The sequence below is a fragment of the Phalacrocorax aristotelis genome, chromosome 3, assembly GCF_949628215.1.
Source record: "Phalacrocorax aristotelis chromosome 3, bGulAri2.1, whole genome shotgun sequence".
Lineage (NCBI taxonomy): Eukaryota > Metazoa > Chordata > Aves > Suliformes > Phalacrocoracidae > Phalacrocorax > Phalacrocorax aristotelis.
Window position 1 is genome coordinate 94,142,559 of NC_134278.1, and position 121,896 is coordinate 94,264,454.

At 51.8% G+C, this 121,896-nt stretch overlaps 5 protein-coding genes across 10 annotated transcripts in view; 1 reads left to right on the forward strand and 4 right to left on the reverse strand.

Moving 5' to 3' along the window:
- The window catches only part of LOC142055672 (myelin and lymphocyte protein-like), a 26,442-nt gene extending 23,738 nt beyond the window's left edge, over positions 1 to 2,704 (reverse strand). The window contains exon 1 of the mRNA XM_075089792.1: positions 2,618 to 2,704. Coding sequence (XP_074945893.1) covers positions 2,618 to 2,704 — 87 coding nt within the window. The remainder of the gene's footprint in view (positions 1 to 2,617) is intronic.
- Positions 1 to 18,130, forward strand: part of LOC142055080 (small ribosomal subunit protein uS5m-like) — a 305,459-nt gene extending 287,329 nt beyond the window's left edge. Inside the window, exon 12 of the mRNA XM_075088532.1 lies at positions 16,167 to 18,130. The gene's annotated coding sequence lies outside the window, so the exon portion shown is untranslated. The remainder of the gene's footprint in view (positions 1 to 16,166) is intronic.
- Positions 18,131 to 21,023: 2,893 nt separating this feature from the next.
- LOC142055079 (cullin-9-like) lies at positions 21,024 to 57,079 on the reverse strand. 5 transcript variants are annotated; one of them, XM_075088528.1, is made up of 42 exons: positions 57,036 to 57,079; positions 55,977 to 56,037; positions 54,234 to 54,842; positions 53,266 to 53,420; positions 52,366 to 52,899; positions 44,821 to 44,959; positions 42,666 to 42,856; positions 41,781 to 42,165; positions 41,357 to 41,558; positions 40,842 to 41,049; positions 40,544 to 40,737; positions 40,183 to 40,400; positions 39,808 to 40,039; positions 39,359 to 39,464; positions 38,809 to 39,039; positions 38,553 to 38,643; positions 38,297 to 38,468; positions 37,988 to 38,093; positions 37,494 to 37,589; positions 37,230 to 37,405; positions 36,603 to 36,736; positions 36,347 to 36,523; positions 35,978 to 36,090; positions 35,347 to 35,529; positions 34,832 to 34,989; positions 34,281 to 34,491; positions 34,018 to 34,183; positions 33,720 to 33,865; positions 33,426 to 33,543; positions 32,838 to 33,040; positions 32,491 to 32,750; positions 32,050 to 32,413; positions 31,591 to 31,731; positions 27,320 to 27,484; positions 27,067 to 27,230; positions 26,069 to 26,162; positions 25,772 to 25,846; positions 25,163 to 25,273; positions 23,742 to 23,859; positions 23,259 to 23,392; positions 22,974 to 23,068; positions 21,024 to 21,987 (listed from the first exon to the last, which is right to left on the reverse strand). In XM_075088528.1, exons 3-42 carry the CDS (start codon positions 54,826 to 54,828, stop codon positions 21,786 to 21,788), a joined length of 7,563 nt encoding a protein of 2,520 aa, XP_074944629.1. In that variant the 5' UTR covers positions 54,829 to 54,842; positions 55,977 to 56,037; positions 57,036 to 57,079; the 3' UTR covers positions 21,024 to 21,785. The 5 variants fall into 5 exon arrangements, with proteins under 5 accessions (XP_074944629.1, XP_074944628.1, XP_074944632.1 ...); XM_075088527.1 differs by lacking the exon at positions 57,036 to 57,079 and adding an exon at positions 56,666 to 56,920; XM_075088531.1 differs by lacking the exon at positions 57,036 to 57,079 and adding an exon at positions 56,666 to 56,919 and having other exon boundaries at positions 22,974 to 23,065; positions 38,809 to 39,036.
- A 4,693-nt stretch (positions 57,080 to 61,772) lies between these two features.
- On the reverse strand, positions 61,773 to 75,225 carry SRF (serum response factor). Of its 2 annotated transcripts, XM_075088512.1 has the most exons (8): positions 74,640 to 75,225; positions 72,963 to 73,229; positions 67,356 to 67,617; positions 66,833 to 67,012; positions 65,063 to 65,182; positions 64,127 to 64,318; positions 63,525 to 63,601; positions 61,773 to 63,256 (listed from the first exon to the last, which is right to left on the reverse strand). In XM_075088512.1, the coding sequence occupies exons 1-8, from the start codon at positions 75,093 to 75,095 to the stop codon at positions 63,161 to 63,163; spliced, it is 1,650 nt and encodes a 549-aa protein (XP_074944613.1). In that variant the 5' UTR covers positions 75,096 to 75,225; the 3' UTR covers positions 61,773 to 63,160. The 2 variants fall into 2 exon arrangements, with proteins under 2 accessions (XP_074944613.1, XP_074944614.1); XM_075088513.1 differs by lacking the exon at positions 66,833 to 67,012 and having other exon boundaries at positions 74,640 to 75,223.
- A 6,196-nt stretch (positions 75,226 to 81,421) lies between these two features.
- Positions 81,422 to 121,585, reverse strand: PTK7 (protein tyrosine kinase 7 (inactive)). Its single transcript, XM_075088514.1, has 20 exons — positions 121,473 to 121,585; positions 94,917 to 95,210; positions 94,261 to 94,363; positions 93,616 to 93,806; positions 92,768 to 92,915; positions 91,657 to 91,787; positions 91,118 to 91,384; positions 90,758 to 90,891; positions 90,200 to 90,335; positions 89,955 to 90,074; positions 89,634 to 89,783; positions 89,206 to 89,356; positions 88,741 to 88,868; positions 88,249 to 88,452; positions 84,092 to 84,247; positions 83,677 to 83,909; positions 83,016 to 83,096; positions 82,784 to 82,935; positions 82,528 to 82,706; positions 81,422 to 82,308 (listed from the first exon to the last, which is right to left on the reverse strand). The coding sequence occupies exons 1-20, from the start codon at positions 121,501 to 121,503 to the stop codon at positions 82,148 to 82,150; spliced, it is 3,150 nt and encodes a 1,049-aa protein (XP_074944615.1). The 5' UTR covers positions 121,504 to 121,585; the 3' UTR covers positions 81,422 to 82,147.
- Between the last annotated feature and the right edge of the window lie 311 nt (positions 121,586 to 121,896).

Genomic DNA, 121,896 nt, shown 5'->3' on the forward strand with positions numbered 1-121,896 from the left:
ACACACTCAGCAGCTTTTCTCTGCCTCAAATCAGCCCAGTTGTTTCTTGAACCTGTGCAAAGTTTAGTCTATGCAGCATCCTACGATGAGGAGTTTCTCGGCTGAACGCACACTGCGTGGAGACTGGTGCTGCTGTGGGGACCTATCCCTCATCACTGGCTGGTCTTGGGCTCGCAGGCAAATCTCCAGAGGTAAGACAGCCTCACTGACTCTAAGAGCATTCTGATCGCCAGTGTATCCCAGGCCAGCCTTTGCCACCATCCAAGTGCCAACTCATACAGATCACGGCATTTCCATTTCCTTGGAGGCTTTTTGCAAGTGGAGAAAAACGTTTCTGATTTACAATACTCAGAAAATGTTACATCATTTGTGTCACCCACATTTGTAGGAAAGTTCATTGGTTACATTACACAAATTGATACATTAAATCAAGGATGCGGTTGAGACCTTGCAAATATCTGAGTGCAAATAGGTTGTCCAAAGTGCTGCTGTTTTGCTGCCTCTAATAACAACCAAAGACTGACACTTGAAAACTAATCCAGTCCCTGTAATAAATCGTGCAATGACACCATGAGTGCGTTGCAGCTAAAGGTCCTGGAGAAAACCTCACCGCTGCTCCATTCAAATCCAACACAAGTGGGGTGAGATAAGAGGTTGGGGGAAGAAGTATCACTTCTCATTTCTTACCACTCCCCAACTCTCCTTTCTGCAGGATGCGATTTCTCACTCAGACAAGTATGTTTGCGTGGTTTGATTACTGGCTTTGGTTCAGAAGAGTCATAAAACTGAGGAAAGGGTCAAGAGGCTTCCAATAAACACACAGCAGGCTGGGGACAACAGTCTAAGGAAAAAAAAGTCTTTTAAATAGCCTTTACAAAGCAAACATATCTGCTTTCAGCTCGTTTCAGCTTTTCCACGTAGGCCTGGCTATCCAGATATGCAGAAGACTCTTCAAATGAAATAGATTACAAGAATGAAACCCAGCCTCACAGAATAAAAATGGTAGCTCTTAATCAGCGCACCCCGATGTGGCAATCGTATGAGCTGCGGGCAGGACCTTCTGGCTTTTTCGCATCTATCTTAGCATTTGAAATGACAAATATTTTTGTGGTTACCATATTAGTCCACTGCAGGCAACCTTGGATTCCGCTACGGACTGAGAAACTCTTTGTCCTTCTGAATGCTGTGATATGAGGCAGCTGCCCCTTTTGTACACAGAGATAATACAGCTGGACGACCTAGAGTCATAACGCCTCCAGAGATGGAGAAATCCAGTTATGCAACATTCTTCTTTCCCAGGTGGTTCCTTAGCCTTTAGGATGCACATTTCCAGATCTTACCCAAACCAAAGGATAGGGTGCTTATTTTCGTCTCATTAAGCAAGCTGCCTTGCCAAATCCCCTGGAGAAAGGGATTACAAACAGTTCAAGGCACAGCCACGACCGTAATATGCTGATGCCAACAGCATGTTCAGCACCAGGACCACCGTAACCCAGTGGTAGAGGTGGCTGGCAAGTGTCTGCCCCACCAGAACCTCCACAGGGACTTTGTACCCACCTTCATGCAGCTGCAGGAAACCTAGACCATGCTCTCAGGCCCTGGGCAGAGACCAAGTCCCCAGAGCGTATTTGGAGGAGCTGAGGCAAACTTCTCCTTATACATCAGTAACGCCTGCTTTACTCCAATTCTTCTTTGCTCGACAGCTAGGAGAATGAAGTAAGTGCTGTAAATCCCAGGAGTGTGGACTGACTTGGGTGGCAAGGAAGGATTTGGTCACAAAGGGCAAAGTTGAAGTTTTAGCATTAAGTGATCTGAGTGCCATTCTACAACCCTCAGCCAAGCCCCTCAGTGCTGGATGAAAGTACTCAGGCTTTGGAACAAGCCTCTCAAACTGTTGTGAGAAGAGCAGGCTTCATGGGCAGAAGACACAGGAAAAAGACTTTAGTTGAAACTTTCCATCTTCTAGTCAGTGCTCGCAGCAACTGCTTTTAATCACCTGTGCCAAACCTATTAAGATTATGATCTTCTCCTGCTTAAGGAAACTACAATATGGGAAGAAGTTATAAGGTGTTTGTTCACTCTTTGCTCACCCACTGTTGCCCACACACCCAGGTCCAGCGCTCTGTGTCTTCAGCTCGGGAACATTGCAGCTGAGCAGAACGGCTTCAGCAGCCTTGAGTCTTTGCTGCTGTGAAAAATTACTTCAGCTTGCCTTTAGCCCCTGCTTTAAGCAAACCGTTTATCTTCTGCCTGTTTCAGCTGCTAAAATCATCTTCCAATTAATTAATCGGCTCAAATTGGCAACCTAGTTTAAACCTACCAGCAACCCCTTCCATTTTGTTAGGCAGGAGATTACAAAATGTTTACAGATACACCACAAAAATCCCCTGCAGACTAAAGGAGAGCTTCAGAGCTCCCAGCTCAGGGCTTGTGCTTTTCTCTGAGAGTGAGCTAGGCACCAGGGGCTGCCCTCAGACCCCTATGGCTCAGAGACCTGGCACGGGTCCTGAACCACATGCTTTGTATGAGGTCTCATCCCTCAGGCACCTGCAGCATGAAGCGTGCTGGATGCCCTGCAAACAGGATCTGCCCTCCCCAGGAAGAAGCCAGAACTCACAATTTCAGGAATGAAGAGCACATCTGGAAAAGTTGTCAGAACAGCCAGGCCGCTGGGCAAAGAAGCGGTGGAAGTTGCTGAGGACATTGTGAGCCTCTCCCACGGTGACTGTCAGCTGCTCTGGCTCTAGCTGCTGGAGGTAGCTGCCAAATGCAACCTTCTTCCCTCCCTCTTTTCCTTCCTTCTGTCCCTCCCCTTCTTCCTGCTCTTCCTCCTGCCCTCACTCCTTCCTGTTGGCAGATGAAGAAAGCTGTGAATGGCACGGGTGTGGCCAAACCCTGTGACCAGGGGCTACTTGGTGGCTGATGGGAGCCACATGGGAGGTTTTCAGGAGATGTGAGGAGCCCTGAGGCATTTTGAGCACAGCTGTCTGTACACAAGCTGAGCGTGTAGGGCAAGTCCCTGGGTGGTGGTGGGTGGCACTGCCTTATACCTGAGGGCAGTAGGGAAGACCTGTACACATCCAGACAGGCAACCTCTCATCCCCTTTATTTGCACAGTAGATCAGCTTGTCCGCCACCCACATGAGCTGTCCACAGCAGCTGCCACAAGGGCAGCTGGTGGACAGGGCAAGACAGGACATGACAGCTACTGGCAAAGAGCAGGGCTGAGAAACCTCTCGCAGATGGACATGCGTCCCAAGACAAGGGCAGCTGCATTGCAGGATGAACCACTTCTATCATCTCAGAGGGAGATTGGATATGCCAAGGTAAGAAAAATGACATAAAATAAAGAGATTTCCCAAGCCATTTGGCTTTTTCCATTACATCAATCCCTTGGCAGCCCTTTCACAACCACACCAACGCTGGGCCTCTCTGCTTGCTTTGCCATGTAAGTGGCAACCTTGCCAGAGCCCAGCAACAAAGTGGACACTCACCTGCTAGGGCTCCAACAAATAAATGACCGAGACTGAAACCTGTTGACAGTTCATCACTGCGAAACCCTGGAAGCGTGCATCTTCTTGGTTTTTTGGGGGTATTTTAAATCAGCTTCAGTAAAATGTCTCTTAGATTTGTAAATCGTTAGGAAGAACAAACATTGCATAATGCAGGTGAAGTGCTTGGAAATGTTCTGACTTAAATGTTGTTGACATGTAAAATTGTCTGAAACCTCAAAATTGCATGTTACGGTTAAAAAAGGAGGAGAGAATTGTTGGGGTTTTTCTTGCTGAAGAGTAGTAGTGCTGTGTTAATTTTTAAGGACAATTTCATACTGAAGGGGCTAAGATTGTAAACCTTTGAAAAGCCCACTCGTGATTTGCATTTTGGATTTGTTTTGAAATCTAAAAATTATTAATATTTTAGCGCTCTGTCTTTGCTTTTTTCTCTTGAGCTGTGGAGTTGTTTAGGACACTTGATGTAGTATATGTATATAGATCTGTCTTGTTCTTTTGTGTAATTCTTTTTGTAAGGTATTACGCTTACTTGTTACAAGTACAGTAATCAAGTACTCCATACAAAGTCTCAGATGATTTTTTTAGCAAGGTTGATAGGCAATACCTTCTGGGTTTACAGTTTCTCTTGCAGTATATATCTGCGGTGTAATTAACTTCTGACATTTAACATTTTGGCATAGTACTTGGCAGGCCTGCCTCTGTTCTCAGGAGACTGTAGTAAGGAACTGATCTGTAGTCTCTTAATGCTAGAAGACTGCCTCTTGGTCTACAAAATGATCTGAAGATTTCAGACAGCTAAATGGGGGACAAAGTCTCCCCAAACCCTCCGGAGTGTTAATGCTGACTGTACTCCAGCAGTGCTTATTGAGAATGAAATCCATGTGCAGAAAAAGTAAGGATCTCCCTTAGCTGCCTGTGTCTGGGTACCTATTGGTGCTCAGTTAATATCTGGAAGTGTCTTAGACTGGAATCATTTTTGTGTAGAAATGGAGGGCTGTGTTCCGTTAAGTAACAGGGAAGACTATATCCTGTGACCTTTTCTCTGGTGGCTTGGTATTTATGTGTAGCAGTTGAAATAAGCCCAATATGGCTTCCTGGACACCAAAGCGTTCTGGAAGACAGTGCTGAGCAGTAGGCTACTAGTGCCTGCAAAGTTCCTGTAGTCTCTTTCTTCCCCACTCCCCAGCAGATTCTGGGCTGAGATGCACCCAGATTTTCCAGGCAGTGATCAACATAGTGGACGATAAAATGGATTTTCCTTTAAACTGGATTTTCAGTTAATTGAAGTTAGTTAGAACTTGGTTGCTTCTGCAAATTGTAGATACCTATCTGCACCTTTAGACTTTCTAAATGCCAACGAATTTATTTTTTTTCCCAACAGGAACAGTCAAGCTAAATGCTCTTTGGCTGAATAAGCAGCACTGTATAAAATGTCTCGTGTGTGAAAATGTTTTTTGTACATTTATAATCGTGTTGAAGTAAAAGAATAGTATGAAGTCGTTCTTCTTACAGTTATTCAGTAGGTCTACAGTAAGTAAAAACACGCTGGAATAAGAAGGTCTGCTAAGAGTGTGCTAACAGTGATTATAATTAGTGTTCTGTTAACCAATGAGTTGGGTTTTTCCGGGCATAAATTGTGTTAGGAATGCAAAGCAAGGCTGACATCAGGAATGAATACTTCCCTGGTTTAAACAGCTTGCATCATTCCATCCAAACTCCGCTCAAATTCTTGCTTTGGAACCCAGAAAGAATGAGTCACCTGTGGCTGTAGTTCATCATAGGTGCCTCTTTATTGAGAAACGAAACCTTTTCTGAGCCTGAAAGGTCGTAGCTTTATGTTGAATACGCATAGGAAGTTTGGAATAGAGATCAATGTTTGGAATAATGACCAAGTAAAAGAGCAGTGAAAAGGTAATCACTTTGTGGTTGTATTTATTGCTTGTATTTATTTTTCAGTGACTTCAGTTCCTCTGTCTGAGGTAATGTGAAGGTCTCCTCTCATTTGGATGCTACTGGAGTCCAATAAAATTACTCAGCCAGCGGAGTGCATGGAAACCACCTCTCTGTGCAGAGGAGTTGTGTGTTGTGCAGTTTATAGGGTGGGGCAGAAACATGATCTGCTGTGACTGTCCTCGCTTCAGAATTGCAAATGAATAGCAGCACTGCTTAACGCCTCATGTGGCTTTTTGGAATACCGCTGCCTTTACATGCAGGCTAGTGCGCATATACCGTCTTCCTTTCTGCATCAGTTCAGAGGTGCAGGGAACATACAAAAATCTGCTACTGTAAAGTGGCAAACATTATTTCTCTGCATATGCTAGACTGACAGCACTGTCACCTACCTGGCCTTCTGGTGGAATGTACAACAGTGGGACATCACCTCAAAAACACCGTTGGGAATTCCGTTAACTTGGGAGGTAGATCCTGATGCAAATTACTAATTTCATTCTTCCATGACAGACAGCAGAGCAGCTTAACAGAGCATAGGGAAACTTCTGGCCATTAATAATCAATGAAGGGAAACCGTGAAGGTACTGAATAAGTGCAGTCCCTCTCCTGTCCTGCCCAGTCCAAAGATAATATGAAGCCTTTGTACCTCAAATACTTCTAAGTTTTGTGTGCCCAGTTTGTCCATAGTTGGCATCTACCAGACACGGCTGCATCCAATGATGACAGCTTTTAATTCTCTGCATTTTACACACTTATGTGGATGCACACGGGTAGTTTAGGCATGTTGAAAGTTAACTCCTTACGGCCTTGTCAATGAGAATTCTTGATTCTCTTTTAATAAGCACATCTTTATTCTTACGGAATCTGTGTTAAATTTCACCTTTTCAAACTAATGAAGCTTCATTTTTATTTTTAAGCCCTCTTGCAAGCAGCTTGACAGATTTTTCTAATCTAATAAACTGAATGCGAAGCCGGAGCGACCTCCTAACATCATTCTGTTACTACTTATGCAATCGAGGAGAGAGCTGTAACGTGCCACTTGGAGTATGGATCCAGTTGTTGCCCCAGCGCCACTCAGTGATGTGTTCTAGCTGAAGTGGGGAATAAAACAAGTGGATTTGGGGGTTACTTTTTTCCTTTGCTCTAGTCAGCCATGTATTTGTTGAAATTAGAAACCTATTTCTGTCGACAGATTCTCTGAGCTAGCAGGTAATGATGTCTGGGGTTTTATAGCAGTGATAAGAAATAATGCTAAAAGGATACACAACTGTAGACTTTAATTTTTTTTTCCTTAAAGGCTATTGTTTCTATCTGTACTGAGCAATAGAATACAACACAGATGCTGAATACATGAAAAGGAACATTAGAAGTTGTCACCTCATCTGATCATGAAGAAAATGTTTGTAGTACTTGCATTACAAAGAGGATAGCTTCTGATGCCTCTGCTGAGGGGAAGGAGGGACACAAGCCAATGTCCTAGGCAAGTCAAATTGTTTTGGTCTGATTTTGAAAAAGACAGCTAGTATTGTTGCTTGAAGCATTAGATTTGTCTAAATAGCTCTGGGCCTTACAACTGTCCTACGTTCTCCCTGACACACTGAATCCTTGAGAACTGAGTGGCTTTTAGATTGCAAAATATTTGGGCAAATTATTAATTATAACCCATTTCTGACAGGAACTTAAAGTATGCTGAAAATTGGACTCGTGTTCTTTAGCAGTTCACATTTTCTTTAATTGCAGACAACAACAGGTAGCAGAAAGGGAGAAAAATAAAAGAGAAGCAGCGCAGCAACGAAAGAAAATGGGGGAAGAAGCCCAAAGGCTAATGAAAGAAGAAGAAAACAAAACTGATGTAGAAGTGTCCGGACACAAGCCAGGCATCAGTGGCACAGTGCCAATGAAAAAGAGAATTTCAGCTCTACAACATACATATTGGTATTGATTGAAGTATTTCTAGGGCTGCAGCATTTCTAGGACTCCAACCGTTTGGTTTCAGTACATTCTTCAGGGCATCTTGGAAGGCAGGGTTCTCTCCGAATATCTTCAACGACTAGTAGGTGGTTATTAAAGGAGAAAAAAAGCCCACAGAAAATCATGCCTTGATGGAATGAAGTTTCCTGCAATAGTCCTATTCCAGCACCCTTCTTTGCAGCAAAAGTGATTGAGCAAGGATGTTGACTGAAAGACATCCTTAATGAATAGTTCAAGCCTAGAGAAAAGAATGGAAATACCTAAGAGTGTGGTAAATCTCCTGTATTGTCTATGCTTACCCGAAACATGTAATTAAACAGTTTTAAAGAACCCTTTGCTTCCTGCCTGATCGAGAATGTCTGCTTTTGCCTTTCCATAAAGGTATTTATAAATGTTTCACATTTTTCCATGGGAGATAATATTGACGCGTGCAGAAGAAAATTACTTGTTAAAGGTGACCCACGACTCTCAACGTACTCCTGGTAGAGTACGCTCTGGTAGAGCACAAGTTACAGCTGAACACAAAAGTGGACTTCTTGTCACTTTGTCACTTGCAGCCCCTGTGCTACCATGCCCCTTTACAACACTACAGTGGTTAACAGCAGGGGCATCGCTACACAGCAGTGGTGCGTGCTGCTCCTTTCTTATGAAGGCTAATGTTGTGAACGTAGGGGAGCAATTCAATCGCTTACTTGTATTGGTAAATTTGTATTTCTAGCAGAAATTCTTCTACTTCCTACATTACGGGGAAAAAAAAGTCTCACGCTGTATACTTGTTGCATAGGTAGTACAACTGAAAAAAAGGTGTCCTCCTGTGAATACATCTAAGTGTGAAAATTCTCAGTTCAGTTAACAGCACTTCTCAGGTTCCATTTTTGTACACTTACTGTATGTATTTACAGTGGGATTCCTGTCAGAAAAGCGTGCAAGGTAAATAGGCAGTAGAAGACAACAGTAGTTTAATGAAGAAGAAAAGTTAATGTCTGCTGGAGGGCAAGGTGTGTGGGAGGAGGAGGGTCCATGTGGTTATTAGGTGCAGCTCAGAAGTTCAGTGAATACCTCCTGCATCTTCTGCTGTGCGGATGCTATTATCCCTGAATTCATGGGCTGTCTTGTGGCAGATGAGTGAGGACAGCAAATCCTGTGCCTGAGACGGGTTCCCTGTGTATCCAGGGTCCTGTGAAGTTGTAACAGAATGGGAAGGGGCGGGGGGACTAGATCACCTCTGCCTCGAAAAATAGAATTTTTAACTAAGTTGTAAGACACAAGTTCTGCTTAAAAGAGAAGTACTTGAGAAAGTAAAGACAGTAAGACTTACTCTGAATGGCCTTTGTCATGGAGAAAAGTTTTAAAAAATACTTAGTATGCTTGTCATGCTGCTTAAAACCTTGCACAGACCAACTGATTTGACAGCAATTTTTAGACATTAAAGAAGTCATTGAGAAATGTGAAATTTTAAAATACCTTTTAGAAAGCAACAATATGCACTTTTGTGTGTATCTTCTGCGCAAGTGTTCTGGCTGGAGTAGAATCGATGACTGCAGTCTGTCCAGACTGAACAGCAGTATGGCAAGCAAATCTGCTCCTAGTACACACCTCTAAAGTATCTGATGGTGGATTGGAGATAAGAAGAAAGTCTGTGAATAAGCTTTAATAGCAATCCGCGTCTGTCCTTTTAACCACACCGATGAAGCAAGGAGGCACATGTCGTAATTCTTTCCCTATTGCTGACACAGGGCAGGGAAACCTAATACCTGTTGCCTAGTTTAGGTTGGAAGCGACATCGCATCTTTCTAAAACAATTAGTTTAGTGCTTACTATTGCTATTTTTGAGACAATGTAAAATAGGTGCAACTAGATGTTATTTATTAAAAATAACAAAACATTGGCTAGTTAAGAAGTTAGAAACAAAGCCCCTGACTGCGTCATGAGAATGCTCGTGTTTTTTGAGCCTTCAGCCGTTTTAAAAACGATTAGGTGCTGCCACCTCCTGCACATCAGCCCTCCTGCGTTGCTTTGCCCTCTCCTGCTGCGTACTCACACTGTTTTGCTGTTCTTCCCTCCATTTCCCTGCCTGTACTTGAGCACAACTGCTCTAGGAATTGCTCCCATCTACTCTACCAAGTCCTGACATAATGCCAGAAAGGGTACAGTGCTCTCGTAGGTAGCAGTCTGTATGTCAAAACAGCATGCATTTGTTTCATATGTTTTCCTGCGCTATAGTTGCTTGTGTCTGCAATGCCCCATGTTCATTTGTCTGAAGGGTTTTGGAGGAAAATGCTCCCCTGTTCTGCTCATGTAGGACATAAATAAAACAGTGCTTCAATTTTAGCGCATTTCTAGCGGTTGGGATTTAGGTGAGGTAGTTGATTCGGGGGGGGGAAAGAAGGCAAAATGAGGAAGGGATCAGAAGTGAAGAAGAGCCTTGTGAGTGGGTGGACCTAAGTAAGCATGCAGGTGAATCTCTGGTGAGGCGGTGGGCAGTGCCTGTGCCTCGGTGTTTTCAGCAGCTGAGAGGCATGTTGGGTACCTCTTCAGCTGAATATTAAAGAAAGGCTTCTTTGAGCCTGGATTAGAAAGAGAAATGCATAATGGGATTATCAATAGGTGTTGCTTCAACCAGGGAAGGAGCCGCCTTGGTTCCTATGCTACCCTGTAAGCATGAATTCAAGCAGCCACCTGCTACCTGACCCTTAACCTATGCCCTGCTTGTCCTCCCCACCTGCACACTTTGAGGCAAGACTTCAATTCTTGCCTCAGTATGGTATGAACAATTTCTCAACTCAGAAAAAGGAGGAGGTTTTATTGAACTCTTTGGAGGCTAATGGTCCTCCCCTAGCTGCTCCATACAGCAGCAGCAGGATCCAGGTGAATCATGACTAAGAGTAAAGCCAAATATTAGATGGGGAAAAATCAAGGTGGTACATTTGTCACAACAACTGGGATATCCTCTGTGGATTGGGGAGCAAAGGCCAGCCCCACAAAGTCTGGGACTGGAGCATTTATCGTGGTACTTCAGGCCTCTTCTTACAAAGGGTACCTTGAGCTGTCTACATGCTTGCAGGATGGAGGAGGAAAGGTGGCAGCTTGGAAGCGAGCTGTATTTCAGGTAGAGATCAGAGCACGGACTTCTATCAGGAATGTGACGGGAACTCTCTTGCTGAGCATAGTTAAATAACTTATGAGAGTTGAGCGGACAGAAGATTTTTAAGGGCAAGAAGCAATTTTGACGTTATTCTGGTGTTAGCGCCTTGTGTCTTAAACATGGACCACGTCCAAAACATGGTTTGAAATGAGTTCAGCCTATTGACATTTTAAATGTAAGTGTAGGTTCATACTGCTTTGTTGCCTGCTTGCTGCAAAAGACACCCACGTAGTCACAGGTGAATCTCTCTCCTAGAACTGAAGATCTAAACTAGTCCTCTAAACTATGCTCCATTTCACCACCGCTCAAAGCAAAGATCACTTAAACAATAGTGGCTGTTAAAGAGAAACCCAAAATTGTGATAAAGATGGTAAAATCCCATATAAAATATTGCGCTCTCAGCCTTGAACAGACATGCTTTGAAGTAGCAATAAGGCATGTTGTGTCATGTGTTCCAGTCCCATCCCCTCCACCCGCCAACCTATTAATTTTGGCCCTTGTGCCCAGGTACTTAAAAGAAAAGCTTTTGAAAGTGACTTTGCAGCAACTATGTATTGCAGTAGTGTCATAAGGCAAGTCAAGTGGCCTGCAGGAACCCAACAAGGTAGGTGAGCGTGGAAGAGGAAGTTGCTGGCAGAGGAAGCAAGGCGCTCTCATGTTCTCATCTTTGTGAACTCTTGGAGCCTGTGTTACATCAACATGCCTGTTTGATTCCTCTTCCTTAGTGAAATGCTTAATGAACACTAGGGAATCTGTTGCAAACACAAGTAATTCAAAACCCAGGCATTACAAGGATGCAAAAGGTCTCTCTCTGAATTGCCTCTGTAAGCATTGGTGCATGTCACCCTCTTGAGTGTTGCAAATGCTCCCCACATGCTGGCCAACTATTCCTCCTTCCTTGTGGCTAATAACTCCATTCTTCCCCAAAGCGGCAGGGCAGTGCATGGCGTTGTCTGGCTTCACTAGGCTTCTTCTGCTCTGGGTTGCACAGAGAAATATTACACTTGCTTTGCTGGAGGGGAGAACAGGAAGCCAGTGAGGTTTAACCGGCCAGAGGTGTTGTTGAAAGGTTGGTTGGGTGGAGGCAGGCAAACACCGCTATGTCGCCTGTTGGTTAGCATTGCCCTCCTCTGAACTATGCACGGATTTCAAGTTTTGGACAGGAAGAATTTGTGGTTTGATGGTCACAGTGGCATCTCGGTGGGCACACTGAGACTGCATGGCTCTCAGATTAATTAAACAAGGTATTCTGGACTTCTGTTAAATGCCGGGAAGACTGACACTCTCCTGGCAGCACAGAAATGAGCAGTTACAAGCTTCTGGAAGATTGCATTGAATTAAAGATTAGGCACTTGCATTTGTTAACTCAGCATGGGTGCAGTCATGCAGGTGGCATGTGTGTCCACCGACCAACTGGAGCCTTTTTCTCTGCCTGAGTGCTTATGCTTGGAGCTGTAATGAAGTTTTTCTCAGCAGAATTCTCTTCTTTGGGTCCTGATGGTTCCTTATGCCCTGATACAGTGCCTCTGCCAGCTCTGCCTGTGCCCAATAGCTCAGCTGAGACCGGCTATTTTATATGGCTTTGCTACAATAAAACACTCACACATTTACCATTTCTAACAGGCTTCATTGAACTTGTGATTATAAAGGTAATTTACAATGAAACACTTAAATAAACAATAAGCTAAAGCACAATACATTTCAAAGGGCTCATATGACTACAACACTCCAACACATTAAAACTTTAAAACAACATTAACACTCAAATTGTACCTACACCTATACTTATCTTTCTAACACGTTTCAAGACTCTCAACAAAGTACCTTTTTGGTTACAGTCCCTGTAAACACACAAGACCAGTGAAACACTCAAGCAATTGTACAACTGAGAAGAACACTACACAAGACAGGAACAAACAATGTGCTGGAAACTGCCTGGGGAATAGGGGGTTTACCTCTAAATTGAACTGACTCTTTGGACAACGAATGGATAACACTAGCATGCTCTCTGGAATACATGTGTGACATCCTTAGCGGGAACAAGCCTCCGTGTCACTCAACACTGTAATTTCACAAAAGTTTTAGGTTAGTGCTGCCTAAAGAAATAGCCCACCTTTCTCTGGCCGTTTGCTCCCGTGCACGTCTCACGCTACTCTTGAGCCAGTGCAAAGTGCTGGTATATTTGCCCAGTGAAGCAGCCAGGGAAACTCATTGAGCTTAACAAACAACAAATTAACATTCAGCAAACAAACATGAAAGAGAACTCACTGTATTCTCCTTGATCTCCCTGGTCATGTTCACTGTGCAGATATGTTGGCACCAGAAAGACACCAGCGCGGTGGGGTGGGGGGGTGGGGAACATGGTGACTGGGAGCAGGAGGACTATTTCTGTAGGCAGCAGTACTCTCAAAAAACACCAGTTACAAACATCCTGTAGAAAGGCTTTACCTTTTCCATTCTGAAACAAGTAACATGTTTTCAAACCGATTTATAGGGCAAATCAAATAGTCAAGAGCAAAACGGTGGACTAGGACAGAACTGCAAAACAATGGTCTAGTACTGTAAATGAGATCTGTTCCTGCTCCATGAGTACTGAAAGGCCGCATGATAGTTGGTACAACAGGGGCTGCTACAGCCAGATCGCTGGTGAGTCTGCTGCGCCAGTATCTCTTCTTTATTCCTGTCTGAGAAACAGTATTGACGTACCCAAAGACTTCATCATCATGAGGTTCTGTAAAATCAAGTTCTTTCACAAAATGGTTTTCATTAACTCCGTGCTCCACCTTCCTGCATGGAGGTGTCACAGGAGACAAAAGGATGGTAGAGTTTGGCTCACCTGGAGTTAAGTCCACAACGATACCAGAATCACTGAGGCTTTCAAGAGAAATTGACCCAATTCCTTCAGTGAAGAAGGCAGGCTTAGAGGACAGGCATCTTGAGCTCTGAGCTCTGAACATGTTTTGAATGAACTGCTCCCCTTCTAGGCTATATGGCACCACATCAGTGTGGATGGTCTGCTCCACCATCATGTTTCTGACTTTCTCCTCCTCCTCCTGGGAAAAAGTTAGTTTTTCATCCAGAACATTTTCAAGCATCTCTTGATTCACAGTAGAATTGGAGGGAGCTGGCTCACTCAACTCAGAGGTTGTGGTGGTCAAACTCTCTTCAAATAAATCAGTCCCGTTAGCTGTGTCCTCATGAAGAAACAGCCCACTATCTGCCAGCTCCTCCAGAGCTTGGTCCTCTGTGGTGGGGCTGTCTGGCATCGTGGTACACAACGGCTTGCCCTCAGAGTCACATGTGTACTCCGGGCGCTGCTCATCTCTCACAGAGCTCTTCAGGGCCATCTCCATGCTCGACACCAAAGATTCCAGTTTCTTGTTCTCAATGCTTATTTCTAGGAAGTATTTCTGAAATTTTTTGTCTTTCTCAGCCAAGCTGTTCTTCATGCTCTCAATTACTTGCTTGAGTTCTTTAATTTCCCTCCTTGCTTCCAAGAGGCTCAGCTCCATCTCCACATGATTACACTCGTCTTCGATCCAGTCTTCCTTCATACGTTCCACCTGAGCTTTGAGCTTTTCGATTTCTCTTTCCCTGGAGCAAAATAAAAATATCGTAACACTTCTGGTGACTGCCTAGTTAAAGAGTCAACGTGAGGCTCCACCTCACTGGGGTGGCTATGCTGCAAAGATGCTCCAAGGAAGAAGCAAATTCCTCCATGCATCGTTTGCTGCCACCTCTGGGAGAACTGGCAGAGATGTCAGCTGGCTGCCAAGACACACTGGCTGATTCCTAGCTGGAGTCACCAACCTTGCCACACAGCCAGCAGCCTTGTGGGCTATGCTGTGATCCTGGACACTTTGAGGTGAAAGTGGTGGCCTCTGGGTTAGGTCCAACCAGTACAGCGCTTGACATCTCATCTACTGCCTCACCCTGGAGGAAATGACAAACAGCTGCCTGGATGTGTCCCCTGTGCCTGCCAGCAGCTCGTCACGTATAGCCAGAGCCAACAGAGGCTCATAGATAAATGGCATTTTTAATTGAATAGTGATTGTTAAAATTTACTCTTTTTATACTTCCATTTCTATGAACTCATTAAAAGTGAAATCAAAGTATAGAGATGTGAAAAATAGGGCAGGAAAGGCACAAATTTTTTCCCTGTAACTACTTAACTATAGCTCTGGGTGATGCAGTATTTAAAGGAAAAACAGTTCTGACAACAGAGAATCGCAGTGACTGGGGCTGGAAGAGACCTCTTGAGACCATCTAGTCCAACCCCCTGCTCAAGAAGGTTTATCTGGAGCCAGCTGCCCAGGACTGGGTGCAGTTGTGTTTTGAGTACCTCCATGGGTGGAGGCTCCACAACTTCTCTGGGCAACCTCTGTCTGACCACTGTCACAGTAAAAGCAGCATTCTCTTGTGTTCATATGGAATTTCATTTTCTTTGATTTCTGCTCATTACCTATTGTCCAGCAAATGTAGGTACTCTATGTGGTGACTCTGAGATTTTCACATTAATTTGAAAAGACTGAAATTTTAATAAAGCCTGAATTCTCAATTAGTGCCCTTCTTGAATGCTATGATTTGGATTTAATGCACAATAAAACCCATTACCAACTATCCCAAATTAATAACATCCTCATGACTGTAAATCTTTCAGAGGTTTAGCAAGACGCAGTGATAATGCATTCCAGGATTAAGTACGGTTCACTATGCAAACAACATAAATTATGAATGACAGCCAAAACTGGTTTGCTAATACTGCAAGAGCTGAAGATGGCTTAGATCCATATAACAATGCCTTAGGCTGTTAGAGAAAAAAAAAAAGCTATGTTGTATTTCATATTTCTAAGTACAGAAAAGAAAGATGAACTAACATTGCTAGAATAGGAGAAAAACATTGGAGCTTGGGAACAGCCCGAAAAAAGTCCCAGGCTTCATTCTCAGTGCTATCCCACTCTGACATTTCCTGAATTACCTAAATATTTGTGTGAGTGTTACTTCCGAGATTCAGTGTGTTCCAAGAAAACAATCCTGGAAATACACATTTTGGCAAAATGACAGGCATTTTGAAGGCGCACGCTGATTGATATACTCACCTACAAAAATATAGCAGGATACACACAGATAGTGGTAGGTTGGATTTTTGTCTGTCATTAATCTCATTGTTCCTGCTCTGTAGTCATTATCACAAGGCATTTCAGATACATAGGAAGTAGAGATCATCTTCATAAATCACGAAGGGCTTATTGAATATCTATTTGTATGTCTATTCTGTATGTTCTGTGCATGTATGAAGATTAAAGCATGGTTGTACTTCCTGTGTCTGTATACTTTTTTATGCCTAGAGAAAGGGGGAAAAGCCCCAGTGAGATAAGATCAGTTGAGGCTTCTTTTCCTGGCAATAAAATATATAGACCGTGTGTGCAGGTGTGTGTATCTGTAGTCTCGAAGGACATGTATTTGCATGTATCTCTATATGTCTATCCATATATATTCTGTTTATACTTGCTGCATGTTGTCTGTATATATCCTATGCATACAAAGGTATCTAGATGGTGCCCTAGCTGTGTGTATTTTATATTGAGACAGAAGTTGCCTCACTTGGGCAATACAGGACTTGTTCTGTGTGTAGAATATACACAACCGACAGATAATGTAAATGAAATGAAGAAAGCTTCATCCAGGCAAGGTGAGACCTTTTTGTTTCCATGTAAAGTACATGCACTTTCGTTTATGCCCCATTCACAGATGCAAAAACCTAAGCAAGACTTTCCTGAGTTTCTCTGTCTGTGTGTGTGTATATATACACACACATACATACACTTACTTCTCTGTGTAAATATATATGGTCAAGTTCTGTTCAACCTAAGGATGGAAAGCAGGGACATAGTCCAAACCCTTTTGTCTGTCTGCCAAGTCTCTGCTGTCTGAATGTCTTCTAGTTTCAGCCTGGGGAGCTCCGCTGAGCCTTCTGCATTGACACAGATGTGGATTTTGTGTGGCTTGTGTATCTCTTGGGTAGCAGGTGAACAGCAAGGGCGAAAGAGGGTCACCGGAGGAGTGGGGAAGCGACTCCCAGGTGAAATGAGAGCACTCCACGTGGTCATTTGAAGGGGCTGAGGAGAATGTTTTGGGGGCCACCTTGTATCTCAGCCAGAAATGGCTGACTGTGAGTTGTGGGTTTCTTCAAAGGCAGGGAAGTGGGTTGTGCCTCTGCGCAGTTGCCACATGTGAAGGATGAAAGCTCTTTAAGAAGCATTAAGAGCGGTTGGCCACAGAGTTGGCTAATCCCTGTGCAATAAATAGCAGGGGTCTGGGGAGAGATGTGGCACTTGTATCCCCATCAGGTGTAGCCTGGCTAAGCGCAGGCAGCATTTCCATTGTGGGAATGTGCAGTGTTGTTCCTTGGCACAGAAAAACAAGGGAGAAATGAGGTATTTCCCAGGAACCGCTGAGAGATGATGAATTGGGATGCATTCAAGGACTTTCACAGGGCTTGCTAGGAATTACTGTCTCTAGGAAATTGACAGGAACATTGTACAGTTGTTGGCTAAGAATTTTCAAACAGGAATAACAATACTTATTCCACTGCTGTTTTCTAGGATTACCCACACTCGTTTTGAAACATGCGAGGAGTGCCTCAACATATGGCCCTGGAGAAGTGCTTCACCATTTGGCTTTTTTCAGAGTATTTCATTGTGTGGCACTTTTTGGGGGGTTTTTGGAGTGCTAAAATGCCCAGTTCTTATTGGAGTGCATCACTGCATCAGCCTGGAGGAACGCATCACCACACAGCATTTTTTGGACCAATTCACTGTATAGCCCTGTTTGGGTTTTTTGGGAACTCTCCACCTTGGGGCTTTTTTGGAGCCCTCCATCTCCTGGATTTTTTGGAGCTTTCTGCCCCAGGGCTTTCTGGAAGTGCTCCAGCCTTCCTGAAGGTGTTCTGGGTGCTCTCTAGCATAGGGCTTTTTCATAGAGCTTCACTGTTTGGATATTTTAAAGCACTTCATCCCTGTGCTTTTTGGAAGTGCTCCATCCCAGGGCCTTTTCAGAGCCTTCCATTTCTTGGGTTCTTTGGAGCACCCTGGTGCTTTTTTGGAGGTCCACTCTCTCTCCCCCAGTGCTTTTTGGGAGCTCTTCAGCTAGGGCTTTTTTGGAAGAACTTCAGAATTTTGGGTGTTGGGAGTCCTTTACGGTTTGGCCTTCTTATGCTACACCACCTGACATTTTTTGGGTGCATTACCACACTGTCCTGGAGGAGTACATCACCATTTAGTTTTTTTCAGTCATTCTCTATATGGGTTTTTTTCGCAGTCCTTCATTATTTGGGTTTTTTGGAGCTCTCCACCCCTGGGGCTTTTTTGGAGCGCTTCACCATCTGGCTTTATTTGGGTGCATCATTGTCTGGCTTTTTTTAAGGAAGCTTCAGCATTGTGCTTTTTTGGGAACTTCACTGTCTCACTCTTTTGGGGTGCGTCATCACCTAGCATTTTTGGGGGTGCATCACCATGCAGCTCTGGATGAGTGGTGTGTTTTATTAACCAGGTGAGTGTAGCCTGACCACACAGCAGTACCTTTTGTCTTCCCAGAACAGGCAGTGCCTTACCTGCAGCTTTGTCTGGGCCAAGACCTTGCGAAAAAGGATCACTTTCTAGAGAAGAGCATCAACAAACAGATGCAGCAAAAGAAGGCAGGACAGCTGAAGGGGAAAGTAAAGGTAGTGTGCAGTCTATGCTAGAGAAAATTTAGGGAGTAAGTGGAAAGAAATAAAAGGTGAAGCAGGGAGACAGGTAAAATCTTCTGGCTCCTCTGTAAGAAGAGGCTGGGATTAAAGCCAAGAAGAGAAACTTTCTAAGTGATCAGACAAGTGCTAAAGAAGGGGTCAAAGATGGCACAGCTTTTCATGAGACCCTTAGACATGAACCCCAAAATGTCAGTACTGGGTAGGGTGCCTTAGTTGATTCTCTCCTCTTGAGGAGACAGACTAACTTGGTGGTCTCTGGGAGGTTTCTTTTGTTCTGTATTTATGATTCATTAATAATTACATTTTTGTCCCTACAGGAAAAAGGGCTGTGGAGAAAGATGGCGACAATAATGGTGACGATGAACCAAATGAACGTGACCTTAATGACAGCTTGCTGGATGATGAGGAAGAGGAGTGTGAGTCTACTGATGAAGAGTCTGACTGGGACCCAAGTTCAGAAGAAAAGGTTAATGAAGTTGTTGAAACATCTTTTGCATGGAGCACATAGATCTGTTAAGACTAAAAAGGAGCTGCATGGAACATTATAACAGTCCAATCTGGTTGTCTTAAAACAGGGATGTGCAAGGACAGGAATTGCATTGAAAACTGTTTTTTCCGTCAGTGATGTAGGCACTACAAGATGATTATAACGGGGGTGAGGGGATTCAGCAATGCCTTTCTTCTCCATGTGTATTATTTTGATGGGGTTTTGTTGTTTTGTTTTCTAATGTGGTGGAGCCAGAGATGTAGCCACTGAAGTAGGACTTTTTTAAAAGATAATTTTCTCAGTTGCTTCTTTGCCACATCTGTCTGTAAGCAGGAGCTGGCAGTTTTCTCTTTTGGATATAGGCTCTGTTTGAAGTGAGGGTGATGGTGAGGTAGTAGAACAAGTGCAGAACATCAGTGTCAGTGGGGCAGTGAAGGAGCTGCCAGGAGAAGGTGAGGGCCATCAACAGCCATCTGTCTTTGCCGCTTCTGTGTGGGGCCCAGGTGCTGGGCACAGGGAAGGAAGAGTATGTAAAGTGAGGACAGAGGGCTATAAAAAGAGGAGAAAGTAGGAAGGATAGGATGGGGGGGAAGGGGGGGCAGTGAGGACAGAAGGAAATAAGGAAGGGGGGAAGGGGAAGAAAAGAATGTAAAAGAAGAAAGGAAGGTGGGCAGGTAGCACATCTGTAGATAACGTACGTATCTTTACAAGTTACGTGTGAACTCATTTGACTGTAAATAAGTAACATCCATGGGTTGTCATGATCTAGGGAGATGGATGCTCATTGGAAGTAATGGAGGTAGATGGGATAGTAGGTAGGGAATAAAAGAGAACTTGGTAATCATGATGCATAATCTTACCTGCCAACAAAACCAACCAGCTTTACCTAGGCTACCTCACTTAGCTGGAAAAGGAACATGTAATTTACATGGGATCAATAGCCAAATGCCTCATCATCCAATTAGTGATATGCATGAATGGATGAACCCACTGTCCCTACTTACTAGCCAGTGAAACCACAGCCAAGAGAACAGGCTTGAAAGAATCAGCAGGGAAAGAAGACCCTGTTGAGCACAACCCTAGTCTGGTGCTGTGAAGATACTTCAGAGGTGTAGAATAAATGGGAGGCCCCACAGTTGTGCAGCTCAGGGCATGTTCCAGTTTGCAGTGAAATAAAACTGATCATTTTTTCCACTTACCCAGTGAGGTTTGCAGGGGGTGAGCCCCAAAGGGCTCTCACTTCTGATGCCAAGTGCCTGGCACGACCTGTTCCAGGGACAGCGTCAGGTAGAGAGTTTGACTGGGGCAGTACACCCATCAAACCGTAACACAGGTATCCTAAGGCAAGCTCAGGGAGGACAGAAACCTCCCAGAGAGCTTGATCTTGATTTTCAGTACAAATTTTGTCCATAAAAGCAGGGCCTCACAATCTTTGACTTTTTGGGTTTTAAGCAGGCATCTAGGAGACAGGGGATGAGGAACTTGGGCATATATGTTCTGCTCTGTCCCCAGCAACCTGGAGAATTCAGGCTGTTCCTGCTAAGGACAGGTCATGCTAGGGAAGATGAGGGTATCTGGGCATCCCCACCATATCTCTCCCCATAGTGGCCCAGAGAGCCATCACTCTCTGGTTGTGGGGAGGGAACTTATTTGCCACATATAGGGCCAGGGCTGGGACTTCCACCATGACAGATTCTGGGGTTCAGGCTCCTGGCTGAAACCCATGCAGGACTAGGAACAAGGAGGTGGGGGGGCAGTGGAAAAATCTGTCACCTTTCCCTGGTCTGCCCCTGGCAGTTGTCCCCTGCCCAACATGCCCTAACAACCCCACATCCCTCCCAGATGATACCCAAGGCCTGAGAAGAGCCCTGTATCTCCAAAACAATCCCACAAAACCTCCACATCACCCCTCAAGCCACAACAGCAATCCCACATCTGCCTCCTGCTGGGCACCAGATGTTACCACCTTCATCAACATGCAGGCATTCTGTCTTGCACCTGCTCCCAGAAACACCAGCCCCATCTGTGTCTCTTTCCCTCCCCTCCCCGTACCTCTTACTCTTCCCTAAACTGCCCAGGAAGGAAAAGCCACTGTGCAGGGCAGACTGTGTGGCCTGGGCGATGATCCCAAACCCACACCAATTTCACAAATAACTCTTGCTCTCCCTTCACACCCATATTCCCCACAGACAACAAGGAAGCTTGTCATAGAAGAAAACTTTCTTTTTTAAACAGAACTTTTTGCAACCCTTGTTGCTCAGGGTTTTCTTTTTTGCAAAGATAAAGTATTTTCTGAACACATTCTGCATATATATATATATCTATCTCATATATGTGTGTGTGTGCATACATTTATACACTTAAAAACAGTCCTGCCATTCATAGCAGCCCATCCTGCTTCATAGCAGAGAAGGCCACAACTCCAAACAACAGCAAAAAAGCTGTCCCTCTGAACCAGAGAAATGCACTGAACCACATCTGTGGCTCTGGAGGGGATTCCACCAGCTCCAGATGGAAGGCTTTGACTTAAGTGTAAACACATCACTTGACAGTATTTCTAGACACTGGCTGGATTAGACAGTGTCATGCTAGGACATATGCCACATTCACGTGGGGAGAGCATACCCAAGGACACCAGACAGTCCTTTAACAGGTGGCAAGCAGTCCTCACTTTGCAGCTGGGCTGTGACTTTCTAACTCAATTAGATACCTATGGACAGAAATGGAGACAGGGAGAAAGGTGAGGAGATGTCTTTCTGACAGAGGTGGCCACAGTAATGCAGCCCACCTGTCCAGAGCAATGTTTCTGCATATTAAAGGGGGGTCACTAAGCAAATAGGCCCCAGAGGAATTGTCTCTTTGCCCTGCCTGAAAGCTCCTCCCTGTCTTTGATGAAAGACACTAATACAAACTGGTAGACACAGAATAGAGGCAGAAGCCCAGGCTGGCCGGCTGGGTGATAGCTCACTTCTAGTCATAGGCATCATCATCATCAAAGTAGGAGTCACAATCAAGGTTATCTGACTCATCATCAAACAGAAAGTTGTCTTCATCAAGGTCATCGTCGTCATCATCATAGTCTTCCTGCCACTGAGGTTCATACTCCTCATCTTCAACCTCTTTGCCACCTTCATCCGTGTTGGGGGAGTCACACAAGATGGTACGTTTTTGCCTATAGAAGAGGAGAGCCATCAGAGCAGAGCCCCAGCTGTGAGCAGCAACCACAACCCATCCCCACACCACCCTCATCCTCCCTGCTACCATCCCCTCAGCATCCCCGTCTAAAGCCATGCCTCAGGAACACCGCAGCCATGCAGATGCAACTAGGAGAAGGCAATTAAATGGCCTTATCCATGCATGCAAGCACAGGGCTGTGTCAGAGCGCCACCTGTGACTGGGCCAACAAGCTGCAGTCTGCCACCGGTTCTGGTGTCCCAGCCTCATTCCAAGAGGACCAGAAACCCTGCTCTGAAACAGAGTGTCTCTTGACTAAGTTGTCATTCTTTTTTGCAACACGCAGCACCCTGTTCAGCTCCTGGAAACAGCAGCTGTCAGAGGGGATTGGTCACACTGGGATAGCAGATGCCAGATGTGTTTCCTGGTTTAAACAGCATGTCATACAGGAATGGACTTTGTTTTGAACTCATCACCTTAGTCATACTTAACACCTGCCAGCTCAGTACTCTAGAAGGAAACTAAGCCATTCATTTCACCTCTCAACACATTATTTTACGGCTGTATCACCTCCTCTCCATTCCCTTTGTAAAATAGACATCAGGCCCTTACATCTCCCCCCATGTATGTTCTTATTCTTGCTTCTCTCATCTAGACACCTCCTAGATCTCCGATACACCTCTGAAGAAAGGGTGGGACTCTCCACAGAGACCCAAGAGAGTCCAGGGAAAGCAATTTCCATAACTTGGTCTGCCAGTGATGGAGCTTTCTTGACCACAGGTGCATACCAAGCAGAGGTTTTGCTGGTCTCCCTACACCACTGTGTCACTTACATTGTTATCTCAAACCACAACATAGGATGCAAGTAATCAGTATCTGTTGTTAACTCTTTTGTATGACAGCGAGCACTGGAGAAAACTCTGCTCACCTGCTTTTTGTCTGCACTCACCCACCTTTCCTTGTTACCGCGCTAAGAAAACTCACCCTATGCAAGCAGGGGCTGAAGTAGGCACATTTGAGAGTTTCACCTTTCTCTGACCAGGATCTGCCAAAGTCTGGAGCCCAACATGGAAATCCTGCTAGCATGGAAGAACAGCCAGAAGAGAGAGACAATATGCAATTTGGGGTGTATTCTGTCTTGCAAACCCCTTCCCTACATACACACAGCACTGAGAGTCTATCCCCAGCTGATCAAGCCCCTTTCTAGGCTTGCCCAAGATCAAACTAGACTAGAGTAAGACAAGCCACTAATGGGCATGTGGACTTCACCTGTGTGGAGTGCCAGAGAATTGCAAAGAGACGCTCCTTGATCTGGTGTACCAACTCCAAACCAGTACTGAAATGCTCTGCTTTCAGGAGCTGAAGAGAAGAGACCAGGTCCTGGTACTGCAGCAGGGTTTCCTCTGCAATTGAAGGTCAACAAAATCACACTGCTTTCCACACTCTTAAGCAGAGGCCCAGTCCCTTGGCTCTGATTATGAAGCCAGTCACAGCTACTGAGGTCTCCTGTGCACATACATTAATCTTTCAGAAGGGAATACATTGCTCCTTACTGCATCAACCTCCATAAGCAGCCAAACTGCTTCAGTGGACTTCCCAGAAATGACATTGAGAAGACAAAAATGGGCTGGGAGAAGTGAGAGAGACCAGCTGGGTGCTGGTGTGTATGATATTGCCCCACTACTGAGCTGCCACCCTTTGAACCAGCCAGCTAGGAATACAAGTCTGCTTTGGAGAGGCTGCAGGACTTACCCAGAAGGATCTGCAGAGCATTAGTGTGCAGCTCTAGGCTCTCAGTCTGCTGTTCCACAATATCCATGCTCTCAGTGTCCTGGTTATAGTAGCTGTACACACAGGAGTAGGCCAGCACCTGGAGCAATACAGATCATGCTATAAGCATCCTCCTTCAGCTTCAGAGCGGGCAAGAAGAGACTGGCATCACACCCTTCCAGACTTCATTACTTCTCAGTGGCTGAGAGAAGCCTGGCAGTGCTTCTTGTCTGTGGTGATAGCCCAGTGAACCATTATGCCAAATGACAGCAGTGCCAGGATACCTAGAGCTACCCATAGGACTGGCAATGAATGTGTAATTATTTTGTACTGAAGTCTGAAACTGATTGTTCCCACCTGCGAACCATCACAAGAACACAGCCTGTAAATGCATAGCAAGTGTGACTGACCAGCTGGCAGAGAGTCAAAACAACCAGCACACAATCTGCACATTGCTGGGCAGCCCAGGTCGAAATCAAGTGGTGATGAACTGAGCCCAAGGGGAAGCAGGCACGGTGTTATACAGCACCAAGAGCCCACAACAAAGGCATTTCAACAAGTGACAAACTCCTATTATGAACAACTCCTAAAGCCATCCAGGCACCCAGCAGGAAACAAGACCACTGTTTCCATTTAAAGAAATGGGCCAGAAAAGCCAGCAGCAGCAAGCAACAGTGATATATACATCCTGGCAAAAACAGAGAATGCCATACTGAAAAGAACAGGGTCGGACACCCTTGTTCCACACGCCTCTCTCAAAAATCAACTCTGCCTGCATAAGCAAGGTACACACTGCAAAAGCAAAACTGCAAAGGCAATTCTCACCATCTTATGTTTCAGGGGACAGAAGGCATTGCAGGCCTATGCTGTCACAGGCTTACTGCACAAATCCAGTGGCTGCACTGCAAATCCTTCCTAATGTTGTTATTAGGGCATGCAGTAGGTAACTCAGTGCTCCCAAAACACCTATGGCTCATGAAATGAATTTAAGAAAGGAAAATCATAGCATGAGCATCAAAAGGGACTTCCTAACTGTAACACAGCATCAGAAGCGTTTTCAGAAAGTAAGTGCCACCACTGAGGCATTTCAAATTCAAATGGACCAAACCCAGTATATGAAAACCCTAAATCCTTGTGCTGATTCCACGGTGTCAGCTTGAGCTAAGCTCCAAACCCTATGGCCTGACTGTAAGGAACACTGCAGACAGAGCCCAACTCACAGTGACAGCAGGAAAAGGCAGACATGAGCTCTTCCCATCCTGATGCTATTATTCCCCTCGAGCATTTTCTGTCTCCCCTTGTTTGGAGTAGAGCAAGGTTAGCATCTCCTCACTTTGAGAGAGGCATAAAACGTGCCAACAAAATTAGGCCTAAACCTCAGCAAGCCTGTTATCCAACCTTACCTTCCGTGCCTGTTCTAGCACTTTACAGGCATCAAGAACAAAGGTCAAAGTCCTAATTTTTGGCATCTCACTGACGGAAGAAACCCTGTTCCTCAAACTCATGGCAAATTCCTGCAATGACAGAGCAGGGGAAAAAAAAGAGTCAATGTCAAGCTCCACAAGGTCGAAAAAATAGCACCTTCCATGCAGATAACTGCTAAGCATCCTGAAGTGCCACCCCAGAAGATACAGGCAGCAGAAGAGCATTTACTGCATCCAACTATGACATCTCTACTGTGCTATCACTTCAACCTTTTACAGTATCTCAGCTCTAGACAAAATTAAGCCTTCAGCCCTTCAGTTGCCATTGCTTCCAAGTACTGCATCAGTTTGAGCACATGAATGCTACAAGTTAGGTGTTCAGTTTCCACAACAGGCTTGGTAGAGGAAAGCAGGCCAAGAACTACCCATTACATCAGAGCAAGGGTGAAATGACCTGGCATCCCCACCTGGATCTGAAGCCTGCTTCTCAGCTTCAGGTGAAACACACTGAGACACAACAGAAACTGTCCTGCTCACCAGTATTAAGGCAACAGAGTCAGCATCTGCAAAGGAAGGAGGAGGCCTTACCCTTGCATGATGATGAAAAGTGCATCTCTCATTGTAATCCTGAAAACGCTTCTCCTGCCAAGCTGCTTTACTCACCTGAAAGGAAAGGTAGAAGTAACTTCTAGCAATTTCCCTCAAGAACCAGAGTTGCCCAGAAATGGCTACCGCACATAGAGACTTCCACAATACTATCAATATTGCTGGCAAGTGCACAAAGTCCATAGTAAAGAGCACAAGTGAAGATCCTCACCCTCTCTCCGAGAGGCCAGGTGCATCTAAACACAAGCATGAACCACTGGGATATAAGAAACCACTCACCATAGCAGAGCAGTTGTAATAATCCTTATGAGTTGGCTTCCAGGGCTTGAGGCAACGCCAACAGAAGCCATGATTACACTTTGCACATGTCATACTGCATGGTAGGAGAAAAACAATGGAAACCACTCAGTCCTAACAGCACATTTGCAGAAGTTCCTCCCAGTGCTCCCCTAGATTGCAGGGGATGACTGTGAGTGTGCAACCCAGTCACTCCCATTCACTTAGTACTATGCATTTCCCTGCAAGTATTTTTTTAAAGTCTTTGCTGGAAGCAGATGATGCTTAAAACCAGTCATTGTGTCTCCAAAAATGAGCTGGGTAAACTGGCAGCATGATCTCACAGTAGCAATTTAACAAGTACTTGAAGGGTGGACTTAGCATTCCACAGTTTGAAGCAAGATCCACATGAGCAGCTTGCCTTTTCCCTCAGCAATGCAGTACTCCACAGTGCAGAGCGGCACTGCACGGCTCTAGGGCCACACATGTGGGGACAAATCACAGCTGAGCACTAAGGGCTGTGCCAGTGCAAGGAACAAACACACAGCGACTCCTAAGCCCTGGCTTCAAAGCTGGAGGTAACTCCCCTATCATGTAAAAAGCTGCCAGAGATCCAAGCCAATTCAAACGAGGTAGTTAAAAGAAAATTCCTTAAAGTTACAGGAATAGGTAAGCATGAAAGAAAAAACAGTGCCAAGATATCCACTCCCCTAACCTGTACATCTGTGTGTCTATAGCAGATTCCAAGAGCAGACAAGGGCACGCTACAAAAAGGTACTGCAAAATGAGTTGTCGTTCTACTACAAAGCTATCAATGGCTTTAACTCTGAATGCTGGGGAACATTTTCCTTTTCCTAGGAATTAAAAGCAATCGCTCATTCCTCTAAAACTATAAAACAGACCTGCAGTAACTGCTAAGAAAAAAAAAAAGAGGCTCAATGGACCTAACTGTATGTCTACCCTCTCTTGCCTGCAGCGGCAAACAAAGAAAGGATACTCACTGCAGGCACCCCTCATTTTTCTCTATCTGAGCCTGGCAGCTTGGGCAGTGCTTCGAAATGAGCTTAGCCAGATGTTTGCTTTGGGCTTCACTTGTCATTCCCTCATAGTATCCATCGTCATCCACCCACTGAGACATGTGGCTGCAGCTGGCAGGATAGTGGGCCTGAAAGAGAGAGACAGTCAAACACACAAAAGCAGAATGATGTGTGCCAAACCCAAGACAGTATTGCCCATGATTCAGCTCAGCCTCACCTCTGGAAAGTTGCAGTTGAAGCAGGATATCCAGGAGCACTTGGAACAGGCTGCCCCATAACCAAGTCCATCCTTAAGGAGGATCTGATCACAGCCCTGAGGGTTGGTGCACCATGTCAGGTTGGAGCAACACTCAACATAGCCTCTGAGGAGGGCTTTTTCATACTGTAATAAGAAGCCACGAGGGAGATTTAAGGCACAGAAGCTGCATGGTTAGGTCTTACAGCTGGGGTCTGGTGCCTCTGGGCTCTACATCTGACTGAACTACTGCTCGCACCAGAACAGCACTATATTAGTTTACTTTCATTGCCTTTGTGTAAATTCCCCACCCCTTGTGTTACACCTGGAGGCTCCTTCACATAATCACAGAATAGCTGAGGTTGGAACACGCTTCTGGACATGAAAACTAGTTCAACCCCTCCAGCTCAAAGCAGAATTGCTCAGGACCATGTCCAGTTGGGTTTTGAACATACCCAAAGATAGAGACTACAGCCTCTCTGTCCAACCTGTTCCAATGTCCCATTACCCTTACTGTTAAAAAAAATTTCTGATGTTTAAATGGAACTCCTCATATTTACATTAGTGCCCACTGCCTCTTATGCTTTCACTGGATATCACCAAGAAGAATCTGGTTCCTTAATCCCATTTGTGTATTTACACATGTTGCTAAGCTCCACTCCAAGCCTTTGCTTTTCCAGGCTAAACAAACCCAGCTCAGCTTCTCCTAGAGGTGTTCCCAAATCTAAATCATCTTTGTGGCCTTTTGCTGGATTCTCCCCAGTATGTCACATCTTTCTTGTGCTGGTGAGCCCAGAAATGAACATAGTACTCCACATGTGGTCTCACCAGGTAGAGGGGAAGGATCACCTTCCTCACCCTGCCATCAATGCTCTTCCTAATTCAACTTAAGATGTTAGTGGACCTTCTTAGCCACAAGGGCACACTGCCAGTTTATGTTCAATTTGTTGTCCACTGTGACTTTCTACAGGGCTGCTTTCTAGACGGTTGGCCCCAGCACACAGAGTGTTGCACTGGGTTATTCCACCCCAGGAGCAGGGCTTGGCCTTTGTTGAACTTAATGATATTCTTGTTTGCTAAGCTCTCAAGTCTGTTGAGGTCCCCCTCAATGGCAGCACAACCATCTGGAGCATCAACCAGTCCTCCTAGCTGTTTATCTATACATTTGCTGGGGGTGCACTTAGTCCCATCATCCAGATAAATCACGAAGACGTTAAACAAGGTTAGCCTTAGTATCAGCAAAGGTTACACTAAGGTGGCTGGCCTCAGGCTAAGCCTTCTGCCATTGATCATAACCCTCTGAGCTCAGCAGGCCATCTCACTGTCCCCTCATCCAGTTTGTACTTCATCAGTTGTCTTCTATGAGGATGTGGTGGAAGATGCTGGAGAAAGCCTTACTAAAGCTGAGATAAACAACATCTCCCCTCATCCACCAAGCCAATCATCTCACCATAAAAATCTATCAGGTGCTCTTTTTAACTTATTCTGATTTTAAGTTCCTCAGCAGACTTCTGCTTAGTTACATGATGTGCAAAGGGGAAGGAGACTTGCTTTGCCCAGAGCCTCTAGACATTACTGCAGAGGACAAAGCAAACTGGTTATTGATGAGGGACTGTTCAGGTAGCGACCCAGGGATGCAACTATACTGCACATAGTAGCTTAGTCTTCTATGCTCAGTTACTGTAGTGTAAGGACTGTTCAAACATACACAAAGCTAGAGGAAGTTCAGAAGAAATCCTGTAGTCTTCACAGCCCTCCTGCAGAGATTTTTGCATACCTGGAGAGCAGCTCTAAAGCCACCAGGCACAGAAAGGACAAGACAGGTCACAACAAACACTAGAGAGAAAAGGTGCAAGACCTGAGCACCAAAGGGCTCAGACAGGGCTCTTATTCATTTCTCCCTTGTTTATTCTCTCTTGCTCATTCTCTCTCTCACGCAACCTAAACCAGAGAGTGTACATTGACTGGCTGCAAGGATGTCAGCCTCTGTCATGGCAAAATGCCTGGTGGAAGCAAAGTCTCAACAAAGCCACTTCATTCTTCTCAAAGAGAGTCAACATCTGTGTCCTGTTGATAAGCGATGTGATCATTTCTGCCCAGACACCAGTATCCAGAGAGATAAATGGGTACTTGAGTCAACAGACAGCACCAAATCACAGCCTTCGCAGAGGCTGAATTTCACCACATCAGATGTCTGGAGTTTTGCTCTATCCTATTTCCTTGGCGAGGAGGAGACAGAGGTGCAACTGCTAAGGAGAATCTAGGATTCCTGCTGGAACTGTAAGAGAAAAAGCTGCTCTCAGTAAGCCCAAAAGGAGAGGGAACAAGTGTCCAAGGAAGGTCTGGGAAGAAAAATAGCCAGGTACAATCAAGAAGTTGCCAAGTACTGCCTGACACGGATCAACAGATCTTAGAAGAACCTTTGTGCACACTGGAGTGAATCCAGGTATGGACCCTATGGCATGATTCCCAGCAAAGAATCCCCGGGGACAGAATGGAAGACCACCTCTGAAGAACAGACTCTCACGGAACTTGAGGGAAACAAGGCTGAGAGAAAACCCCTTTCAGAAACATGACAGGGTTTATGTTTTATAGAAACACAAGCCTGAAAAGTTTAAACTCGAATATTCTTGTATTAGCAAGAGTGCAGCCAGCAGGCAAGAAAAGGGATTTCTCACAGCTCTTTGGCACTGGTGACACAACTGGAGAGCTCAGACTGTTCCCAGTATCAAGTACAAGACAGACACTAACAGAATAGAGAAAGTCATCCATAGGTCACGAAGGGGCTGGAGCACAGAATGTATGAGGGAAGGCTGAGAGCTCAGTTTGTTCAGTATGGGGAGAAGGCAGCAGAGGGCGATCTTACCACTGCCTACAGTTACCCAAATGTAAGATGCAGAGGACAGCAAACCTGAAGCAGTATGTTTTAACTTCAGCATTATATCTTCACACAATAATCCGGCTATTTTGAGCACAGGGTTGGACCAGAAATCTCCACATCTTATTGCAACCTAAATTATTCTATGACTGTATGTGCAACTCTGCACGAGCCATTAAGGCTCCAGCCATACCACTTACTGAGCAAACAGGGAAACAGATAATGTTTCAGTGAACATCAGAGCAACTTGCTAAAATTGGCTGCAATTTCTGTTGACCTGCAATAATATTTTTTTATAAAATAGCCATAGCAACAGGATATTAAATCCTACTCTCAGCCAGGTGTGACTACAGGATTTGCAAAGCCAGAAAGAATGAACTGCCCAGATACATGCACTAATTGTCCAAGCACTTCTTACAGAAAATAAGATACCAAAGATTTGTTGACGAAAACACTGTTCTGTAGCCTTGCCTATTTTGGTTGCTAGTTTGCAAGCTTAAAGAAAAGTTATAAGGTAGAGCAGTCTTTATGACTACTGTTCATTTCTCCTCATGACTGTTCACACAGGATCATAATGACAGTAACATGCTAGAAGAGGAGGAAAATATTTTTGGAGGAGTTGCTGGTGGAGACCTGTCCAACAACAGAGCAGTGGAAAACAGATAAGACATGTGGCATGTCATACGACAGCCACAGCTCTGCCATAAGATGGGGAGAGCATTCAGCTCTAATAACTAAAAACTGAAATAATACGGAGAAAAAGTAGCTTCTGCCTCAGAACAAGCACCTCCTGCTGCGCCCTGCTGGCTGAGGACTAAAGTAAGAACAGCTCAGGAAGCCTGGTTTAGAGATGTCTGGACCCACACAGACTTAATTAGAGCGAAGATTAAGTCTGACGTGGTAACTTCTGTCATCTTCACAAAAACCTGAGGTGCTCAAAGCCAGAGACTGATGGAAGAGAAAGGACGTTGGGGTCACTGATGCAGTGATAAAATTAAATTGCTCAAATGTTTTCTCTTCATTTGTCTTACATTTTACAATTGCTTCCAACACACCAGCAGAGGATTCTTGTCATGAGCTCCTACCACCGCTGTCACCTGGTCCTCAGCTAAGGATGTACCCGAGATGTTGTTTCCTGGAGACATGTTTAGAGGAAATACCACTGTGCTCTTTTGCTGATGTTATGCTTTCCTGAATAGCTAGTATTGACTACGATCAGAGACAAGCAACACCACTGGGTAAAAGTCTGTCTGCCTCAATTGTCACACTGCCAGTCTTAGTAATGGGAAGGGAAAAGCAGCAGCAAGATTATCTGCTAGTCCTGACCAAAATGAAATAGAGCTTGGACACCCAGTAACCACCTCTCCTACCTCACCTTGGCTATTATCTCCTCAGAGGAAACGATGGAATAAATGAAGGCTGTAGTTGGCTGCGCACGGCACTCAGATATGGGACAGGTACAGTTGACAACCATGTTCTGTTCAATGCGAGTTGTGAGATACTCACTCCAACAGGGCTGTGGAGGCAGAAGAGAGATCAGAACTTAACAGGAGCTGCACCACCTGGGTCATGTGACCCTGGAAGCCCACCCCACCCAGCAGAGGGTGCACGAAAGCACCACAAACCGTGGGCAAGTACTCAAAAGCACAGAAGTGGGAACAGACTAATCGGGAGCTGAAGGATCAAAACAAACAAGTGAACTAAGAAAAGAGAGTGTATCAGGTGATTTTCACAGAGCTCATAACAGCTTACAACAAAGCCAACCAAGTGCCACCAGCTAGGCAGCAGCAATTCCCTACCAAGTTACAGGAGCCAAAGACCACAGGACCTTCACCTTACAGCAGTAGTGCATGCAGCAGAGGGTTGGTGGCTTCTCAGTGGGACACAGCTGGTTCACACAGACTGGGCAGTGGGTTCCTGGGCTTGGTGGGGGCTGGGCATCCTGCACTTGCAGCCCCGAGGAGATGAGCAGGGTCTCACGGTTCTCCACATAGCACTGGATCAGGAAATCCACATTCCATCTGCAGTGCATGAGGAGGTGCCGAGCAACATCATCTGGGATGCTCAGAGTATCCTGGACCTGCTGTACTGTCTGGTTCATAAGCAGCTTCGCCCCCTCTGGACTAAGCGTGTGCCCCACTGGCACCTGCAGCATTGCCATGAGAAACTCCTCTGACCTGCCTACACCAGGATTCAACCTGACATGGAGAAATGCGTCATGTCCACACAGGGTAGAGAAGCACACCCCTCCACACCTGGTGACATGTATTCCTACCAATACAGGCAGTCTGTGCTGTCCTCATCCAGAGATGCCTCTGGTGGCCTGCTCTGGAAAACCATCTGTGCCTGGCCCCCAAGAGGTGTTGTGGGCTCAGCAGAGATGTATTCCAAGACATGAGGCCTCTCATCCTGGCGCCGGACATAGCCCTGGTTCAGCAGGTGCAGGACACAGGACAGGACATCCACACTGTGGCAGCAGAAGCTCAAGAACTGCAGCCCTGGACCCAATTCACCCTTCTGGCAGGCATCAATCACCTACAACAGCAAGGAAGCCCCACATTCCATTGCAGTGTGGTACAGCACCCAGGCAGCCCCCTCCTCTGCCCCTCGAGCCCTCCATACCCTGAACACCAGGTTGTCAATGTGCAGCTGCTTCTCCACCTTAAGGATGCGGGTGATGAGGCAGCAGAGGACATTCCTCTTCCTTTCCAGGGCACTGACTTCAGCCCTCTCTGCCCGTAGGTACCTCTGCTGGGGCAGCAGCCTCAGGTGGCGGCCAGAGGCATGGGCCAGGGCTGCCTGGTTGAGCCGCAGCACACCTGGAGCTAGCACCCGGCCCAGGGTCAGCCAAACCCCAAGCTGAGCCTGAAGGAGCCCCAGGACACGCTTGTGGCTGTTGGACCCAACCCTGGGCCTCCCACTGATGACTGCCTTTGTAGGTGTCAGCCCCATCCCTGTCCCCCACACATGGCCCCAGGCAACAGCCACACACACAACCCCTGGCCCCAGACCCCAGCCCTACGCACAGGCCTGAGACCCAGCCACCCACACTGACCCATGGCCCCGCACCCAGCCCCACACACAGACCCATGCCCCGAGCACCAACAGACTCACCCCACCCGACTTACTTCCCTACAAGTGCCCCTACCCCAGCACCCACTTGGAGCTCAGCCCAGCACCTCCCCAGGGCTGCCCCAGCCCTGCACTTACCTCCCGGCGTGCAGCTCTGCAGCAGGGCACCCTCGCCGTGGGTCAGCGGTGTCAGTGCGTGGTGCACGAGCTCAGCAGGGAGCCCCGTAGCCTGCAGCAGGGCCTCCACAGCCACCTCCTGCAGGAGGGCATGGGAGGGGAATGGCCAGCCAAGACCCACCAGCCACAGGCCCAGCCAAACGAGGGGGTGCCTCTGCCCCAAACACCAATGGTGACCCCACTTAGGGAGGGCACGGCCCTGCTACACTCCAGCACCTGCTGCCTCCCACACCCCACCACAGCCCCAGCTCCTACCTCGGCGTTGTTGAAACACAGCAGGATATACATCTGCAGTGTGGACACGTGGAGGACGCAGTCGCCAAACTGCACTTCGGCGTGGCCCAGCCATGTCCACTGCAACCGCCGGGGCTTCGTGCACTCCCAGCCCAGCTGGCTCTGGCCTGTCACGGGCAGTGTCAGCGCAAGGGCTGGAAGCCAGCCCTGCCAGGTGCTCCCAGCACACCCCAGCACTCCAGCCACTTCTGGCTAAGCTGCTGTGGAGGGCCTGGGCCCCGGCAAGACCCCCACGCACACCCACTGCTGTGACACTCACTCCGCCTGCAGAAGTCGGCAAATGCAGCCAGGGGGGAGCTCAGGGCCGCCGAGAAAAACCTCCCAGGTTCATCCATGTAGCAGGATGGGGAAACAGGCCAGCAGCGTGGGGACAGGGCCAGCACCTTTACCTCTGGCATAGCCACCGCCGAGGTAGTCCCCAGTGCCTGGGCGTGGGGACACGAGGGCAGCTCAGGACAGGCCCCAGTATTCCCGCGAGGCATATGGGCAGCCCCCAGCCTCCCCCCCCACCAGCGCGCCCACCTCATCCAGGCCTGTGTCCAGCTCCAGTAGCCGCTTGTCCTGCTCCTGCAGCTGGAAGAGGTAAAACTGCTGCTGGAGCTCCTCTGACTCAGCCAAGTTGCTCAGCATCTCTTGGGGGAAGCGGCTGGGGAAGCACAGCCCAATCTGCTCCACGATGGCTCCTTCCAGCCAAGACGGCCCTTGTGCCAGGAGACGGTCCCCCAGGTAGTGCCTACAACAGCCGACAGCATCACGTCAGGGGCCAGACTGAGCCCCGTGGCCACCAGCCACCCACCAGGAGACAGAGACAGCCCCAGCCCTGGCCTCACCCCAAGGCGCACGAGCCCAGCAGCACCCGCCTCCCCTCCCTGTCGCCAGCAGAAAACGTGCCTCAGCAGACGGGGAGCACCCAGGGGCCCTCACAGCCTTTCCCTCCACACGCCAGAGCCGGGAAAAGCAAAGCAGAAGCACCACTGCCACACCACGCCAGGCTCAGCCGCAGCCTCAGCACCACCTGTGCCTCCCCTGCCACACCAGGCCCTCTGGTCCCGTGGAGACGTGGCACCCCTCACCGGTAGAAGTGCTCAAAGGTGTGGGCGAGCTCCAGGCCACTGAAGACGATGAAGGGCTCCAGGATCTGCTGCAGCCGCTGCAGCGGCCCTGCGCCACCCACAGCCCCGTGGAGCTCCTGGATCTGCCCATCAAGGTAGCGGGCAAACTGCTCGCTCACCTGCAGAGGGACAGGGCTGGCTGCGGACGGGGGAATCACCGCGTGGCCACAGGGCTGGGCTGGGGGAATGGCCCTGGGGGAAGCAGCTGAGAAACCCTGCGGCTCGCAGGCAGGGACCAAGGGTGCCCAGGCACCAGCCTGAGACAGGAGCACGCCAGGGCAGGGGCCGCACTGTGACAAGCGCCACACACCCGCAGCTGGGCACTGTCCAGCGCCACCGCAGGGCAGGGCTCCATTGAGGGGCCAGGACACCACCCACCCGGAGCTCGCCCCAAGGTCATGGGTCAGGGCAGCCTCCCCAGTCTGCACCTGGGGACGGTAAGGCCCCAGAGCTAGTGCCACGTTCCCTCTACTCACGTGCAGGGCGGTGAGGAAGGAGAGCTGCAGCAAAGCACCTGCAAAGCCCTGGCCCAGGGCCAGCACAAAGGCAGCCTGCTGCCCAAAGAGCTCCTCCGTGGCACCACGCAGGCGCTGGTACAGCCCGCAGTATCGCTCCACAAGGTCCGGCGCCTGCCCTGCTGCCTCCAGGAACCGCTGCACCTGCAGGGCGCGCCATGAGAGGGGTGAGCCCTGCAGTGGGACGCGCCCGTGGCGTGTGGAAGCTCCACAGCCCCAGCCTCACTCTACCAACACCGACTGCCCAGGGCCTGGCCAGGGGCTGACTGCAGACCCCAGTGCTGCCATGGGCTATCGAGAGCTTGCAGCAAGGTGGGCTGGGCAGGGGCTGCGGGGGCAGGACAGAAGTACAGCAGCAGCCCAGTGGGAGGTAAGTAGTCCAACACCATACCTGTCTCCCAGCCTGAGCTGACACCTGAGCCCTGCCAGGGTGGCAAGCTTGGCAGGGCTGTCCCCACGCCCCTCCAAGCCCTGCAAAGGCCAGGTACAGCTCCACCCCCTCTCCACGCTCCCAGGCCTCCCCCCTACACCCACCCGGTGTGGGGTCCCATGCATCCTCTCCAGCCCCCATGGCCGGCCCTCCAAGCCCTACCTGCTGCTGCACCACGCCACGCCAGCACTGTGAGATGCCCCACAGGCCACTCGACTTCACCACCACCTTCGCAGCCCTGGCCGGCACCTCCTTGTTCTTCCCCTCCTTCCCACCTGCCAAGGGACAACCCCAGGCTCAGTGTGACTCTGTGGGCAGGCTCCGCACACTGACCACCAGCAGTCCTCCCCCCTCCCTGGGGGTGCAGGGCAAAGGAGATGCTGGGGAGGCACAGCCACGAGCCTTCCCCACCACAGGAGCCCTCTGTGCCACAGGACCCTCCCAGAGCTCCCCAGCAGATCCCCACAGCCACAGCCTGGCTCTCTGGACCACCGACCTCCCAGCCCCACGGGACGGCAGCCCCTCGCTCACCAGCTGCTCTTGCCTCCTCTGGCTCTGGGCCATTGGGATCCACGTGCACTAGGAGCTGGGTCAGGCGCCGCACACGGGAACCAAAGATAGCACGGTGGCTTATGGTGCGCTGCAGCGGCTCCACACTCTCCAGGTACTCGCCCAGCAGCCAAGCCAGAGGGCTGATGCCGTGGGGGTCTGCAAGGCCAGCCAGACTTAGAGCAGGGCACCTGAGCCTGGGGCATGGCGCAGACAGGGCTCGGAGAGCATATGGTACCTGGGCTGGTGATGCTCTGCACCAACGGGTTCACCAGGGCCTCCCAGCACGTCCTGCCCAAGGCCCGCGCCGCCTCATCGTCAGGAAGGAAGTGGTCGGCAAAGTCCTGCTCATGCCGCAGCGCCTGGTTCAGCCTGCAACAGCGACTGGGCAGCACACAGTGGTGCCGGGCGTCTGCCGGCGCCTGGGGGGACTCCCCCAGGACAGCAGAGTGCGCAGTCGCTCCCTGCCTTGCCCCTTGCCAGGCATGACAGCTCAGCAGCCCCACTCACCCCCAGCAGCCATGGCTCCTCACTGCACCCAGGCCCTGCCTGCACTGGGTCTTGGGGCCCTCGTGGACCCTGCCAAACTGAGGTTCTGCCTGCACCTGTCCAACCCTTGCCAGGTCAGGACATGCCAGCCCTTGTGGGGCACCTCTCTGGTGGCTTAGCCATGCCCACATGCCCAGCTTAAACCCGCGGGACCCCAAGGTGGCCCTGGCCTCTGGTGGCCAGGGGGGAATGAGGGCCCCCCCCGTCCAGGTGGGACACCCAGACGCTCTGCTCCTGACCCTGCAATCCCCACACGGGCTGCCAGCACCCTCCCCCAGGCCCTGGGACAGTGGGAGACAGCCAGAAGACAATTCACCTGCCAAAGAGATCCAGTAGTCGCCCCCGGTCCCGGCAGATCTCCTGGCACCAGGCATGAGCCCGAGCAGTGCAGGAGAGGAACGTCCGCCGGCACAGCTGCTCCTTGAAGACGGGCCAGAAAGTGGGCTTGGGACCCAGCACCTCAATGCCACGCACACGTGTGTCAATGCCACCCTACGGGAGAGCATGACCCTCAGCTCCTCAGGCACAGCCCTGATGCCCCACACCGACAGCTCCCTGGCCCGGCCACCTCCTCCCTTACCTGCTGGCACCGCTTCACACGGATCTGGATGATGGGCCAGAAGCGGGTCATGTTCTCCAGCAAGATCACTCTGCTGTCTGAGGGCAGGACGGTCACCTGCAGGCAGACAGCGAGCCCTCAGCATGCCAGGCAGCGAGCACCAGCCACCCTGCATGCTCCCCTGGCCACCCCCCATTAAAGCCACAGCCTCTGTCACCCCCAGCAGCCCCTAGGCAGCCCCGGGGCACCCTCACTAGGGCCCCACTTCTGGCTCACAGCCCCAGCACAACAGCCTGATGCAGACTGGGCCGCAGGGCTGCCCGTGCCCAAGTCTCCAGCACCCGCTGCCTACGGCCAGGAGGAGGCTCCTGCAGCACAGCTCCTGCCATCCTCACCTCCCTGCAGGGCACCTCCCACGGCCCCAGCACCAGGGTGAGACCTTCACAGGGCACAGCAAGGACCAGCCCACCATTCCCATGGGGCCCCATGGCCTGAGCAGCCCATGCCAGACTCACCGCGTTGAGCTCCGTTCTGATGGTGGCAGGGCTGTCTCCCCCCAGCACCACGACACGGGCCGGCATGTAGCTGGAGTCCTCGCTGGCCACCAGCATGCTCATCTCCCTGCAGCGCAGCAGACACGGTGCTGCCCAGCAGTCCCCATCTCCCTGCCCTGGCCCCTGCCAGCCCCATGCACTGCTGGCCACATCCAGCAACCCCCAGGACGGGAACCACTTGGGCAGGGCTCACACGGATCCCCCAAAGCCCTCTCCTCCCCACACAGCCACTGGCCCTCCTGGCCCCAAAGCACCCCGGCCCAGCCCCACCTGATCACTACACCACACTGCATGTGGACAGTGATGAAGTGGGAGCCGGTGCTGCCATTCGACTCCCAGTAGGTCTTGGGGTTCCCATCCGTGAGCTTGCTGGCTCGGTGGGGGTTGGAGGAGACCTGTACCTTCTCCCAACACTTGTCCTCCTTCACCTCCACGCTGGAGCCTGCGGGCAGAGCACACGGAGCCTCCAGCCACCAGGCCAGCACATTCCAGGCACAGGGCTCCAGTTCCCGCTCCCCGAGCTCACCTCGGCACAGGTTGTGCAGAAAGACGTCAAAGAAAGGGATGCTGATGGGCTGGTGGCTCCGGCGGTGCTCCTCAATCAGACCCAGGACCAGCTATGGGATGGGGCGAGGCTCTTACCAGCGGCCCCGCGTCCTCCTCCCCTCACCTCCCGCAGGGCTGCGGCAGGCAGAGAACAGAAGGCTGCTCCTCGGTGCCGGGCACAGCCAGAGGACGCCAAGACCCAGAGTCCCAGTGCAGCCAGGCCTCCCCAGGCCCACCTGGATGCAGCCAGCCAAGATGCTCGTTGTCAGCTTCTTGTAGAGGCTGGCATACTTCTCACAGTCAATCACCAGGTCGAGCAGGGCTGACGCCAGCGACGGAGCCGTGGTGTGCTTCTCCAGGGCTTTGGACAGAGTCTCGTGGGTGCCCACACGGCACATCACCACCGCACAGTCCTTGCTGGTGGTGGCCAGGCGGTGCAGAAAGCCAACAATCTCCCGCACCACCTGCTGAGCAGGCACCCATGAGCGGCGGGGCCGGTGCTGGGAACCCGCCAGGCCCCAGCAGCAGGGTGCTGCAGTGCTCCATCCCCTCCACCCTGACACCACAGCAGTGCCCATGAGAGCCTGCCTGGGCACTCACTGGGCACACCAGCCACTGGGATGCGGCCACAGCTGGGACAGCCACTCCCCTCCTCTCCCAGCATGATGGGCACAAAGCTGGGCTGCTGCAGGAGGGGACCCCACTTCACCAACACCAAGCCCTGCCAATGCATGGCACAGCCAGCAAAGCTGCCCCTGCCTGCTCGGAGTCCCGGGGCCACCTCACCTCCTGGTCGCTGCTGTGGGTGTTCAGGGAGGACAAACAGGGCTCCACACATTCGTGCCAGGGCAGCACATCCTCCTGGTAACTGTCCAAGAACTTGTTCAGGATCCTGAGCCATGGAGGGAGCCCACTCAGGCCAGGGCACACAGACAGCAGTGCCAGAGGCAGCCCTGCTGCCCTGCCCCACCAGGAGGGCTCGCACCCCACAGGGACTGGAAACCAAGGCTCCCCAGGCACTTTGGGCACCCCACCAGCACCCAGGCACGTGCTGCTCTGCCCCCACATGGCCCTGCACCCCAGGACACCCCAATCAGCACCCACATATGCCCTGGGGTGCACCTGCCCCTGCCAAAGAGCAACAGCCCCACCAGGACCCACAAACAGGCGCCATACCAGCACTCGCACACCTGCTGCGGTGGCCCCAGGCCCCCACCAAATCCCCCTAGACCTACCTGAGGAAGCTCAGGCTCATGGCCTTCTCTGCCCCCAGCAGCTGGAAGCTGCGCAGCAGCAGCCTGAAGCACCTGTGGTCCTGCAGCAGCTGGGCCACCTCTCCAGAGCGGACAGGGCCCTCACCACAGAGCTGCCTCTCCAGGGCCACCACCACTTCCTTGGACAAGATGCCGTCCCCTACGCTGCCCAGAAGCATCCGCATGTCCCTCAGGTCCAGCGGGGACTCTCTGCCTGCCATGACAAGGACACATGGGCCCAGCCCAAGCACTTGCTTGGGAGGCACCGGTGGGGTGCTCTGCCCTGGCAGGCAAGGCAGCCCTGACCACTGCAGCCGCAGGGCCATGGCATGGCGGTGGGTGCAGGCAGCACACTACCTGCTGTCTCCGGGCCCGGAGGTAGCTGGTGCTCTGCCATGCGGTTGATCACACTGAGCGCCAGCGTCGCATAAGGGCAGCCGGTGCTCTGCCCATCCGACCAGCAGCTCTGCAGTACCGTGGGGAGATCACAGCTTGCCAGCTGCTCTGCCAGACCCCGGTGGCTGTCGATCAGCATGTTCACCACCAGCAAGCCGTTCTGCACGCCTGAGGAACCCCTGCAGGGACAGAGCAATGCGGGCACCTTCCTCCCCCAAGCACAGAGCCTCCCCTGCACCCACAAGCCACCTGCCTGCCTTGCCCAGCCCCATCATACAGAGGGTCCCCCCACCCCCAGCCACTGTCCTCACTCTGCCCCTACCCTGGGACCCTCTGCAGAGTGCTCATGGCAGCAGGGATGGCGCTCAGCAGGCTGGCCAAGCCCTCGCTGGACGCAGAGCCAATGCTGGCAAAGATCTCCCGCATCATCTGCGCGTCAGCGTGGTTCAGGGGCAAGGGCTTCCCACTGCCATCTCCTGGCTCATCAGCCACAGCTCCCACCAGCACCTTCAGGGCCTGCAAGATCAACAGCAGTCACGAGGGCAGCTCCCATCTCTGCCACACCGGGGCAAGCCTGCACCCTGCCCGCCCACCTACAGCATCCCCTCTGACACACTCACCGCCAGGCCAGCCTGCTGCACCAGGGCGGAGGCGGCGTGCTGCTGCATGCAGGCCAGCACAGCCCGCACACCCCCCTCCGTGGCAAACAGCACGCGCCAGTCGTACTTCGCCATGAGCACGGCCAGCAGCCGCAGCGTCACCACCACCAGGGCCTTCTCTGCCACCTCCGTGCTCAGCAGCTCCACTGCCACCTTCACCAGCTTCTCCCTGCACGGGAAAGGACTCCTCAGGAGGAGCCTCCTGGCACAGCCACTGCACACTGGCACCCCGGACCCTGCCAGCCACCTTCTCCCTGCCCACATGGCTCCCCTACAGCTGGGTCAGCCCCAGGAACGACACTGCCTGGGACAGAGGGACACAAGATCCACCTCTCTTCTTGCCAAGCACACAGGAACATAACAGCCTTCACACTTCCACTGCCACCTCCTGCACTCCCACCTCCAGCACCCTCCCCACCCTGCCAATACGGCCCTCCCCAGCCAGCAGGAGGATTACATGGCACCCCATAGCTCACCCAACACTCCTGGTAACCAGCCTGCCCAGGGCTCTGCTGACTTGCTGCTCAGGCTCAGGCTCCTCCTCCAGGATCTTCATGATGTGCTTGAGCCCAGCTAAGCGCAGCCCCACCTCTGAGCTGCTGCTCTGGATCACGTCCACCACGGCTGCAATCCTGGCCAGGGAGTCCCTCTCACTCAGCCCCTCGGAGCTGCCCAGCACTGGTGGCAGGAAGGCAGGGACACAGCTGTCAGGGCAGCAGGAACAACCACAGCAACTCCCGCAGTGCCAGGCGCCCACACACCCAGCACCCACAGCACCCCCCTCCCCAAGCAAACGCCAGGTGCCCTGCTTCTTGTACCCTGCCTAGAGCCTTCCTCCACTGAGGCAACGGAGCCACCTCCAGCACCCTGTGTGTGCCCCAGCGCATAGCGGGCAATTACCTTTGATCTGCTCCTCTGCCACCTCTGGGAAGAACAGCCCTTCCCTCTCAAAGAGCTCGCTGAACAGCTGGGAATCTGACTTGGCTGCCACAGCGGGGGCTTGGGGCAGCACTCTGGCTGTGGAAAGGTCTTCCTTTGCTGCCTTGGCTGTCATGGCTTCAGGGCCGGTGCTCCTGCAGCCGGCACCCTCCGAGGACACTGTCGTGCTGCCCCCGCCATCCTGCTCAGCCCCCCTACTGAGGAAGTATTTAGTGTAGACGTGGGAGCTGCGCAGGTCACGCTGAGCACTGCCCTGGCACCGCTTCTCCAGGACCTGCAGCACCTTCTGGGCCACCTCCAAAGGTACCGACAGCTGGATCAGGGCTTCTTCACCCACCTCCGACACCTGCCCAGACAAAGTCATATTAACCCTCACAGACTCGCCACAGACCCCGTGCCCCTTGTGACAGCCAGTGCCAGAACGGACAGAAAAGCTGCACCGCTGGAGGTCCCCAGGGCCATTCCCCAGTGCCACCCTCCCCTGGCTGTCCCCAGCCCAGCTACCACCAGCCCAGCCCTACCACCTGCACTCACCACCCAGCCACAACCGGCACAATCACCCCGTGGCCTTGCCTTGCCTATCCAAACCTCGCTGGACACAGTCACTCTTCCAGGGTCACAGGAGACTGCATTTCCGCTCACCTCCCCTCACCCCTTTGCTGTGCCCAGCTCCCCATGCTTTCGCCATCCCCGCTCACCCTCCCATTTCAGTCCTATTTCTGCCCCATTCAGGCTGTCCTTGCACAGCTCAAGCTTGCCGTCTCCTCCTCTGGGCCCGGCCCTTTCCCTAAAATTTCTCCCTTGCTCCCTCCCTCCCATTTCCCCACTGCGGGCTCTGGCCCATACCTGCTCTCCCTGCTCCTGCTGGATGAGACAGGTGATCTCTTTCTGCTCCTGTGCTTCCAGCTTCTTCACAAAGAAGAGCAGCTCCCACCACTCGGCACGGCTCAGGGTCTCTGCAGCCTTGGTTGGCTGCTCCCCCAGGTAAGGCAGGGAGTACAGGCCCCCAAAAGGCTTGCGCAAAAACGGCTGCGCAACTGCAGGAGAGCAGAGCAAGGAAGGGCACTGTCAGCTCTGACAATTCCCCCATCCTCTGCTGCACACCCCACGTTCTCCAGGGAAACAGCTCCTGCGGACCTGGGCAGGAGAGATCCCTACTGTCCCACAGCCTGCTGTGGGAAAGGGAGGTGACAGGAGGGCAGCAAGAGAAGGGGAACATGCTGGGAGGAGACCCCAGAAGCTGTAGGGATGGGGATTACCACCTTCACTTGAACCTCTTTGGGCCGTAGAACAGAAAAATCACACGCTCAAAATGGGCACCTCTAGCTCACTGCTCTCCAACCTGTTCCCACAGTGCCTGGACCAGCCAGGGCAACGCGCTGGGACACCAGCACCAGCAGAATCTGCAGTGCCAGCGTGCAGCTGTAGAAGGAGAAACAGAGCTGGGCCATGATGCTAGAGAAGTCAATGGATTAGGAGTTAATTCTGCTGTGAGCTTCCCTCTTTTCCAAATGCCTCCTGCTGTCTAACAGGGCAAAATACTTATAGGCAAAAGCAAAACGAACTGCAGAGTTATCGTGGTCCTTTTAGCTAATGCATCCAAAATGAGAGAGGGAGATAAAATCCATTATGTAGGTTAGATATTCCCTAGGTAATTTAGAAATAAGAGCTGAATCAACACTTGCTGATATCTACTAAGCAACAACTCGCAGCTGTCTCTCAAAATGCAAGGTGGAAGACATTCACTACCTCAAGACTCAACAGAAAACTGCCAAACTCACTCAAGAAGCTCAAGTGTGCTAAGAGCAACTACATATATGGCTGATTACCAACTGAACAGTCAGTCAACATGAGCTAATTTATCCAACTGTCAAGATCCAAAGCAGTAAGCATCTACTGGCAGGTGGATTACGAGTCGTACACGTGGCGGAAGCTCGACAGCGAGAGCCCCGAGTGCAAGACGCTGGTGAAGGAATATTTCTCATGGGAGGGAGAATTCAAACACGTCGGAAAACCCTTCAACCAGGGCAAGATCTTTAAGTGATCTTTTCAATTCAGTTTCTACATGGAGTATGATGACTGGAAAGAGTTGTACACAGAAGTGAAATAGAGCCCATGCTTCTACCAAAATCAGAGAGACAGAGAAAAAAAAAAAGCAAAAGTCTAACAGTTTGTTTTAACTTAGCCACTTCAAACTGATGTGCAGTTAAGTCTTTAGATACAAAAGGTAGAAGCCATTAAAGAAGCCATCTTTTCAACTGGCAATAAAAATATTCTTAAAGTGGATAATGAGCTGCTGATCTCATGTATATTCTGTCTCTTGCAGCAGTTAAACCCGAATCGCTCTACCCAAAAGATGTCCTACAAGATCACCAGCATGATAGAAGAGTTACTTTAACAGGTTTCCCTGGCCAGAGTCATGTCAGACGTTGAACAAGAAAGGGGTATCTGAAGTCTGGATTTTCCCTTTTATCTTCTCCCAAGGACAAGAGCAATGTCAAAGGATTCTAGGAGATTCTGCAGATGCCTTAGAAAAACAGTGCATTTAATGCTTACCTTGCCCAAAACTGAGTGGTACAAAGTTAAACAAATTGTTTGCATGTTAACGCTTTTAAAAATCCACATCATTTATATAAGGGGATCTGAGGGTGCCTAAAGCAGCTTCACCTCAGGGAGATTCTATGTTCATATTTTGGCAGTTTCTTCAGTTAATTCACATTTTGGACAGTTGCAGTTTACATCAAATTTTATGGTTTTTTATAATGATTTTTAGTATACCATGAGAGAAGTCTAGGATTCAAAAATACTCCATGCAGCCACAAGCCATGTAATTACTTAGCCAGCTCTACGTGGTTGTCCAAACTAAAATCTCACAGTGCTTTCTAAATCCAACCTGCTAGTTGCTACGAGCTTCACCATATAAAGTTCACCACTCAAATATACACCAGAGCGTAATCAGAAAGAGATGATACAGCCACACACATGCAGCACATAATCTCACCTGGGCCTAGATTAAAGCTCTCTATCCGACTGTATTCTTTTTCCTGAGCAACAGGATCTTCCCACTGGTCTCCAAAGCCAATAATCTCCAACACGTGCCAAGGCATCCAGTAAGTCCGACCTGCTGACTGCCATAAAATCTGTGGGGGAAACAGATCTAGATGATCAGATTTGCTCACTCATTCAATGCTTATGCTACATTTGTCCTCCCATTTCCCAAACACATGGAGATAGCAAGCACCGTTTAAGTGGAAAAATACCTAATGCATATAGATTTCAACACACACATTGTCTAATTTTTAAGCATACCATCTTTATTAACTTGTTCCCCTGATTACACCTGGATCTTTATTATAAGAAACAACAACTTTGCCTGCAACCGCTGCAGGTCTCATCTAGCACAGCAGCAGTGACAGGAGTGCATCTAGTTAAGCATGCCCACTGCAGAAGTGCCCAGCAGCATGTGCCTTGGGAAAATCATACAAAGGAAGAACTTAACCAACGCTGCCTTGAGGCAGATGAACTGTATATAAAGGGTCTTGAGGCACAAACCACTTGGTGAATGCTTACGTAAAGAAAACTTTTTTTCTTATTCTTACTTTACCTTCTGTTGGTTACGCTTTTACACATTGGTCATTCACCAACACTCTCAGACTGGTTTTGGGCTCTTGACAAGAATGTCTCAAAGGCGGCAACTGTTTCCTGTGCTTTGTCCAAGCTGCATCTCAAAATCAACAGGATATTTTTCATGGCTTCCCATACCATAGTTTTACAATTAACCTTCTAAGAAGGAGGACCCAGCAACAGCACGTACAACACGTCAATAACTTTTTTAAAAAAAAAAAAGCTGAAAATACATGGGTTGCCCGATTCATTGACTGCTTTTGGAGTTACACCAATTCTACTAGGATTCCATTGTGCTGGAGAACTAAAGAGATAACTTGCTGAGAGACTACAAGAAAGCACTATATGGAAGGAAACTGAGCTAAACTCTGTAGACATCACCAATTAGTCTTCACTGAATCCCTGACCTAAACTAGTTACGTACCAAATATCATCTCAAAGGAGTCATGGAAAGATATGACTGAAGGACCAGACACACCAGTGAAACTTTCTTTGGAGCGGCAAGGAAAGCAACAGAAAACAGAGCAGCAAAGGACAGATGAGAGGAGGTAAGAGACAGATTCATGATGGACTGGCCCCAGTCGAAAATGCACATGAATTTGCATTTTGCACATAGAAGGCTGACAGCAAGCCTCAGGCAGGATGAGCTGCAAAAGCAGAACTAATCAAAAAGGAAAGGATCAAAATTTTAACAAAGACCAGGGAGAAGCAGTTCTTGTAACTTGAACTCAGTCACCAGCAGATAAAGTGTCAATATAAAGCAAGTGCGATACACAAGATACAAAAGAGGAACAGAGATTTTAAAAAAAAAAAAAAAAAAAAATCAAAGAGAGACTGACGGCAAAGGCCCAGAAAAGCAACGATGATCAAGTGACGTCATTACAAAGAAGATTTTGAGATGTCAGATTCCTGGTATCTCCCTGTGGAAAAAAAATGTCATTGAATGGTTTGACTCACAAGTTTCTGATATAAATCTGGGGAACTGCTACAGACACATACACACATGTGAACATAAAGAGCAGGGTGAAAAATAGCACCCGCAAACACTGCATGTACATTCCCAACTTCCTAGACAGACTGAAGAGCAAGGAATACTAATAACAGCAGCAATTAGGTACTTCCAAATATAACAGGCAACAAACTTCGTCACTGAATATTTATTGCCATTCAGATCTGGTTTTGCCAGCAGTGCGAGCCTTACAGAAGACTTATTTAAAATAAGCCTGGATGGAGCAATTGCAAGTTCATTCAACCTAATTAAATAGAAATTAAACCTAATTAAATACACAGAAGAAGGAACCCAAGGGGCCAAGTGGTCAAAAGGAATGAAAGTTAACAGTACACTACTTCTCAACAGTGCATTAAAAAAAAAAAACAAACCAAACAACCTTCTGGAAGTTATATCACAGGCAACAGGAGAAAAATGAGAAAGGATCTTAGTGCTCTTTCCAAGTGTCCAGTTACATTAAAAGCAACTACAAGAAATAGAAAACAGAATTTTAGAAAAACACAGATCTTAGAAATCAAGGAGCATAAAGACAAAGAAAGAATCAGCAGGAAACATACTTCCTTTGCAGTTTATCTTTACGGACTGGGTTATAAAAAACAAAAGGTTTATCAACCGCTTAAAAATAAGATGCAAAGCAGTTATTCAATTGAGGGGGCCTGCAATTAAAAAAAGCACATATCCATGGTTAAAACTAGAAGAGTATTTTACTTGAATATTGAGTAAACACAAAAGAAAGGAAAGCAAACAAGTAACAGGTAGAGGGATAGAAACCCTGAAGCTGCCACAACTGAAAGAGAAGCAAAATTCAGTTTGGAGGACAGAGATGAAAGATGTGCCAAGTAATCTGCCAGAAGCATAGTTGGAAAGTGGGGAGGATTTGGTTATTCAGTGGTGTTTCCGTGTGACTGACGAACACTAAAGCCAGTGCTTCTAATTTGAGGCAAAACAAACTATTAAATAAATCATCACTACAGCTTCACTACTTTGACTTCAGTAGTATGCAAACCTTTAAAGCATATTTTTGTGGAAGGAACAACTAAAGCTGTTCAAGATAAACAAATTTTAATTAACAAGTAAACCTGCTTTGAGTTTCAATTCTGACAGACCGATGCATTAGCTTTCCTTGCTGAAGTAACTGATTTTCTATATTAAAAAAAGATTTATTTCAATTGTCAACTTCAGTAAAGCACAGGGCTTCAAACAGTAAATTACTAAACCAGAGAAGAAAATTAAGTAGAGGAACAGTGGGCAAGAAATCTGCTCAACAGAACCCAAGAATTTAGGAGTATGAAAGGGAAAGAATGGGACTAGAAGAAAGTGCAAATAAGATGGACAAGCTGTATTTGGAATGCATGTGCTGTCCCATTGGGAGTTATGCTCTCCCAGTACAAGCACATACCAGTAGTATCTACCACCAAACAAGCAGATAAGGCTGGAAGCATCCTTCTTGCACATGCACATTTCAGAGAATTTTAAGATGCTGGCTTAAATTACACCTGCAAGAAGTGCTCCAAAACTAGAATGTATTTAAGAAGCCTGGACTAGAATAAGTTAGTTACTGAAAGGCGACTGGAAAAATTCATCCTCAAACCAGTTCTCACTGAAGAAGAGTATCAGAAGGAAGAAGCAGTCTACAACTGGTTAAGGAAAAAAACACGAAAGAACATTCACACAATCTCCCTGTGCACAAGAAAGCAAAGAGAGACAATAGGAGAAAAGAAGTCGGTGTTCAGTGTTCTTAACTGGCTACTTTCTATTTGCCTGTAAAAGAAAACAAAAGCATTACGCAAAATAAAATGGGCTGTAGTCTAAGAAGGCTAGAGAATCTTGTGCTTAACAAAAGCTGAAAGTAGATTTAAAGGAGATGGTCTTCAAAAATACAGAGGGTAATGTCACATTCTCTACCTCCTCTCTGGAAAGGTTGGTAATGAACTTCAAGTTACAGCAGGAGAGATCTGGAAAGAGCATTAGGGAGTCATGCAGATACCAGAGTGAGGCTTTTCAGCTATTGATTTTTGAATATCAGCCACACAGAGCTTTGCACTAGCATAGCACTTAAGTCTATTCACAGGCCATCTATATCCACAGAAATCAGCTTGAAGTGGAAAAGCCTTTGAGCACAGGCTGAAGTGGCACCTGAAATACAGCTATGACCAACTGAAATTGCCTCAGACTCCTCATTTATCATCTGCAAAACCGAAGTATACACTTTTGCAAATTACATGGGGGAGAGAAAACAAAACCAAACCAAACCCACAACTGCACACACTAACATGTGTGTAGTATTTACAGTTTTCTCCTTTTACTGGTTACTATCTCAATTTAATAAAGCTTTCATGAACTGGATTATAGCCCTGTTGGCAGCCAACACAATGCTGGACTGAGCAGAGGAAATAAGCAGAAACAACCCTCTATCTGTGGATGACAGCCAGCTAAAGCTTGATTTTTAAGAGAAGAGATATCATGCCTTTAGCTGCAGTGTTTGGGAAGCTCAAAAGTATGACCAAAGTGCAATATCAGCAGCTAGCCTGCAAAAATAACAATATATAGATTAGAGTGATGCACAAAGCACACCAGCTCCCCACTCCATAGTCAAAACAAAATCTCAGCTCTCACTAAACATGCCCAGCCTTCAGGCCTGAGAAGAAAGTTTCAAGAAAAAGGTCTAAGCAGGAGCAAACACCTTCCTGTGCCCACAAAAAGGCTGGAACAGCACTCAAATGCTCTCCCACCCCCAGGCCTGAATCCAAGCCCTGCTGCTCCAGAGCTTGAGAGGCCATAGAGATCAAGCCAACAAAGGGAACCCTGTGGTTGGTGTTTACTATAGGCTGCCCAATCAAGGGGAACCCTATTGACAAAGTCTTCTTACTCCAGCTACAGGAGGGACTGCACTCGCAGGCTCTTATCCTGCTGGGGAACTTAAACCCTGCTGGAAAACCGTGCTGGAAAAGCAGCACGGCGAGCTGCAGGCAGTCCCAGAGACTGCTGGAGTGCATTGAGGATAACTTCTTAGGCCAAGTAATACACACCACTACCCGAGGAGATGCGTTACTGGACCTTTCAGTCACCAACACTAGTGAGCTAATCACAGACATTAAGACTGGAGACAGTGTGGGCTGCAGAGATCATGCACTGGTGGAGTTCACAGTCCTCAGGGGTATGGGAAGGCAAAGAGTAAAGTCAGAACCCAGAATTTTAGGAAAGCAAAACTCCAGCTGTTCAAGCAGTTAGTCAATGGGACTCTCTGGGAAACTGCACTCGGGGACAAGGGAGCAGAACAGAGCCGGCAGACCTTTAAGGATGCTTTCCATAAGGAACAAGAACTCTTCAGTCCCCAGGTGTAAGAAATCAGGAAAGGAAGGCAAAAAGACCAGCATGTATGAGTCACGACCTGCTGGTCAAACTCAAGGGCAAGAAGGAAACAGAATGTACAGGCAGTGGAAGCAGGGACAGGTATCCTGGGAAGAGTATAGGGATGGGGTCAGGAAGGCCAAGGCACAGCTGGAGCTGAAATTGTCAAGGTACACGGATAAATAAGAACGGCTTCTGTAGGTATGTCAGCCACATAAGGAAGATCAAAGAAAGCATACCCCCCGCCCCATCCAATGAACAAGACTGGCAAACTGGTAACAACAGAAAAGGAGAAGGCTGAGGTACTCAACTTTTTTGCCTCGGTCTTCACTGGCAATATCTCTTCCCACAACTCTCAAGTGGATGGACCTCAAGGCAGGGACTGGGAAAGCAAAGTCCCTCCCACAGTAAGACCTGGGTCATGACCACCTGAGGAACCTGAACCTATGTAAGTCTATGGGACCTGGCAAGATGCATCACAAAGTCCTGAGGGAATTGGCTGATGTAGTCACTAAGTCACTCACCAAAGGCACAGCAGTCAGGTGAAGTCCCCAGTGACTGGAAAAAGGGAAATACTGCACCCATTTTTAAAAGGGGTAGAAAGGAGGACCTTGGGAACTCCCAACCTCTCAGCCTCACTTCTGTGCCGGGAAGATCATGGAACAGTCCTCCTAGAAGCTATGCTAAGGCACATAGAGGACAGGGAGGTGATTCAAGGCAGCCAGCATGGCTTCACCAAGGGCAAGTCCTGCCTGACCAGCCTAGTGGCCTACTATGATAGAGTGACTACAACAATGGACAGTGGAAGATCTACTGATGTCATCTATCTGGACTCCTGTAAGGCCTTTGACATGGTCCCCCACAACATCCTTCTCTTTAAATTGGAGAGATATGGATTTGATGGGTGGACTATTTGGAGGACAGGGAACTGGCTAGATGGTTGCATCCAGAGAGCAGTGATCAATGACTCAGTGTCCAGATGGAGATCAGTGATGGATGGTGTCCCTCAGGGGTCTGTACTGGGACTGGTACTGTTAAATATCTTCATCAATGACATAGTGGGATTAAGTGCATCCTCGGCAAGTTTGCAGATGACACCAAGCTGAGCGGTGCAGTCGACATGCATGAGGGACAGAATGCTGTCCAGAGGGACCTGGACAAGATCAAGAAGTATGCCCATGTGAACCTCACAAGTTTCAACAAGGCTAAGTGCAAGGTCCTGCTCCTGGGTCAGGGCAACCCCCAATATCAATACAGGCTGAGGGATGATGAGATTGAGAGCAGCCCTGCAGAGAAGGACTTGGGGGTACTGGTGGACAAAAAGCTGGACATGAGATAGCAATGTGCACTTGTAGCCCAGAAGGCCAACCATATGCTGGGCCACATCAAAAGCAGCACGGCCAGCAGGTCAAGGGAGGTGATTCTGGCCCTCTACTCTGCTCTGGTGAGACCCCGCCTGGAGTACTGCATCCAGCTCTGGGGCCCTCAGCACAGGAAAGACATGGACCTTGTGGAGCAGGTCCAGAGGGTAGCCACGAAAATGATCCGATGGCTGGAGCACCTCTCCTACGAGGACAGGCTGAGAGAGTTGGGGTTTGTTCAGCCTGAAGAAGAAAAGGTTGTGGGGAGACCTTATTGCAGCTTTTCAATACTTAAAGGGGGCTTATAAAAAAGTTGGGGACAGACTTTTTAGTAGAGCCGGTTATGATAGGATATGGGATAATGGTTTTAAATTGAAACAGGGTAGATTTAGATTGGACATAAGGAAGAAATTCTTTACAATGAGGGTGGTGAAGTTCTGGCACAGGTTGCCCAGAGAGGTGGTAGATGCCCCATCCCTGGAAACATTCAAGGTCAGGTTGGACAGGGCTCTGAGCAACCTGATCTAGTTAAAGATGTCCCTGCTCACTGCAGAGTGGGTTGGACTAGATGACCTTTAATGGTCCATTCCAACTCAAACTATTCTATGATTCCTCCCCCTCCTCAGATATTGAGGTCTTTTCCCTGATCTCTGGCATAGACTCAGCAACTCAACTGCAAATACACAGCTGTAACAGCTCTTTTGAACACAAACTCTCATTTGAGGTCTACTCACCCAAAAGGGCATTTTTAAAAGGAAACAGATCCTAGCATATACTCGCCGATGAAAAGAAACAGATATGTAGGCTGTGTCCAACCCAATGAGATCAACAGTATGCCATAAGTACATACCAAGGCTTAAGACCTTCAAGCTCCATTTGTGCCAGCTACCCTGTTCTCATACCACCCCCAAGATCAACCCAGGGCTAGGGACTGTTCCTGGGAGGCAAGATATAGCCACCTGTTTCAGAGGCTAAGAAATCTTAGCAGGACAGCCCATACTAAACCAGACTAGCTTTCCTCAGGACCCACACTTCCAGCTCTGAAAGGCGACTTCTTTGCTACGACAGACGTAGGCAATGTCCTAATTAGGATATGCCTATTGTCCAACTTCCTGCACAGGAAGACATCATTAGGAAATCATCAGTCACCCCGTCACTCCCCACTGCCATCCCAGCCAGACTACTTCCACTAGTGACCTACCTGCACTGTGTGCGCGCTATTAGTGCCCTGAAGAAACTTGCCTTCCTCCTGAGCTCTCACATCACCAAAGTCCTCCAGCAAGCGCACCCTCATGCCACGCACCAGGTTTGCTCGTAAGTACTCCACATAGCCACTGTGGTCTGCAAAGTCTGACGGGGTCAGGAAGGCACAACCCTGCTTTTTGCGGGGACCATGATTTGAAGTGAGCACAGGCATTTGGGCAGCAGTGCAGGCTGGGGTCTTGGGCTGGAAGATGGAGTGGGTGATGCAGGGTCGCAGCTCCTGTTGGGCCAGCAGCTCTGATTTGTGGCTGTGGTCCCAGCCCATCACGTGCACCAGCTCCAAGATGAGGTTTGCCATAGCCATGCTGAACTCAAACTCCTGCTTCACGCGGCTCCTCTCCTCAGTGAGCAGGCTGGGCACAGCACAGTCCCGCTGCTCCCCTCCCTGCTCCACGCCACTGCTAAGCTTGTCCATGACAGAAGTGACGCACAGGTAGCGCTTCACCAGGACGAACAGCAGCTTCCCAGGGATCTGCAACAAGCACAGCTGTCAGACTCTAGCCTGCAGGACACCTCCAGCCCCCAGCTCCCTCCGAGCCACCAGCGCATCCACAGTCAGGCTCCCGTGACAGCTCTGGACCAGCAGGCAGCAGCAGAGACCTCTCAGCCCACCCTCATCTCCGTGCTCAGGGACAAGGCTCTCCATGAGCCGCTCCACCATCCCCCAGCCTCGAGCTGCGCCCAGATCCTGTGCCAGCTCTCCCAATACCCAGCCCTGCTCAGCCACCCACTGCTGACTACCCTCCCATACCAAACAAGGACACCAGCTCTGGCCCACCACTCCCACCCCTCTTGACCCCTAAGCCATAGGCCCAGAGCTGGCAGGACCTCACACTACCTGGGGAAGGTGAATCCCCTCAAAGGACATGCAGTGCTCTTCAGAGGACATCATCTCAGCAAACAGCTCCAGCAAGGTGTAGCGACTGTCGAAGTCTACATGCTGCTCAATGCCATCCTGCTGGCTCAGGGACAGCAGGACATAGGCCCGGCTCCCTGCCAACAACAAAAGAAACCCTTCAGGCCCCTTAAAGATAACCCTCACCCCACCCTCCCTGCACGAGACAGACTTGCAGGCAAGGAACAGCTTTGCTGCTTAGTGTAACCTAGAACTGTATTCCGTCCTTTAATCTGGATTGGCAACGTTTTGCTCCTCCAAATAACACTGCGTATTTTTTCCACCCCTAAAGCTGCAGGATTCCCACAGAGCAGCAGCCCCAAGTAACTGACTCCAGAACAGGGCTCCAGGGAAGACAAAAGTTAAGTTCCAATCTGAATCAGCCCCCCATCTGCCCCGCTGGAGAGCTGCATGAACTTAGGCACCAGGATAGTGAAAGACAGATCTCTTGTAGGACACACCACCCACCAGCAACCTTCCAGGTGCACCCAAGCCTCAGCAGGCACTGCCGAGCCATGGCAGCTCCTCTCAGACGAGAGGACTGGGTGAAGACCGGGACTCTTCCCACCAGGGCATGAGGAATGGCTCCCTGCCAAGAACAGGCCAGAGCCTTTCCAGCACGCAGCAGAGACACCCCAACACTCTGTGAAGCCCCTTGGCATAAGTCCTCCTAAGAGTTAATCAGCATCCCAGCTCAGGAACCTGCCAGGGGAAAGAGCTCCCAAGTCTTAGAGCACCCCGGACAACCTAGACCAAGGAGCTGCTTGGAAGCTCCAGTCTGATTCTCCCCCTTTTGCCAACAAGCCCCGAGACACACTGCTTCCCAGGCACCCCACACCTACAAAAAGACTGGCACCCCTCAGCTGCCCAGCAGCACCTCCTCAGTGGCTCTGAGCAGTAGCAGCCCCCACCTGCATCATGCGAAGCCAGAGCCTTCAGCATCTTGCCAGCACTGTGGCGAATTTGCTTCTCCTCGTGGCACAGCATCTTCAGCAGCAAGTTGAGGGCTCCTGTCTCCTTGAAGGCACCCGCCAGCGAGCCAATGCTGGCGTACGCACTCAGCACATGGATGGTGTTGAGGATGGAGGACTCGGGGGTCCCAGCCTCGGCCATCTGCCGACCAGCTCGCTGCACCAGGCTCCTGACATCAGCCTTCATCTCCAGCAGCGAGGCATCATCCAGCAGAACTTCTGCAGCAAACGGGATGGCTGCCTTCTCCTCTTTCACACACTGCCCTTCCAGCTTCCTCTTACCCAGCAGTGCCGGGCAGCTGGCGCAGACCTCTTCTGCAGACATCCACATCAAGATGTTCTCCAGCTTGGTCTCTGCAGAGGAGGCACTGCTACCCCCTGCTGCGCTCTCTTCCCAGCTGACGATGCTCCACTGGACCAGGTACTCGGGCTGGCCATCGTGACCTCGCCGCTGGCGAAGCAGCTCCACTGGGTAGGCCTGCAGTTTGGGTCCCAGGTGCACAAGCAGGTTGCCATTATGCCTCTCGTTCACCATGACAGGAAGTGTGCCTGCAGAGATGGAGGGCAAGCAGAGGCAAGCTTTTATATATGAGCTGCATGCCAGGGAGAGCATGAATAAGTGCCTCGGTTGCCTGAAAGCAGAAGTGGCTGAGGCACAGCTTTTGATCCTGAGATCCTGCACCCAGGATAAAGCTCTAAAGAAAACCTTGTTTTGCAGAGGCACACATCCCCCCTCCAAGAAAGCAAGACAGTGTTTCATATACAAATCCTGTTCCTGACATTACTGGCACACACAGAAAGAGGTTCTCCTCAAAAAGCCCAAGGCAAAATGAGCCCATTCAGATCCTCTTATGAGAGAGGAAATAAGGACAGGAGACCTGGGTCCTGTTCTCATCTCTGCCTCTGCTCACAACATGACTGCACAAGTTGCTGCTTTTGCAGTTCTGTCTTCCCTCTTGTTATTTACTGTTTAGACTGCAAGTTTAGCTAGAGCCCAAGGCTTCAGGCAGACACTCTCTCACTGTGGAGGTGAGCTTAACTTCAGTCACCAGGCCCTGAAGAAAGTAACCAGCAATTTCTCGGATCAAGTTCATATACACCAAATCAGGTCACTTTCTAAAAGCCACTCAGTATTTCCTAATCTCAGATATTCTTTGCCTTTACAACGTTTAGTCAATGGGCAAATTCAACAAAATTAAAAGATTGCTACTGTCTGTTGCCCAATTGTTCTGCGTATCTTAGGACTACAAAGAAGCAGCCATGCCTCTTCTCCAATTCATCGATACAAAGAGGATCATGAAATAATTTTTTGTCTAAGACTGAGTGCCAACAATCAGCTGGCCAACTGTAGACAATACCACAACAGACTGGCTTCATTACTGCAAAGGATACCAGATCAGAGTCTGATAAGAAGGCTCTCAGAGGAGCTCAGGCAAGTGGTAGTAGAAACACATGAACAGGCCCTCCTGTTGTCATTTACACTTGCTAGCAAGAAAAACAGTGAAGCAACATGCTGTTCAGCTGATGGTAACACCAGCCATTCTTAAAAAAGGAGTTAACATACATAGGAAATAGTCAATCCATGTACAACCAAAGAAGATACAGACAGTCAAAGATGATGATAATCACAATAAAGATGTTCACAGGTGCAGAGAGAAGCCTGAGCTCCCAAGAACTTCTTACCTTCAGTTGTGCCTTCCTTCGAGTGTGCAGCAAGCCAGCAGGGAATCTTCTTGCCGTCTCTCTGTAATAAAAGGATCAAGTTAATCTCCTGTGCTTCGTAACAGTGTTTAGATGCCGCACCGTAAGCCAAAGAATTGTTTTCCCTAACTGTGCTTGCACAGTGCACAAAAAAACCCTACCCTGAAAGGTTCACATGAAATAAAATAAGGTTCACATAAAATAAAATTCATAGTAAAACAAATGTCTCTGTGAAGCATTATTTTGTTTGATAACTTCACACCATCCCCATATCATGACCTTTATAATGAAAAAAAACATCCTCAGACCAGAACTCAAAAGGATTTGTAACTAAGTAGCGGAGAATTTGGACTTAGGGCATCTGGAGAAGTGGCTGTAATGCATATGATGAATGAGGCACACTAGAGCCTATGACAACCCACAGCTAAATTGTCAGACTGCTTAAACGCGCGCACTACAGGAAATTTCAGAGCTGTGGCAAATGCAAACGCCAGCTGCGGTGCCAAGCCCATAAGGCACCACCGCACACCCGGGACGGCGGGGCCTCAGGCCTGCCCGCGCATGGAAACGAGCAAAAACCGATCTGCCCCGGCAATGGCCGCCGCGGAAAACACAGGTTTTCTTCCGGGCTGTCCCAGACACCTCCGCAAGCCCGCTCCGCCTCCCGGTACCTTCGCTCGCCGCTGTCCCGAGCCCCGTCCCAGGAACCGCAGCAGCAGGGCTCGGGTCCGGCCCCGGCGCAGGGGAGGCGGCTCAGCCGCCGGGCTTGACCCGACACGGGGGAGAGGAAGCGCCCCTCACGCGTGGGTTCCCTCGGGCAGTCCCGTCCCCACCGGCCCCACTTTGGTTCTCCACCGCGCCGCTGGCGACGCGGCCGACTCGCAGCCTCCGCCAAGGGCAGCGCGAAGCGGAAGCGGCACCGGCCGGCCCGGCACGCACGCACGCACGCACGCACGCACGCACGCTTGCTCCCTCCCTCCCTCCCTCCCTCGCCGGGAGGGCCCGGAAGGAGCCAGAGACAGCGCTGCGCCCCGCACCTACCAGCACCGCCACCCCTAGAGCTCGCCGCTTCCGCGTCCCCGCCGCGCACGGCGTGCGCACCACGCCCACTACGGGTGGCGGCGAGGGCCAATAGAGCTCGCGGGCGGGCGCGGTCGCTGTGCGCTCTGCCCCTGCTGCCGCTCCCGCCGCCGGGTTCGGGGGCCTGTAGGGGGCTCGAAGGGGCCCGTCTGTGGTGGTGCACCCCAACCGGGGGTCGCGGGGCTTCTGCCCTTTTACGGTGCCTGCACACCAGAAACGCATGTGCGGGACAGGAATATACGAAAAATAAGAATATCTTGTGATTCCCCTAGCTAATGCTAGAAAAAATCGAGGGTTGGAAGCTGCAAGGGCTCAAGATACTTGTGCTATGCTCTGTTGTTCTGGTTTCTCTAATGACTGATGAACTTTGTAAATGACTGTTGCAGGGTAGGTGAAAGGAAGGCTAAAAGCATGTAATGTCAGCACTAATGCTATTGCAAATGCACTGTTAACCAAAAATCACAGTGCAGCAACTTCTTCAGGCCTAGGGTTCTGGGGTAATTTCAACTTCCATCCACCTTATTTAGCTTACTTCAGTGAGAACCATGCCCGCTCTGGGCAGGTCTCGAGTGGAAAGACTGCCCAACGTTGCTAGGGAGGCAACTGAAGCCAGTTGCAAGCAAGTTTGGCCTGTTTACAGTTCCTTTCCTGCTTTGGTGTTATAGTGGTCTGTAATGCCCACACCATAAAATCTAAATTCTGATCCTTTGACCATATTTCCCTTCTTTGACAGGCCTCACAGCAGTTAGCTACAATCCGGTAGATGCAGGTTTCTATTGGTCTGTTGAGATCTGGTTTAAATTGTAAACAAACATTAAAATCAAAGGCTAAAGGGATGAGAGCCTACTTTCTTACCTGATCCTGAAGCAACTTAATCTCTGTGCCCAGCCTCATTTCTACCCTCAGCATGAATGCAACTGATGAGACAATTTCCATATTTTACAATAGCAATCAGCAATTAATACAAACAATATAACTGCAATTAACTATAGGCTGAATAAATCAGTGCAGTGCTGCATCAGTCTGTGGGGACCATCTTCTAAAGCTGCGGGACCAATGGTGAACTGCAAATGTTTGTGTTTCCAAGCCAGCCTCTTGATTTCTCCATTATACCTCTGTTGCTGCTATCGATGCTCTCTTTCCAGAATCCCATGGATGCTCTTGAAATCTCAGTGTTTTCCATTAACATGTAATTTTCCTTCCCCACTCACTTTAGAGGAGTGAAATGGTATCTAGTTATATCATGCTTTGCCTTTACAAGTCCCTTCATCTCCTGTAGAGATAAACACAGTATGTTTGCACTAAAGAAGGGGAAAATAACTTCCTAAATGCCACACAACTACATAAAAGCTGACACCACGTGTACAACCATTGCTATTTTCCTCTGTTCTCGGCAGCTGTGACTTTGTACACGTACTTCACCTGCAACACTGCTGGGTTTAATGTCAAAAACACAGGGGGTGATAATGCTTTGCAGTGGGAATACAGCCTGACTGGTAACATCAGCTGGCAACATCCCATAGCCAAAATTGTCACCAACAATAAATGGCAGCGGCCAGATAGGACACAGGCATCTTGTGACGCTGAAAGGTTTCCTGTGGTATTCATAGGCCCTGCATACATCTTGGCTCTGATTGTCTTGATACCGTGCTTAGTCAGTCATCTACCCAAAAAAATAAAGGTCATGTCTGTGGTTTATTGCTCCATGCTAGGAGTTGTATATGTCATACACAGACCCCTGAGCACAAGTAACATGGGGTTTCTTGTGCTGATGCGGGTTTTGTGGTGCTGAACCATGAAACATATCTGTGTAGGCATGCTGAACACGGGGCTGGCTGTGGTGTAACCCATAAAAGTGAAGCACCTCCCCTCCTGATGGGGAAAGAGCCATTTCAGCTGTGTTTTGCTCCTAAGCACTTTCTGTGCAATCTTCTCCTCTCCTGCTACACTGAGATATGTTTTCTCCAAATTGCACTGTAGGGAATAGTGCAGTCCCTCCACTGTATGGACTTTTATCAGCGCTAAGCTTTCCTTACATCATACTGGTATCTGCTCCAGGACCTGATGCTATGTAGAGGCTAGTAGTTGCACTTTTAGCTGACATACTGTTGACCCAGCAGCACTGATGATTGTAAGAAGCAGCCCTTCTCCCTCTGGTTTCTTACCCACCTGTAGGCACTTTAATGAGCCCCCATATGCCCTTGACCTGCCTTCTGGGGGCCTACAGGCATCTGCCTTTGGCCTGACTTTAAATAATGGCTCTCCAGTTTGAATACTGCCGTATCTTCTCATAGCAGTTTTCTGCAGGTAACTTAATAGTCTTGGTGTTGGGCCTCATAGAGACAACAGTTAAGCTCCATCCTTAAAGACATCCAGTGTCCAAAAGTAATGGACTTGGAAGAGGAGAGGGGAAACAACCTCATTTTAATTTGAGACCTGGATCAGATGCCTGTCAATGTCAGAGGAAGCTGTTCTGCCTGCAGCCTTTCAACTGGTTTATTTTAAAGCCCAGTTCATTCTTTCTCCTTCTCCAGACACCTGGGGATGGTACTGCACACACCAACCACCGTGTCTGTATGCTCTTAGATGCCAGCTGCATGGCATCTCCCATGATCACAGGGCCATGGCCAGCATCACTTATCTACTGAGTCCTGTATCAGGTGAACGCTACCTTAACAGAAGCACCTTCATGCAAAACTATTATCTATCCTGGAAATACCTCTGTGACTACTGAAAAATATCTCTGTCCTCCTTTGGTTTGGGGTAGTTTATCAATATATAATCCACCTGGTGCCAGGCCTAGCGATCACCTTTTCTTTGATGTTGCAATTGCAAAAATTGCTCTTCCTAGGCCTTAGTTATTGCCTAACTACTCCATAAGCAACACAGGCTGTTTGTCCTCCCTGTTTTAACAGGGAGGAACAGGAGGACCTTGAGTTAACACCCCTGAATTACAACAATTCTTTTTCCTAAGTCCCTGTTCCTCCTCATTCCTGGTTTTTATTTCTCTTGACTCAACACCATGCCCTGCTTACCAGCACCATTCCCAAGCTCTCAGAAGGAACAGCCCTCGCAGCCCTGCTGTCCATGACAGGTCCACTCTGTCCCACCCACTGGCTCTAGGGCTCCCAGAATAGAAGTCTAGCTGATCAGGTCTCACCTGTGCAGGAGGCAGTGGGAATGGAGACTTGCAGAGAGCTCCTCTTTGCCACATCATGCCCAGACAGTCCCCCACCCTCTGCAGTACACAAACAGGTACAGGACTCTGCCTCTGAACGCCATTCATTGGCCCTAAGGTATGTGTCATCCCCTCCCGCAAAGCACAGCCAAGATCCCAAATCTGTGCACAAAATGATAACATTTATTGAAAGAGTAATTTTTTTTTTAATACAAAAGAAAGCTCTGTACATAGTACTGTGATTACTTCCACATCCTTCCAGAAACACAACCCTGGAAACTGGAGGGAAAAAAAATAATCCCACACACACTTATGCGTACACACGCGCGCACACACGCACACACACACAACCCTCAAACCAGTAAAATGAACTAAAAATGTCACCACACAATAAATGCCATTTCATCCCTGATACACAAGTGTTCTTACAAGTCTGCACTTAAATAAAAATACACCATTAGCGTTTAACCAGCAGTTGCCTTTGGGGAGCCAGGGAGGAGATGCAGTCAGACACCCTGTAGCAGCAGGGGCTCTCCTGCCATCCCAGCCCAACAGCTCTGCTCCACAGTGCTAGCACAAGCAAAGCGGAGCAAAGCCAGGCTGCAGTGATGCGCTGGGGCAAAGGACAATGAAAACCCCAACTCCATCCTCCTCCCTGGACAAACTCCTAGGTACCCAGCCTTGTTTTGTAAGCATCACTGAGCAGCTTTCATACACCTAGCAACACAGCATGGCACAGCACTCCCACGTGCTCCAAACTGTGGGGTACGCATCACTCAGAGCAAGGATGTTAAGGGGAGGCAGCATGCAATGTCACTCTCACCAGATGGGCCACCCCACTCCCCATGAGCCCTTCCCAGACTGCATAATAAATCAAGGGTTGAAAGACCATTCTGGAAGCTCTTTGCACAGGGGGCTTGGAGAAGACCCATTCACATCTGTGCACTAAGGAACAGCTGTAAGAGAACTACAGCCCAAATCATCAGCTAGTTCAGGAGATGCTACCTGCACAGTGAGCAGGCAGAGCAGAGATCAGCCACTGGTGGCTGCTTGCCACCCAGGGACGGGTGGGGATGCCTATAACCCTTTGGCAGTCACAAGTAGCACTACTCCACACCAAGAGCAGTGACAGAACAGCCACAAGTCCCAGGACCAGAGGTGAACAGAGCAGCCATCAGAAAACCCAGCCCACCTCTGGCTCCCAAGCACACTGCAAGGCCCTTGCTTGCAAGGGATGGGTTTCCAACTTCTAGAGTCCAGCCACTGATTCATTTGCCTTCTGCTCGTTAAGCCCAAAATGATGGGTACAGAGTCCTCAGTACAGGTAAGTGGGAAACAAGCATCCCACTTGGTTCAGCTTGATCCCTGGCACATGCTGGTAGGTGGAGAGCACAGCTTAAACGCTAATGCTGAGGGAACATGTCCAAGATTACAATACAAACTCAAAAGCAAGGCCCCTTTCCTGCCTCCATGCCCACCCACCCCTCTCCCATCCCCCGGTACAAACCCCATGAAAACTGTACAGGAGCCAAACTTTTATTCCTTAAAGAATTACATAAATACTGAGTTTAACACTTAGAAAAATAAAGTCATTTTCTTTTTCTTTTTTCTTTTTTTTTTTTTTTCTCCAAGGCTTCTTTTGTCTTTAACTTAAAAAAAAAATTACAGTAGCTGCTTCTTTCCCTAAAGATTCAGCAGCTTCTCTCACTTGCTCACTCTCCCTCCAGGGACAGGGCTAGGTAGCAGAGCCATTCACAGCAACTCCCATGCAGGACCAAGCATGCTCCAGCCCTTTTCCCCTGGCCTTGCTGAGCCTGCACAGGCATCAACAGTTGCTCCTCCACAGCCCAGTATGGCCCGCAGGGCACCCTGGTGCTCAGGTAAAGAGCCTGCCTCCTGCCCAGCAAGCTCAGTGCCCATGGGCTCTTCCCTTTGACACTTGAGTTGGTTCTCCACCGTGCATCAGACAAATTTAGGAAGTGTTGGCTGGAGCTGCAGAGGGACACGGGAAAGACCCGGCCACATGCCCCTGGGTGTACGGAGTCCGCAAGCAGTGCGAGGGCTGAGGGGAGACCATGAGGCTGGGCCAGCCACAGAGCCCCCCAGGAGCTCTCTGGTGCATCGTTGCACTCCAGGGCATCCACCGACCACCTCAGCTGCATGAGGGCAGCTGCTGGAGCAGAGCCAGGCAGGCTGCAAATCTGCCAGGCAGCCCAGTGAGGAGGCACTGAGGGCAGAGGGCTCACTGTAGTGCATATGAGGAGGATGGGGCCACGTGCCACAGGCTGTGCCCTGCCCTCCAGAGGGAGGGCACACAGGCCCAACCAGAGATGCACATGCAAGCTGGCCACTCTCCCCTGTCCAGAGCCCAGGGTGAGTTGCTGCAGCCAGGACCTGTCACCCCCACAAAGGCACATTGCTGAGGCCAGCAGCATAGCCTCGGCCTGCTCCCCTCCAAGCTGCGCCCACAGGATGGCTCTGGGTCTGAGCTGAGCCCCATGCAGAGCAAACACTCATGGGCAAGGTGACTCAGAGCGCCCAGAAGGAGCCAGAGCCTCCAACTGGAAATGGCCTGCAGTATTTATTTACAGCGCAGAGCAATCCTCCCCTCAAGAGACAATTTTCTTTGGCTGGCGTGAGACAAGCACAGCTATTGCAGCATCCAAACGCCCCCAAGCCCTGCATGGCCCCAGCACAGCTCCACCCCAGGTGGGTCCTGCAGCCCCACGCGCATGCCTGTGTGTATGTATGTGTGTGTGTAGGTGGGTGCGTGTGTGCATGTGTGGATGAAGGAAACGTGAAAAGGCAACAATAAATAACTGGTGCAGTCTGTACGAGAAGAAATTGCCACCAGCCTTGTCGTGGCATGACAAGCCAGAGACAGCACAAGGCCGGCAGCAGAGGCCTCTCAGTCACTCTTGGCGCTGTGTGAGGTGTCCAAGTTGACCACCTGCAGCTCCGTCAGGCTGCTGCCACTGCTGCTCTGCTGCCCGATGACAGCCATCTAGAGAGAAAAGGGAGGAGGAAGCACTGGGGGACAGCATGCCCTGAGACCATGTATGCCAGCAGCCAGGGTGGCACTGTCCTTTCTTGGCACCTGCCCAAGGAGGGCAAGACTTCCTCCCCCAAGGGGGGTGGCACTGACAGCTTCCCCAGACCTGAGGACTGGTCCTACCCAAGTGCCTGGGACTGCCCAGACCCACAAAGGATGTGCAGGCAGGGGCAGAGCGAGGACATCCCCTGAACACCTGTGAGTGCCTCTCTGCACCTACCTGGTGAAGCTGGACAGCTGAGACTGGGATCTGAACGGTGCCTGATGGGGCTGTCAGGAATACTTGGGGGACACCACCTGCCACAGAGAGAGAGAGCAAGCACAAATTATATTGCCCCTTGAACAGTGCTCCCCCACAGGTCCTTTCTCTGAGCTCCATGGAACTTCACAAGGATGAAGGTGCCTGTTTGCATGCAGAGACATTCCAGGAGAAAGCCACATGCACTAGTTTTCCAAATGCTGGGAGAAGCATTTGGAAAGCCCTCAAAGTCTTTCTACATGGCTTCATGCTGCTTTGCCCCCTCATGCAACCACACATCACCTCCGAAGTCTCCTAGCTCCCTCCACTGCCTGCCCCATATGCCACCCACCCCAGAAACCCTCACCCTTTTTCCCCAGGAAATGGCTCAAGCAATCCTTTGCATAGGAGAATAGCAAGATCTAAAAGTACACATCATCACCCTTGCCAGGCCTTGGTACAGCCACTAGGACTGCTTAGAAGAAAATTCTTTTAAATTAATATACAGCATAAACACATGTGAGACAAGAAAAATCAGGGTGTCAAAGCATTTATGGGAGCACTGACCCAGACAGCTCTCTTACCCTGATCCTGGACCTGGCCGTGGGACACCTGCATTGCTGAGGGCGCCTGGGAAAAAGCGTTGAGGACTGCAAGTCCACCGTCCGCAAGGCCAGATGTAGGCGCATACATCACCGCATGTGGGCTGGGGTACATCATGTGGCCACCCACAGTGGTTGGCACAGACGACGTCATGATGGTCGCCGGGAGGGTCACTGGCACCAGGACAGACTACATGTGAGCCACGCAAAAGAATCTGCTACACTCACACACCTATTCAGCATCCCTCCCTCAGCCACCCTCAGCATGCTGTCCTGAAGCAGCAGGTGCATTGAAATATCCATCTTGTTCTCCCAGGCTCTTGGGGAAGAGCCCCAGGGAACAGGCAGAAGAGCTCAAACCTCTTGCTTTTATGAGTGAGTATGAGGGGGCAGAAAAGCACACTAGCCAAACATCCCAGGTCTGAATTCAACCTGAGATATAAGTTTCCTGGTGAAGCTTTAATAAAGCTGTTGAACTGGATTCAGCCTGCATCCAGGCACCTGAACTCAGCTTTTGCAGACAACAGGGACGTCCTCTGTACATACAGTAAAAACGTCAAGCAGATGCGAGCCAATGCCTTGTGCTAGGGGCAATGCTGGCTCACTAAGAAACCATCTGAGAACTGGGCAACCTGTTCCCAGCTCCATGCTGCAAGTAAGAGCAGATGATGTATCTAGAGAGGCTCTGAAAGCCCTTGTAAGGTGCCCTATGCGCAGCAACATCTACCGAGATATAGTGTAGCACAGGGGCTGGCAACAGGGATAAATATACCTGGGAAACCATCAGAAAGGATGGAATAGAGTTGGTCTGAAGAAGAATCCTGGGCAAGGAGCAGACATGAGGTCTAATGGTGTGGGTTGTTAACAGCAGTGGTTAGGGAAAAAGACAGAAAATGGTTACCCTAATGTCCCAATTACCTGTTCCGCTGGAAGAGGTCTGGGTAAGGTCAGCGCTGCTGTCACTAGAGGGAGACGTTTGCTGCGGTGCCTGGTGCACCTGAATCGCCTGGACTGGGACCTGCTGAGCCATGGTACCACCTGGGGAGAAAGAAGAGCCCATGAGCCTGGGGCTCAGCAGGGACACAGGCACTCTGGGCCATGTGAAAGCCCCACAGTCTTCCTCTGGCCACACACAGCTCCGCAGCATGGCTCTGCACTGCACTGGGGAAGGCTAGCCAAAAGCAGCATGTGGCAGAAATCAGGACCTACCCCAAAGGGGAGGCCAAAACCTGCTCTTTCCTGGCATACAAGGGCCAAGGAGGGGTTAGCTGGCCTGCAGGGACGCAAAGAGAAAAGGAAAGGCCACAGCAGCTGTTGTCCAGCTCCCAGGCACAGTTCAGGAATGTCTGGAGCCCTCCTCACCACTCCCAGCTCCCCCAAGACACAGCAGAGAAGATGCTGGGAGGAGAGGGCCCAGCACTGCTCACACTCAGCCAGCCCTGCAAGGATCATCTCACTGCACTGAACAGAACTGTGAGAGCCCAAACTCCAAGGCCAGCTGGGCCCTGCTGCCTTCACACTCTGGAGGCCCAGCTCCATCCTCCACAGGGCACAGCTATCTCGCCCAGCTTGTAATCTCAAGGACATCACAGTGCCCCAACACAGGAATTAGAGACCACTGGGCCACAAGGTGTGCATCCCAGAGCTGTAGGGGCACAGCCTCCGGCCCAGCCCATTCACTGCAAAGCTCTTCAGCTCCAGAGACAAAGCTTGGCACAGAAAGCTCTCCTCAGGCTTTCAGGTCGTGTCTCCAGAGAGAAGAGCAAGGCATGCCAGAGAGCAGGAATCACTGGCCACCTTGCTCATACTGGGCATCTCCCCACACACCACACCACAGAGACACATGTCCATTATTCTTATTCATCTTATTCTCTTAGATCACAAGGGAAATCCAGTTCCCTTGCATGGGATCACACTGTCTGCCCTGGCCCATGGGGAGCCATAAGAGCTCCAAGAAAGCACGCAGGCTATCAAGACTCTTCAGCTTGGGCACAAACAGGCAGGATACAAAAAAATCCTGTGTTGCTCTCAGTGTTGGTCCTTAGATGATGGCTGCCCCCCACAACAGAGCCTAGCCCTGCTCTGGAACTCCATCCAGAAGCGTGTCCAGCAGCAGTGTAACACCTGGAGAGCCTTGACTCATCACAACAAGAAATTCCTACAAAGGACAATGCACACAAGGCAGCACAGCAGCACCACTCTCTCCTCTACTCTGGGTCTCTCCTAATCTATGCTCTGCACTGGTTCAGTGACTGCAGATCCAAATACAAAAGCAGGAACAGCTGCTCAGAGCCAAATGCCAGCACTCAAAAAACATCCACTGGGCATCTGAGCCCCTGCAGTCTCCTTCCATCAGTCCTCCTACCAGCACAGTTCAGCCTCATCACAGCTGCACCAGGGACCTGTCTCCTCTGCGTTTACTATCTGCAGGGCAAACCTTGGTGCATGAGACTGACAACCCACTGCTTCCCTTAATCTGTGTCCCCCAAAATGCTGCTCCTGCCTATGCCAAGCATCCTCTGCCCTGTCTTCCCATCTCTCCCTGCAGTCTCAGCCAGGGAGCCCTGTGCTCTGCCTCCTCTGTGCTCCCACCTCAGTTGGGGGTCAGCTCTCTGGCCAGGACCAGAACCCCCAGAGATGCCTCCATCCCCCCCACCTCAAGCAAGTGGAGGAGAAGCGAGTGCTGACCTGTCAGCGACACGATCTGCCCTCCAGCTCTGGCAGGGAAGCGGAAGACTGTCTGTTGTGCCTGCTGCAGCTGTCCAGCCGTACCCGTGACCACCTGGCCCTGCTGGCTGGAAAGAGCCAGGGAGTGTGGCTGTAACTGAGTGAAAGGAATGGTAGGGGTCCCCGGAGAAAGGGAAGCACCTGCCGAAAGGAGGGAGAAAGAAAGGCTTTGTCACCACCAGCTCTTTTCACTCCCTCCAGGCTTCTTGGTGCTGCCCTGGGGTCCCAGCTCAGCTCGCTGACACCACGCCATTCCCAGCAGCAGGGCCAGCCAGCAGCACTCTAAGGAAATAGTCACTACATGACCCTTCTCCAGTCACTGGCCTGGCTGGGCTTGAGCAAGGAATCCCAGCCAGGTTCACCCTACAGCAGCAACCACTGTGCTTCCTCTTGCCATTAGGTCTCCTCTCCTCTGGAGAGGGCAGCAACACACTCCACATGCAGACACAGATGGATGCAGTCCTCAGCCCCTAAAGGCACTGACCTGACATAAGCGTGAAGCCGGTGGGTATCGGCATGAGGCCCCCAGATGTCACTGCACTGGCTCCAGTAGTCTTCAGCACTGTCCCGTTGGCACTGGTGACGGCATTGGGGCTGATGCTGGCAGACACTGGCGCCAGGTAATTGGTGATGGGGAATGACGGGCCGCTGCTGACCTGCATGGAGGTCGAGGTGGTAGGGGCTGTCTGGATGGTGGACGTTGTCCCCGGCAGGTTGGTGACAGTGAACGCTGGTTTCAGTGCGTCCTGGGGAAGGAGAGACTGTGACAGCTCAGACCAGCCCTTGGGTCTGGTCACGATCTGCCCATGAGACCAAACCAGGCTCCATAGGTTGCATCCCCTTCTAAAACATACCCTCAGAGCCTGCTGCCAGCACATGGAGCAGAGCCAGGGTAGCAGAGAGAAGTAGCTTGAACAAACATGAGGAGACTGTGCCCAGTAACACAGCATGAGGAAAGCTGGAGAGAGCTCAGCGTAAACCTTGGATACAAGCCTGGGGCCACACAGGTCCCCTGAGAGACTTCCTTGCAAGACACCAGGGGACAAAGCAGCCCTTCCCCTCCCCAGGAGTCCCCATAGCCTCTAAGAGAGCAGCCTCTTTTTGGCACACAACAGGCAAAAGCAGTCCCTGCTGGGACAGATGTAAAGGCAAACACAGTCTCCTGTCAGGAACACACACAACTTCCCTTATGGCAGGAAACACATGGCCAAGAACAAGCCAAGAACCGGCTCTTAAAGGCAGCTGTACACTGAAAGGAGCAAGGGAGAGGTGAGTAAAACCAAACCTGGACACCAGGGAGGCCCAAACCCAGCCCTGACAGTTGCTTTGGCAGGCCCTGGGGAATGCCTCCACAAATCTCCTGCAGCAAAGGGCCGGGGAAGTGCCCATTTGCTAGCTCACTAACAGGAGATAGGCATGAGGCAAATGATTCCAAGGGACTCTGCATGTTAGCTACAGCCAGCACACACCACAGTCCTGCAAGGAACATCAGAGCTCTATGCCTGTCTGAGGACAGCATCACCAGGGAAGCTGAGCACCAGGAGGAAAAGGGCCCTGTGCTGGGCCAATGCTAGCCTGACAGGCTGGCCTCCTGGGTCTGGGAACAAGGGCGCAATGCGTATGCCAGGCTGCAGGGCATATAACACCCCAGTTTCTGCAGCTACAAAGCATGTGGCTGGATGTGGCTTGGATCTGCAGGAACCACACAAGCCCAGCATGATCCCTGCTGCCCCTGGCAGGTATCTAACATGCCTCCTTCGCCCAAATCTCCTTTTGGATACCCACGGTCAACATGGCCCCTCTCCTGCCCTGCTCAGTTGGCCAAGAGCAGACTCCACAGGAGTCCATACCACAGGCCACAAGGGACCTGCTGCCCCTGTGCCCTGCCATGGCTGCCGTCATGCCTGGGAAGAGTTAAGGCTGCCACACTCCCACCCCTCCTGCTGCAGGCTGGTGGGCCTAGCTCTCCCACGTGCTAAGCCTTGTTCCCAGCTTGTCAAGCTGCCAGGGACGAGGAATTCACAGCTCAACGAACAGCTAAAAAAGGGAAGGCAGCCCATTTTGGACAGGGGGAGCCAATCCTGGGCACTGAGCCGTGCCCCAGGGCCTGAGGAGGGAGGAGAGCAACACCCCCTCCGCCTTGGCACCACAGGCCCTGAAGTCCGAATTAGAAGAGGCACGTGATAACAGAGTGGAGCCCAGCAGAGGCACTTTCCATTAGCTCAACCACAAACTCCTGCCAACCCACGTGGGACACAGAGGCTGTGGGCACCCTCCCCACATGGGTGACAGGGCAGAGCTCCCCCCAGCCCACTAGGCCACGGGAGCCACAGCAGATCCTGTTCCCAGCTGGAAAAGCCAGGCTTCCTCATCCCCATGCAGAGCCCTGAAGCTGTACACCCCTGAGCTATAGTCCCCAAGCAGACAGGGCACTTAGCATCCCCCTGTACTCTCAGGGCTGGGGGAGGCATCCCTAAAGATTTACAGCACCCTACTCAGGGGGATTCCCAGAACTCCCTAGAAGCATGAGGGCAAACCTCAGTATGATCAGAACAGCAAAGGTACTTGAAAGGGATACTGTGCCAGCAAGCTTGAACCATGTATGCCCCATCTCTGCCTTCCCTACTCTGCCACAGGTGAGACTCAGATTCCTCCCATTTTTGCTGTGTTTCTCTTGGGCTGCAGCAATAGCTCCCAATACAGAAAGAGAGCTACAAGAGACCTTGGGATCGGACACCCATTGCCTTCTCCCCATGTCCGTCTGGGATGCCTCAGAGCCCCTGGGCTCCTTGACTCCCCCCAGCTCCCTGCAAAGCCTAGACTACATGCATGAGACCAGCCATAGGTCACCTTCAGCAGAGATTACTAAAGGGGCCAAGGACAAGCCTTGGGGCAGCACAGCAGCCCTGAAGGCCCTTCCCTTCCTGATCCAGCTGCACATCCATTCCCCAGGATAGCTCACTGCAAACTGCAGTTTGCAGAGCAGTGCCTGGGGAATCAACAAGCAGCAGAGATGTGCAGCACAGTGGCAGATGTCCACACAGTCCCACACCACTGTGCAATGCTTGGTAAATGCTATACAGCATTAGTGGGCCACAGGGCATGGCCCAGGCCATATGATGCCCATTCTGGGCCAAAGGAGGGTCTTGGGGACAGAAACAATCCCACTCCACAGCTTCTGGGGGCTGCCTGGGACAATGCTGTTCAGCATGGCCCAGACTCCCCAGCCAGCATAATTACATGAATGTTGCAGGACAGCTGGCCTTGGAGGTACATGGGAAATCCCAATCTGGTCTCCAACACCTGGTCTGCATTCCAGATGGCGCAGAAAGTCCCACCTTTCCCCCAACCCAAAAAGAGATGACCAGATCAGGCCTACTCCCATGCTCTCACCCCAGTCTAGAGCCCCTGAGCTCCCTCCAAAATCCCCTCTGCTACATAACCACACCCAGGAGATTACCTGAGGGCACTGTACCCTTTGGGACCTGCAAAAGATCAGACAGGTCAGTGCATGACAGTATCATTGCGAGGATATAGCTGCTGCCTGGGAAGTACAGTATGCCCCAGTCCCAGCTGCAGTCCATGCTCAGCTCCATGGCAGGGAGTTTGGGTTTGGCAGGAGGGTCTCATAGCTGCTGCTGGCAGTAGTGCAAAGGAATACCAGCGGGCTGCTGACTGCAGGTAACAGCCTGGCTGCATTGCTCCCCCCGCTGCTGCAGCGGCTGAACACAAGCAGGTTTTGTCCATACAGAGGTCCAGGAAGCAGACTTCACAGGAAGGCCAGGGAGCAGCTGCCCAACCCTCTCAGAGCATCCTAGGTGGCTGGACCTGACAGCTCAGGCACTTAATTTCCTGCCACCTCCTCCAATGAGGCACCTGTAACCCAGCCCTGCATATCACCCACCCCTCAGAAAGGATGCCAGCTACCTAGCACAGCCCACTCAAAAGCTCCCTTCATCCTCAGAGGACTTCTTGGTCTACCTGAATTAGGCTGATCTCTACCAGAGAACCAGACCAGGCTTCCAGCCCTGCAGAAGGCACAGCAGGACTGGGGAGGGTCAGGGTAGGGCTGTCCCCAGCCCCAGGGTTTGCTGCAACAAGAACCCTCAGCAGGCCAGGAGTGGGTTTAGCCAGTATGTCAAGCAGAAGACAGGGCCACAGGGCTCCTTCAGCCCCACACCAAATATTGGCTGTGGCCACAAGGCACCCCACACTAAGCATTACCACTCATGAGCACTGGGATGGAGCCTGCAGGGCACTAAGTGTGGGTTGCATCAGAAAGCGGACAGAGCGAAGTTGTGTTATGAAGATCTCCTCTGCAGAGTAACTGCACCCCAAGAGCACACTTCCTTTGGGGGCATCTAGCAGTATTTCAGTGAAAATCTTAAGAGACATGATGTGGACGAGCCCCATGCCAGGGACAGGTCAGCTGCCATGCACAGCTTTTCTGCACCTCCAAATTACTCCAGGCAGAGGCACCTTTGGCTCATACCAAATGCCCACAGGACTTGCCTTTTCATCCAGGAGAAGCCCAAGAGACACAAGTCCTTACAAACCCAGGCTGCACAAGGAGGAATTGCTGGCAACAACAGGCTCTTTCACCTACTGGAAAGGGCTGGCACAGCTCACGCTAGGAATCAGAGGCACCCAGGGGAGTCACACCAGGCTGGGACAGCCAGAGCTTTTGTTGGGCTCCCATCGGCAGGGAGCCTTCCCAGAGACTCTCTTGGCCTCCAGCACAGAGCTCTCCAGCCAGCAACACCTTGGCCTACCACAGCTCCTCCGCCTGCAGGGATCTCTGGGACTACTGATATTTCACAGGGCTCAGCAGTGATAAGCTTTTGCTTGGTGCAGTAATGCACACATGTGGGGAAGAGGGCATGGAGGAATCATGGCTGCCAGGTACCCAGCAGCACTGTGACCAGAGCTCTTGGGCTGCCACAGGGTACAAACACACACAGCTAAACACCCCTGCAGCTCAAGATAACATGCTGGGCACATCTTGGGACTGCACTTGCTGCCTTTGGGATTACAGCACAGAGATCTAAAACAACCTTCTCCAGGTTCTGCCTGCTTAACATTTAACAGCTGCTGTATGGCAAGGATGCTGCTGTGGCTTGCACACAGTTAGCTGGAGGGCTCCTAAAGCAAGGCCACAGTTCATCTGGAAGTGTGCTTTTGCAGCGAGCACAGGTACAGCAGAACTGCAGCAACTCACAGCACCCAACAGCACTCCATCCAGAACCAGGAAGCTGTGGCACAATCCCAGTTCAGCATGTCATCCCAGCATTGCACCACTAACTCCTCTACCTCCCATCTCCAAGTACCTGCCGACTCAAGCACATCCTGCAAAGGAAGCAGCAGGGATATGGGAGCCAGTTTTCTTGCTCCAAGGAACAGCACCAGGGGATGTAGGAACAAGACGGGGCCCTTCCAGCAGAAAATGGCCATTGCCTGACTCCACACCCATGGGGAGGCTCTCTACAGTACTCTGGGTGAGACACCACAAGTAACATGGGCAGGCAAGGGCTGGCGCCTGCAGGGACACCAAGCAGGGAGCAGAAGCAGTCCATCCAGCCAAATGTTTCCATTCCCCATGTCCTCCCTGCCCCCTTCCAAAACAGCACCAAAGCAAGAGACAGCTGCAGCTTATAAGGAATGTGAGGGGCCCTGCCAGGGACTCTGGCGAGGGAAACCAGGCCTTATAAGGCCATGGAGGCAGAATCAAATTTTTATCAATGAGTGCAAGAGCATGAAGACGCCGGGGGAGAGATAACAGCACCAAGAGCAGGGCAGGGGGGTGGGCTGGGCCGGTGGGGAGCCCTGCTGCAAAGGCCAGGGCCAGGACACCTGCCACCCACTTCCCTCCCTCTCTAAATCACTACTACCACTAACCAAGTGAAGGAGCCAGCCCTGAGAGGCCACAGCACGAGCTCATAGGAGTCATAGCAAAAGGGGACCCATCCTCCTCAGCTTCCCAAGCTGCTATTCAAGGAGGGCTGGGGATGACCAGGGCTCCCAGTGCAGCCCCACAGGCACAGCCCACGCACCCCAGGGCACCCAGGCATACAGCTGAGCACAGGAACATTACCTTGGTCTCCCCACTGCTGTCCGACTCAGACACCTGGTAGGTAAGGTCCGTCTCCTCAAAGCCCGTGGCGCTCATGCGCTGGTCAGTGGTTGGGTCCGAGCGTGGGGGCGAGTCTGGGGAGTTGAGGCACGTTTGGATCAACGCCTTCCCTGTCTCACTGGTGATCATGGGCTGCAGCTTCCGTGTGGCAAATGTGTACACATGGCCCGTCTCACTGGCCACCAGCAGCAGGACTTGAGTTCCAGTCAGCGTGGAAAGCTCGTAGGCCTGCCAGCAGCACAAGGGAAGAACAGGGAGTCACAGACAGCAGGGCCACATACAGCAGAGGACAAAAGTCCCTGACATGTCCCTGCGCTCCCAGCATGGCTCTCCTTTTGCTCACACCAGCTCTGGCTCCCTGTCACCCCAAAAGAGCTGTGACCTCTAAAACCAACCCAACGCTGGTTCCCTCCAGGTTATGGTGCCCCATGCTGTGTTCCCATTTCCCTTAGCATGCCCTTTGGGGATGTGCGCACCAAGGGGCCACAAGAAAAGAATGGTCACCTCAGGAGAGTAACCTGAGGACATGGGGGACACTGGGCTGCCCCCAGTCTGGAAATCCCACCCACTTTTCCAGACATGTCTGGATGTCCCCCTACATCTCTGCTGAACCACGTGAGAGAATGCTACTCAGCCCACGTGTCTCTGCTACCTCTTTCCCCTCACCGACACCCCAGCCAGGCCAGGACCCAGACTCCAATCTCAGTTTTCACAGTCCTGAGCACAGCTGCACCCAAACATCCCTGCAGCGAGGCTACCATCCCCCAGGATCGACTCATGGGCTAGAAGAATATTCTTCACATGCGACCACGGCACGCTCAGTGGTATCGCAGAAGCTACCACAGACAGGATGGCCTCATTCTGCATCCTGCACAGCCAGGATGTGCCCAGCGGTACCCCACAACCGCTCCCACCTTCCCAGGGTGCACGAACCCAGCTCCACTGGGATGCAGCACTGCCCCGTTGTTCTGAGGACACCTCACACACCAACAGGGATGTGGGTGAGCCAGCAGTATCTAACTGCACGCAAAATCCCCCAAGTTTCTAATCTGCCTTTGCACAATGGGTCCAGACACCAGGAACTACGGAGAGCACTCCGGACCGACTGAGCCATGGCGCTCCCCTTCTACGGCGGCAGAGCCAGCCCTGCTGGGCCCTGGGCAGGGCAGGGCAGCCCCGCCACGGGACTGGCACAGCAGCCAGCACCGACTCAGAGAGGGGCCCCGCGGGCCCCCGGTCAGCTCCGACCGAGGGCTGCAGGCCGCACCGGGACCGACCTCCCTGGGCGCACCAGCCGGCTGGAGACCCCCGGGCGCGGGGCTGCGCGACCATGACCAGCCTCCCCACTCCCGGGTCCCTGCCCCCAGCCCCGCGGGTGCCAGGGACCGGCCGGGGACCACAGCCGGCCCCGCCGGAGGCTCCCGCGCAGCCCCCCGGAAGGAGCTGGTGCCGGGCCACCCCCCCGCGGGACCGGGAAGCCGCCGCCGTCGCCGTTTCCGGGCACGGCCCCGCCGGCCGGCTCCCCGCTCCGCCAGGGCGCGCACGGCTCGGGGGCCAGGGCTCCTGCCGGGCACCGACAGGTGGGTGCCAGCCCAGACCCGCCGGCCCCCCGCGCCGGCCGGAGCCCCGGGGCCGCACCTTCTTCATGATGCCGGTCTTCCTTTTGCTGAAGGTGGTGTAGCGCCGCAGCTTGTTGTCGATGAACTCCATCTTGATCTTCACCCGGCCCCGCGTCTTCTTCCCGGGCTTGGCGCCGCTCACGGCCCCGCCGCCCCCGCCGCTGTAGGCAGCCGCCGCCGCTCCCGCCGCGGGCCCCGCCGCCGCTGCCGCCGCCGCCGCCGCCGCCGCCTCGGCTAGGCTACGCTTCACGCCGCGCCGCTCGCCGCCCAGCTCCTCCTCCTCGGCCGACTCCGAGTCGCCCTCGCTGCCGCTGTACATCGCCTCCCGCTCCAGGCGGCCTCCGGGCGGCCCCGCCGCCGCCGCCCCGCCGCCGTTCGCTCCACGCGGCGCCGGCACCGGCGACCGGCCCAGTCCCGAGCCGCGGGCCAGCGCGGCGGCGGCGCCGTTCCCGGCCCCGGCCTGGCTCGGCAACATCGCGGCGGCGAGCGCAGGTCGGGTCGGGTCAGGCCGGCCCCGCCATGGCCCCGCCGCCCGCTCCGCGCTCACGGCCCCGCTCCGCCGCCGCCCCCGCCGCGCCGCGCCGCCCCCATATAAAGCGATACAATGTTGCCTTTTATGGCGAAGGCGCTCCTTATATGGGGCGAGCCGGCGCCCCGCCGACAGGCACCATCCCATTGGCTGGCGGCAGCCAAGCGCCAGCGCCCATTGGCCGGCGGCTGGCGTTTGATTTGCATACGTTCCGACTGCGCTCGCGTCACTCCCAGATTGAAACACGGAGGGAGGCTCTTAAAGGGACAGCGCGCCGAGCCGCACGGACGGGGCGGGCCGCTTGGTAGCCGGCGGACACCGACGGCGTTACGCCGCGGCCCGGCCGTCCCGCGGCGGGACGGGGGAAACTGGGCTGAGACACCCGGTCTCCCGGACCTAGCTCCCAGTTCCTGCTACCGGCTCCCATCCCTTGAGTCCTCGTAAGACACACACCACGTGGCTGAGGCTCCCCGCCGTGCCCTCGGCCCCTGCCGCGCTGCCCGCGGGATGCAGCCGGCAGGAGCTCCGCGCCGCCGCCGCCCTGCCTGCCTCTCAGCGATGTGACCAGGTGTTGCTCCAAGCAACCCACCACTCCCACTGTTCCCGCACCCTGCAGAAGACAAGGGGCTGCCTGCTGGTCTTTGGCGGCCGCAGAGTCTGATTAGGGTCGGGAGGAGGGGCTGGGGATCGCATGGGCTCAAGAGTGTGCACAGCACAGGACTGGGCAGATAGGACTGCAATAGACATTGCTCAAGCACAAGTTGGCCACTGGTCAGAATATAAAGGCTCTCCATTAAAAAGGATGGGCCACAGCTACCTTCCAGTCCACAGGAAGAGGGAACAGGATCCTGTACGACAGCCATCCAGAGGTAGGACAGACTACCAGTAGGTCTGTCCCCCAGGGGGATGGCTGGGCTAGTCCCAGTACACAGACAGGGACCCATGTCCACCCCCACTCTGCAGCTCGGAGGGTTCCCAGTGGATGGCAAAGGCCATGTCCTCTGCTCAGGTGCGAACCGGGACCTCAACAGGAAAGGGACAGCCCACACAGGCAGGACAAATGGGTGCAAGGCAGGGTGTATGTGCGTCAGCAAGGGTGCAGGAGAGACCACGCAGCCCCACAGCTTGAAGCTGTGAGGACAGACAGAGCCACATCCTTTGCTAGGAAAAGGGCTCTCCCAGACCCTGTCCTACAAACAGGGACTGCAGCCCAGGGCAAGACCTCACATCAGCCAGCACCAGCCCTACCACAGACCCATTTTGCCTCCTGGGGACCCCACGGAGGGTTCTGCAGCTTGCACAAGCCTGTTCCATATCTGCCTCATCACTCAGAGAACGCACATGCTTGCCACCAGCCTTCACAGCTGTCTCCCACTCTCTAGGGCCAACCTCCTGCAGAGCAAGGGAGTAACTGCAAAACTAAACACCCCCCTCACTGCCACCGCCTCTCCCTCCTCCCCGCCAGCCATGCTCCTCCAGTGAGCACACATGCCATTTTTAGCTCCCAGCAGGGCTGCTGGGACTCACATGCCTCCCATCACGTGCCCTGGCCACCCTCCCTTCAAGCTAAGCACAAACTACACCTGGCACAGGTGAGACAGAGGCCTCACCATGTCACGCCAGGCTGAGGAAGGGTCAGCAAGACCCTCTGCATGACTGGAGGCACCAGTTAGGCTGAGAGTAACTGGCATGTAGATCTGACAACCGGAGCCCAGCTGGTCTACCAGCTCAGCACAAGTGTGCAACCACTACAGGTACCAGGACTGGGGTTCCTCTTGCCCACAGGGCCACTACATGCTCCCTCCTTCCTCCTCCCCGTGGGCCTTTTGATTGCAGGGCCAAGTGGAGGCCTTTTGCTCCCCAGTATGCAGGAGAGCCTGCACAGGCAATAGGTGAGAGCTGGCTCAGTTTGGGCTGGCTCATCTCTTCTGCTGCCACCTTCTCTCTCCCTAGCCTCATCCTGGGGATGCTTTCCAAGATGCTTGTTCCACTGGTGCTCTGAATGGACTAGAGCATCGGTCTGCCTCTGAGCTTCCTGGGATGATAATCTCTCACCAAGGAAGTTGGACGCAGACCATAGAGCCAAGCCCTATACCCAGGCCACCATCACCCACAGGACACAAGTTTCCAGCAACACTGGAGCTCCCTAACCAAAACAGCACCCAGTAGCTGTTAAAAGAAGCTTAAACCAGGTTTGGGCCCCATTTCATCTTCAGGATTATTCCCACTTACAACCCCCAGTCATAAATTTCACATTTGTAACCCTCTTCTTAGGCAGCTGTGGGCACAGCACTTGGTACTATGCCATAAAAGCCTCTTACCCAATTACTCCCAAGGGTCCCTCCAGACAAACTGCCTTTGCCAGCTCCCCTGTAGCACAACACCTGCTGCCAGCTGCACCCAGCATACCATGTCCCTTTTGCATTTCTTCTTTAGGCCACAGCAGCAAGCCCTTTCTCATCCTTTTCCAGCTCTGCATCCGTATTTCAGCTGGTGAACTATTAAACACCCTCTGCATTCAACACTGGGGTTGTGATGGTTTCTATCCTGTTATTTATCTTACCGTTGATACTTCAGCTGCATTTTTGACTGCTCCTGACTACAGGTAGATGCTTCTTTTTTTTTAACAGCCTCCTCTTCTATGAGCAGATCTCTTCTATCAGCAGTATCAACTAGATTGGAGGTACTGCTGCACATCTAAAATGAGACTAGGGCCTTACTGTGCCTTTTTTGGTCAGCAGAGGGGTGCTTCTGCCCTTCGTACATGATACCAGAGAAGAGCAGAAGTGGGTCTGCTCCATGAGGGGTGACTAGCCAGTATCTAAGGGCAGCCCCATGGTCTCACTGACAGGTATAATCTCACAGTACCTGAGCAGAGCAGAGGCAGGTGTTGGTAATAGGGTCCATGCAATGAACCAAATCCAGTATCCACCCAGTCAGGAGGTAGTGCCAAAATCAGGCCTGGATAATAAGGCTACAATATATGCCTCAAAGACAGGGCTAGAGGCAAGGCTAAAACACTTAACACCTACGAGGCTGCTCAAAACAAAACTGAAGGCCCAGGCTTGAGCTTAAATGCAGCTCAAGAGGGTGAGAGGTTCCAGGTGAGGCTGCTTAGGACAATTAAGGCCCCCCACGGGTGCCTGATACAGCTGCATAAGAGCCATGGGGTAGCAGATGAAATCAGACCAAACAAAAAAAGCATTTCTTCAAGCTGCATATTAGATCTGTGCACTCATTGTCCCAGGGTGCTCAAAGTATGCATAGTTGTAAGGGGAACTTGGATAACTTTCTGGCAAGAAAAAACATCAAGGACTGCTAGAAATGCCTGGTTTGGAGGTCCTTATACTTTAGGGAGTTGTTAGCTGTGATGGTGCATACCTGTGTGCTATCCTCTTACACTCTTCAGTAACTGTTCAATTTTGGTCACAGCTGGTGGCCCACTAGGTAGACCTTTGCTCTGATGGAGCCCTGCTGTTCTTTCTGGCCCTGGATACCACAGGTTGTCTTCCTTTCCCAATTTTTAAGATGTTTTATCAATTTGGGCTGAGACAATTGGATCCCACTTCTGCAAACTGCCCAAGTCCTCTCATTTTCCTGCAGGGGCTCTGATTTCCTACTCTTCTCCATCACATTTAGCTAGGACTGTATTTGCCTAGCTTGCTGTTTCTAATTAGTTTGGGCAACATCTGTCCCGTCCCCAAGGATACAGAACTTTTTCATGACATCACTCCCAAAAATACACGATCCCAGCCAGCATCTTTCTGCACCCTTTGGTCTGGAGTTTGTCCTAGCTTTGGTGCCTTTCCAATTGGGTGCTTCCCTGTAGTCACTAGGTCTTGACTGCATAGTAAACAGGCACTCAAGTCCCCAGGATTTGTCAGGATAAAGCTGAGCACTCCGTCCTGACACTGCTCACAGAACCAGCCCACTGTAACCATGTCGTTCCCTCCAAGCACACAGAGATACCTGCATGTGTGAAGCTGGTAGAGCAAGGATGGCAATCCGGAAGTCCTTGGCATCTCTGTTCTCTAGTCGTGGCACCACAGAGATGATGCTTGGCTAGGCCACCACAGGTGACAGTGCCTGGCTCCACCTCCAACCCACCCAGGAGCATTTTGAGCAATGACAGCAATAACACTGCTACTCTGCCTGTCATGTCCAACATGGGGCAGCCAGGTGGGAGGACAAGGGATCATTCATTGTGCCCAGTATGCAGGTGGCCTTTGCCTGGGGCAGAGACTCAAAATCACTTGCTGGTCTGGCTGTCAGCTGATGGTGTACAACTGCCCTTACCTGCCCCTCACCTCCCAGCCAGCCTCGAAGGAAGATCACCAATGACCACTATGGAGTAGGAATGCTAGTCCAGCTAGAAGGATTGAGTGACAGGCTCCGATATGATCTATCCACAAGTGCCCGAGGAAGCAGTTGCAGAACCACCTGGGAGTACTTCTAGGGCAAGATGTGCTCTAGAGGTAAAGAATACCACAGGGGTGCGCAGGCAAGACAAGACACATTGATTAGCAACTTGGCTGAAGGAATCAACCCACAGCGTGCAGGCATCTTGCCTGAGACAAAGGGCAGCATGCAGGGAAGTCCACAGGAATGAGACGGATGGGAGAGATGGAACAAAAGAACAATATACAACAGCAAACACATGTGAGAGGTCACCTGCAAGTTGGAGAGCATGCATGCAGCAGTGCTACAGCACTTGCACACTTCAAAGGGGTTGTGTACACACTGGGGAGGACTGGGAGGAGCGACAAGAGGGACTTGGAGGTGCAAGGGGGAGAGAAGGCACATCCTGAGACCTCGCCCATAACACCACTTCCCAGCATGCACAATGCCACCAGCCCCAGCCTGTGGCCAGGCCATCTGGAGAAGGGTCATGGAGGGTTCAGGGTGGTGATAACCTGCTGCCAAGCCCACTATGCAAAGCAGCACCGTGTCTAGGTAGGAGGGAAGGGCCCAACAGCCAGCCACAGACACATCTTAGCTTGTCAAAAGATGTTGGCTTGGGGGGACTCTGCAGCTCCCAGCTGCAAGACACATCACAAGTGTCAGGAAAGGGACAAACACTTTTGATAACTCTGCTATATAGCTAGCAAACTTGCTTGCAACCAGACAGGCCCAGCTGACCCCGTTCCAAAGCCTGAGCTCAGAGCCAGCTAGCACATTCCAAAAAATGAGCCCTCTTCACCCCCTAGCATCTCCATAACCTCTCAGGGTAACAAAGATGGGAAGGGGATCCTGGATATTTCTGGTCCATCTCTGCTTAAAGCAGTACCAACTAGATTGGGTTGTTCAGGGCTTACCTGGTCCAGGGCTTACCTGGTCCAGGGTTGAGTATCTCTGATGACGGAGATCCCACAGCTTCTCTGGGACTGTCTCAGACCTTTACCACCCTGGGAGGGGGAAGGATTTTTCCTAATATCCAATATGAATTTCCCTTGTACAGCTTGTGCCCATTGCCTCAAATCCAGCCTGAGTGCACCTCCTGGAAAAGCTCAGATCTTTCTCTACAACCCCCCAACCCAGAGCTGTGCATCAAGCGAAACTGCTGGTCTGCAGCTTGGCCAAACCCAGGGTCCTACTCTGGCTCCAAGGGAAAAGGCCTACCCCATGTTGGCTTGCTCATGTTCATGCTGTGGGGACTGCGGCTTCCTGTATACCATCTGCCCGCCCCTCCTTCCCCAAGGAGAGAATACCAGGACCCTACCATTGCTCAGGGCCATTGGCACAGGGGAAAGGGCCACAGTCCACATGTGACAGCAGGAGTGCCCCCAGTATCCCCACCCAGGCCTGGCCCTGCTAGCTCCTCAGTCCTGTAAGAAGCAGCAGCTGAAATCTGTGTGAAAACACAACCCAGTGCTGGCTGCAAAGCTGCCCCAGGCCACAAGGGTGGGTGCACAAACCCAATTACAAAGAAGAAAAGTTGCTATGAAAGCTTGGCTACCTAAGGGGGAGAGGGGGAAAAGGAAGCCTGTCAATGTGTCCATAAGCACGTGCTTGCAGGGAGGCTGGCTGAAAGGGACATCTTCTCTTGAGACACAGGTCCCACTTGGAGAGCAACCCATGACTACCCAGAGAGAGAATAAACACTGAGGCAAAGTACTCCCTCAGGCACTACTGACTAGGAACTGCATCTCAGATCCAGCTAAGAAGGGGGCAAAAGGGTTAAATGCAGGAGACAGATGCCTGCGGAATCAGCCCCCAACTCTTCCCAGGAACCATGTGGAAGAAAACAGTGAAACAGCTATCCGGCAGCAGCGTCTTACAAAGACCAAACAAACCAAAAAAAAAAGCCTTCTTTATTGAGAGCAGCACATAAGAACCCCACAAAACCCAACCCTTCTTGGCTGTCGTACCCTCCGCTCAAGCAAACAAACTAACCCACTCTAGGCTGCATTCCAGTAACAGAAATACTATGGTAGGGAGGAGTCAGCGCTCTGGAAGAGGAAGAGGGAGAGAGAGGGCGCTGCCCAGAGTTGTCGTACAAAAAAAGGCACAGGGTAGCTGGGAAAGGTAGTGAGCTCCTTCATATGCCAGGCACTTTGCGTTCCTGCTGGCTGGCCTGTACCTGTGAGGCATCAGGGAGGCAGGCATGTCTAGCACAGACGGACGGAGAGAGAGGCCAGGCCAGGCCAGCAGATATGCATGTGGTGAGCGGGGATGGAGAGCCTGGTGTTGGAGCCCAGCTCTTGCTGGGTGAGGGGTAGCTGCGCTCCATCCATGCCAGCAGCCCAAGGGTGGTGGGCTGGGCAGGCGGAGAGCAAGAGGCAGCAAGGGTTGTCTTTTGGGAACCGTGGGGGAGAGGGGTGGGGGGGGTGGAGTACACTGGCTTGTGCTTTGAGTCCAGCAGCTGCTGGTGCCTAGCTGCTCGCTGGCGCGTTGGGGTTGGGCTCAGCAAGGGGCTGTAAGAGTGCCAGGGGCTCCCCAGGCACCTACCAGACCCCCGGCCACCCCGCCGCGTCCTTTCCCAGCAAGGGCCAGGATGCTCAGGCTTTGCTGTCAGCTGGGCTGTCTCCAAGGGCGGTGGCAAGCTCGCTGAAGGAGGGTCGATCCTTAGGGCTGGGGGCCCAGCAGCGCTGCATCAGCTTGGCGAGACGGGAAGGGCAGCCCTCAGGGTGCGGGAGCTTCGTCTTTCCTGACTGCAGACCTGGCATGAAAGCAAAGTCCAAAGTGCCATTGGGAAGGGGTGTGATCCTCTCCACAGGGTACAAGAAGGACAGCATCTCTCCACACAGGCTGGAACAGCCTCCACAGCCAGCCAAGCACCATGTCAAGATGGGGGACATCACAGCCTGGCTGGCCCCCTCTACCACAAGAAAAGAAAGTAGGCTACAATGCCAGGGACAGCACAAGGTACTCCACATACCTGCTAGGACCTCATCGTCTGCCAAGGGGGTGTAGGGCATCTCCCCATGCATGAAGACCTCCCACATGAGCACCCCAAAGGACCACACATCTGACTTAGTGGAGAACTCATCCTCCAGCACAGCTTCAGGTGGCATCCAGCGCAGCGGGATCCAGGCCTGGCGGAAGTGGTAGTACTCGCTGCAGGCAGGACAAGCAGGCAATGAGACTGGTGCCATCCCATCCCCTCCCATTCCCCTGCCAGGCTACCAGCTGACCTGTTGTACACATCCTTGCTGAGGCTCAGGGATGAGATCTTGACCAGCCGCTGGGCACTGACCAAGCAGTTCCTGGCTGCCAAGTCCCGGTGCACGAACCTGCCATTGGAGAGATGCTCCATGCCCAGGGCCACCTGTGTGCAGAGAGACACCTGACCCCAGAGAGGTGTCAGCACTGGCTGCCCTCCTCAGGGTCCCCAGCCCCACAGTACTTCCAAAGCTGCACTATCACCTTATGTTTGGTAGTGAGGGGCTGTGGCTTCAGAGACTCATCTTTGCTCTTGGAGATCCTCAGGAACTGCTTCAGGTCCCCCTGGGAGACAGACAGCGACTCAGAGGCAGCAACTCTCCGTGCTGCCAGCTGCATCAGTCCCTGCAGTGCCCAGACGTGGCGGGCCCCTGGGACCCCCACAGATCCTCATCTCCTGGGCCATAGTCCCCGTTGGTCCTCCTGGTCCCTGCCCTGCAGGGCACGCTAGTATCCCACTTTCTGGCCTCAACTGGCTGATTGAAGCCTGATGTTTCCAGGAGGTTTTTCATGCCCCAGATTGATTTCTCTCCCATGAACTCCAGGCTCCCCATAGTAGCCCTTAGCATTCACAGCCAAGCTGCAGCATGGAGTCCCACAGCTTAACTTACTCAGCTGAGTCCTGGACATAAACCACAAATCAGGAGGATGTGGAAAAGGATGAAGTCACCTCCAGGTCTTGCAGGAGACCCCCATTTCCCTTGAGACTCCTCCACATGTTGGGAACAGTGGTAAGCTCAGCCTGGTTTCCCTACACCTTGCTTACCCTGTGCTGCCAACCTGGACCATGTCACGCTTGCAGGCCCCATGCCCATTGTCCACCCATCCTCCTCCTTACTGCAGGCATTGCCGGCAGGGCCCTTACCAAGTCCACATACTCCAGGACCATGTAGTGTGGCTCTGCCTCACGGCACAGCCCCAGCAGCCGCACCACGTTGGAGTGGTTCAGCTTGCCAAACATCTCTGCCTCTCGCCGGAAGTCCAGCTGCAGCTGCTCATCCCTTGTCTGCAGGCTTTTCACCAGGACCAGCGTTTCACCCTCACCATCCTCTGCACCTTTTGCCTTGGCCAGGAACACTTCACCAAACTCCCCCCTGCCTGGAAGTATAGAGCAGCACATGGGAAGACAGCAGACATTAGGATAGCATGTGTATTTGATAGCCCGACAGCTGCAGAGCCCTGTGTACCCCAGCACATCCAGTTTTCTGGCTAGGACATGCTGTGGTTTCAGCTGCAGCTTCCTGCTGGAGTGGGGTCAGGGCCAGGGTGGCCCAGCATACCCAGGGTTGTGATCGTCTGCAGGTTGGAACGTGGAAAATGCATCTTGTCAGCAGCACTGTGCCGCTTGCTGGCCCCAGAGCTGCTGCCCAGGTTGGTCAAAGCCACTTCTTCCTGGATCTCTGCTGTCATCTGCCCATTCTGCAGCAAAGCACCACCTGCAAGGGAAGCAGAAGTGGCTTCAGCATCCTGCCAGGCTGTGCAGAGAACATCATGCTGGGGACCAGACCCTCTGGGGCTCCCACCTACAACTGGCTCCAAGCACCCCAGCTTGATGCCCAGGCTCCAGGCAACAGAGTGGCCTCCACACAGTTGTCCCCTCTGGGCTCATGTCCGGCCCCATCTCTGGCAGCCCTGCAGCTACCCTTGTAATCAGATGCTAAGCAATGGCTTTGGTCCCAGAGCCAACCAGGCCCATCTGGCCTTGTCCATCCCATCCCACTCAATCACCCGAAAGGAGTAGCTACATCTAAACTACCATTGACAAACATCAGCAGAACATCAGCAGGAGACTGGATGTGTTAGGCAGAGAGCAAGCAGAGAGGACCTTGCTCACTCTAACCACAGCCTCTTGATGCCCAAGAGACTCTCAAGTCTATCTGACATGGGCTGCTGCAGCCTGACCCCCTTGCTCCTGCTCACTACCCAGCAAGCCAGCAATGCTTGTGCCCTTCATAATCTTGAACATGTCAGACCAGATCAGTCTGGAGTTTCCTTTACTGCCTGGGTTAAAGCAGTGCTAGGAAGCACTGTCCTTGCAATCAGGTCCAGCAAGTTTTCTGCTCAGTAACTCCACTAGAAATTTCCCTGGCACAAACAGAAGCCAGTGAACAGGACAAAACATTATCGCCTTAAGAAAGTAGAGAACCCTGCATTTTACAGGCAGCTTGTAGGGGAAAGACTGTATAGAAAGCTGTACAGATAGCAAACCTTGATTTTGAATGCATTTACTGCTTGGATCAGACTTGGCACTAGAAAGCAGTACTTTCCATAAGCTGAAGGCAGAATTTTCAATGTAAAGCTGGACACAGCACTGAGCTAAGGTGGCTGACACATGTTCAGCATCATCCTGCATTACTGTGCACACTCCATTTCAGTCTGTCCAGGTGCAAGCATTAAGGAAATACCTGGCCATGCAGAAGTATTTGATCATAAAATTAAGACTTGACCCGACACGAGAGAACTCCAACAGGAATCCCACTGCCCATAATTTCCATTAAGGGGTATCATACAGCAGCGTGTGTACATGCATGCTTACAATGCACGCATATAAGAAAGGTACCAGCACACCAGCACATCCTGAGCAGGTCTGGCCACAATGACAGGGACCGTGGCTTTGTCACAGGTAGCCTTGGAGCTGTGAAGGCTGAGATATGTTGACTTAGGAGCCATGGCTACTGACAGTTGTCCTCCCACATGCTGGAGTAACATTCACAGAAAGCCACAGCGAAAAAAACACCATCTACCCTATCAATCAGAGCTTGGTGCTACTTACATTCTCCCTGTTTCTATGCTAATTATTAGCAAGACTGTTTGAACCTGTGCTGTCTGCACTCATGACTAATAGTGTCTCAAGACTACAAGCTTGAAGCCAAGGGGATAATACAAGACGACCGCTGCAACTGTGCCAAGAAAATACCAAAGGCTGCAGAGTAAGTATGCTGCCACTGAGAGACAGCACCAGTGGGCAGCGGCGACAGATACTTTGGAGAACAGATACTCCCATGTTTCACAGCGCTTTGACAAGATAGTTGATAACAAAGGGACTGCAAAAATTAACAGGAAGTTTAATTTATACATCCAGCAGTCCAGGGGGGAACCAAGTGTAGAGGAGCTGCCTGCTTTGCCCACCTGCCTGTAACACCTGAGCATCTCCTAGAGAAAAAGACAAACGCATGCTGCCCTGGAGAAATTAGCACACGCCGACACAGAAATCAAGTGCTCCCCTCAGTTCCCACAGCCATTAACCTCCCCAAATGGTCTGTGTTCACCCAAAAAAAGAAGCACGATCAGATAGAGGGACACTGAGAACAAGCATCCTTGTTACAGAGGATGTGGCACACCAAGGACATGACCTTGGAAGGTGACTGACTTGTTAGGAGTGCATCGATCCACGGGAAATCCATAGGAAGGATCCACTGCAAATCTATAGGAAGGTCAAATCTGTCTGGATCTTGAGGGCACTGGAAAATTCAGCTGGTGGCCAGCCAGGGAGTACTTGTAGGTGCTGAGATACTTCAGGTCACCCAGGCAAAGAGGGACCACATCAAAAGGAGAAAAAGAGCCAAATCTTTTAAGATCATGGTGAAGGGGATCCACTGGAGCTGACAGCAAACACAAACCACTTCTCCAGAGATGCTATGGAAGTACCAAAAAGGAGTGTAGGCATCTGGGCAGCTGGGTCTGCTTGTAGCAGTGAGGATGCATCTCTCTGACAGCTAAACCGGTTCCAAACGAAGGGGATAGGAAGAGGCAAACTCTGGCAGAATAAAAAGAAAAATATAATAAAGATAGCCCAAAATAAAAATCTGAGACCACCTCAAGAAGATTAAAACAAATCCTTTCCCAGGAAGAGGATGCTGGCCAGAGCCTGCTGGCACAGGTGAGCTGCCTGTGACTTGTCCACAGGAAGAGCTCAGGGTGGTGACAGCAGCAGAGCACAAAGCTGCAGAGATGCTCTTGCATCCTGCTCTCAGGAGTTTCCCCACAGCCAGACTTCTCCTCTGGAGGTTTTGCTCTGTTCAAATTACCAATACAAGAGGAAAAACAGGAGAAAAAACCCGTGGTGATGTTTTACCAGGACCTCGCAGAAATGCCCACACAACTGGGACACGGCTGAAGAACTTGGGGGGAGAAACAGGATGTCTGCATTTACAGTGGTGGTGGTGGTGGGGAGATCCAGGGAATTGTAAGGGCAGCAAACTCAACTGCACCCCATCACTTACAAGTCCTCGCTGGATTCAGTAATGCAAGGACAACCATGATGCCATGAAAACAGCTTTTGGAAATGAAACTGATGCCCCAAAGATCTCTTGGGTTCACTGAAGGAATCATGTAGCTCATGCACAATGGGGACCCAGTTTAGTCTATTTGCAGGGGCTCATGGAAACAGCTCTTAAAAAGCAGCTCAGGTGCCACAGGACAGGAGGGAACATCCTCCAATGGACACACAGAAGGTAGGAACCAGGGTAGTACAATATGCTGCCAACAGGGAAGGGGTGCTGCTGGCAGCTGTTTGCCAAAGCCACCAACTTATCTAGAAGCAAAGGTACAGGCCAGCTGTGGCCAGCTGCAGAGGCACACTGACCGCTGGGAGGTGCAGCCAGATATACAACATGAGGCCTCGGAAAAGCAACCCCGATGTCCCATCCACAGTGGCAGGCTCAGCCCCAAGCTGCCTGCCATCTCTCCAAAGCAAGCTCTGTGGACAGGGAACTGAAGCCAGTGGCACAGCTGGGAACAGGACGTAGCACAGCTGTGTTGCTCCACAAAGCTGGATGCACCAAGTCCTATCTGGGGCTTCCATCTCAGAAAGGTGATAGTGCAACCAGAAAATGCACTCACAGGAACAATCAGACATACAGAAGAGCTGTGTGTTCCAGTGCAGAGCCCATACGTGACAAGCTTGAAAAGCAAGGAGACAGTTTTTAGATAACCTGTTATGCTCCAGAAGTCCTTGTTGGAGGATGCTGTAGATGCTCAAAGCTTGTATGGGCTTCAGAGATAACAGGATGAGTTCACAGCAGAGTTCAGGGCTGTTCAGTGAAAAGTCTTCCCTCCAGCACATGGAGCTGCTGAACTGTGATTTGAACAGGCCAGCAGAGTTCTACTATTTTATTAAATTGCAATAGGATACTCCCCTCCCCTCGGCAAAGGGTGTATGTGATGCCATGTACAGGTGCTGGAAAGCAGAAGTAATATATAACTCAGCAGAGATGGCCACAATGTGGAGCTGGGATGCAGGTTTCACACCAAGTTGCCTGTTTCTCACCTGGCTGCAGGTCTCTGCCACCAGCCATAGCCAAAACCAAGAGCAAGAGACTCCAAGGGTACGGAGGAGTCCCCTGTTCCCTGGGAACTCCCTACCCCTCAGCCCCTCCAGCCCAGGGGTAAGTGGCTGGTAGTGAAGCCCCCCCAACCCCGGGGGTGCTGGCCTCACCATTCAGACACTCCATTTCAGGCTCTTCACCCTCTGGGTGCTTCTTCAGCCTCTTGGCTTTTCTCCGCTTCTTACAGTAGAACATCAGACCCAACACAATAATAATGTAGGCAACAGCTGCCCCCACCGAAAGCCCAATGGTCTGGATCATCTTGTAGGGTGTGTGGCTTCCAGGTCCCTCATCCTCTTCTGCTGCCGGCTTGTCTGTGGGGCAGAGAGCACCAAACCCATGAGGGTGTGGGGTTATTTCCCAAATCCTGCTGAGAAATATGCTGAAGGAATGAGAAAAGCCCTCCGCTGTTGTGGCCACCTCCTCCTCCAGCCACAGACCGCTGGGCACAGCCCACAGCACTGCATCCCAGTAGGAATGCTGCTGTGACTCCCTAGCAGGCATGACCTGACACACAGCATCCACTGGTGGGGCCAGAAGCAGGGCCTAGAGCTGCTGGGAATACCAGTAGGCCAGGTCCGGACTTTGGGCACGTCCCTTACCTACGACATATAGGAAGGCCTCCCGGTGCTTGATGTTGCAGCTGTTGCCGGCGATACAGGTATATTTTCCGGAGTCCTCGGTGGTGACATCGTAAATCACCAGGGATCCATTGGGCATGATCTGAATCCTGCCAACCACATAGAGCCCTTTGCAAGCAACAGAAGGCAGAGGCAGGCTTGGGGCACCTGCAGCCCCACCTCCCCAGGATACCTCAGCCTCAGCCCAATGTCCCCAGTGCAATCACCTTGAATCTGAGGCTGCGCAATGCTCAAGAATGAATGGTTGCAGCTCAACTGCAGCTCGACAGGCTGTGGCAGAAAGGGTAACCCCCAGGGGCCAGGAGACAACTGACTGTGTGTCCCCCAAGCTGGGAAGCCGAGACTGCACCATTGGCACCCACATGCTGGGTATGCACGGGGAGTGCCATGCTGTGCTACATTTCAGTTTGGAAGGGAGGCTTGTACCTGGGCAGGAGCTTGCTGGGATCCAAAATCTTGTCCTTCCCTTTCCACTGGATGTGTGGCACAGGGTCCCCCTCTGCCTGGCACTGGAACATGGCTGTGTGCCCCTGGTACACCGTTGTGGGCTCTGGCTCTAGCTTGAAGGTGACGTAAACTGAAGGCAGAGAGGCCGACACGAACGCTGTCAGCTCCTGGGAGTGGTGCTGAGCTCCCACAAGGGAGCAGGGCCAGCACTGGCACCGTGGCACATGCCCTCTTAGGCTGTATGCAAACCACGGACAAACCAGACACTCAAGTGCCACAGGGCAGAGCTCGGAGTCAGGCCAGACATTTCTCTCCCTGCAGGGGCATGCCAGTTGGGTGCCACCCAGGCAAACCCACTGCAAGGCCAGCACAGCAGGAAACCCACCTGCCTGCCATGGAACCCTCACCTGCTACCACAAGCTGCACGGTGGCACGGATCTCGCCCTGAGGGCTGTTAGATGCGATGCACGTGTAGTTCCCTGAGTCACTCCTGCTCACCTTGTGGAAGGACAAGATGCCAGCATTGTGGCTGACGTGGGATGGCAGGCTGCTCCCATCTGCAGGACACAAGAAGAGGGATGCAACAGTCATGCATGAAGCACCGTGCCACATGTCAGCTTTCCAGGCAGCCGCAGCACTGCTGCTTCACCCATGCTGGAGGTGGGCCAACACAAAGTTCCTGGGGCCCCAGGTCAGAAAGAGACATATCGCATCCAAGTCCCCCTTACCTGTTTTAGTCCACTGGATGGTGGGTTTTTCCCGGCCTGTGGCTGAGCAGGACACTGTAACCTCCTTATTAAACTCCATGCACTGCAGCGGCTGGGGTGGTGGGGTGAACTTCAGCTTCTCTGCAAGAGACAGAGGTGCTGTTAGCCAGCCACAGGAGGCACTGGAGCTAGGGGTATCACGCCTGTACCCTGCCAGGCAAAAAAGCTCCCTACAAGAGTAGGATGTGGAGTGCTTGTCAGCATACCTAGCACATGCACCCGTGCGTATCCCTCGATGCTGCCTGCTGGCGTGCTGCTCACGCACTTGTACATGGTCCCATCATATACTTCCACGTTGTTGATGCGCAGTGTCCCATTCTCAGAGATCTCAAACCGTGAGTCCTGCCCGGGGAGGGGAGGAAGGGAGTGGGGCAGAAATGACATTGTCACCAGCCCTGTGCTCAGACCTTGCTTGTGGCACTCCTGAGGCGCCACACACCCACACCATCGACACCCACACAGACACAGCCCTGCTGAGACCCACATGGAGAACTGAGACAAGCTGCAGTGACATCTTTCTGAGGGACATTTCTCTTGTCACTGTCCCAAAAGCACAGGGCTGGCTGCCAGCCAAGTGGCTAGAGACAGCCAGTTGTGCAACCATACACCAGTAGGATGGAGATGGTGGCAGGAATATGGCCAGAGTGGGGGTGACAGGGATGCTGGGCCTAGGAGCAAGGCAAGAAATAGCAGCAACAGAGGAAGCTGAACAGGTGCCCAGCAGAAGCACCCATGAGTGGCAGGGTGTTGCCCCATCACCTCACCTCAGAGATGGAGACGCCATTGCGGTACCAGGTGACAGTGGGTTTCAGGGAGGCCTTGCTGAGGCAGTGCAGATATCCTGGCTTGCTCTCCTCCAGCTGGCTGTCCTTGGGCATCTCCACCCACTTGGGTACCGCTGGGCACAGAGGCAAGGGGTTACACAGGGCTGCTCATCACCCCTCTGACCAGCACCAGTGCAGACCGGACAGGCAGTGTACAGCCAGCCATGGGGCCCTGCATCCCAGCCACGAGAGATGTGCTTCTCTGTATCAGTGACGTGATGCACAAACCCGCCCCAGCTCACCCCAAGCCCCTATCCAGCCCCCTTCTCTGCTCCCATCCCTTCTCGGAAAGCTGCCTACTAGCAACAGTGATGCTCAGCTCCTGTTTCTTCTCTCCAGCCTTGTTGGCAGCATGGCACGTGTAGGTCCCTGCGTCTGCCTCGGTGATAGTAGTGAAAACAAGCTGCTCTCCCTCTTGGTGCACCCTGCCAGCAGCAGGAACTCGTTCCTCGTTCCTCTCCCACCAGACTTGGGGCGTGGGTATGCCTCGTGGGGCAGTGCAGGCCACACGGTGCCCCTGGTTTGCCGTCAACACCTTCGGGGATAAAGGTGCCATTTCTTCGATCTCTGAGAAAAGCAATAGACAGCAGGGCTCAAACAAGGCAGGAACGTGTAGCCAACCTACCACCACCATCATCCCCATGGGAGACACCAGCTGAGGGAGAGGGCACACAAACTATGTTTGCTCCCCTCATCCAGGCAGCAAGGATGAGCCATTTCACAGATAAACCAAGCAGTTTTCCATCTACTGACCAATCGCTATATTGTCACATAGCTCCAGAGTGACACTGCAACCCCGGGACCCACTGCCTTCCCTGCCACCAGCCCCAGGACCTCACCTGCTAGCTGTAGAGTTGCCTTCAGCACAAGAGCTTTCCCCCTCTGCCCATGGCCAACGCACTTATAGACACCGGTGCTGCGAGCCCTCACCTGGGTGATCAGCAGGGAGCCATTGGCGAACACGGTGGTCCTGGGCATGCAGGGAGAGGCAGGACTCAGTGGGCATCTCTGCAGGACAACGGCCAGAGCCACAGCCCTGTGATGTCCTACATGAGCCCACGGAACCACAAGGGAGACCGTGCCGAGTCAAAGCGTCACAGTGTGGAGGGAGCAGCACACAAACAAGGAGGTGGTGGGACACAGGCTTCATGGATGAAATGAGCTAACAGAAGTCTCTTGGAAAAGAGCTGCCTCCCACCAAAAGATGCATCACCAAAATGGGCCAGCTCTGAAAGCTGGCACAGCCAAGAAAGGGGATAGGGGGCACAAGGTGGCACCCGGGAGCTGCTAGGCCACTGGGCATCTGGCACCCAGACAGCGCTACTTGCCTTGCACAGTCTCGCTGAGAGACACCCTGCGCTCCAGGATCACCGTCCATGGGCAGCCTGGGCTAGGAGATGTCCTCAGCTCTGAGGATTGCCCCATGTGTAGGTGTCTGGGGCTCAGAAACATTCCTGGCTCTGGGAATCACCATGCACTGGTATCTGGAGGTGCAAGACAGCCATGGCCCCAGTGATCAGGGGCTGGGAGGTGTCCCTGACTCTGGCAATCACCACCTGTGGGCATCTGGTACTGGCACATATCCCTGGCTCTGGGAATTGTCCTAAGTGGGTGCCCCTGGCTCCACAAAATTGCCACACGTGGACACCTGTGGGTGGGAGACATCCCCAACTCTGGGGACCATCGTGCACGGGCATCTAGGACTGACAGCCCCACAGACTCATTTGAGGGGAAACTGCTTGCTGAGTCCTGTGCAGATAAAGGCCACACACAAGTACTGAGGCCCTGCTAAACCCAAGCCAGCCAAGCTGAGAAACCAATCCCAATGGCCAGCCTGATGTTGAATGCTTGGCCTCAGGCATGGCCAGGGTTTGGCCTCTCTCTATTCCTTCTGGAATACAGTGCCCCCTCTCCTCCCAGCCCTGCCCACATCACCAGGGTCCCTATTACTTGGATCTGTTGGTGATGGGGCTGTCTTCAAAGAGCCACTCCTGTGTGGGAGGGGGCACAGCTGCAAACTGGCAGTCAAACATGGCCTCTTCGTTCTTGGTCACGATGAGGTCCTGTGGGATGATCACCGCCTGAGGAAAACTCTTATCTGCAATGGCAGAGACCACAGGAGGGTGAGAAGAGCAGATTGGCTTGTGGTTTCCCTTCACCAGTGCTCCAGGGAAAACTCAAAAAATTCCTGGGTGCACCCTGCGAGCACACTGCAGGCTTGAAGGAGGCAGACATGCTAGCATGGCTGTATTTATGCAGCCAGAGCCCAGGACTGTACGTGGTAGCTGCTCTGGCAAAAGCCCCTTCTACTTCCAGCAAGGCCCTGAGCACCCCAGGCTCCTAGGAAATGGATCAAACATGTCACTGGACTGCAAATTCCCTTGCCCAATTCCAAACACCTCTCTAAGATCAACATCTCCTGTCTCTCCGGGCCTTCTCTCCAAAGGCCAACGGGGCATCTCACCCATGTGGCACTGGTATTAGCAAAACCACCAGCTGCTGCAGCCTCCAGGGTCCCAACCTAGTTGAAGGAGGGAGGACCCTGGTGCTCCAGAAACGACAGCATAGACCTGCTCCAGAAAGATGCAGGGGCAAAATAACACCTGTAGTCACAGTAGGATTCAAAGCCAGACAGGTGTGCCAGGCCTGTCTCTGGCCAGAGGCTTTGCACAAAGAAAGTCACACCAGCCTGACACTTCCCCTGCAGCCTGGCTCCCACCCTGCAGCAGAGGGGAGGCTGTTAGCAGAGCAGTAAAACAGCAGAGCCCTCAGCCCTGAGCAGCTGTGACACAACTCACCAATAATATTCAGCGTGAAGTTGTTCTGGCTGCAGACAAAGCCGACAGCACTGCGGGCACAGCAGTAATAGAGACCATTGTCGTCTGGGCTGGCACTCTGCAGGGTCAGCGTTCGCTCCTTGTTGCTGACAGAATAGGTGCTGCGGCCATCAGGGAGGGGGCTACCATCCCGAAACCACTGCCACGTGGGGCTGCAAGACAGGGATGAGAGAGTGACTGGATGCAAGGCACCAGCAGGGCTCCCCAGAGAGCATATGTGTGGAGGAGACAGCCCAGAGATGGCCCATTTCCCTGGCTCTCCATCCCCACTGCTGGCCCCAACACAGACATGAAGCCATGAGACATGCAGCCAAGTGGACGGGACATGACTGGAAAGCAACGGAGAGTGACCGCAGCACACCAAGCAGCTCAGCGACTGGACTGTCACAGCCTGTCCTTACTGTGCTCCTTGCTACGCGGCTCTGAGGAAGCCGTTTGCCTTCTCCCCCGGTGCTCAGCCACAGGCTCAATCCTGCCTTTCGCCTTCCCTAGACTCTACTGAATCCTCACAGGAGAGAGAGACAGAGAGAGAGAGAGGGGAAGAGCACGCAGCAAATGTGCAGGGGGACCCCTGGCAGGGTCCACTCCTCAGGAGGCAACCCTTACCGCGGGTGGCCGTCGATGTGACACCGCAGCACCACTGTGGAGGAGGGTTGGATCTCAGCTACGCTGGCCGGCTGTTTCAGCACCACACTGCCTGTCTCAATCCCTGTGGGATCAAAGAATGTCAACACAGCCAGCTCTCCAAACCTACAGAGCCTAGGTGGATGATGACTCCATAATAACCAGAGCAAGCAGCAAGGGCGTAAGCATGCTTAGAGACACATAAGCCCTCAAGCCAGCACAGAGTAAGGGGACATCCAGCCTGCAAATGTCCCACTTTGCCCTGTGTGGCTGTTCTCTGAGGGATAAAAGGGGCTCCAAAAGGATCTGCAGTGCTAAGGACACACTTGGTACAGTAACATCCCTGTTTCATACAGACAAATGGGGAAGGCAGCAGGAGAAAGCATCTCTGACAGCCTTGGGGATATCAGATACAAGTGGCCTAGAGGGCATGAAGGACATGGTAGCTGCAGAGGAATCCTACTTGCACAGTTCATGCTGTCTGATCCCTGTCTGACCACCCCTGCCCCACACATTAGCAGACAGCCTGGCAAAGGTGTTTCCAGTCTCATGCCCTCCCAAGAGAGTGCTTTTCCCAGTCCACATCAGGCAGCACCAGGCTGAGGCGCTGTGTCTGGCTGCTCTTGCCCCATACTCACACTTGATATTGAAAGATGCGTTGGCTGTGCGGGCCTCCTCCCCAGTGACCAAGTTCCTCGCTACACACTGGAAGTCCCCAGCATCCCGGTGCCGATCAACAGCAGCAAACTGGAGGTTGCTGCCTTCCTTGAAGCGCTGCTCCGTGTCCTGAACAGGGAGCCCATTCTGCAGCCATTCAAACTCCACATTGGCTGGCTCCTCCACCTCACAGCGGAGGATGGCACTGCGGCCATGCAGGGCATCCTGGGAGTACGGCTCCTTCGTGAAAAGGATCATTGCCTGAGTCCCCACAGCTGCAAGACAGAAAAAGGAGGGCACGTTTAGATCACAGGGATGGGGAGAAGGGAGTAGGTAAGCATGTGCTGTTGTCAAGGGTCTCCAGACAGCCGAAACCACCAAGCAACATACCGCAAAGAACATCTGCCAAAAAAAATCCCCAATGGGGAAGGTTAGACAGATCTGTGCTCAGATTCCAACACAGCTGCTTTAAGGCTGTCTGTCCAGCAATCACTGCAACAGGGCTGCCTGAGCTTGTAACAAGCCAAGGAAAGCCCCCTGCCCTGCTCCCTGGGGCCAGGGGTGTTAGGAAGGAGCTCCTGTGACCCACTGCTGAGTGCCGCACTTCCAGCCTGAACTGGAAGTGTCTCACAGTATATGAGCTGGAAAGTCAGTCACTAAAACACTGGAGAGCAAGGAACTTCCTGGGCAGTTCTGGTGTTTCTCTGAGCTCCTCTTGTCCTGTTTTTCAGGATGTATCCCAAGTCCAAGCTGTGCATCAGGATCGCCCCAGATCAGAAACACCCATACACTGTTTCTAGGTTTTCCTCAAAGCTTGTCTCCTTGGGATCATGTCTCTGTCTCACTTCTACATCCTCAGAAATTACCCAGAAAAAGCTGGTCTGGAACAAGGACTGCCCATGGGAATAAACACAGCAGCTGCTGGAGCACAGCACGAGAGGATGCAGCAGTGACACCCCAAGCTTGTGCTGGGGACTCAACTCGCAAGTAGGAACAGAAACAAGGAATTGCAATGGTTGACCCCAGAGTCTGATAGCAGCCGTGGGATGGCTCTGGAGGGCTGGAAGCATCTCTCTGCAGTGGTGGAAAAGCCAAAGAATCCTCCTCAACACACTAACCCCCACCTCAAGAGCTCAGGGTCCTGGGGACAGAGAAGACAGCACTTCCCTAGGCATTGCCTGACGTGGCTGCCGAGGGACCATGCTAGCATATTCCTAAATCTGGCTGCTGCCTGGCCACAGCCAGCCATGCAGGCGCTCTGCTCCGGTTACCAGCTGGCCACAGAAAGGAAAGCAGACAAAGGGCAATTCAGCACACATCGATTGCTTTTGGACTCTGTTCCCAGCACCATGCTCTGCAGGGAAAGAGGCCAAACCAGGCAGATTTCAAGCATCTTATAAGCAATCTCTCATGAAAGCGAACAAGGCGTGGTCAAAACGGTGCATTCCCACCACTGCAAGGAAAACGGCTTCAGCCTGGATGAGTTACATAATGGGATCCAAGCCCAGCTGAAAGGCAGCTCCTCTTTGGAGGCTCAGCCACATCCTCCTGCCTGGTGTTTGTATAAAAGCCTGGTAAAGGGACACAATTTGACAGGACAGCTCAGTCACCCAGAGCTAAGGGTGAGGGATCCTATTCTGAAGGGGATGTTTTGAAGGGAACACCTAGATCACCACATTCCAGAAAGCCTCAAGAGCCCTTTCCATGCTGGAAAGCCTTTGGAGCCTGCCACGTAGAGTGAGCGCCAAGCAAAGCCGCTCCAGCCCTGCAGCCGCTCATGGGCACCCCAGTGCCAGCCACACATTTCCAGCACAGCTAGCCTGAGCTCTCCCACTCACAGCAACAGTGAGGCATAGACACAGGTGCTCATCCACAACTGCTGCTCCCCAGGATGAGGCTCCAGTTCCCAGCTCCAAGCACATGTCACCCAGGAGCAGCAGCACCTCAGCTTGTGTCTGCTAACACCCTTTCCCCATAGTCCAGACAGAGAGAGCAACAAAGTCCTCCCATTGTGAAAACCACAGAAACCTTTTGCCAAAGACACTGCGGCAGAGGAGACACTAGTTCAGAGCCCAGAAGCCTTTCCTACCCACAGCCTTCATAAGACGGGCCTGTGGGTTCAATTCTGATTTTCAGCCACCCCAAAGAAGCCATGAGGAAGGGGGCAGCAAGGAACTGGGAGATCACAGGAACAGCAGTGCACAACAACATACCGCAGGGTGTAGGAGGTGGACCTTGTTGTAGCCTGGCTTTCTACCTTAAGCACCCAATTGTGCCACTGACCTTGGTGTGCAGGCAACATTGCCAGGGGACTGTCCCCAGCCAGGTTAAGTCCCACCGCTCCTGCGTGGACATCACTTGTCAACTGCACTCACAGCATTTAAGGCCACCAGGAGTAGCCACAGACTGACTCCTGTGTCTGAATTAGAGCTGCAGACAGTGCCCAAAGCCCCATCTCCTGGGTCTCATACTGAGCTAAGCCCCATCAGCATGCTGTGCTCCAAGGGTCAGCATGCGCAGTGAAGTTTCCATCGTCAGCTACAGTGCACCTCCCCAAAAGGTAGGAACCATCCATCAGTCTGTGACAGCTGTCTCATAAACACCACAGGATGAACACATGCCCCAAGGCATGTGGGAACATGTGTTCTTATGTAGGTACGCACATCTAGTTCCCTGCGCATCAGATCTGTCTCACCAAGAGCACTCAGCAGGGTAGCAACCACCCGACCCCATGCAAATACAGCTATGAGCTCAATAGCCCAACAGCTCCATGGTATCAGGAGCTGAGCTCACGCCAAAACAGGCTGCTGGGGCACACAGACAGGAGCAAAGAGGAACAGGACAGTCAAATCCACTCAGGTTTGAACCTACAGGAGCTGGGACTGTCCTTTTCCAGATACGCTTCAGGGCACCAAGGCACATGTCCATCAAACATACCTGTATGGTACAAAACACATGCAAGGTAGCAGTGTGCATTAGGAGAGTTCACAAAGCAGATGGATCAGTTCTCCTCTTGGGGTCTCAGCATCCTTAAACCTTTCACAGTCTACTAGTCATGCTAGTGCTGGAGTTAGTGATGAGGCACCTCTCTCTGAAGGTGTAGGCCATCAGGGTATTAAGACATGATATTTTAAATCAGGTGTGCTTCTAGCATTAAACTGTCAGCATTAGCAGTACAACACTAAACAGCAGCAGAACTGCTTTTGCCCCATCACTGCCAGCACAACTGCACTTCACTGCGCGCTGGTCAGCTGAGAGCTTCAGCAGCTTCATCACATGCATCCTGCTGCTTCAGCATCCCCCATGTCCAAGCAGGAGGACATGGCTCTGTGGACAGGGGACATGATGAAGGCTTGGCACAAGCTCCACATGAGAAGCAGGGATTTTACAAGGTGTCAGGAAACACTGGGATCCTGCTCCCTGATGAAACAGGAGAAACTATTTATATCTTTATCTTCCATCCCAGGGAAATGGACACAACCTTTTCAGCTCAAGTGAGAACCCTTGATAAATGTCTCATGAGCACAAAAGTGCCAAAGCAAACTGGGATAAATGAGTGTTAAAGTGCAATAAGAGACAGAAACCTGTGTTTTATTTTCACAGAATCACAGAATGGTAGGGGTTGGAAGGGACCTCTGGAGATCATCTTGTCCAACCCTCCTGCTTGAGCAGGTACACCCAGAGCAGGGGGCACAGGAACATGTCCAGGCAGGTTTTGAATGTCTCCAGGGAAGGAGACTCCACAACCTCTCTGGGCAGCCTGTGCCACTGCTCTGTCACCCTCAAAATTTTGACAATAGCATCCAAAGTGCTATGGATGGACTGGCTGCACATGCTGGAAACCATTGTCCCAACCATATATCAGATCTGGGCTGCAAGCAGACTGGTAGCAGCTAGATGTGGTCCAGATGTTTTGGGGTGGAAGACATCAGAAGTCCAGAGCTGGACAGAGCTTTTCACAGTAGTCTAAATCCAGAGCACCAAGGCCCGTTGTTCAGAGATGGGGAGCACTACACTTGCCCATAAAACTTTTACAGCCCTGGTCCAGGAAATGGCTGCAGTCAGCAGGGTTCACGCATCCCCTCCACCCCCTTCACCCCATCTGGGCTTTTGGGACAGAGGCTCAAGAAAGCTGTCCAAGCAGAGGGCTATCTGTGTGGGATGCCATTATGCCAGAGTTTAGGTAAAACCCGAATAAAGCCAACAGACATCACCACCTGTATTGAATGAAGAACAAAATGCTTCTGCTGGTTCCACTCACCCAGCTAGAAGACACCACAGTGTGGCACAGCCATGGTCATGCATGGCTTAGCCACTGGAGGCTGCCAGAACTGCCTGAGCTGACAGACGAGAGAGCTCTTGCAGGTCCTGGTGGAGAGCAAAGGTGACCCCTGCTCAGTCTAACCAAACACCTTCACAACAGCATGTTTCTGCTATGGTTTCAGGAGCTAATCTGGGCTGGGTCACATTGCTAGGAGCTGCTGAAAGAAGCAGAATGACTCTTCCCTTAGCGAGAGGCAGCCCAAAAAATACCCAGCAACACCATGTTTGTTGGAAGTCAGCTTAGCAAGCCCAAGCCAGGGCAGAGCTCCCCCCTAGTAACACAGCTGGGCCAGCCACAGCCCCACAAAGCCAACACCAAACAGCAATCTCAAATGTGTGTGCTGGCAAACACCCACTCTCTGCATATGTATGTGACACAAGCCACCCCTGGCTGAGAGAAAAACCCTCAACACATGTTTCTGGCCTAAAACCATTTTGACTGTGGCTACAGAAAGCTTTTCAGGAAAGCTTCAGCCAGATTAGATAAACACCCTTGAAAACACCCAGTGGTGTTTTACCCGAAGGATATTTATTTGAAACGCAAACCCCTCCTGTTGAAGTAATAGATGAAGATTAAGTGAATTGTGCAGGGAAGTCGCACTGGTACCTACAGATCCCCAGGTTACCATTCTTACACACCACAGAGCAAATAATTTGCAGGGAGGGGACAGGCCTCAGCAGGACACACAAGGACAGAGAGAAGAGGACGCTCAGATCACATCCCGGCTCTGAGAGCACACTTGAAACAAAGATCTGAATGTAGGAACACAGCATCCTTCATGCAGAGGTATCTCCCCTGCTCAAAATTAATTTATTTGAGGAGGTAAATAGCAACTTCCCAGGAAAAGCACTCACACTAACACCTGCGTTGCCAGCCTGAATTTCTACTAAGTGCATCTCAGTTCACTTTTTGGGCTTGGCATGTCCCCAGGACTCCGCTATTGCAGCCTCCTCCAAAGGCCACAGTGGGCTGAGCATGTGCAGAGCATTTCAGGGTGACAAAACCAGCAAAGCCGCATCCAGGACAGACTTTGTGAGCAACCCTATGAACTTAGTCACTGCCGCCTGAAGCTCTGCAGAGCGAGTTGTTAATCCTATGAGCTTGGTAGGGAGCAAAGGGCTCTCCACACCTCTGGCAAAATCGTCCCACGCCATGGTAGCCAACCCTCTTGAGCACTGCCACAGCATTACTGCAGCAGTTTGGCAGCGTGGCCGCAGACTGCAGCACAGCCTGGGAATGGCTTTGGTTTGGGGCCGTTCTCCAGAGCTAGAAAAGTGAGAGACATCAGTGTTGCTGTCTTCATCATCCAGAGCTGTAAGAAAATGCACCTAAGGAGTAATAAGGATCTGAAGAAGCCAGGGCAGAGTTGTGGGCTAGCACTGGGAAATTGGGACTGAAGTTTTGGAGGATACCACATCCCTGTTCTTACCTGAGCAGCACCAGGTTTGCTACATCCTGGGCACAAAGGCATTGTAGGGCTCTTGGGGAAGGAGGTGGCAGCAAACTGCCCATCTGTGTGTCTTGGGGCCCACCTCTAAGGCTGGACACTGTCCCCCTGTGCTGTGCTGTGGAGATAGCTGGGCGACAGGCAATGAACCTCATAGGCTGCAGACTCCTGTGAGGTGCTGGGCTTTGTAATCACAAAGACACAGCCAGAAAGCACATGGGGTGGCAGGACTGACCCCCAGGGGATCAGCCATCTCTAAGGCTATATTTAGGACTGCAGCCAATGAGAGGGTCTGTGGCCCTGGCACAGCCTGGCCAGGCCTGGCAGTGAAAGGACCCAGCCTACCTTCTGCATCATACCAGGAGGCCTGAGAGCACCATGGATGCTGCTTGGTGAGTCCCTGCCATGGCACAAGCCCAAACCTTCACACTCATCTTTCAGGCTGCAAGGGCATGGGGCAGCATTACAAGCCAGGTCTTGCCCTGACCTGGGTTTTCCACCAGTCGCTTAAGGTGTTGGTGCTGGCCCCACACGAGTGCTCACCTGGGGACACTTCAGTAGCCCAACTCAATCTGGGTGCTGCAGACCAACTGTGGAAGCTGGGGAGACCAGGCAGCACATCTCCTGCCCTGCCTGACAGGCTGAGTCGCCTACATCTTGAACCAATCCAAAAATCATTGTCTCCTTGCCTAACGACATCGCTTGGGAATGCGGCCTCAACCACAATGCCTTCAGCAGCTGCACAGCCCCCAATCCCTGCCGTCTCATTCACCTACAGCCATGCTGGGGAAGCAACAGGCAAGCTGGCTGCCAGCAGCATGTGCCACAGCATGGCAGCCCCCTGGAGGAAAGAAAGCTGGCACAGACCTCAGCAGGCGATGGCTAGCTTTGGCAGGCATTTGCTGTGGCTGCAGTGCCAGCAGAGCTAGAAGCACACTGCAATGCTCCACATCCCCAGCCCCATGTGAGATCCATGGTCCCCTCAACCCTGAGCCTCCCACCCCCAGGCATGCCCAATGCCCAGCTCCCAGGCACCTCCTCACCCAGCTAAAAGAGCTCTGGACAGAGGACAGGAAGGGAAAAGGAAACAATCCATTTCACTTTGTAACCAAAAGAGCCTAGATTACCAACCTCTTGAGACACCACAGCTGATGCAAGGATATGAGTAATCCCAAAGCTGCTTGCAACCAAACAAGGAATTAAAAGCATGGGAATGGGATTTGGGAGAGGGCTTTGTGCAAATTTAAGGTTTCCTGGTTTGGAAAGCAAGCCCAGCACTGTGGGGCTTCTGCAGCTTGTAGCCCAGTCCCACTCTCCATGCAGCCCCCAGGAGCATTATTCTGCAGACATGCTTCCAGAGGCACTTCAGCAAAGCTCAACCTGGCTCAGCTCAGCCAGATGTGCAAGCCAGCTCCTTTAATGCTCTGCATATGGAACAGCAGATCAGACAAGCTGCAACTCATCTGCATGCCCAGGGCAGCAAAGCCCAGAGCACCCAAACTGCATCCTACCCCCAAAAAGGGGGGCCATCAGGAGGCCTTGGATCTGCCCTAGCTGTGGAGGGGGACAGCTGGCTTACAGGAAACAAATAAAATGAAGACCCACAGGTACCAGGATGCAACAGAAGAAGCTAGCTGCAAAAAATGGCACAGCCAGCTACCCCAAAGACTTCTGGCAGAGGACATGGCTGGCCAGCTTCTCTTCTGGCCTTTCAAAGCAGAGAGGACCTCAAATGCTCCCATGCCAGAGCAGGGAGCTCACAGCTGTCCCAGCTCCACTGCGGAGCCAGTGCTCCCCAGGGATGCACAACCAGCTTGGAAGTCTCAGCCCTGAGGTGGGAGCTGGATGTATTTACACCACAGGCTCACCTAGACAGACAGCTTGGTAACATACTGCTAAACATTTGTCCCCTATTTTCTTTAATAAAGATGCTGTGTTGCTTAGGAAGGCACTGCTGCAGCACACAGGTGGGGAGCTTGCTCTCCCTGACTCCCCAAACCTGCAGGGCCCTTTGCAACACCCAAGGTGCAAGGAGCAGAGCAGATTACCTGGGGAAGGCCCCAGGTACATTGCAGCAACCACACAGTGCACTTTCCTCCAGAGAGGAGGCTGGGGATACAGCTAGGAGAGAGGAGGGTTACCTGGCCACAGATGCCCTAGCCCCCACCACTAACTTGAGGTGGGCAGCAGGAGTAGCCCAAATCCACCCCCAGACTGCAGCACTCCAGCTTCAGACTGAATGAGCAGGATTAAGAGACGCTTTCACCTTTTACTACCAAGCGACCACCTCTGGATGTGTCAGCTAATTAACAAACCTCAGCAGAGCACAGTGGCAGCAATAGCGTTTTGCCACCTGGGAATCCATTGCTGAAGTATCACCACCCAACCATATTCACACTATGACCTTTATGCTTCTGCCACTGCCATTGCTCAGACCATTGAGGAAACGAAGCCTCTGCAATGAACCCAGCAGCAACACAGGCTGTTCTTCTTCGATGAGGAATCACTAAGGTAAAACGAAGGTTTGGATGAGCTAACGCACTCTGGACTCACATCACTCTGCAGCACTTGCTCCCAGCTCCACAGACCTGTAACAAGGCAAGGAAGACACAGGCAGAGCATTGCTTTGAAGCTGCCATTGCATCCCTCAGCAGCTTGCTTAGCTTCCACTAACCACAAGGAAAACCAACAACCCAGGCCACAGCTACAAAGACCCCCTGGCTCCCTGCAAGCCCAGGGGCAGAGCTAAGGGCCACAAGAAAGGCAACCCTTGAAGGAAAAGAGCATCAAACCTCAGCAGAAGGGACTGAGAAGCTCATGCTCAGGTCTCATGTCCAAAGGAGCTCAACATGGGATGGACATGGACAGCCCCAACCGTGGGACTGATTTATCACCATGTTCTCTGGGAAAGACATCAGGCCATAGCAGAAGTGTGGAGTCAAAGGCAACCACAGGCATATTTTCAGAAAAGACCATGACCTGTGCTCCATCCCAAGGCTACAAAAGACACAGCGGGGATTGTGTTAGGGTTTGGGGTCCTGGACTCTTATCGGTTTCAGTAACACATTACCAGAAAGCATTATCAAACAGGTCTTGTCTTTAGGAGCAATTTATTAAACATCATTGTATGCAGGCAGCAGTTCCTTCTGTTGCCAAGTCCTCGGGAATGGCTCCAATGCTGGGGCTTTGCTTTTAGCCACTCTTGGATCAAAGAGCAGCAGACTCTGGGTTCAAGCCCCAGCTTGTCACCAGGCTGGAGCATCCCAAGCTTGCTGGTCCAGGGGAAGCACTCCACTCGCAGCAGGCAGATTTAACTCCTCATGTGCTGGGTGTGCACTCCTCACCAGCAGCTTAGCCCGTGCAGGCTTTGCCGCAGTTCTTACAAGGGAGCAACATTCCAGACACCAAAATGCTGCTCATGCTCAGGACTGCATCTCTCACCTGACAGCCTTTCCTTCCTGCTGCAGCCGGGAGCAGAATGCATAGTCTTGTTGTCTCTATGATAGCCAGGCCCCAATGGACTCCACGCATCCCTCCATTGCTCTCTCTTCCCCATCCACAATCATCATCCCAAGCTGTCAGCAGCCCTTTTTTACCTGCCTGCAGCACCCAGGTTCCTTCCAACCCAGCCTCTACTGTGAACAGCCACATCTGCAGAGAAGCACGTCAGCCCTCCGCAGGCCAGGGGAGCCACAAAGAGCAGCACGCAGTAAAACCAACCGCCTGGCTTCTCGACCTGCCCTCTCTGCCGTCACTGGATCAGTCAAGCACTTAGTACCTTGATCCCACCTCCTGCTCCCCATCCACTGCAGCCCAGAGGATGCAGGCTGCCACAGAGGAAGTAATGCACACCAGCATCTGCTCTTTGTCCTTGCGGGGCTCTTGGTGAGCACAGGGCCCCATACAGACCTCCCATTCATGGCTTGAGCAAGCCATGTGTTTCCTGGCACAGTTCATTATGAACATGCTCCTATAAAAGCAGATTTTTGGCATGCCAGGACTGGGAACAACACATGGGTCAGCTTTTTCCTCCCCCCCGGTCACAAACACAGAGCCAGCAGGCTCATTTGCACCAGCTGAAGCTGTAGAAGCAGGCAAGAAAAATCATGAATGCTTAATAACACAATCAATCCCCCCTGCCTCATGGGTCAGTCCCTATAGCCACATAAAGCAGCTGCTCAGAGCACGCCTGCTCCACACACAGCCTATTCCACTGCTTAGCAGATACCACGGAAACAGCAGCCAAGCCAAACACCCAGAGAGATTTGCATCTCCAAATGATTTCCATCCAGCATGTTCCTCTGTGCAAGAGGTTCCAGTTGAGAAAGCCTCTCAGACGGGTAGAGTTGCAATAAACCACTCTCCCCCACCAGGCCAGATGGAAATGGTTTGATGCATGCAAGGAGCTCTGAACACGGCAGGCTTGTTCTGATCAAGCCCAACATCTGCAAATTCTTTAGGCACCCATCATGTAAGTGTTTTAAAACGATGTTGTTTCCCATTCCAGTTAAAGTAAAAACAAAAACTCACTCTGCACCCAGGGGAAAAATCATTCCTATTTGAGTCCCCAGCATTTGTACGCCAGGATGGGTACAAAACAGCATTTCCAAGAAATGCTCAGCTAGAGCGGCTTTGGCTTCACGAGCCAGGAAGAACTGCACCAGCACCTAGGAGCTCCAGGTCTGGGGTAAACACAGCATGGTCATACTGGGGTTGATCAAGACGATGAGGAACTTGAGAAAAGACCATCTATTTGCCCCTCCAGTTGTACCACACATGTGGATCTTAGAGCCCTGCTCTAAGAGTGTGGGTCTGCTCAGACAACCACAAAGCCTCTCCCTTTCATGGCAGTTTGCTTTGAACTTGCAGGAGATGCGATGTCTGCACACCACCACTTCACACCAGTTATCACACCACCACGCAGGCCACGCACCTAGTTATTCTCCACATGCTCCATGGAGGGCCACATCGAATCAGCCTGTAGCACAGCCATTTTCAACCATGAGCAAAGTTTCAATTGCAAAGCACCCAGATACGCAGCCGTCCAGGTGGAATTTACTAATGGAGAGGAGAAGCAACCCAGGATGAAAGTAGACACAGAGGCACCCCCATCCCATAACAGCTGGGGACACCTGCTTATCCTGCAGTACTTTTCTGTTTCACTTGGCTCCCAAATGGAAACTGCAGAGCTAGTCCACTCTCTCCTCACCTCCATCCCTGTGTGCCAATGCAAGATTACATCTGCCCAGACCCTGACCACCCTCATGGACACTGCCAGATGCAGCCCAGGGGCAGATGCAAGCCCGTGTTTGGATACATCTTTGCTGCCGGTCTACCAGCGAGTGACAATTGCTCTGCAACAGGACCAAAGCCTGAGCTCTCCCCAGTGGCCCACAGCACCTCTCTCCACTTCCTTCTACATGGAGGGGTGTTTTTAAACACAGGCTTCAAGCAACCCTTGAGAAGGCAACTCTAACCTTCAAACCAAGCTTTAGAATTAAAAAAACAAAAGCTGTGACCACTTCGTACAATTCCCATTAGCCTCCCAAGAACTGTTGAGGGATGCTGCAAGCTGTGGGGGATTCTCTCCCCTGTGATTAACAGCCCTCCCTCCCCTTTCAGGCCCAGGATCCCATACTTGGGAACAGCTAAGCCCAGTTTCTGAGCAATTATCACAAGAAACCAGAACAAAGCCACTGGGGTTTGAACACTGTAAATCAATTGCTGGAGCAAATGCTGAGGTAGTGCTTGCAGTAACACACTGGAGTGCAGCTGGCCATGGGAAGAGCTCGCTGCCACACACAGTGGGGAGATGCCGGCGGCCTCCATTACACACAGACCCAGTCCCAAAGCAGGCAGGAACTGCTCACACATGTGCCGCAGGAGAAAAAGACCAGTTGTATTGGGTCTGCATGGCAACGTTTTGGTAGCAGGGGGCTACAGGGGTGGCTTCTGTGAGAAGCTGCTAGAAGCTTCCCCCATGTCCAACAGAGCCAATGCCAGTTGGTTCTAAGATGGACCCACCACTGGCCAAGGCCAAGCCCATGAGCAACAGTGGTAGTGCCTCTGTGATCACGTATTTAAGAAGGGGAAAAAAAACCTGCACAACCATAGCCAAAAAGAGGAGTGAGAATATGTGAGAGGAATAACTCTGCAAACACCAAGGTCAGAAAGGAAGGAGGGGGAGGAGGTGCTCCAGGCACTGGAGCAGAGATTCCCATGCAGCCGTGATGAAGACCATGGTGAGGCAGGCTGTCCCCCTGCAGCCCATGGAGGTTAGTGGTGAAGCAGATATCCACCTACAGCCCATGGAGGACACTATGTTGGAGCAGGTGGATGCCCAAAGGAGGCTGTGACCCTGTAGGAAGCCTGCACTGGAACAGGCTCCTGGCAGGACCTGTGGACCCATGGAGAGAAGAGCTGACAGTGAAGCAGGTTTGCTGGCAGGAGTTGTGTCCCTGTGGGGGACCCACGCTGGAGCAGTCTGTTCCTGAAGGACTGCACCCCATGGAAGGGACCCATGCTGGAACAGTTTGTAGAAGACTGCTCCCACTGGAGGGACCCCAGGCTGGAACAGGGGAAAAGTGTGAGGAGTCCTCCCCCTGAGGACAAAGGAGCAGCAGAGACAACATGCGATGAACTGACCACAACCCCCATTCCCCGTCCCCCTGTGCCACTGGGAGAGGTAGAGAAATTGGGAGTGAAATTAAGCCCAGGAAGAAGGGGTGGGTGGAGGGGGAAGGTGTTTTAAGATTTAGGTTTTATTTTCTCATTACCTTACTTTGATTTGATTGATACTAGATTAAACTGATTTCCCCAAGTCAAGTCTGTTTTCCCTGTGACAGTAATTGCTGAGCAATCTCCCTGTCCTTACCTCAAGCCACAAGCCTTTCGTTATATTTTCCCTCCCCATCCAGCTGAGGGGCAGTGATAGAGCAGTTTTGTGGGTACTTGGTGTCTTGCGAGGGTCAAACCACCCCACCAGTATACTGAGAAAAAAGCTCAGCACAAGGACAGCGAGCCCAAGTATCCAGCTGCAGGCTCCCAATGGCTGCCGGCACATGCCAGTATAGCCAGGCTACCCTGGCACTGACTGCACTCACCCACCCAGTACAAGCAAGTTTGGGGCTCCCCTGCCTCTGCTCCTTGCGCTGCCCATCCCGCTTCCCCAGCACAGACCCTGTGAATCCCAGCCCCCTCCCCAGCCACACACCCCTCGGGCTTGCTTCCTCCAAGACCATCCCAAACTGAGTTTCATAACTCTGCTGTAGGAGCTCTGCAGCCCCTATCCTCCACAGCTCCCTGCCTTCATCCTTGTACCAGCAGCAAGCAGAGACCCTGCTTTCCGTGTGCTCAGCGACAGGTAGCAGGATAAGGGAAGAGCCACCCCAAAGCAACATGACATCATAACCTCTGCAGTCAGAGACAGGGTATTGGTGGGAAGCGAGGTCCAAGGCATTTCCTACTGCACAAGCTAGCTGCTGCTCTGGCAATGAGCAAGAACAGTAACAAGGGTGCTACTCTGCAGCCACAGAGAGATGGGAACACTATGACAGGTTCCTCCTCATTCCCAAGCACAGCAGGGCTCCTGCCAACCGATACCCCACCAAAGGCTTACTTGGGCTGGTGGGACAGCCACCATGCTATGCAGGTTGTCTCCAGTGCTGAGGGATTTGCTAGCGGTCTTTAGGGTATGGAAGAGGTGCCTGGGCTGAACTGCTAGCTGTGCCTTTGCCCCACAGCCTCTCCCGACATCTCAGCACCTTGCTCAAACGGGGGAAAGCTGAAGCAAGTCTGGGAAGCCCCACTGGCAGCCAAGCTCCTTGGCTCCCTGCAACAGCTGGGGCTGCGAAGCCACAACAACTGGCCTTGGCCCCACAAGAATCCCCCTCCGTCTGTCCTGGGAACAGGTCTACACTGCTCTGAGCCCTGCTCTGCAAAAGGGCTGAGCCCGTGCTCCTGGCATCTGCTGCAAGAGAAGACACGGGCATCTCTGGGGGGACGCACATGGTACCAGGGAAACGATATAATTTTGTTGGGCCATTGAGGGAACTGTGTGGTCCCAGACCACTAAGAGAAGCCCATGTACCCCTCCTGAGCCCCCACCCCAGAGAACCAGCCCAAGCCATGAGTGCAATGCCAGGGTGGTGCAGCTGGGAGGGGAATAGGGCACAGTTAGCAGCCAGACCACAGCTTCTCCTGCCCAAACACTCAGGGCACAGGCACATGCTGGCAGCTGACCATACCACTCAGCCTCTGGCCTGTGGAGAAGAAAGCTTGCTTTGGTCAGGCAGAGGGTCCTGTGCCTGCTTGCTGAGCAGCACAGGCAGGGGTGGCCACAGGAACGCCAGGACAATATCTTTGTGTCAGATAAACAGAGACAGAGGAACAAGTGAGACAGGAAGGCCACAAGCCCAGTGCAGGAGCTGGGAATCCTGCTGGCTCAATTAAACTATCTTTAATGGTACATCAGCCAAAGGCTCTGGAGCAGACGTCGCCAGCTGCATTGCCAAGCCCCAGTGAGAAACACAAATGCTTCAGGGGTGACTCAGCACCAGCAACAGGCTTGCTGCACTCACCAGTCCTGCCAACTGACTCTCCCAGGCTTGCTCAGAGCCCTTGAACAATTCCCTGGCTTCCTCAGAAACACTGATTTATAGCTGACGTGTGCTACTGGCAGCACACGGCAGACTGGAGAGGCAGCTGATCTGGAAGCCGAGCTCTCTGGCCGGCACAGCAAAGGTATTGCACTTTTCTCCTGTGAAACGAAACACGGTAGGCAGGTGCCAAGTGGAGCCAGGATGAGCCACATACTCCCTTGTGCAGTGGCCTCAAAGGACGATGCTTCCCCCACAGTTTAAGCAAGGGGCATGTGAGTATGCAAAACCCCTCTGGCGGTAAAGGAGAGCCCAGGCAGTGTTGAACAGCCAGGCAGGTCCTGCCAACAGGGAAGAGCTGCGACAGAGCTGGTTCAGGGCTCCTTGCCCAGGGGCTGGAGGTGGGACCCTGTGGCAATGAGGCTGCATTGCTTCACCCACAAGGTCCATGTGGCTGAGAACTCGTCCCACAGTAGTTGGGGCCAGCGCCTCCAGGTATCACATGAGCACTCACCACTACTTCCTCATGCCCCTTCACTTAGGCTAAGGACCGAAGGCTGGTGTTGCTTCTGCCATCCCAGGCCCAGCCAGGAGGGATTCCTCCACAACAGCACCATGTGTGCAGAGGGAGTCCCTGGCCAGAGCTTCACATTTTTCTTGTTCCAGCTGAAATGCAGTTCCAGGAGATGATGGGAAAAACCAGAACAAGCTCCATAAAACTGCCTGCCACTTCCTTTCAGCAAACAGGAGCCCCAGCCAGCCCAGAGAATGGAAACTCAGGCTGCAGAAACAAAAGAGGGAGGTGGGGGGAGGGCAGGAGGAGGCCAGGGCAAGGGAAGCAGTGCAAGGAGAAGAAGCAAGCACGCACACGAGGCCTCCAAGCAAAGCCAGCTGCTTCATCAACACACCGTCAGAGAAGAGAAGGCTGCTGCTCTGAGCCGGCTCCTCACCATGCAGTGAGACTGTCGGGTGAGCACCCGAGCCAAGGCTGCGCTGGGCATGGCACATTCCTGCCAGCAAGCCCTCCTCACTCTCCCGGGACTGTTCGTTGGAGAATGAAGCAGATTTGGCACTGAAGCTGCTTGAGTGAGCTGCTTCTCTGCATGCTGCCACCAAACCCACTGGAAGGGGGAAAACCTCCCCGGTACCACCCAAACCTGTGCTTGGTCAGGACATCTTGCAGATCTTGCTTTCTGAGGAGGCCAGGTGGGAGGGTTACAACTTTACCTGGCAGACCCCAAGCCATATGGCTCATCAGCAAGCTCCACACATACCCTGAGAGCAACACAGCAGGGACAGCAGCTGGAGGGGGCTGGCAGGGGCAGAGAGGGTGCAAACAAGAACTCACATCTACACCAGTGCAAGTACCCTTGGCATCCCCCTCTCCATTTTCCTGACAGCTATGTGTTTACACTATCTACAGGGAGATTAAGCCCACCGATAAGCAACCCTCCAGCCCCAAGGAGGACTCTGAGAGCTGGGGACAAAGGGACAGCTGCACTCCTGAGCCTTGCGTGAAAGGAAGCAGACAGGGAGCTCATTTATCTCCCAAGCCTGCTCTGGGATAAATATTTTAAATCTCTCTCCAGGTCATGGCAGTATATTTACAGCTAAGTTTCCCTTAGTTATCGGCCTGTAGAGACTCAGATGGATTTGCCACAAAGCCAGGAAGATCCAGCTGGCCAAGCTCTTCAGACAGCTTATAGTTCATGGGAGAAGTGGTTCATCCAGTGCCATAGTCTTGAAAATGACACCCATAGCATGGCAACTGCTGCAGGGATTCAGTTATGCACCCCTTCATGCAGCTGCCTCTGCATGGCTCACCCATAAGCATGCATCCAGCCATTCTACCTTCCCAAGAGCAAGGAGATGGCACAGAGGCTGGGGAATGCCACATACAGCATTACACTGGGGCAATCCTGCAGCTGTACTCCCCACTGAGCAAGGCTGCACCGTGGGTCCAGCTTGAGGTATGTGAGTCTGGAGCATCCTGCTTTGCCACTTGGTTTACTGCAGGTTTGACCTGTTTGCTCCCCTCCCATAGGAAGGGAAGAAGCTCCCAGGAAAGACAGTCCCAACAACACACACCACCTTTTCCTAGCAGCCACCATGGTGCTGCAAGCTAAAAATTGCCCCATGTATCCAGCAGTGCCAGAGACAAGCAGAGCTGCCAAAAGGCATTGAGACGACACCTGAAATAGGCCTCACTCCACTAGCTGCATTGGTGCCCCTCCTATTTATATGGACTGTACACTGCTGGGTTTTGACCTCTGCCTGCATGTGAAGCTTGCAGAGGAGGGACTGGTTGCCCAGGGCTTCTCTCTGGGTTCATATAATTTCTGTGTCACACCTCACAAGCGTTTCAGGGACACTAGTTAATACTGCCTGCTGTGCATTGCACATCCATTTTCAGTCTGTGTGGCACTGCCTTCCTCCTGGCTACAAAGCATCACCCACAATTCCACATATCTGTCTCCAAGTACGCCCTACAGGTCTGCAGACTTCATCCAGTCCCCCCTCTTTTCATTGCCGGAAAGCTGAAGACCAGCCCCATTTCACAATCACCATTTATGGCTGTGTAGGACAGCACTGCTGTCCAGCTATGGCCCAGGACCTGCCTCCTGGGGGAAAACATCACCAGGGAGACTGGACCTGCAGCATCACCTCTGAACGCAAAGAGGGCACAGAAAGGAATAGTTCCTTGTTTATTTTCATTACAGCCATTTATGAATCTATATTAAAAGCCACAAAAATAGGAAAGTAGACAGAGAAGCTAATATTGCCTCTGCTCATGCAATATTAATTAAAAGGCAGCTTCTCTGTGAGACATTGCTACATTACCTCTCAGCTAAAAATGGAGACAAGTCACTGAGTGGGAAGAATATGCAAGCAGGGCACTTTCTGGAATACTTTTACAAATCGATAACTAGGCAGAATCACAGAATGGTAGGGGTTAGAAGGGACCTCTGGAGATCATCTTGCCCAATCCCTCTGCTTCAACAGGTACACCCAGAGCAGGGGGCACCAGAACACGTCCAGGTGGGTTTTGAATGACTCCAAGGAAGAAGACTCCACAACCTCCCTGGGCAGCCTGTTCCACTGCCCTGTCACAGTAAAGAAGTTTTCCCTCATATTCAGGTGGAACTTCCTGTGTTCCAATTTGTGCCCAGAATGCTTGCTAAAGATAGATCTAACGCAAAGCCCCAGTGACAAATGAAAGAAAAGTTCAGGTATTATAGACTTGCAGAGACAGAAATTCATACTAACCAAATCTTCTTGAAAAAGAAGTGTTTTTCTCAATAGCAGCAGGACAGTTGATTCCCAATGTATCTGGAGAACAAAGAATTCTTATTGGACAGTCACTAATCCACCAGTGGAAGAGCACCAGGACATCCTAAGCAACAAAACGCCAAGGAAGCACACAAACAGTGGCAACAGACACCCAACAACCAGGTCCTGGATAATAAGAAGTTGTGCTGAGGTATCTGCAGGTGTCTGGCTGCTCACTGTGGCCACTCAGCAATCCAGATAAAATGGATTGCTCCATCAAACTGGCATGTCTTGTCTGTACAACAGCTGTGCAGGAGAGCATCTCCACGCAGGGCCAAATCCCAGCAAGGCCAGAGGAACACAGTGAGACACTGAAGGATGCCCACCATGACACTCTTGTTTCCTGGGCGCTTATTTTCTTCCAAAAATGTTAACCATTCAGATTAATGGTTTCTGCTTCAGGCCACGTGGTTTTGAGACTTTTCCTTAGCTGAGTGGAAGAATTCTTATCAAAGAAGTCTCTGATTTCCAAGAACCACCTGAACATCTCGGCAACTCTGCCCCAGCTCTGCTCTGACTTCTCACCACCTGTCGTGAACTGGGGGCCTGGCACAGAGACAAGAGCAATCTCAAGATGGGATGAGGAAGCCACAGCCACATCTGGCAGAACAGCAGTGCTCACAGCCAGGCATCAGAGAGAAGCCAAGCAACAGGAAAGTCCAAGAAAGGGACATGTGGCATGCCATGGTGGGGTCTGGATCCAGAAGAAGAACCAGGAAGAGGGGAGACAGGAAGCACAACTGGGAAAGGAACAGCTACACCTGGGCCAGAACAACAAGGCAGCAAGACAGAGGTAGGACCTGGGCAGAAGGGCCAATGCTTTTGTGCCAGGTGAGGCCCCAGCAACTCCTCCACTTATGTATCCAAAGGCTGCAAGCACACACAACATGCAGGGAGCACCATCAGGAGATCACACAGCAGGGAAAAATCACATGTGTTACCTTCATAGCTCAGCTTTTGCTTGGAATATGGTGGATAAACATCTGTTCAAACCTGGCTGGCAGAAAGGGTGATCTCAAGACAACTGGCTGACATCCAGCCATCTCACTGCTACAGGAGGCTCAGCCCAGGAACTGGCCCCTCCCATAGCACCTGCCAGGTGCTCTCAGATGTCTCCCAGGCTCCCAGTGCTCAGAGCAGGCAGTAGGGAGGGATAGGAACAAAGAAGAACATCAAGTAACCCACAGGAAGATCTGTTTTCTTTGGTTCGAGATGATTTGTACAATTCTTCAACTGCTGGAGGAGATTTTCAGCGTTGACAGGGCAGCTGCAGAGGCAACTGAACAACTCATCCTCAGCAGCACAAACTCATCTATGCTCCCATGGATGGTTTGGGAGAGCTGGATGCACTGGCCTGTGTGGCACCCTACAAGACTGCCTGGTTTTATCTTCTCTGATCTTGCCTTTGCGGGGAAAGCTTTCCTCCCATGAAGGCTTCCCACTGACACAGGCACTGCCAGCAACTTCAGAGCCAGCACCATGGAGCAGCTCCGAGCCATGCAAGTGATGGGCCTCCCCAGCAGAGCCAGGACACACACCAAAGCACATGGTGTAGAGAGCAATAAAGGTACTGCAAGCCGCAGCTTGTCCTGCCTTTAACTAGTTGGAGAGTCACTGTATGTTTTGGAATCAAAGGCTTCCTTTGTGCTCCTAAAGAGGCAAACGAGCAACCATAACGAGGAGAGAGTTTATAGTTGGTCTTAAGCAATACCATGCCTATCTTGTGCCAGCATCACATTCAACAGCAAGAACAACCCTGCACAGAGCTGCCCAGAGGCACATAAGCCTCCCCTCTACGGCCAGAATGGAGCTTGGCCTCCCTATGCCGTGGCTCTGGTGAGAGTCCTCTGGCTTGCAGCAACGGAGGACAGAGCCAACTCACTGGCGTGCCCGTATCGCCAGCAGTAGGGCGATGTCTTGGCTGCTTTTCAGGGTGGCCTGAACTGCATCCAGGCATAAAATCCTGATGCTGGGACAAATCTCACCTCAACAGCATTGCAGGAAAAATAAATTATAAAGCCTGTGACCTCAGAGCTACCCTGAAAACAAGTATCTGTCATTATCATTGAGGTCTGAATGCAAAGTACTCATGGACACTCCTGTCCTCCAGGACAGAAGTCATCTAGGAACTGAACATGTGTCAACCAGGGGCTGAAATACAAGTAGACTTCTAACAATCACCCACTTAAACCCCAGCCCCTTCTCACACCAGCTCCCAGCATAGGCAGCAACTCTGTATTTGTGTCACAGCTTTCTCCCAGCCTGCAATATCTCGCTTTCCAGAGAGGGAGGGTTTATGCACCCAAAATCAAATGTGTAACCCCACTTTCCAGACAGAAGTCTGCTCATATCAGTTTTCCTCATTCATCATCCTGCACAATATGACCACCAATCCAAGACATCCCAACCTCACAGAGGTCCAGACCATCCGACAACAGTGGATTCAATTCACACACACTCAGGGGCCCTGTGCACACCCCAGTCCACAAATGGCAAAATTCCTGCCTACTCCATTCATATCAGAGCTTAATTTGACAAGACGACGGGCCATTGGTATCCCGCCAGCAAGCTCCATCTCACCAAGGAATCATCAGTTAAAATCAGCCATGCCTCCTCTCCAGACACACAATTTGTGTGCACCCACTGTGCAAGGGGACACGGAGTTCACGAGTACTCATCACTGCAACGTTCTACCCTGGCAAGTCCCAGTCTGAATTCTCCTGTGGTTGTCTCTGGCAAGTTTTCATTTCTGCTCTCTGGGTCACCTAGACATCCCAGCATCCATCTGTTCACTATCAACAAGAATGTTTTAAATAGTGACCTGAGCCTCACCTGGATGTCACCTAATATTTTTAAAGATTAAAATGCATTTTCAAGAGAAGTCCTTGCAGAACAACTTCATAGGGTCAAAATCAGAGAACAGAGGATGGATTTTTGAAAGCTGACCAAATCAAAGGTGCAGCCCCAGGCAGTAACAGTCTGCGAAGAGTTATCAACAAAAGCACCTACCCATCAACCTTCCCAAAGTGCTCTAAGTCAAGCAGGCTTGGGAACAGCCTGAGCTGGGTCGGCACACCAAAACTCCTCATCCCAGGCACACAGACCGGTCTTTCAGAAGCTTGCAAACCACTCTAAAGTCCCCCTCACCTCTCTCTTTGCTGATCAGACAGCACGTATTAGTTACCTCTCAGAGGAGAGGAAAGCAGTCTGTTCTGTGCACAGACAGAGGCTGCTTCCCTGAAAAAGGCAAGGCTTAAATTAAGACTAGAAGTACTGTACGGCTCAGCCTTTTAAGCTCAGGAAAAACATTTTTGTATTAAATTTAAAAAAAAGCTGGCAAGAGCGAGGAACAGAGCTGGAGCAGCAGTCAATGAAAAGCACATGCGTTGCAGACCTGGCTGCCAACACAAATTGATGCTTTGAAACAAAGACCACTTGTGTTTGGCTTGAAGATCTTCCACAGCTACTCAGCAGGGGCTGCACAGATTAAAAGACGACACAGGTAAACACAGGAGAACAGCACTTGCTGCCAAGTATTTCCCCAGAACAAAGGAATGACCCAAAATGGAGTCCCTGCCTTGACGAGGTGGCATGGGTTCATCCTCACCGTGCTACATTATCCCAAAGCAGGCAGAGGCAAGAGGAAACATTGGACAAACCTTTGGAGAGGACTCTATTCAACCCAAATTCAAGCAGCACCCAGACCCACAGACTGGACCTGGAGAGCTGCAGCTTCTTAATGCACAGAACGTGCCTCCAACCTCAAGAGCCCACAGCAGCTTCACTACAACCAGCTTGTACCCATCTCCCATGGAGGAGAATATCCAGAAGAAACCCCAGACAACTATTCTTCCAGTGCTCCACTCCTTGAAACCAGAGACACTTGTGAGCATCCTGGAAAGCTTCCGTTGCACACTGGTCTAGTCACCAAACCAACCTACATCTCTATAAAGACATGCTTTGCAAGCCTCTCTTGCTTCCCACTGCGTGCACAGTGGTATGTTCAGAAGGTACAGGAAGAGTGAAACAGGAGATGGTCTTCCTCACAATGATCCTTCAGTCTGACCCTTTTTTGTTTAGGGACACCAGCTGCCCAGTGCAAACCAATAGCAACAGTTCCTATTACAATGCAAGGTCAATTTGCTGACACTGTGCGACTTGAGAGGTGATGGGATGCTGCTGCCTCACATAGCATCCAACAGCAATGCAGGGAAGCAGCCCCTGAATCAGATCCCCCAGCAACAGGTGAGGAAGAGGAGAGACAGAGAGCTGATGGCTCATCACCACAGCCAGCACAGCAGATCCTGACAGGGTCAGGTAGGAGGGAGGAGGTGGAAGCCCAGGACCCTGCCCAGGCCACATCCTCCAGAATCAGAAAGCCACACACTTGATTTCTTATGCTGTGGTTCGATAGCTTTGGCATTAGGAAGTGAGCAAACAGCTTCTAAAAGACCCCAGGGTCCCCCACCTTACTCAGACTCCCTCTGAACAACCTCCCTAAAAGGCAAGAGATGCACAATGCATCTGTACTGCTGAAAGCTCACAAGGACATCAGGAACAAGACTTGAACCACATGCAGAGCCTCCCAACCACAACAAAGCCCAGGGAACAGCCCCTGCTCTAGCAGGCAGCCACATGAAAAGCCTGAAAACCTGCAGCATCCCTATGAGCCCCCTGTCAGGTCTGTCTCAGAGAGCAAATCCATCCATGCCCAGCAGTGGGACTGCTTCTTCCAGGCAAGCTGGCACAGAAGGTATGCTACATTCACAGCACAGCCCTTTAACCCCACCACGCAATATAACGTCTGCTTTTCTAACAGACTAAAGGCATTTACAAGCAGCTCCTGGATGCCACTTCCCAACATCTTCCAGGCAAGGAGCAGGACATGGAAACAGGCCACCCAGCACATCACCTCTGCCATGCTGAAATGCATGCTGATGACCAAGCACCAACATGCTACCAATTGTCAAATCATCGTTTCTTCATCTCCCTTCCCCCTCTTCCCCAAGACACAGCTGATTTCTTACAAAGGTGAAAGACACTACACTTGCCCTTCTCCCAACTCAGGCATGACCAACCTTCTCCAGGAGGTATTGCCATGGCAAAGGCATTCACCTGGGGGCCTGGGGAGGTGAATTGGTACAGCTGCCTCTTTCACTTACACAGCAAAACCCACTGTGCTAGTTCACAGCTTTTGCAACCCTGCCCCCCAAACCCAATATTAACAGCCTGTGCAACTTAAATCCTCATGAAGGAGAATGTTCCTGTGCATCTGCCAAGCATCTTGCCAGCCTCACTGCCCTCCAGGCCTCCAAAGAGCTGCCTGTCCCAGCCCATGAGACCACCACTCATGTTAGGAGAACGGGACCTGTTTCCTTGGGGTCTGGACAAACAATTGTATGTCCTCCAATCTCAGGGGAATTTTCCTGCAAACACCACAGCAGCAACCACCTTCACAAAGAGCACATTTGTACCCAAGTCTGTCTGCTGCTAAATAAGCATTTGTTCCAAGTTCCCAAATATCGAAAGCAGTGGAAACACCCACTGCTAATGTGAAATATTTTGCATTCCAGGCCTGAGAGCTATGCTTGAAAATGTTCAGAGAGGAAAGAGTGTTAATTCACTAGAGAGAAGTGTAGGTCCAGCTATTTACTTAAGTCCACGTGTGCTTGCTGGAAGACAGCTTTGATCTTGGCAGCTCAAATAGCAGATGAATTGCAATGAAGGGAAGAAAAATATTAGTGTAAAGTTCCCCTAGTAAATACCTGTAACCAGGCCTCAGAGTCTTCAGATCTTTTTTAAGTGCCTTATCACTTACAGCCAGACTGGCCCTTGTGTTCTTGCCTGCTCCCCCAAAGCCAGGCTCTCCTCTTCCCAATCCTTTCATACCTTCTTCCCTCCATTCCCCTTGGGCTCCATTGCCTTTGGAGAAAGTGCAGCCTGCCCTCCCAGGACATGTATACCTATCTGCTTGGATGCAGTATGCACTAGCCTTTGGTCAAACATGGTGAGACCTATCCATCTGAGCAACATGCAGACATGCAGTGCCATCCACCCACCTCTCTTGAGCAAGAGGGCTTCAGCAGACTGGGAGGAAATGCACTCCCATCAGCAAGAGCATTCATCACCCAGCATGCAACTAATACAGGTGCTTGCTGCAGTTAAAACATCTGCCTTTAGAAGATGGTCTCATTCCAGATCAATTAAGAGATCAGAGGACATCTTTAAAGGATGCAGAACATGACAACCCTCTGGTTGGTGCCAGCTCTCAGTGGTCAAGGACCCGTTGTGCAGACAAAGAAGTGCCTACAGCCATCACTATGCAGTCCCTGTGCCTCTGAAGCTCCTGCCATGTTGGGGTTACAGCCTGCCCAGAGCACTGCCTGAGTACAGCCAAGTCCCAAGGGGGACCATGTGCTTTATAAGAAAGGAATGGTATTGTCTTGTCACCACGTTGCCCTAAAACAGCCCAGAAACGTGCTGAGCAGCACAGCTTTTCGGCTGCCAAAGGGATGCTCACTCAGATCACCTATCATAGTACTTGGTCTGGCTGCAGAAGACTCAGAGTCACTGGAAAACAGATGGCAGCTTCAGCTCAAAGAGTGAAAGTCACCCGAATTGTACTATTGGAAATTTATTTTGAACCCAAGAGAAATTCTCAGATCCTATCTGATCATTCCTGTTTTCAGAGATTTTCTTCCTTAGGAACAGCCTTGTTAGCAAGCACAAGAAAAGCACTGCCATACAGAAACATACAGCTCAGCACAGGCCATGGAGGCACTTCCAGAATAAAATAGACCTTTTGGGGTTTTCAGCTTTAAAGAAGAGTTGACTCAGCAAATATTTCCTCTGCTAGCATTTCAACCACATGTTCCAGCAGAAGCCAGCACACATCTGGCATGCTGCAGTGTCATTGCCAGAAAGATCACAGCTTTGCTGAACAACGGAAATGGAGGAACAGGGACCAGCAGTTCAGGCACCGAGCGCTCCTGGAACACATACGTGGCAAAGGAGGATCACAGAAAGGACCCGCGTGAGCCATGGATACCCCACACTTCACAGGTCTTTCCCCAGCCCTCTCTCCAAACAGCATCCACAGGCAAAGGGAGACACTGTCCTTCAACCCGCAAAACTTACCACTAGCCTGTAAAACACAGACATAGAACTATACGTTTCAGCCACATTACTGGCACCTGAGATTTTTTTTTACAGTGTCCATGCGCCAGACAGCAGCACATTCCTCCTAGTGCTGTAGGACATGGTCCTGCTGAGCAGGAGAAATGAGGAGATTACGTGCTTGGAGCAGCACAGGGACTCCAGCAACTGGAAAGGGGAGTGTGCTGGCAGGAAAGGTGGCAGACAGTCCTCAAGGGCAGGCCTGCACATCCCAGCCACCAGTGGTGGCATGCTAGCAGATAGGCAAACGCTGCGGCAGGTCCGCAGGGCCCCGTGGACCCAAACCAGAGCCCAAGCAAAGTATGTACTCCCCCTCCAGAAACAGCCTTCCCAGAGGCTACCAAGGCAATTGGAAATTATAGTGCTAATCAGCTAAATAAATGCTGCTTTTCATGCTTATCAGCTGTAAACTGGACATTACTTGCAGCCTGGCAGCCGGTCTCGGACACAGCTCCAGACACAGGAAAAGCAGCAGCAGCGCTATAAATACCTTTCCCTCAGAGGCAGTATCCTCCTCAGGTGCTAGACTAAGATTGTTCTTGATTTCACAGCAGAAACTGCAAAGCAAACCATACAATTGTGCACAGTGACGCAGAAGAGACCGCAGGCGGGTGCTGGTGACGCGTAGGACCCTGCCTGCAGGGTTCTCAACCGAAGGGGGTGAGAAGCAAGGCAGCGCGGCATGGGACAGACACAGGACCCTTCAAAGCCAGGCTGGAAACCAGCTCACAGCCACTATGGCTCTCATGCCACAGCCAAAACCGTGGGCTCCTCAGGCAAGGAAAATGGCACTAGGAGGCCTGCAAGGAGAAACACCATGGAGCAGAGCAAGGCATGGCAGGTTTGGGCCTTGCGGCACAAGTTGAACACCATGAAAAGCAGCAGCCAGCAAAATCAACCGGCCGCCCCCAAGCCTCTATACCACCGGTGAGGATGGCAGAGCTGGGAACAGGCAGGGAGGCTGGCTCACACCCTGCACGGACGGAGGGTGGCATGGGGAGTGGGAACAGCTCATGCAGATGCGCTCAGCAAGGGGCAAAACCCCATCAGTGGTTGGGAGCCCAGTTTCTACGAGTGAGAGCCCACTTCATGCTCGTTTGGGTTTTTTTTTTTTCCTTCGAGTTTTAATCTGCTCAGATTTCACGGGAGAACCACCCGCTGCTGCACACAAGTAGCCTTCGTGGTGTCACCCCTCGCCACGGGGCCCGGGAGAGGCTGCGAGGCAGGGCCGAGCCCAGTGAGAGGGGGCTCCGGGAGGGCTTGTTCGCCGCCTCCCAGGCGGCAAACGTCTGGCGCATTTGCATCCGAGTTCATTTAAGCACGCCGGGCGGGCAGGGCGAGCCGGCGCACGCCGGGGAAGGAGAGCCGGGGCGAGGCGCTCCGGCGGCTCCCGCAGCGCAGCGGAACCCCGCGGGGCGGGGGCGCGGCCGCCCCCCGGGCTCGGAGCGCCGGGCCCCATCACCGCCGGGCTCACGGGAACCCAGGGGACCCGCACCACTGCGGCGGGGCTTGGCCCAGGAGGCGGCCGCACCACCTCCACCCTCCCGGGGGCGGCGGAGCCCCTCCGCCTTCGCCCCCGCCCCAGCGCGGCCCCACCGCGAGCACGGGGACCCACATCCCCATGGCGGGGGAGGCTGCGGCGCCCGGCCCGGCCCGCACTCACCCAGCACCAGGAGCGCCCGCACCGCCGCCATCCTCCGCGCCGCTCCGGTCAGTGCTCGTCCCGTCCCATGGCCATGCCGCCGCCGCCCCGCCCGCCGCCGCCGCCGCCACTGGGAGGGGCTTCCGGGGGCGGGGCGGGCACCGGAAACCAGGCGGGGCCCAGGGGGCGGCGGCGGGCCGGGGGGAGCGGGAGCGGAGCGGAGGGGGGAAGCTGGGACCCGCGGGCAGCGCCCGCCGCCGTGCCGAGGCGAAGGGCTCCGCAGAGCCGGCCCGAAGGGCCGCCGCCGCCCAGCCTCACCGGGACGGGGGACGAGAATCGCGCCAGGGGACCCCGGGCTGGCCGGCTGGGACCGCCCCGCCGCAAGCCCCAGCGTGGAGTGTCCGGAGCAGCGAGGAGACAACAAAGCTCCCCTCCCGCCAAGGGG

What these genes read in the sequence shown, in the direction of transcription:
- LOC142055079 (XM_075088528.1), bottom strand. Translation starts at nt 54,828, where the DNA reads ATGGTGAACGAGAGGCATAATGGCAACCTGCTTGTGCACCTGGGACCC. An exon ending in GCATGCACTACTGCTGTAAG is followed by an intron (nt 31,732 to 32,049) that starts GTGAAGGTCCTG and finishes CTGCCTCCACAG; the next exon opens with CCCTGTTGGAGTGAGTATCT. An exon ending in TGCTCTGCAGATCCTTCTGG is followed by an intron (nt 23,393 to 23,741) that starts GTAAGTCCTGCA and finishes CTTCAATTGCAG; the next exon opens with AGGAAACCCTGCTGCAGTAC.
- SRF (XM_075088512.1), bottom strand. Translation starts at nt 75,095, where the DNA reads ATGTTGCCGAGCCAGGCCGGGGCCGGGAACGGCGCCGCCGCCGCGCTG. An exon ending in GCAGATCGTGTCGCTGACAG is followed by an intron (nt 65,183 to 66,832) that starts GTCAGCACTCGC and finishes CTTTCTCCCCAG; the next exon opens with GTGGTACCATGGCTCAGCAG. An exon ending in CGGCCAGGTCCAGGATCAGG is followed by an intron (nt 63,602 to 64,126) that starts GTAAGAGAGCTG and finishes TCTCTGTGGCAG; the next exon opens with GTGGTGTCCCCCAAGTATTC.
- PTK7 (XM_075088514.1), bottom strand. Translation starts at nt 121,503, where the DNA reads ATGGCGGCGGTGCGGGCGCTCCTGGTGCTGG. An exon ending in ATGGCGTCTCCATCTCTGAG is followed by an intron (nt 90,336 to 90,757) that starts GTGAGGTGATGG and finishes CTCCCCGGGCAG; the next exon opens with GACTCACGGTTTGAGATCTC. An exon ending in GCAGACGATCACAACCCTGG is followed by an intron (nt 83,910 to 84,091) that starts GTATGCTGGGCC and finishes CTATACTTCCAG; the next exon opens with GCAGGGGGGAGTTTGGTGAA.